General features: G+C 38.7%; 9 protein-coding genes across 19 annotated transcripts in view; 5 read left to right on the forward strand and 4 right to left on the reverse strand.

Moving 5' to 3' along the window:
- The first annotated feature begins 5,473 nt into the window (after window positions 1-5,473).
- cttnbp2 (cortactin binding protein 2) lies at window positions 5,474-44,587 on the forward strand. 2 transcript variants are annotated; one of them, XM_060877894.1, is made up of 23 exons: window positions 5,474-5,794; window positions 9,840-9,947; window positions 23,866-24,090; window positions 28,921-30,388; window positions 32,189-32,395; window positions 32,577-32,676; window positions 33,691-33,841; window positions 34,144-34,365; window positions 34,693-34,810; window positions 35,927-36,187; window positions 37,553-37,648; window positions 38,404-38,483; window positions 38,712-38,798; window positions 39,455-39,554; window positions 39,685-39,840; window positions 40,188-40,369; window positions 40,619-40,791; window positions 40,894-41,099; window positions 41,576-41,758; window positions 41,900-41,951; window positions 42,064-42,175; window positions 42,439-42,588; window positions 43,419-44,587. In XM_060877894.1, exons 1-23 carry the CDS (start codon window positions 5,711-5,713, stop codon window positions 43,725-43,727), a joined length of 4,830 nt encoding a protein of 1,609 aa, XP_060733877.1. In that variant the 5' UTR covers window positions 5,474-5,710; the 3' UTR covers window positions 43,728-44,587. The 2 variants fall into 2 exon arrangements, with proteins under 2 accessions (XP_060733877.1, XP_060733878.1); XM_060877895.1 differs by lacking the exons at window positions 5,474-5,794; window positions 9,840-9,947 and adding an exon at window positions 23,556-23,709.
- A 42-nt stretch (window positions 44,588-44,629) lies between these two features.
- cftr (CF transmembrane conductance regulator) lies at window positions 44,630-69,188 on the reverse strand. Its single transcript, XM_060877896.1, has 27 exons — window positions 68,854-69,188; window positions 67,946-68,056; window positions 66,854-66,965; window positions 66,143-66,358; window positions 65,930-66,019; window positions 64,995-65,158; window positions 64,458-64,583; window positions 63,897-64,143; window positions 62,385-62,477; window positions 61,273-61,446; window positions 60,915-61,106; window positions 58,966-59,060; window positions 58,259-58,345; window positions 57,421-58,129; window positions 56,852-56,983; window positions 56,379-56,416; window positions 55,965-56,239; window positions 55,788-55,867; window positions 55,537-55,687; window positions 54,009-54,236; window positions 53,586-53,686; window positions 52,745-52,978; window positions 49,201-49,356; window positions 49,014-49,103; window positions 48,540-48,712; window positions 48,283-48,388; window positions 44,630-45,897 (listed from the first exon to the last, which is right to left on the reverse strand). Exons 1-27 carry the CDS (start codon window positions 68,904-68,906, stop codon window positions 45,685-45,687), a joined length of 4,446 nt encoding a protein of 1,481 aa, XP_060733879.1. The 5' UTR covers window positions 68,907-69,188; the 3' UTR covers window positions 44,630-45,684.
- A 2,003-nt stretch (window positions 69,189-71,191) lies between these two features.
- On the forward strand, window positions 71,192-85,982 carry asz1 (ankyrin repeat, SAM and basic leucine zipper domain containing 1). Its single transcript, XM_060878611.1, has 13 exons — window positions 71,192-71,354; window positions 71,541-71,639; window positions 71,748-71,871; window positions 75,968-76,082; window positions 79,974-80,085; window positions 80,327-80,461; window positions 80,971-81,080; window positions 81,183-81,255; window positions 81,439-81,495; window positions 81,960-82,072; window positions 83,442-83,547; window positions 84,138-84,251; window positions 85,627-85,982. Exons 1-13 carry the CDS (start codon window positions 71,244-71,246, stop codon window positions 85,777-85,779), a joined length of 1,422 nt encoding a protein of 473 aa, XP_060734594.1. The 5' UTR covers window positions 71,192-71,243; the 3' UTR covers window positions 85,780-85,982.
- A 2,758-nt stretch (window positions 85,983-88,740) lies between these two features.
- wnt2 (wingless-type MMTV integration site family member 2) lies at window positions 88,741-96,476 on the forward strand. The gene is made up of 5 exons (XM_060878613.1): window positions 88,741-89,037; window positions 89,313-89,533; window positions 92,710-92,987; window positions 93,729-93,993; window positions 95,957-96,476. Exons 1-5 carry the CDS (start codon window positions 88,955-88,957, stop codon window positions 96,160-96,162), a joined length of 1,053 nt encoding a protein of 350 aa, XP_060734596.1. The 5' UTR covers window positions 88,741-88,954; the 3' UTR covers window positions 96,163-96,476.
- Window positions 96,477-99,693: 3,217 nt separating this feature from the next.
- Window positions 99,694-118,510, forward strand: bcl2l13 (BCL2 like 13). Of its 2 annotated transcripts, XM_060877899.1 has the most exons (8): window positions 99,694-99,873; window positions 100,323-100,481; window positions 103,000-103,104; window positions 105,027-105,183; window positions 108,593-108,665; window positions 109,830-109,958; window positions 116,160-117,336; window positions 117,373-118,510. In XM_060877899.1, the coding sequence occupies exons 2-8, from the start codon at window positions 100,367-100,369 to the stop codon at window positions 117,510-117,512; spliced, it is 1,896 nt and encodes a 631-aa protein (XP_060733882.1). In that variant the 5' UTR covers window positions 99,694-99,873; window positions 100,323-100,366; the 3' UTR covers window positions 117,513-118,510. The 2 variants fall into 2 exon arrangements, with proteins under 2 accessions (XP_060733882.1, XP_060733881.1); XM_060877898.1 differs by having other exon boundaries at window positions 116,160-118,510.
- Window positions 118,511-119,358: 848 nt separating this feature from the next.
- Window positions 119,359-125,933, reverse strand: bida (BH3 interacting domain death agonist). Of its 3 annotated transcripts, none has more exons than XM_060878614.1 (4): window positions 125,809-125,933; window positions 123,609-123,921; window positions 122,804-122,934; window positions 119,359-119,849 (listed from the first exon to the last, which is right to left on the reverse strand). In XM_060878614.1, the coding sequence occupies exons 2-4, from the start codon at window positions 123,892-123,894 to the stop codon at window positions 119,661-119,663; spliced, it is 606 nt and encodes a 201-aa protein (XP_060734597.1). In that variant the 5' UTR covers window positions 123,895-123,921; window positions 125,809-125,933; the 3' UTR covers window positions 119,359-119,660. The 3 variants fall into 3 exon arrangements, with proteins under 3 accessions (XP_060734597.1, XP_060734598.1, XP_060734599.1); XM_060878615.1 differs by having other exon boundaries at window positions 125,821-125,923; XM_060878616.1 differs by having other exon boundaries at window positions 125,817-125,923.
- Window positions 125,934-126,686: 753 nt separating this feature from the next.
- wee2 (WEE2 oocyte meiosis inhibiting kinase) lies at window positions 126,687-131,316 on the reverse strand. The gene is made up of 12 exons (XM_060878617.1): window positions 131,197-131,316; window positions 130,361-130,633; window positions 130,057-130,256; window positions 129,914-129,968; window positions 129,091-129,260; window positions 128,818-128,939; window positions 128,560-128,706; window positions 128,366-128,470; window positions 128,186-128,271; window positions 127,797-127,967; window positions 127,283-127,431; window positions 126,687-127,016 (listed from the first exon to the last, which is right to left on the reverse strand). The coding sequence occupies exons 2-12, from the start codon at window positions 130,622-130,624 to the stop codon at window positions 126,860-126,862; spliced, it is 1,626 nt and encodes a 541-aa protein (XP_060734600.1). The 5' UTR covers window positions 130,625-130,633; window positions 131,197-131,316; the 3' UTR covers window positions 126,687-126,859.
- A 900-nt stretch (window positions 131,317-132,216) lies between these two features.
- Window positions 132,217-141,442, forward strand: dennd11 (DENN domain containing 11). 4 transcript variants are annotated; one of them, XM_060877902.1, is made up of 10 exons: window positions 132,217-132,814; window positions 134,134-134,233; window positions 134,352-134,510; window positions 135,711-135,858; window positions 136,155-136,293; window positions 136,569-136,700; window positions 137,685-137,835; window positions 138,093-138,161; window positions 140,300-140,491; window positions 140,651-141,442. In XM_060877902.1, the coding sequence occupies exons 1-10, from the start codon at window positions 132,442-132,444 to the stop codon at window positions 140,661-140,663; spliced, it is 1,476 nt and encodes a 491-aa protein (XP_060733885.1). In that variant the 5' UTR covers window positions 132,217-132,441; the 3' UTR covers window positions 140,664-141,442. The 4 variants fall into 4 exon arrangements, with proteins under 4 accessions (XP_060733885.1, XP_060733884.1, XP_060733883.1 ...); XM_060877901.1 differs by having other exon boundaries at window positions 140,926-141,442; XM_060877900.1 differs by having other exon boundaries at window positions 140,930-141,442.
- Window positions 141,443-143,542: 2,100 nt separating this feature from the next.
- agk (acylglycerol kinase) overlaps window positions 143,543-143,788 on the reverse strand; it is an 11,316-nt gene continuing 11,070 nt past the window's right edge. For all 4 annotated transcript variants that reach the window (XM_060877904.1, XM_060877905.1, XM_060877907.1 and 1 more), the window contains one exon: window positions 143,543-143,788. This exon is cut by the window's right edge and continues 308 nt beyond it. The gene's annotated coding sequence lies outside the window, so the exon portion shown is untranslated.

The raw sequence follows: 143,788 nt of genomic DNA on the forward strand, positions 1-143,788 counted from the left end.
ACTTTCTCTTTCTCGTGCTTCTTCTTTCTCTTTGTGTGTGTGTGTGTGTGTGTTTGTGTGTATGTGTGTATGTGTGCGTGCGTTTGTGCGTGTTGTGTTTTTATGTGTTTGTGTGTATGTGCGTGTTTGTGTGTCACTCTGAAACCCATTACTAATATAACCTTCACGACCTTCAGCATTCTGAAACTATGAAGAGATGCGATGTGATGTGATATACGTCCATTTGCGCTTCAGTACACACTGCATCCTGTAATAATACAGACTTATTGCATATTTTAAAAAAGAAATTCTGATAGAACAGCACCCCCTAGTGGTTGGTACATTTTACCAGTTAAGAAATAAACAACATTTCCACGGTTACTAAAAGACCCCACCTTAGAGAAAAACATGCCATCAAAGAGCAATAAAGAGCTACATATTTAAAATTTACTGTAATAACATACACACAGAGGTTTTGCTTAAATAACTAACATGATATTTCAGCTCTGAAGCCATGCCAGGAACCATTTAGATCTGGTACTGGATACTGGATGCCGTAGCTGTCATAGGAAATAAATAGAGCAGAGCAGAGCTTCTCTGAGGAGGATGATCATGAATCTGTCTGTCTGTCTGTCTATCTATCTATCTATCTATCTATCAACATAGATTTTTTTTATTTTTTAGAGAAATCAGTTATGTTATTCTGCTTCTGAAGGGTCAAATGATTGGCCTGCATCAAGCACACAACTACGACTAAGGACACTGCTGAATTGACTAAAATATGGTTAAGAACTGACTAATACATTATTAAAACCTGGAAAGATAGTGGTGAATCATCATCTTTAAGGAAATAACGTGGTCAAAAAAATAAAAAGGTCATGTAGTCTGATACATCCCTGTTCCAGAGTGATGGGCACATCAGGGTAAGTAGAGAGGCAGATGAAGTGATGATCAGAGAAGTCATTTGGTTAGTTTCTGGGTTTTGTATATTCAATAAATACCTAAATATCTGAAATAGGGGGTTATCAGGGTCCATTCTGTCCGTGATGGTAATAGCTCCATGCATGCAAAAGTCTAAAAGTGATTTAATTTACTTTCATGGCAACCAGAATTAGATTCAATTACACAGAATGGAGTCAGAACCATGCAAGAGCCTAAATATCAGGCTATAACTTCTGATGTTCCTGCACAAACCTAACCAGCACCCCCATGTGTCTGGTCTATGGAATATAAACATCCTCACAAAACAGACAGATCTTTAGGTGTAGCAGAATACAGTCTGATTTAAAAAAGTTTCCATTTTACACATCAGTTTTTTTTTAATCCAAATGCATAGATGAAACAATCCACCTATTCTAAATACTGTGGCAGATTTGTTCGGGTCAACTCTCTTCCCATCATGTCATATTATTTCAGGACTTCTCTTGTTTGCTCGTAATGTTTAGACACATTTTCTTGTTAGTTTATCTTGTGTGAGAGCACCACACCTTTTCACCATGTCATTTAATACCATTTCTATGTCAAATTTATTTAAATATTTCTATTAATGCCTTTCAAATTAAGATGGTCAGGTGGAAATTTGTCAAACCATTACAAAAGGGAAACACTGAAGTGAATAACCTAATGATTAGATAATCCTAGAACATGAACTGCATTGTACTTTTATCATTAGAGAAATAAAAATAATTTAAAGTGTTGTTTTTTTTTTTTTAGATCTGTGCTACAGATATACACAAGCAATTTTTCATTTCCTCAGATTCATACAACCTGCAGAAGTATAATATTCATACAAAGAATATTAAGATTATTAATTGTGATTCACCAAGTAGAGGACAATGTCACAATGACAGCATCGCAGCATTCCAATTAAAATGCAGTGCAGATGGTGTGCTGCCAACCTGTCAGAAATAAAGTGGCAGTATGCTTTATGTCAAATGGAATTGGGTATAATGTGACAGTGCAGCTTTATTGGTATTGACACAATACATGGATACTATGTGAAAAAACACAAAGAGACTCAGAAGGAGCAGAATTAAGAATATACAGGTTTTCAGTTCTTAACACATGCAAAATGAACTTAGTAGGACCTACATTAGGCTGATCATTTTTTCTTCATCAGTGTTGAAATGAAAAGTGGAAAAGGTTAGTCTTAACCATTTATCATGACTGAAGCCATTTACTCCTAATGTCTTGGACAAGTGCATTGGGACAGAGCAGTAGAGGAAGTACACATAAACGTGGGATGACCATAGCTGATGCCAGCAGGGAGTCACTGAGAGTCTCTGTATCCCAACAGTCACTCAGTCTCTCTGTGCCAAACCCCCAATAGGGACAGGAAACACACTTACAGAAGTTTGGCAGACCTCATCCATCATTTAAAGCTAGTCATTGTCTTTTTGAGGCTGTGCAGGCCAATATATTGCTTTCTACTTCAGAACTCTTTTTGATTATATTATTCCATGCTTTTCATTTTTGAAAAAATAAACTAAAGCCTGTGAACAGTGAATTTGGTCACATGATATCCCGAACTCACTATATTGAGCTCACTTATTGTGTGTTAAGGGCTAGAGCACATAGATTCAGAGAACAGCGTTTAGTGGATGTACTGCTCCTTTGTACAGATGTTGAGTTTTGCCGTGTCATTCTCTTAAAATGCAACCAATTGCTTTATCTCTGTAAATTGATTTGATTGAATAAAGAGAGTCATTAACAGACCTTGATAGATCTGCTTTTCTACTGCACCATTTATATACATTCCTGCTGATATAAAAATTATTAGTTTAATTATCACAAGATTTGTGAAATCGAAAGTAACAAACGCTTCCATGCCTGATGCTGTAAAATCTTTTGTGTAAGTGTTTATACACGTATTCTATCCACTCCCTGAAAATGGAATCTTATGGAATTGGAATGTGGCAGCAACTTTCACACCAAAGTATCCTGTGCATTATTATTTATTCTCATGTTCACTCACAATCATACATATTGAATGTGTAGTTATTAAACTAATAACTCCTCTTGGATGGCTTATATATCACCAGTAGCGATAACATTCAAAGCGGGTGTTTTTGGGGTCAAATTTTTAATTGGCAAATACAAAATAGAAACTTTCTCAGGATGAGTTCGGTTTGGAAAAGAGGCAAGAGGCAAGTGTTAAAACTGTCATGGTCTGTTATGCAAAGTATTAGAGGACTCTAACAAGTTAGCTAGCTCTAACTGAGTTAATGATGGTGACATTATTTCATGTTATTTATGTTTTGACCACTGGTACCCACAATGCTAAGTATATAACAATGAAAACAGAACAGGATTCTGACCAGTCATCTAGCAATGGTTTTGAAGGCAATTTTGGCTCATAGACAGAACAAAAATTGATTAGGTAACTGGAATTTCATCATTTCCCATATAGACCCCCTCGGTATAATAGATCACTGGGTGAGATCAGTATTTTGTTGCTGCATACTTATATACTGTATACTTATATACTTATATATTATATAACGAACCACTCAGTGATGCATTTTGCTAACTCTGTGGTATTCAAGATGCTGTTTTTCAAGCTACTGGGAATGTATCCAAATGTAAATGCATTATAAGGAATGAACAGACAGAACAGAGCTTTTTTCAAAAAGCTTGCCAGAAAGGTTCATACAACTGGTGGAGACAAGAGGATTGCATCATGGTAGGCATCCTATTCATGAACTTTACTGATATAGCTGAGGTTGAGGAATTGTCAGAAATTACACATCATGTGCTGTCATTTCTATATTCAGGTGTTTCTTTATATCAGTATCATATTTAAAATAAATAAATTCATTCATTCATTTTCTACCGCTTATCCGAACTACCTCGGGTCACGGGGAGCCTGTGCCTATCTCAGGCATCATCAGGCATCAAGGCAGGATACACCCTGGACGGAGTGCCAACCCATCGCAGGGCACACACACTCTCATTCACTCACGCAATCACACACTACGGACAATTTTCCAGAGATGACAATCAACCTACCATGCGTGTCTTTGGACCGGGGGAGGAAACCGGAGTACCCGGAGGAAACCCCCGAGGCACAGGGAGAACATGCAAACTCCACACACACAAGGCGTAGGCGGGAATCGAACCCCCAACCCTGGAGTTGTGAGGCGAACGTGCTAACCGCTAAGCCACCGTGCCCCCCTGCACGTTTTTATTTAAGTATAAATAAATAAAAAATATATATATAAAACCTGTGCCAAAATCAAATATAAACATCTGATGATCTGTTGTGGTTACCCCAAACAGGGAGCAGCCAAAGGACAACAATAACACTACATAGTCATAGTCAGTACATAACTCCATGCTGATACAGGACAAGAGCTTCTGTCCATTCATCAATTTCCTCAAACATGTGATCTCAGTGACAGTGGCATGGTCGTTGGTGCCAGACAGGCTGTTTTGAGGGTTTCAGAAATTGCTAATCTCCTGCGAGTTTCCCCACACAACAGTATATTCATCTCAAAACACACATGATAAACCTGAAGGCAAATGATCTACAATAGCAGATGACCATTCTTGTTATCCAAGAACAGGAGGCTGAGGCTAGAGTGTTAAAAAGATCAGTGGATGTTCCTACAATCATCAACCGGCTGGTTGTGAGCATCTGAAATACCCAATACCAGTTATCTCATTCCAACAACCAAGATCACAGTCACAGTCAAAGTATCTAAGGTCACATTTTTCCATCCTGATGTTTGATGCTTGATGCACGGTGGCTTAGTGGTTAGCACGTTCGGCTCACACCTCCAGGGTTGGGGGTTCGATTCCCGCCTCCACCTTGTGTGTGTGGACTTTGCATGTTGTCCCCGTGCCTCGGGGGTTTCCTCCCCCAGTCCAAAGACATGCATGGTATTTGTAATGGTAATGTCCGTGGTGTGTGATTGCGTGAGTGAATGAGAGTGTGTGTGTGCCCTGCGATGGGTTGGCACTCCGTCCTGGGTGTATCCTGCCTTGATGCCCGATGACGCCTGAGATAGGCACAGGCTCCCCGTGACCCGAGGTAGTTCGGATAAGCGGTAGAAAATGAATGAATGATGTTTGATGTGAACACTAAATAATGCAGTGCATCGTGCTACAACCACACGAATAGCTTATTTGATAATTGCATGAATGAGCAGGTGTAAATGTTCCTTATTAAAGCACAACGATCATCTCTAACACTTCAGTATTGTGTGTTAGCTTTGTACCAGCCACTGCACTGACACTATACCGTACTGTATGTCATTTGAGCTCAGAGATCGAATAGCAGTATGTGACACCTGTTAGCATGATGTTAAACCCTGTATAGCGACTCTGTCACGTATCACAGGTCTGTCTCTATGATCTCTAATATAAAAGCAATCACCTTAAGACTGAAGTCAGGCTACGTGACATAAAAATGCGGATTTAAACAGGCCCGCGCAGGATGGCGCGCGCTCACGTCACTCATAAACCGCCCCCTCCTCACGGTGTGTCGCTCTGTCAGGTTGAGCGCGCGCGCACCCGCACCAACACTAGCAGCTGGAATACGGCTCTGCGCGCCTACGCTGGAAAAACCCCCGACCTGTTCCCGGACTTGTGTTGACCACCCGTTTCGCCTTCATGTAAATAAGAATCCTTTCATGTGAGCGATACGCCTTTGGTTAAATCCGTGCCGAATGCGTGTGTTGACGGTGTGTGTGGCGCTCTTAGTCCAACGGACCGCTACAGAGAGAAGAACATGGCGTCGGAAGGAGCGAAAGGGGAGCAGCAGCCGCCTCCGCTGCAAACACTGCTAACCGCTGGCCATGGAAGCGTCGAGACGGTGAGAGAACACACGCTCACACACACACTCACACACACGCTTCTGTTCAATAAGCATGCGAGTGCAAGAAAGGGGGTAAAAAAAATCTGCTCTTTATCCGCGTATTTCTCCCCCTGTTCGTGCTCAGCTCAGCGCTACACAATCACACGGAGTCTGTAGGTTTGACCGCTGGGCTGAATTACAGGCTGTCGCTTTTAAAACATCATCATAAACGCTGAACTAAACACGAAACGTCCTTGAACGACGCTGAGACTCGTTTGTAGGTTAAAACGCAACGCACTTGTTGTGTTTTCATTTAGAAACACAGATCTACAGTGTAACGTTATCCTCAGTATCCAGAGCAGTGATTTATTTATTTATTTATTTATTTATTTATTACAATGAAGGGCTTTTTCCTTCGTTTTCTCTTAAACAGATGAGTCACAATGGGATTATTGCTGTTTTTTTTTATCTATCTATCTATCTATCTATCTATCTATCTATCTATCTATCTATCTATCTATCTATCTATCTGTCTGTCTATTTATTACAATGAAGGGCTTTTTCCTTCGTCTTCTCCTAAACAGATTAGTCACAATTGGATTATTGCTGATTTATTTATTTATTTATTTATTTATTTATTTATTTATTTATTACTGTGAACACCTCAGAGTACCTTGTTTACACTTTATGATTGTATTTCTGTATCAGGATATTTTTGACATAATGAATAATGACAGACTGAACTGTTGCTTGTCAAAGATGAATTAGAATGAATGAGCATTTAAATGTGTTAAGAGTAGAACGATGTTAAGGCCAGCAACCCGCTTGTCATCTTTCCCGTCTGTAATCTATATTTATAGCCATTATTTCTTTCATGTTGCCATTTAAAGCCTTTACACTGGAGACAATAAATGACAATAAATGCTTTATCAAAATCTGAATTGAGATGAATCGAGTTTTTGATTCCAGAAGAATGTTGACATTTGGTGGCAACAACGATCAACCTGGAGCAGTAAAGACTTTTTTTTTGCCTTTACATTATACAGATTCATCCATAATATTCATTATTATCACCTCTATTTTAAATGAGTTTGTTATTTAATTTGACACGATAATCAGGATAAAATTACAGAGACACAGTTGCATCTTTTAATTGAATTAAAGTGTGTTCAGGTGTGTATGTGTTTAGATATATATGGAAACGAATAGGTAAAAGAAATGAAGAACGGCTGTGAGCAGGGCTGAGAAGAGAATAGACGAGGTGGGCGAGGAGGAGGGGAGGTTAGGGCATGTTCACTGGAGATGTTTCTAAATTGGTCTGAATTTCAGTGACTCAGCTGACATAGTAGCATTTCATACAGCCAATCTGAACTGTTTTAACAGCCCGAGGCTCGTTTACGTTTACCATTCGACATAACAGGTGCTCTGGCTATACCGCTGTCCCTTGGTTGAGCTGTGTCAGCTATAAATCTCTGTCTCATGGGTTCATCCCAGCTCCTGTCAAGGGCTTGAAAGGGTATGGGAGTACCGCATGCGTGAATTTGAATTAATTTATTATCTGCGCCTATGAAGGAACCTTTTTGTTTATTCTCAGTGGGATCCGATTCACAGAAAGTTTCTTTTGACAGGAACATCGCGGGTGGGTGTTCCATCTGGTTAGAGTACTGACAGAATATAGATTGCTGACACCTCAAATTAAAGCTAAAGAAGGATATTTTAATGAACATTAAACTTAGGCATAGATCTGTTTGAACCTATCAAGCTCCGGTATGCAACAACAGATCATTTAGCACCTGTTTACCAGGGGAAGGGGGAATATGTGTGTAGGTCTTGGGTCATTTTCAAATTTCATATTTATAGAATGGGGAAAAACTGTAGGCATATTTCTGTACCTTCCTTTGTAGATATGAAATGCAGATCATTCTGTGCTTTATTATAGAGAAATATGGTTGGTATTTATATGACTCAGGCAACAACCCGATTGCTGCAGACATTTATTTATCTAAATGTAATTCTTAGTCTTTAGAAGGTGATCACAATTGTAAAGAATGTAATAAGCATGTGATTTGAAAGAAAATGTCTTAGGCTGTGTTTGTGAATTTTTCAAACGTGGCTGGGTAACAGCTATAACTATGAGCTTTTTAAAGCAAGAAATTAAATGGATTAAAGAAAAAAAATCATAGTATTCTGGACTCATCTCTGGATTTTCTGGAACGGTGACTTTCAAGAACAAGCTGTCCAGATTGTTGCCTATGGGCATGTTGTTTTTTTTTGTAGCACTGTATTCACAATTGCTTCCCTCTACATGTTACACAATAAAGCAGTGTTCTCTGGTTGGTCATTTTTAATGTCAGTTAAATGCCTCTTCCTGCTACTAGACCTCAGTGATCTTATACATTATACTGGTTCAGGCATGTTTACACAAATGTTATACTTCTATTTATTCAAAGACTGTACACTATTTATTCAGGTGTCAACACAGCTTTTATTTCATACAGCTTATGGTATCACTTTTCAAGTAACAAACCTTCAAGTCAAACCCATTTGATTATTCCTACCCCCACACACTAGATTGCCAGTAAATCCTGTTCAAAATCACCTACTCAGTCGTTTTCCGGGAACATACTAATAGTCCCAGAACACCAGGCTAGAAAACGCTATTTGCAAGCAGAAAGCTTATTGATTATATGTTTTATGTCATATGTAATGAAAGGGTCTAGTACATTTTTTTTAAAGACTTTCCCTGTCTTTAAAAGGGCTCCTAGGATATTCAGCAAATTGTTGTGTCAGTTTGTTATAAAGAATGTAGGTTCAAAGTTATTTGCTATGTACATGTGCGTGTATTTGTAAAATCAGAATAGGTTGCAATATATTAAATATGCCTAGTGCCATGAATGAGTAACTGCAATTTTGTTCCTGCAGATATTGATTGTGTTTATGTAACATATTTGGAAATTAACAGTCCAAGGTGTTCACCCTGTTCTATTAAAATATAGCATGTAAAATGATTTATTTTCAATGAGGAGTAAAAAATGGTATTAACATATAAAATGTGTAGCCAGTACAGTTTAATAAACACGGTAATTCATATTCATTCTGTGAATTTAGGTAAGTAATATAGCCTTTTCAATTTCTTTATTTGTGATCGTAATGCAAAACAAGACAAATGTTTTTTTACCTAATGTTTTTGGTACTATGTGATGCACAGAAGTACAAATGGATAAATAGGGCTTGGGGTCTATGTTGATATTTTAGTAGCATCACTACTAAACATGTTTAATTGTAGCATATTTAGTTCCCTGGTGTCTCACTGTAAAGAATATTAAAAATCAGGAAAATACCTTATTATGATCAGCCCAGCATCTGTGCAAAGAAGTGGTCTAGGCCGAATTTAAATATGACACCCTTTTTGGGTTCCAGCCATGTCATTGCACTACTCATTTACAGTATGACCATGGAAATATAAACAGAATGCAAACTCATAAAAATGCCTTATATCCAGTGAAAAATAGCAGCAGTTTGCTATTAAAGAATATAAATATGTTTTTGGTGGTTTAATGTGATGTGTAATGTTTTTTGTTTAGAGACCCAATACAAGTATCAGTAACATGAGTATAACATTGTCATGCCAAGAAAGCACACTGAACTGAACTGAAAAACGACATATGCACTATGGCAGATCATTTATTCTGTCACTCAAGTACTGTGTAAGTAACAATTATGACATAAACAAATCAAGCAAACCTGTATCTAGAGTGACCTGCAAAATAGGGACTGTCTTTGAAAACACTGGCTGGTGGTTGAATTAATCACTATACTGCTTTAGGCATCATGAATCTGCCCTTCACCTTTAAGTAATGATTGTCTTTTTCTACATCTACTCAAAGTGCTGGTTGTAATGCCTTTGTTGCATTTCATCCAATAAAAGCCTGTAATTGTGAGCTGTGTCTGCTCTGACCACAAAGCACTAACACCTCACCATCAAGAATCTCAGCAGTTGTCCAAAACTAGCACTGCTAATTTCTTGCCAACGTGCCCACATTTCTGTGTCTGTATGTTTCAGAAATGTGAGCTGAACATGGACAACCTGAGCAAGCCAGAGCTCCTGACCCTCCTGAGCATTATGGAGGGTGAGCTGGAGGCCAGAGACTTGGTGATTGAGGCTCTTAGGGTGAGTAACATTCTGACTGATGCACATAACACATGGTATTCCAGTATACACATACAGTATGTGCTAACAACAGTGATTTTTAGGGGTCCAAGCACTGAAGGTAATTGTTAGGATCCCGCTACTCAGGCAGGTGAGGTGTGCCTGACTGGCCTAATGGTGGTGCTGTAGTGTGATGTTGTGTTTTTGTCCACAAATCATGAACCGTGAGACCTATAATGCATTACTCTTTATTGATTCACTGGTTTTCCCAAACAAAAAAAACCTCAAGAACCATTTATATTACCCACTTAGATTTTTTGCTAATTTACATCATATGCACACTGCTTTGTTAAACCAGTACTAGGATTTGTGACCAATCTCAGGAGAGTTTGAACCTCAGTAAATCAAAAACAGGTCGAAATTTTGTAAGCAATATGGCTGCCAAATGTCAGTCAACTCTAATTAGGTAAAGCCTAATTTACTCAAACAGCTGTAACTCATGATTGCTTGCATGGATTTGAATGAAAGTTTGCACGAAAGCCTCAACAGGACAAGATTCAGAGGGGCGGAGCTAAGGTCAGATAATTGTTTCTCAGGAATCATACATCCAGTGGAGCCGAATGCTTGTGATAATCTGTAAGTGGATTTTTGATTATGACCTAATAAACATTGCTGCCATCAACCAATCAGATTTCAGAAGGCATTTGATGGGGTTATTATCAAGCGATCTTCACAAATCTTGAATGGTAGGTTTGTATATGGACCCAATAATATCTATTGTAGTCTCACTTAAATTGTTTCACTGTTTAGATTTGTATACACAAAAACATGCAAAAGTTTTATGGAACTTAGCATTTGGCTCCACGTACTTAATATTGCGATATATTGCTTAATATTTGAAGCCTAATTTTGCAGGATTTTTAGCCCCACTTCAAATTGTTTCATTCTACTCAACACAGTGTGATTCTCAATATTCATCAAAATCATGTTGACCTAGTTTTCACAAACAGCTGTAATTCATGATTGCTTATTTGGATTTGAAACCAAGTAGAGAGCTTTGTTTAGTAAAAGATTTTAAGGATGTCTTCAAAAGATGGAGTGTTATTATGAAAGGTTTGAATAGTCAGTTTAATCTGAAATATTAATCTGAAATAGTCCGATTTCAGCAGATGTTTCACACAGCAGGCAATTATCTCCCATCACTGATAAGTAATGTTGTCACGGACGCGGGGGTAAAAACGGACCCAAATGCAGGACATCTTAACAAAAACAGGGATTTAATAACTAAAAGACACAAAACAGGACAAAGACGAACCAGACATGACGACAACAGAGGATTCCGTGCTGCACAAGGCAATGCGGCTCAATTAAATAATACAAATAATTAACAGACATGAGGGACAGGTGTGCAGAGGCGGGGAGGAAAAGACAAGGGCGGGGCATACACGTGAACAAAGAACATAAACAAAAGGCACATGGCCAAAGTCTGGGCAGAGTCCTGACAAATGTTCATATATGATCTCTATTGCTCTAGGTATCTTGGCAAGGAGTACAGGAGTGTATCAGTGAGGAGTACTTTGGCCCTATAAATCGCATCTTGTGAATATATTTTGTTGTTTTCAGGTTGTTTTAATGCATCTTATTGATTAGAATCCCCTGCATTTGCTTTATCTTTGCTTTTTATTTTAGCTCTGCTACTATAATTTGATACGGATATAAATTATAGCAGGGCCTAATTGTGATTATACTAATGATGATGTAATACACTTTCCCACTGCAATATGGAGAAATGCATTCAGATTTTTTAAAGTGTCTTTAATCAGAAAAGGTAGTTGTTAAAATTTGTGTATATACATTTGATCATTCATTCATTCATTTTCTACCGCTTATCCGAACTACCTCGGGTCACGGGGAGCCTGTGCCTATCTCAGGCGTCATCGGGCATCAAGGCAGGATACACCCTGGACGGAGTGCCAACCCATCGCAGAGCACACACACTCTCATTCACTCACATAATCACACACTATGGACAATTTTCCAGAGATGCCAATCAACCTACCATGCATGTCTTTGGACCGGGGGAGGAAACCGGAGTACCCGGAGGAAACCCCAAGGCACGGGGAGAACATGCAAACTCCACACACACAAGGCGGAGGCGGGAATCGAACCCCCAACCCTGGAGGTGTGAGGCGAACGTGCTAACCACTAAGCCACCGTGCCCCCTGCTCATTTGATCATTTAAGCAACATATATTCAGGCATGACTTTTATCTTCTGTTTTTCCAGAAAAGAATCAAAAGATATTTTGCTATGATTTGACAGCCAAAACTGACAAGAAAAGTGTACTGAAAACTAAGAACTAGCTGCTGAATTAGTTATAAAGAAACAAACCATTTAGGTGAGACAGTAATATCATATCTATTGTAATTGCATTTTAATGTGATGAATTATTTAAACAACTTTAATATGATGCTGGATATGAACAAATATGCTCAAGTTTGAGGAAACTCACTAATATGAACCTCATTTTAAAGGATTCATCTCAATAATTGGCATGAGTTACACTTACTGATACTAGTATCAAGTTAAAATTTCATTTGTACACATTTAATGAAAATTTTGTGAAATTAGGTAATTTCATATTAAGGATTTGAATGAAAACAATCAAAAGCATATCCATAAATTAAGACAATTAAGACTAGTCATACAGTTAGGACCAAAGCAGTAATAAAAAAGGGGAATCTTTGTACCTGTGGTATCTGCAGGGGCTGAGCTTCATTAAATTAAATTTTAATTAAATTAACTAATTAAAATTAGTTTTGTGGGTGTCACTAAATGTAAAGTAGTATGTAAAGTAGTGTGAATGTGATCATTTGTTGATACCGTGTTTATAACTTTATCTAATCTGTAACTCGAACCTGTTTCAAATGATGAATAACTTTACTTAAACAATAATGCTATCCAATGAGCTTTCAGTGGGACTCTGATTGGTAGAATTGAACTATTTACAATAATGCTACATAAGGCACCTCTTGTCCATTGTTAACTTTAAGGCTGCTACATCCTTTTTGTCATGGTCAGTCCTTGCTAATAATCGTATAGAGTTTTATGTAAGAGACTGATTTTTAGTCCACTTTAATGCAGGCTTTGCAAAAGGGTACATTAGGGTGTCTAGAGATACAATCCAGACATGTTAATCACATTAAAAACAGTCTGTTGTTGCTGTTATAGCTTTCCTGATTTCCTGAAGTTTTGGTCTGTTGAACTATATGCTAAAATATAAGAGAAGCTGGTTAATGGTGCATATGACATATTGAACTAGACCAGTTATTATAGTCTTTCTATGACCAAGATATAAGATAAACAAATATGTCTATATTTGGTTAGTGTTTTTTGATTTTGTATCTTATTTTGGATTTCCTCAGTGTATGTCAGGCCGGATAGTTTTATAGTCGATAACATGAGTATGGTGGGAAATAGTAGAGAGAGAGCTATTAAAAACCTCAAATTTCACCAGAATTGTTATGATCCTGTGTTCATGTTTGCATTCAGCATGTTGAATGAAAAGTCAAGTTACTTGTAACATTTTCAACATCAAGGTCAGAAATGATGAGCATCTCTCTCCATCTTTTTTTTGTTCATATTTAAGCAAAACATATCAGCTGTCAATCTTATTTTCTCCTGCTCTCTGTATTCCCCCTTTCATTGACTTTTTCTCTGCATTGCCTTCCATTGCACTCCCTCTGCCTGTTCCCTTGGCTCTTCCCAGTCAGCTCTTCCCAGTGGATATTCCATTTCTATAATTCTCCCTCGTCCTTCATCCCTTATACCTAGATCATAGCAATCACAAACTGAAATGACCATTTGTTCTATCAAATGGGTCTGATTAATTTGACAGAATAAATCCAACTCCTTTAGTTTGGGAATCTAAAGGAGTATTAGTTTTTTTTTTTGTGCCTCAAAGTACCCGGACCATGCATTATTAAGAGGTCCTCATCTGTGTAATAAATTAGCGAGCTGACTGCTGTATCGCTTTTCACCAGCAGATGAAACAAATTGGTGCTGAGTCACATGCTTTATGACCTTTTCATGCTTGGTTTCAAAGGCAATCAATGTTATCAGTTTGGGCCACATGGAAATAATAGGGCACCATTTTTGTGGCCTTTGCTTAGTGATACAAATGTCATGTGAAGTGAACAGTACTGAGTATGATGGGTTTCTTCATTGCAGGTGTTGACAACTGACCAAAATGCTAATAAGGACAAATATAGGAGTTTGTTGCTGTCTATCTTAAGCAATAGTAATGTGAATGGTACAGTAGAAGCAGGTTGGATAACTTCCACAGATCATCATGGAAGAGTCACGATGTTCACGTTCTTGCACACAGTGTGTGTTCTATGTTCAGGTGCAAAATCTGTGACATGTCAACATTACTCCTGCTCACAGCGTAAAATATATCTGTGTATTGGGCTGATAAACATGTCAAATTCAATCCACCAGCAGTACAGCATTTCAGCCCAGTATCAACTCTGTATCCGCTTAGACTTTACCATTACTGAACAATCAGTTTGCTTTAACATTTATCAAGTAATGTAGCACAGCAGTGACAAAGTTGAAATGTAGATTTGCAAAAGCTTTATGACAAGTTTTATTTTATTTTTTATTTTTATTCCAGCATATAATCAGTAATTAAAGTGTTTCTGAAGACATGAAGGAGGAAGCTTAAGCATGAAGTGGATTCAGGCATTTGGTCATTTCCTCTCTGTTTCTTTGATGGCTCATCAGTAACAAGGCACCAGTGTTGCTGTGCAGCTGTTACTCTGTCCAGATTGAGCCTTTCAGCATGCTATGAATGTGTTGACTGCGATTACCACATGACCTGGTGGCAGGGCCATCACTAGGCCAAACTGGAAACAGACTCAGAAATAAATGCTGTGTGCATGTGTATTACAGCAAGAGATAGGGAGTACAAGTGGTCATATTTAGCCCTTGAGCTATGCATGGCTATTTTTATTTTTTGTGTCAGGTTGACGCTATAAAGATGTTGCTTGTGCTTTGCATTATTGTAAAAGTGACTGTTCTGTATTATTACAGTGGCCATTTAAATCACCCAGGCCAAGAAAAGTTTTGCTGTAGGTGTAGATTATTTGAGAATGTTATATCAGCCATTGAACATCCAGGAGTGTGCATATTTTGCAGGCCAAGGTTATTAGGTTTTCAAAGCTTTGCGCCACTCATTTTTTCTCTTCCCTTCTCTTCATCCCATTTGTCATAATTCTCTGCTTTAAAGAGCCTTTCCAGGAGCACAACGTTTCCACACGAGCAGCTCTCTCATAAAGCAAACCCTCAGGCTTTCATTCACTCAGAAAGTAGAGAGGGGAAAGTGTTTTGTGTCAGTTTACCTGCCTGTATCGGTCTCTCTCTTTTTTAAGTATTGCCCTTTAGTATAGATATGATTCTGCCTCTATATAGCATGCCAACCACTGACCTGAATAATAAAAGCCTTAAAAGCAACAGTAGTATTTTCAATAGGATTCCTGACTGCAAATCACTTTGACTGAAGTGACTGACATTTAAAGTAAGATGTTCATTATAAGTGAGACCCAGAAAGCTCTATAGTGAGACAAGACTCAACAATTTCTATTAATTCCCTGTTTCAGCACAGTAAATACTAAATATTTGAATTCTGATGAATTCTGACTGATCTGACCCTTTTTGGTCACTTAATCAAATGCTATCCTATCTTTGAGAATGAATCAGCGTAAAGATTTTACTCAAATAAATCACTATATTGTTATTTATGTATTCTGCATTAAGGGATATGTCGTTTGGCTGGACACACAGGACAATACACACAGCACTACACTGACACTGAAAAACATGGAACAGACAGGAAAAAACTGTATTAGAGCATTTAACAAGCTAACTAGCGCTGCATACATTATAACATTTACCAGTTACCATTATTAGATTTTTTTAGATTTCAAGGCAACCACTGTATAGAATGGTTTAGTACTTTGCAAAGTGTTTTTGGCCATATTGCCTAGCTCAGTTTAACGCTTCACAAGTGTAGCCAACCTACTTTCAGTGGAAGGAAAATAATCTGAGGAGTGTCTCAGTATGAGCAGACAGAGTTCTGCCGACAACAACCCAGAGTGCACTGCACTATACTTCATCTTTTGTTGCTGCATGATACCATAGAGGCTGCTTTGTTTTCTGTGCATGGCCGTGGGAAGAGTCATGCTCTCATCTCACTGTAGATGCAGCAAGATCCAAACTCTGAAGAACCCAGTTTCCATGCACTCTGATACTGTAACTCAGTGGCAACAGCGACTGCAAGCGTTTCGTGCCTTGAAGCTTGCAGTGAAGTCCAAAACAAAACAACAGTCCATTTTATGTCATGACATTAAACGAGTAACCACTCACAGCAGTCATGTTTTATTGCTGTGGTGTCCTGGACTTCTGGTTATATTATCAGGATGTTATTTGAAAGCTTGTTTTCATTAGCCTATTATTCTTCCCAAAGCTTTTAATAGCGATCTACTATGTTTAGCTCTTTAACGGCTCTGTCCAGCATGTTAGCATAGCAACAGGGCTGCACCAATTGGTTCTGCAGATCTTTGTGACCTTTGCATTAAAGGAACAGGGGATGGTATAGTAGTACAGCATGTTTACAAGTATATAATGATCACCAGTCTCAAATCTCATTTACCGTTTGATCAGGACTGGGCATAAAAACAGATGTAAGCTTTTTTGAGGAAAGAGAGGTAGGTGTTAGGTACCTGTGTGACAGCTACTGATTATTGACAGTGTCTGCTTCTGTTAATAGACAGAGGACCTAAGGAGACTACTATTTTATTTTGTAATATAATACACAGCCCACCACGGCATCCATTTTAAAACGGGGTAAATACTGAGTTCCATAGGCTCATATAATCAAAATGGCATTATTCCTGTTAAACTGTTCCCATTATCTGCATTTGCAGCTCTCTGTTGTTTTCCTGTTGCTGTAGGCAAAGATTATTTGTAAAATGACAAAAGTAGAAGTGGATTAGAATATTTACAATAGAGTAGAATATTAGAGAAAGTTGAAAAAACTCTTGTCTCAGTGTACTATTACAGAAACTCTCTGTTTCTTGACTTTCCATTTACTTTGACAGTGGTGTTGAAAATGGAATTTAGTACAATTAGGGATAAGTAAATGCGATCTTATTTCATATTGTTAACACATACACTATTTATTTTTAATTACACATTTCTCATCTTATGTGGTAGGAAACATAATTTATGAGTTTTTGTTAAATTCTACTTGTGTGCTTGATAATAAAAACATTCATGGGTGTAGTTTCATTGTAGTAAAGTTACTTTTACGTACATATAGAATAGAATGTACAATGTGAAAATAAATGTGTATTTAAAATGCTAAGAGTGTAAACAGATTTTTTCCAAACGGACTGAATTATTTGGAAAATAAGGGGTTAGGTGTAATTATCGTTTTATGCATTAATACATCACCCTAGTGTTAATGCACATTTGAAATATATAATCTTAGAAATATGTATATATAGGTTTGCTCCTGTCCCTGTGCACCAAATATGGTGTTGTAGGCATCTAATGAATTTGAGGTGCTGACATAGAGTGATGTTATGTGTTAGTGTGTACAAGAGCATAATATATTGAAATTATATTGGACATTATTTGGTGTAAATGGTTTTTAAATATCAAACAAGTCATGTTGTAAATTGTGAGAAACAAAACCTCTTGTCGGCTCTGAAGTACTGGCCGGCGTCTTGTGTGTTGAGTCTGTTTATGTATGTGTCTGTAGAGCAGTTGGTGTGTAAGAACGATTTTTAAGACTACTCTGCTCCGTGGTGTGCCACACTGAAATGTAGTTCATTTGAGAGAGTCGTTAAAATAGGCCACCAGCATCATTATCCAGGGCCAGTTTTAGCCTTGCAGCAGTGGCTGTCGCTCTAAAGCAGGAAATACACTGAAACCTTCTCAGTGAACCCCCAATAGTTTGTTGTAAAATAATAATTCTACATGTGAAGCAGGGACAAATAATTAAACCACATGTCTTCCATATATATCCTTCTATAATCACATGGCTAGAAATAGACTTTCCCTGGAGTCTTGGATAGGGCAGGGTTAGGAACTTGTTCCTGACAGTACTCTTTCTTGTAAAATGATTGTTTTGGGGCTAGCTGCAGGGTGCGCGTGTGTGCGCGTGTGTGTGCGCGTGTGTGCATGTGTGTGTTCACAATTACCTACAGTTTGCTTAGCAGACCTTTGTCAATGGATAATCTTAACTTGGTGCTTCTCCTGTGTGGATTCTTTTTTTAACCCCTATTTGAGACTGTTTACAGGAACAATACCTTTGACAAGATGTGGAGGTTTTTCACTATAGCTTGGTCTGGTGCTTTAGTCTGTCTGTTGTAAATGCCATTATGTTTGCTTATGTAATGCTTCTTGCAGGACTCTGTTGCTGCTAAAGTCAGATGAGACCAAGTGATTCACTACTTGACTTGCCCTAACCCTAATTGTAGACTGTGTGATTACTGCAGTCTAATAAGGCTGTTGCTAGCACTCTATAAGTTGATCCCAGAATTTTACAAGAGACAGAATATGTTCTCCATATTAGATCATATAATAAAGATTGTCTAATTATACACACACTTACAATTATGCAAAAAAAAAAAAAAAAAATTATCCAGTGCAACAAAATAAACACAAATCTCCCTTGGTGTACAGCTATAGTACGCTCACACATTTTATTGCTGCATGTAGCTATGCTATAAATTTGCTAGTAGGTGTTTCTACTAACGGTTGCCATAGTAATAACATTTTCAGCGGGCAGCAAATAGCATTCCACTTAACAACAAATCAGTTTTCTTGCTGCTAAAAATAAACATTTCTGAGGATTCATTCTCATATGAGATGTAGGCGAGACAGTGTGTGTGCTCTTTGCCACGGATCACGTCTTCACTCCCATTTGTAGTTGCTGTACCAGGTCGTTCCTTATTTGCAAAAAGTTAAACCTTTATCAATTTTGTTGCATCACTGGACACACCCACATCAAGTCAACAACGGTTGGTGATGAATGATCTCTGGTCGCGTTGTCTCTATGAGTTGCTTTATGTATGAACATAGCGTAATAGGAGCAGTATTTGGACTAACACATTTTAGTAGGCTGAATAAAAGAGGACAACTTGGGATGCAATTAAGCTTGAAATAATAAGGATTCTTTGGATTCTGCTGAGCTAAAACTGGTATCAACTTACAACCATGTTTGACAGTACATTTTACTATATTTATACCATGTTACATGTTTCTTAATATTATACTGGTGGACCGATTAACCTTAATTTGACGTTGTTGATTTCAGGATGTGCTGAAGGCCAGTTTGCTCACTGCTCATGATATTGATCACCCCGTCCCATTTTATTCCTTCTCACAGGCAAATCTTGGAGGTGATATCCTAAACCTTTAATTTGATATTCATGCTGGGTTCATAGCTCCTTACTCCTTTGGTCAGTGCTGGTGTTCAGGCAGTAATGGTAGAGTGATTGCTCTCAGATGCTGGTGATTTGGAAACAGTGTAGTTCTAACAGAGAAGGTCGGTGAAACAAGTGCTCAACAGACTGACTGTATTGGGGTAGAATGAATAACAGATGGCATCATCGAGTGGGAGGAAGTCTCAAAGGACTGTGGGACTTGCTTGGGTTGGAACCTTCCCTTTCCCCCTGAAGGCCTCTGTTTCCGTCATTCCCTCATTTCCTTGCCCTGGCCATGTGCACGCTACAACTTCCACTATATTTTCACAGATAATCTGCTCACCTCTCTGGTCTGTTTTCTTACCCACTGCTCAGCATATTCTAAAAGCCTTTACAAGGAATATGATATTTTGAGTGATATTCATATAAGTATACATAATGAAGCAGCCTAGTGCTCTATCTATATCGGTCTGTCTGTCTGTCTGTCTGTCTGACTGTCTGTCTGTCTGTCTGTCTGTCTGACTGTCTGTCTGTCTGTCTGTAAATATTTGTAGATATTAAAGTTTAAGCCATAACAAACATGGCAGTCTGCACCCAAACACACCACACTTAGATTTGATAAAATAAACAGACAACACTTTGCAGAGGACTGGTTTAAATATCATTTCAGGGAAGTGGAATTGGTACAGGTTTGAAAAGTCACTTCCTAATCGGCAAGGAAAATTACATCCTAATTAGCAAGTCAGAATTACATAATTTTTAGACCTCAGCACATTCACCAGACGAAGCAGGAAACTGAACGTCCCAATGAGTATTTTTTGTAAGCAATAAACTAGACAGCTAACTCAGTAGAGTGAAATATATTTTAGTCAGTGTTTAGATTGAACAATTTCCTGCACTAGATTTCACATATTGCTTTCTTTTTCAGTAATACATTACTCATTCTGTTATGTATTCCTTTGCTCTCATTTTTTGTCAGTCTGTTTGACTCACAGTGCACATTTAGGTTAAGCGACAGGATCTGTGGAAGTCTTTGGCTCACAAAGCGAGCTGTGTGAACTAATTGAAAGAGTCCTTGTGAGGGACTGAGGACACACATGCACAGAGATAGCACAAAAAAACACTCACAGGCACACAAAGGGCTAACTCATTTCTTAACCAAGGGAAATGTCTGAGGACTCTTACTTTAACAGAAATAAGAGATATTTCCATCAGTGTTTGGCTCAGTCTTTTACTCTAGTTAATGTCCTTCTCAGGGTCTACAGCATAAACTACATTCCAGCTGCTCTTTCTCTTGGCATGATATTTAAGTGAAGTCACCTTTTCCTTTATCCCATCTGCTCCTTCTGTTGCCCACATGCACAAGTGAACTCTTAAATGTGGCAAAAGAAAGAGATTTCTCATCTGTAGGTCAGATTTTCAGTTGCATATGGTCCAGAATGTATGGACAGATACTCATGACCGGAATCTTTGGCAGTGAAAGATAAAGTTGCACCCTGTGGGTCTGGTGTCTCAGGTTTCTCCATTGGTCATTTCACCCCCCTTTCCTATCTTAACAAACCTTTAACAAGCTTTAATACTGGCTGAAATATCTGTAGAGAGGGCTTCTGTATCCATCCAATGCTGGGAACAATAAAGCTAATTATCTATTTCATATCAAGAGCTGCATGCAAATCCTACATGGTGTTTTTAAAAGCAGTGGCTTGCATTTAATTGCATCTTGCCTGGACTAGTTTAACCCCCAGACAGTCGATGTCGGTAATGTTTTCAAATCTAGGAACAATTTCAGATACTGCTATTTATTAAGTAGTATAGTTTTTACACCCTGGGAGCTTTTCTCTCTGTGCTCTGTGTCTCTTTGGCAGATTGCCTGAATCATCAGTCCTGCCAGTGCATGCCTATAAAGGTTAATGCTAATAATAACACAGGCCTGAATGCTACTTGGGTAAAATCAGGCTACTCGTGGGGTCCCAGTGAGAGTGTGTGACCTAAGAGGAAGCCCAGCACTGGCACTCCTGCCCCCTCTGTCTACTCTGCAGCCACCAGTATGTCAGATAACCAAAGTAGCACATCTGAGGAGCATTTTGAGAAGAGCATTTGATGTTGCTTTGAGCTTTTTCAAGCCCTAAAACCCTTTAGTACTGTATAGCAATTGCAAATGCAAGCTATACTTGGTATTTGCAATTTCATCAAACTTGATTAACAAGAGACAAGACTAAATTTTTAAGTACATTTTCAGTCAAGGTTCAAGTGTTTTGCAGAGAGCTGTCCTCTGATTACCTGATACATGTTCATTTAAATTTGAAAAAACAAAGACAAACTTTGGCATTTCTCTCAATACAGTACACAAGGCTTTAAAGCTGCCACAGAAAAGAACCAGCACAGATTCTAATTCATGTTGGAGGTGGTTTTGTGATTTCAATCAGTGAAATAAGGATGACCTGGTTAGGTTTATAATTAGCATTACCCAAGCACGAGAAGCTTTCTGTAAACAAACACATTGATTGCTGTTTGTAAAGACCTACTTCATTGCTCATAACCAAACTCACAGAGGCAGTAATTTCAGTATGCAGAGACAAGCAGCTTGTGACATGCAAGCTCTGTGGTGAATTATAAGGAGTAGGACAAGAGGAAGTAGAGACACTGATTAGAAAAGGGATTTGTGTGGAAAGGCAAAAGCCCAGTGAAAAGCAGCAGATGGCTACGGTTCTTAAAGTGCCGAGTCCTGTATATCACAGCCACACATGCATTTTGCACTTGCTCTCCATCTGTTTACTTTTACTGACTGCCTCTGTGTCTGTGTGTTTTAATGTTTACTTGTACCTTTGCAGTTGATGGTAAAAGTAACAGTAGAACATTAGCACTTTCAGAATTTGCTGATAGCCTGTTGCTGTAACCAGCAATACTTTGTATTTGTTTAGACACTTCTTTTAGTCTTGGCTTGCAAAATTAAGGAATTTAATATACAAGTATTGCTATATGTTCTTTTGAATTATGGTGCCTGATGCATCTCTTAGCAAGATGTGATTAAGGGACGTTCCTAAGATGTAAGATGTCTAAAAACCACTTCATTGGGCTCCTCTTAATTTAAATTAGTGGTGGCTTTACTCAGAGGTTCTCTCTGATTTTTCCCACCAACTTCCTTTTACAACAGTCTGCCTGAAATGATCAAATGTTTAAAACATTCAGGGCTTAAATATTTAATGTTGAAGACAAAAGAAATTTGTAAATCTCATTACTGTACATAACATATTTTCATAGTTTAGGATTGTTGTTTTACATAAGGTCATTTTATTAATGTTGAGAGTTAATAAATATAATAATCTTGAGCGATACAGATCTTTACGCATGTATACATCAATGCTTTAGTAAGGAAATGAAGGTGATTAATCTTACATTTTCCTAAAATATAACAAAATCCATAAATTGACTGTCCATAAATGTGGACACTGCACATGAAAGCATAATAAGACCTTGCATCTTGACAAAGAAACACACAGTCTTTAATAGAAAAACTAGTCTAATGGAAAAGAGAGAGAGAAAGAGAGAGAGAGAGAGACTGTTCAAGCAGAGAGAGAAAAAAGAGTGTAAGCACAAGTGCACATTTGCTGTTGAGTCTTGTCCTTCTTTGGTGAGGTAGCTGCACTTAGCAGGCAGTAACCTTGGGTATTCATGTATGTCTTAGTTCTATGCTTCCCACTCTCAGGCTAGGCCACGCTCTTCTTTCTGCCCTGAGTATGTAGTCATCTGGATCTATATACTATTGGCACTGATTTGGCCAATACACGGTGGTCAAAACTTGATATGACATGACAAGCTGTATGTATTTCTTTTTTTTTCTTTTCTTTTTTATTGCCTGTAGACCAAATGAAATCAGATGATGTATATCTTTGATTTGTCAGAACACTCATAAGACAAAAGGCCGTAATGTGCAGTAAGTTTTGCACAGTATACGATACAATAGTTACAATATTGATTTAAAGTAAGCCCAAGAGCACTCATGCCCAATATGGGGCAAGAAATTTTGTGCGCATGAAATACTTGGTGTGCAAGAAATATTGCCTGATACAGTTGTTCTCGTTCTTATGCACATTTTCACGTATTGATTATGATAATGTGAATGAAAAATCAGGTCAAATAAAAAGAACAGTTGCTGAGAAACCGTGCTAGCGCTGGAAAGTGAGAGCTGGCCTGTGCCTTTCCTGCTAAGCAGATCAGCTGCTGGTTACACAGAGTCTAACTGGACAATGCACTTAATGGATCCCGTCTGGAGAAGTGCTGACCTGCAATGTGTGTTTGTCTAAGTATTTGTGTTTAAAATATTAATTGTGTTTTAAGTAGCACCCTACATCTCATAATACATAAAAAGTAAAAAGTGGGTATAAAAGGTGTGTATATTAACCTTTCTCTCTCTTCCTCTCTTTCTGCCTATGTCTCCCTCTTCAGGCTCGGAGGAAGGAGGTGTTCCTGCAGGAGCGTTATAGTCATTTCAGCATGACCGACCCATTCCTGGCCCTGCAGAGGGACTTTGAGTCTGGGGCAGGGCACAAAGATTGCCGGCCTGTCAGCGCCAGTCCCATCACCGTACTTGAGGCCGTCATGGCCCACTGCCGCAAGATGCAGGAGAGAATGTCTGCACAGCTAGCAGCCGCTGAGAGCAGACAGAAGCGGGTAGGGGTGTGTGTGTTTGTGTTTGTGTGTGTGCGTGCATATATTTTCTTAGTTTTCTTGGATTATTTTGTCTTGTATTTTGATTCCTGTAAGTGCTTTGTATATTTAGCACAATCAGACATGTAGCTAGCTCAGTCATATTACTAATCTACTGTACAAAGTGTATATGTATTACATAAACATTTACACAATAGTACACTATGTTCACATTTACTACACAGTCTAAACCAAATCATGGTATAATAATGTATTTCTACGTGTAATACTATATGGTGACCCTCCAGACACCTGTTTACTCACAGTTTAATATGAGCTACATGATTCAGGAGCTGGCCACACACCCACTCTGATCACCATACACCCCATATATCACTCAGATTATCTTTCACAACTCTCGAGTTGCATGCCTTTCATGTTCTCTGCAAGCCAAGTGGGTGAATAAAAGACTGCTCTCAGTTTGGAAGATTAGAGAGGCACAGAAACACGTAGAGAAACCCTGTGTACATTTTGGGCTGTTGTACACTAGTGATGCGCGGGTCGGGTTTTTTTCCAAACCGCGGGTCCCGCTTTTATGAAATTATTGGCCCGCCCCAGCCCGCCCCGCGCCACTGTTTTTATTTTTACAACCCGTCCCGCCCCGCACCCGCGACCATTAAATAGACGCATTGTAATGTAAATGAAAGCAGGTTTTATTTCACTATAGAAAGCAGCATGGTCATATTAACACCAAAATATAAACATTTTCGACATTTACAAAGCATCGTTTGTAATTATCTCTATAGAAGACCTATGAATAGGTCTGACAAATTACAGTAGCCTATTTTAAAACAGAAAAAGGCTCAAACAAAATCTCTTTCAGATTTTTATAGACATACAGTTTACAGCCTATGCTACATAAACATTGAACTTTTGTTTTATTTAACACACGGAAATGTTCATTTAGCGTTTTTACGTTCACTGTGCAAAAAAAGAATTGCATCCACTGTACCCGGATTTAATCTATTTCGCCTAGCCTCGAGCACCCGGCCAGCACAGCTGAATGTGCGCTCGCTTGATGCGCTTGTGGCTGGGATACAGAGAATCATTTTTGAGACTTTGGCAAGCACGGGAAAGGCGGTTGACTGCGACTGCCAGAAGCTTAGAATTTCCTCTCCGTCCCAGAAGAACTGACCCTCAATGTAGCGCTGAACCTCGTCTCTCTCGGCAAATTCTTCACTTCCATCCTCCCATTCACTAAACTCATCTCTTTTTCTTTTGACTCTCTCGGCTTCGTCAACTAAAAAGTAAAATATAACAATATTTAATATTTTACACATATGCCTACATTAGACCACTGTAGCTATAACGTAAGACCCAAGCCTATAGCCCTATTCGCTGGTGCTACTCACCTCGAGGCGTTGCCTCTGGCTCCGTCGCCGGGACACTTGCTGGAGGTGTTAGCATACAGTTAAATTCCCTGACAAGTCTTCTGGCCTGGTCGTACACGGCGTTTCTTTCCTCCGCTTGAAACATCTTCAGGGACTTAAAACGGGGACAAAAAAACGTTCCAAGCTTGTGGGTGACGCTGATGGACATTTTCTCGTTTAGCAGCTGCGTTGCCAGTGCCCGAATATAAACCATGTACTCCGGATCACCGTATTGGGGCTCGCAGTGTTTCTTCAGTTTAAAAAACCAAAGCACGACCAGTTGAATAGTTGGATACTTTTCACCCTCCATCTCTTCACTCGCAGTTTTAAAAGGCAACAAAAACTCAGTAACTGTGTTCAACACATCCAGCTGAATGCCATCAATTCTGTGGAGCTGATCTTTCTCCTTCAAGGCCTGTTGGATTTCACGGTACTGTTTACTGACTGACTGCATCATCGCAACTTTACTATTCCATCGGGTTTCGCATTCCTGCGCCACAGTGTGTGGGAGCTGTACCACAGTCTCGGATTTTTTCAGGTATCTCACGAGGCTTTTGCACTTCTCAATGGTATCACTCACGTCACGCATGTATGTTGGTGTGTTCTCTTTTATATCAAACGTGTGTTTGAGAACGATGTTAATGACATGGGCTGTGCAGGGCATCCACTTGTAGCTGCGAAGAGCAGCTTTTATGTTTGCGCCCTGGTCAGTTACAAACATTACTTTTGATAAGCGAGCAGGGTCAATACCAAAGTCATGCAGCTCCTTAATGATTTGGTCGTGGATGTTGTGCGCTGTCTTTTTGAGAGTAGAATCAAATTCAGCTGTGGTTATGACACGGCTCTCCAATTTCCAGTCGTCATTAATGAAGTGACCAGTAAACGCCGTGTATGCCCGTTTGTTGAACTCATCAGTCCACATGTCAGTGGTAATAGCTATGCCATAATCCAGAGCTTTACTTATGCTCTTTGAGAGGATTTCTTTTTTTTCTGTCGTGGTTGCTTTGGCTCTGTCGCAAACAGTTTGTCTGTGAGGGAGTACACTGCTGGCATCCACACGTCCGTAACGTGAACCAATGTTAATTAGACACTGGGCTACGGTATGAAATCCATCTCCAGATACTATGTCGAAGGGCCGCAGATCTTGACAGCACAATTCAACACAAGCGTCTGTAACCTCGGACTTGACATGTGCTGGTACTTTACTTTTGAGAAAAGCGGTAATATTTTGAGACGTGTCGTCCTTTTTCTTAGACCCTTCACAAATATGCCTTGACATGCTGGAAGTACCCGTTTTGTGGCTCTCGTGTTTGTATATTTTTTCACACGAGTTGCACTTAACGTAGCCGATACTGCTGTTGTCTCCTGCTGCAACAATTTCTGAGAACCGTTCCCAAACATTAGATTTTGCAGATTTACCTTCTTTTCTTCGGATTTTGTAAATTCCCGACCTTAATTTCACGCGCACTTCGTCTTCCATTTTAATTATATGGCCAGACGCTTGTGGACACAAGAAACTGTGATTGCACATTATACGTCGCACCTGTATTCTGACAAATACCAGTTTGGTGGGTATTTGTCTTATATATTCTCATCACTTAGGCAATCACATTTACTTTGCCATTTGAACGGTCCCACTTTTTACAGTACATCAGGGTGGATACATTAGCGTGTATTTTTGATTTTCTGTTTATTCTGTGTTAAGGAATCATTGGAGCGATACATTTATATGTATACACTTTAGAACTGTATCACTGTGTTCAAGCACGTTTGAAGCGTTCTTCCTCCTGTTAGATACAGAGCTCAGTGCAGCCCATGCCCTCACCTCACCATTGACACATAGGCTCTTTAGTTGCGAGAAGAATTTGGAGATTATTCTAATATATTAATACACATAATCTTAAAAAACATTTCTTGTTGTTTGAAGGGTAAAATTTCTAGTTACAGAAATACCATAAGCATAACTACAATAATAACCATGCATACATAATATCAGCTATTAACACTTATTTAACCTTTCTCACTAATGGTTTTTACTGTATCACCTGTGAGCTCATCATTTTAGGATTAAGTACAGAATATGTCAGTTCCGACACCATGAGTGCCTTTCTCCATTAGCTCACTAGTTTTAGAAGAGGTCAGGTTCCAGCACTGCATATAAAACTGCTGCTGGATTTAGGTGTAATGCAATACCTTACCAAATAAAAATCAGCTTTTCCCTTTATATATGTCTTGACTGAGTTCTTTACTGAGATAACTGCCTTCCAACTCCGGAGCCTGAAAAAGAGAAGACTCATCTTCTTTTCCAAGAATAAACATTTACACTCTTGGTTGTTATGGTGACAGATCACTTGTTTCATGCTATGAAATTGCGAAACACTCATATGCCAGACTCTCTGGTGGATAATATGAATTTAATAACTCTCATTATTGTGGAGTTGCTGCGCTAAGATCGCAGACATGCAACTGTTTGGGATAATAACTTTGGTTTTGTCTGTTGTCACATTGTTAATATATTTATGAGCACAGGTGCTATGTGCTCTTTTGGTCCTCACTCGGAAAGCATGTCTATTCATTGTTATGAATTATGTTCCCAGAAGAAGATGCAATTCTTCATTGGAGTTTTTTCTATATGAATAAGTAATTTTTTTTACTAGTTCAGGCTTTACTGCCTTTAGGCATTTCTGCACCCCTTTCCATGTTAATATGCAATAATCTATTGCTGTGATAATAATGATCTGTTTGGTAATGATTTATGTTTATAATAGACACCTCAACTAAAAAAACAACATATTAAAACACTATACATTTTTATTTGAGGTGTCTATTATAAACACCACTCGTTACCATTTATGTGTACAATGTTTAATACTGATCGGCAAGATCAGCGTTCCTTTTATTCTTTCACTGTTTTTTTTGTGGCCCACCTTTATCACACACACAGACTATTTCACTAAAGGTTGGTTTAGATTTTGTGTTTAATGTAAACTTAAATAAGCAGATTTCTAACACTGATTGGTGCTTTCACCACCAAAACCTCATTTTCATCACTGTTTCTAATTCTTCAAAGATCCATCTGTCTCATGAAAAGGTCAATCTACCAGTAGCCAGATTGCCCCTAGGCTGTGGGATTCAGAAGATTAAGTGTGCATTATAGTTACAGCATTAGGGTTCACCAGACTGAAGCACGTGTTTAAATATTACAAAAGATCCACAGGTGACTTCTACTAGCAGCTTACTGAATGTGGTTGTTCAGTGGAGAAAATAATGAAATAAAAACTACTCATCTAGAAACATAATCTGTTTGTTTGTCCCTGGTGCTCAGGCTGGCTATAATCTGTGTTTTAACTCTCATAACGATCAGTAATAAGTATAATCTGAATAAGCATTTCTTAACTATGTGCTGTGTTTATGTTTTCTGTAGTTGGAGTTGGAGAAAATGCAGTTACAGAGTCTGGAGCAGGAGCATCGCAAACTTTCAGCGCAGCTGAAGGACGAGCGTGAGAAGAATAAGCACGTGGTGATGATGCTGGTGCGTGAGTGCAAGCAGTTGGCAGCACGTGTGGTAGAGGAGAGCCAAAGAGTTGAAGAGCTCTCATCATCTTCTGAGCAAGAGGGTCGTACTTCAAGCCGCCTAGAAGAGGAGCTGGCCAATGAGCGCAAACGCAGCCAGCAGATGGAAGCAGAAATGGAGAAGCAGCTGGCCGAGTTTGACACCGAACGTGAGCAACTGCGTGCACGACTTAGCCGTGAGGAGAGCCGTGCTGCTGAATTGCGTGCTGAAACTGAAAGTCTCCACCAACAGGTAAAGCAGCTCAGGACAGAGCGGGTCAAAGATGTTCCAACTTTGTCCCCAGCAGCAGTCTCTGCACCTGGAACCACACCAGTAAAACCCAAGAGCATAGCATCAGTTGCTGTGGGCACCGAGGCACCCAGCTGCAGAGCAGCTGCCTCACAGACAGACCCACCTCCTGAGAATGAAATGCCTAAGAAACTGCCACTGAGCATCCCTGTGAAGCCTACAGGCACCAGCTACACTAGCATGAACCTCCCTAAAACGCCTACTAATGTGAGGGGTCTACACCATGGAAGCACTCAGGCAGAGAATGGAGGGGAGAGCCAGACAGCACTGAATTCTGCTCACAGTTTACATTCACCTGGCACTGCTTCTGCCCTGCCTACAGGGTCACGTGTTCAGGCAGCCCGCTATAAATTCCAGCCTTCGGCTTCAGAGCAGGACCAAAATGGCATGTCCAACCAAGGCCCCCCATCACGAGACCTGTCCCCAACCAACAGGGACAACTTTGCTGCCAAGCAGCAGGCACGTCACACAGTCACACAAGTTCTTTCACGTTTTACCAGTCCACCTACAGCAGGCCCTCCCACAGCCCTTCGGCCTGGGCTATCCCATTCTGCTTCAGAGGGAGGACCTTTTGCTGGTCGTCTGGGTCATCCACAGATTGGCATTAAGTCACCTACAGTGGCACGTATCGACAGAGGCAATCCACCTCCCATCCCACCAAAAAAACCTGGACTATCTCAGACACCATCGCCTCCTCACCCACCAATAAAAGTAGTTGGTGAAGCCAGCAGGTCCCCAGCGGTTGGGCATGGGGTAGGACCACCTAAGTCGGCCAGCACCCCTCAGCTTCCACCTAAACCCTCCCTGGATCTGGGGGGTGCGGTGCCAGCCTTGACTGCATCTCAGGTGGGTGAGCCCTGCCCTGGCAGGCTTCGGGAGCCGCAGATGGCGGCAGCATGTGTGGATTGTTCCCCTGTCACCACCACGTCCTCCACCACCGCTACCATTGTCAGTAGCCCTTCTGTAAATTCTGCTAGTATTTCATCCCATAGCCCCCAGCTCCCGGGCAGCCCCCTGGCAGCAGCATCAGGTAAAGACATATGTAGGTCCCCCACCCTTTTACTACCTCTTCACTCCTGTGCAGTGCTTTCTTTCCAAGGCCATTATGTGCCTCCTGAACTCAATGGGAGGTTAATAAACAGAGACTGTACACCAACAAAAATATAGAAAGTAGATATTATGTACCACTTAGACTTACTTCCAAAAGTTCCATAGCCAGCAAGATGTACTGTATATCAAGAAGTCATGAGTTACTTTTAAAAAGGAAAATCAGCAAAACCAAAAACGATATACATTTTCACATAGCTTGTAGTAGCAATGTGTAAATGGGTTCGGGGTTGAAGCGTCAATCTTCACATGAACAGCTGGCTCTTGAGGATACTTTGCTGTAAGCTACTCCACTCTGAAGCTGATGCCAGATGCTGCTCTTTCCCTTTTGTTCCCTCCACTTCCATCTGTCTACAGCATGTGCCTGTTCCTGTCTACCCTACTATTAACCCAATCACCTGCAGTGCCTGTTCGTGCACACAGCTTTTTGTTTGTTTCTTTTCCTCATCTGTTGAAATTCAGACTGATACTTTTGTCCTGCATGAGATTTTCTGTTACACTTAACTAAAATGATGTGTCATTACTATAGACTAAATATGTTTGTTTGCTTGTTTGTTTGTTTATTTATTTAGTTAGTTAGTTAGTTATTTAGTTATTTAATTAATTATTCTTTTAAGTATTAAAGAAAATTCCAGAATCAGTATATTTAAAATTATTAAAAATAATCCAAAATCAAAGCAATTATTCCTTATTTGAAATAATATAATATTATATTATACTAAACATTTTTCTCTTGAAAAACACCATTGCACTAGCATGAAAGAAAAGGGAAATTGGTATAGAAATGCACAATATAACATAAATAGTACAAACAAATGGATTAATGTATATTAATTAATACAGGAACCAAATTACACACAGTTTTGATACTTAATATTTAGCCTGCACACAAGACCTACATACAAAAACCTACATAGTATCATGATCTACCAAGTATCATAGTCTACTCATATCTGATAAAAGAAGGTCTTTGTATGTATGACAGAAAACATTCTCACTACACTAAGGAGCTGAGTATTTTACTGCTGTTTTCTCACTAGCTAATATTGATTTCCACTTGCGATAGCCTTCACTTCTCCTCCTTGTAGTGTCCTTCGTTGCTTATGTGCCTTATTTAAATCCTCTTATCTTCAAAATGTAATATTTCATTTTGTTACTTATTTAGTCTTGCACTTGCTCTCTGCTAACTAACAGAGATAAAAAGCCTTTCTCTAGACAAGTTATTTACAATCACACACCTTTCAGTTTACTTATTTATCTCTCCAATCCTCTGTCAGAGTTAGAATGTGCTTCATCTGATTTTGCATCATTATATTGCTTTTCTTAAGCACTCCATATCATCTTAAGCATTTCATATCATTTTAGCATCAAAATGTGACCTTTAGGATAGACAGAATTTTAAATGTTTTTAGTGCCATGCCAAGTTTCTGGTGCCATGCCAAAATATGACCTCTACTGAAACAGTCTCCTGCAAACTGTTGCAAAGCTGACTTTAATTAAAGATATCTAATTCATTTTAAGTTCAAATTATTAATTTTAATTTTATGCTGGTTGTTTTTTTGGGGTTTTTTTTCCGAAGTCATCTCTTATATCTGGTCCAGTTTATTCAGTTTGTGAATGTCGGCAGGACAGAATTAGGTGACTGTTGCAGTTGAGGAGAACATTTTGGTGCAACCTCTTAATATACTTTAGTAACGTAACTGCTGTCACTTGCCTCTCTCAGGCTGGTGTCCCTCCATAGTCCCCCCGTTAACCTGCGGTGAACCCGTCCCCCTGGATGACGGGCACACCCTTTTGCTCCAAGCTGCTTCCCAGGGAAATGTCACTTTATTGTCTATGCTGCTTAATCAAGATCCATCAATGGATATTAGTCACCTCCAACAAGACCTAACCTCTGCCTTGTTTTCTGCTGCTCAAAATGGACACACAGGTATGGATGCACTATGATGTATTGCTAAAGCTGTATAATTCCAACGAGGTAATGCAGTCTGTTACCCTTGGGTTTAAGAGGCATTCTTATTTATGAATGAACAAATTTAATGCACCACATAGTTACACTCTGTGTGTGTGTGTGTGTGTGTGTGTGTGTACTGAATCTTCCTCTCCTATAGAATGCTTGAAACTGCTGCTGAGTTCGGGTGCATCTGCTGATGCTTCTGCTGAAAATGGATTTACCTCCTTACACATTGCTGCTGCAAATGGACACCATGGGTGAGCAGATCTCCCTGCTGCTGCTCCATACAAAGCATTCAGCTCCAGGGTTCCTGGTTTGATTTCTGCCTGGGTTAATCTCTTCATGTAGTTTGGCTTGTTCTCCCTGTGTCTTTTTGGGTTTCCTCCACCTCCCCAGAAAAACATGCCAAAGTAGTTATTTAAGTTACTGCAGTCTTTCTGTCAACACCAGCCATTCTGGCCATTGTCCTCTGACCTCTCTTGTCAACATGGCATTTCTGCTTGCTGAATGTTTCGTTTTTTGTTGTTGTTTTCACACTGTGTCAGCTCTGAGCATGAAAAACACCAGAAGATACCAATGAGTCTCAGATACGCAAGGCAGCCTGTCTGGAACCAACAAATGTCATTTTTTTAAACATCCTAATTTAAGATTAACTGAAACTCTTGACCTGTGTCTGCATGCTTTTATATACTGAATTCCTCCAACATAATTGCCTGGTTTAGCGTAATTGCACGAATGTGAGTGTTTGGTGGCATATGATATATAACGTATATAATATTCTCAGTGATCGTTCCTGCAATCTATATAGTCTCCTATATATAAAAAGTGGCACAGATCTATGTATACATTTGTTCATTGACCTTCAACAAACTATCTTATCCTAGTCCGGGAATACTGAATCTGGATCATATTGAATCATATTATCATTATACTACACTGTCCAACATAGTGGATGGAAATAAATTGTCTAAATATGTTTAAATATTTTGTGTAAGGGAAAACTCAAAGAACTATGACAGAGTTTTTGTCACAATGAATTCAGCAAACTCTTGTTCCAATATCCAATGACTGCTGTTTCCATTCTCTGCTGATCACAAGTCAGGCTTGTCCTTCTGTGTTATAAATACAGACAGGCATGACACAACACTGGCAAATTACTATCATGCCTTGGTGTACTTGTGCTCTGCTCTTAGATCCTAACTTGATCTATTTATTTCAAAGTGAAACTAGATTAGATGCAGCCATCATTGCAACTGGATGCATACTTACAGGTGTGTGAGAGCTCTGCTGGAACATGGCACGGAGGTGGAGCGTGAGTGTGTAGGGGGTCAGACTGCACTGATCCTGGCCACTGAGCATGGCAGCACAGAGTGTGTGAGAGCCCTGCTGGATGCTGGAGCAAACCGTTCACACATTACTGCTGTGAGTTTATTTATGACACTCACTGAGAAGCAGGGTTTCAATAGAATTTGTTCCTGTAGTGACCATAATTGAGGGTCATTTTAGAATATATTGTAGAATGTGCTTCATGTTTTATTAGAGCCTAATAATGCCCTTGATGCAATCTCTTGGCTAATGTTTATCTCTGTCAGATAAATACAGTTGTTGTTTTTTTCTACTTTGCTTGCTTTGCATGTGTTTTGAGTCTGCATGATTTATTTAGTATTTGTTCCAGTCCATGAACTACAATACTTTGCCTTTATCGGTGGGTTTCTTGCACACAGGTTAGCTGCTCTGCACTTCACGCAGCAGTGAGCTCCGGTCATGTAGATGCACTGAAGCTTCTGCTCTATCATCCGTCTCCTCGTGCTGAGACGGGTGGCTCAGTGGACAGCATAGGCGCCCAGCAAACACACCCCAGACCAGTCATGACCCATCATACCCTCAACCTTGCCAACCAGGATGGGTGGACTGCTGCCCACATCGCTGCATCCAGAGGCTACAAGGTGATGGAAGTTTACATATACTGTACGCACTCACACAATCAGGAGTACTCACTGTAACTCTGCTACTCTGATCTTTGCTTGAGGCTTCCATTGAGTCTCTATAGTAATCTAAAAATGAGTGACATCATAAGGTGCTGGGGAACCTTAAGTTCAATACACAGTGACAGATTCTACAGATACATTAGTCGGTGTTTAGATGACAAGAGGATTCAAATGGCCATACAGGGCGAAGGTTTCTTCCTTTAATTTGTCAACTGTCTGTAATTCAACTGTCACAGTTAAATTGTCACTTTCACATGTATATACATCTCCCTGATGTACTTTCAGAAATGCCTGGAAGTATTGTGCAGCCACAGCCAACAGGACATTGAGAAGCGGGACAAATGCAACCGCACTATACATGATGTGGCTACAGATGACTGCAAAAACCTGCTGGAAAACCTGGGTGAGTGTGTGTGCTTGTGTGTGTGCTTGTGTGTGCTTGTGTGTGTGCTTGTGTGTGCTTGTGTGTGTGTTTATTTGGGCATTTATGTTGTTAGTTCTTCAAAATAAGCCATATATACACTTCAATGACATCACTTACAAAGAACCCCTCTGGTGCATGTCCATATGCTTCAGTAGTCCAATAGTGGATGATTGGCTTTAAGTAGCCTTCACACAGAACAGAATTCTCTATTTGTATCCAATTTGAATGTTTGTCAAATTTAAAATATTCATTGGTGAAGAAAATATCTAAGATTGCCCATGTCATGTTTTACTACCTTAAGCTAGTCTGTCAAATCAGTCATCTCTTAAACATTTGGAAAAATGGTACGCTTAATGGTTAGCAATTTTGCGTTACACCTCTGGGGTTGGTGATTCAATTCCCACTTCCTCCCTTTGTGCATGGAATTTGCTGAAATGGCAATCTTTTATTCAGTGCTCTCTCTAGAATGCCTCATGCACTGAGCATATTTATTGAAAAAAAGACCTTTGGGATTTGTCCTGTGTGTAGAAGGAGCATAAAAAAAACAAAAAATAACTAATTGCTCATTTCAGATGGCAGGTCACCTTCTGTAGATTTTGTAATATGTTTATAGTATAGTGCTGTTAGTGTTCCTGTGGCAGAATATATGCTCATTAACGTGCAAATGTATTGGATGCAAATTTTAAGCTGTAATCCGACATAATTGAAGTCATCCACACAGCACTGTGGGACTTAACAATTTGAGAATCGTAATGATCAGCTAACTCTCTAGGACTCCTGAAGCTCTTGACTAAGCTGCATTAAAGGTTTTGTATATTACAAAACGAACCCTGTTTGGGATGTGGTACCCTAGTGCTTGTGGTGTTGGATTACCAATTGGAAGGTTGTGAGTTTGAGTCCCAGGTCCACCAAGCTGCCAATGCCGAGCAAGGCACCTAAACGCTCAATTGCTCAGTTGTATAAAATGAGACTAAAATGTTAGTTGCTCTGGAAAAGGGTGTTGGCTAAACAATGTAAATGTATATAAGCTTTAAAGTAATCCTTGGTAAACCTCTTCTCTTAATACCTCTTGCTTCATGATGCCCACTCTGTCAGACTGCTACAGGGTGGTGGTGCAGGTGTACATGGGCTCACATGAGCACCTGTGTCCTGTCGATCTCTTGGAGGATGGCACAACTATTGGCACTGCTAGCATCCAGCGTTGCACCAGCTGGACAGAGTTATGGCGAATCCTGAGTCACCAGCTAACTTATCACCTGCACCTGGTGTGTGGGAGTTGGGAGCTGCAGGAGGGACTGAGAGGAGCAGACATTCTTCTGGGTATATCCTCAGACAGTGTGGCCTCGGTGAAGATAGGTGAGCTCCAGAAATCACCTTGTTATCTATAAACCAAAAGCATCTCTTGTGTTGTGTCTAGTCTAGTGTTGTAAGCAGCAACTGCTTCCGAAAAATGTTCTTGGTTATTTATTAAGTTTTAATTACATTTTTATCAGTATTTTTGACTTGCGTAACGTAAATAGATACTTTTGCAAATACAGTTTTCATATTGACTTCTTAAAAGCACAAATTATCTCTACATAAACTTTTGCAATCATTATTTAAATCTTAAGATCAAGCAACGATGTAAAATATGTAAAACTTTCTAAACGTTTCTGTCAATATTTTTCCTTTATAAATGCTTCTAGACTCTTTTCTGTTCTCTGAAGAGTTTTGGAAGCTTGACAGTTGTAAGATTCTCCGGCTTACCCCTGCCCATTACTTTTCATGTATCAGTTACTATACTTCCAAATGTCATACACATCTAAAAAAAAAAAAAAAAAAATAGTTTATTTTGCAAGATGCACCATTGTTTATTTTATGGCCATAAATAAAAACTGTATTTGTTCAATTGTAAAAATAGAGATCTATTTATATTCTTAAAAACCTTCTAGGTTCACGACTGTATGTTGACTCTTGTTATAATTGCAATTGCTGTGATATAGATACAGTAATAGATATTATATTGTATGATGGACTATGTAGTTAAAGCTGGTTTATTGTTGTGCATGTGTGTGTGCGTGCGTGTGTGTGTGTGTACTGACTTGCAAAATAAACAAAAACATTTGCCCTTCCAAGCATGTACACTTTTAATATAATTAGCCCCACACAGGCTGACACAGCCTTTAAAATGGCTCTGTTCCCTGGATGTTATCCAAAGTCACTCTGGGCCAAGTAGGGAAAGAGTTGGCATTAAGGACTAATTGAGCTTGGCCTGGCTTTATTGTTGTCATGCATGGCTTCTGAAAATAAACCAAGATCCTCACCCACCTCTTTCATCTAAATGGCCTTCTATATCTTGTTTGTCTTGTTTTTGTTTTCCAGATTTCAGTTCCTTATATTTAGGTTGTTTAGTTGATAGGGGTTTTCAAGTTCAGGGGGTTTAGTTTATGTTCACTGAATAAGGAGCCCTCCGGAATCAGTCAATATTGGTTCTTTAAAAATGTAAAAATATTTACGTATATAATAATAGTTTAATTTATTATATGAAAATAACATTTATATATGTGGATATGGGTTTATTCTTGAGAGACGAAATTCTGAACAGTCAGCTGGTGCAGATTAGATTTATGCAGCACTGTCATCTCTGTCAACATACTGAAAGCTCAGCAGTCACTGAGAATTACATTTCCATGTTGCCTATTGCACATCTACCTTTTAATGCATGCTTTGTGTGTACTGCAGGTTCTGCTGTCTGGCTCCCTGGGCAGGAGCTGACGCAGTCCCCTTGGGACATGATCCGTAAGCGATTGAGCCAGCGGATTTCTCTCCACCTCAAAGGTACGTAGTGCAAAACACATTTTAATCGAAAGCTTTACATTTTCAGTCTCAACCTGATATTGATTTCTCTATTGAGTAGTGCTATATTGTTGGATGGTCATAAAATATAGGGCTTGAAAGATGTCAGAATTCTTGTAAATTTAGTTGTCTACATCAATATACTGAATACTGGATTTGAGCTCAAAGTGCAGACATGAATTTGAGGATATATAATTTAGGTCTAGAGTTCTAGACTGATTTGTTGTTGATTACACTCAAGTCTAAAGAGCTGGTATTTTCCAGTGAAGCAAGCCATCATTTGGCTAAAAAAAAAAATCTAAACAAATGTATGGTAGAAACATTAGGATTGACTAAATCAACTATTTGTTTCAGAAGGACTGCAGACCATCTAAAACCACACCAGTGGATGAAAATAGATTTCTTTCCCTAATGAAGGAATCCCATTAACAAAAATTTGCCAACAGATCAAGTACTCCCTCTAGGATTTAGGCTTATCTGTGTCAAAGTAAACAATAAACATAAGACTTCACCAGAGTAAATAAATCATCTATTAATTAAAGAATTATAACTAATAATTACTAAAGATTTATTCAAGTTATCCCTAGACATGCCTTTATAACACCAAGACTCCAGAAGGTTCTGTCATTTTTAAAAGTACATTAAGGCAGTCTAGTCAAGTGTTTCATCATACAATCTCTCCCAGATCCTTGGCATGCTGATTTTCAGCTTCTGTCATTCTTTTCCCTTTGTATCAGGTCTGTCAGAGTGTGCTCTGGATGACATGACCTATGACTCGTTAATCCCTCTCCCGCTGCTGCAGAATTATGTGCGCCTGGTATGCTGCATTTTACACACACAGATTTAGTAGAAAGCGTTCCTTATCTAAAGCTAGGGGTCCTGTTTTTAGATACGGACTCATTTCCCCCGTCACACATACACATAACACATATACACACACGCACAGCAAAGTATAGCCTGGGCAAATGACTAGTTAATCTAGGCAACATTTTGATTCATTTAATTGAACTCAAAATGTCCTTTTTGCCTACTGTCTTTTGGTTAGGTTGAACAATATCGTAATGTTATTTTCCATGGACTGGAGGGAAGTTTTCAGGAGTACATCGCCAACCAGATTGCTAACCACATCAAGGTAGGAGAAAGAACAAAAGTATGCTGATTTTTTAAAATGAATTATTTAATAAATATGTATACGCCTTTCGAGCGTAAATTTACATCTAAAACTGTGATGTTAATTTATGTTGGTTATAATGGATTACAAACAGGCATCACATAAAAGTAAGGAACAATAAAGTTTATTACTTAGATATTAGGCAAAGTTTCTGTGCTTGCTGACGGCCTGGTCGTGTCCTGCATTGACATTGACATTGTCGTTCATCTAAAGAACAGTTGTTTTTCTGTTTTTTTAATATACATGTGACACTGCTCAGGCATCAGTCACTGAATGGGAGTTTCAGATCAACCTATTTCAAACCCTAATTACCTGATATCTTTTCCATAAATCTGTGTTGCTTTAGTCATTATGTCATGTTAGAGGAAGCAGACTTTGTGGCTGTAGTACATGCCATCTGAGGCTAAATAACGTATTCTCTTTCAGAGACCTCTCCATTATGCCATCTTGATTCAAAATTGAGGTCAACTGGTGGCTCAGCATTTTAATACATACCACAGAGCCCAATAGCTTGTTAGTTGTTTTACTGAATCAGACAGTACCTCTGACTGGAAGTATTTGCACTTGATCTGTTATCCAGTTGTGTTTTTGCTTATGTTTGTGTACACACTGCTCAGCACAGACAAGAGGCCATGGGGATCGGCTGTGATATTATCCGTGTGGAGATAGCTGAGGGTCAGTCTAAAGATCACCTGTTGGAGACCTTCATCAATTGTGGTAGGATCTTCTTTTTAACTCTGTTGCATTTATTAGTATTATATATAATATACATTTACTGTATAAGAATCAGATTGTTGTTGTTGTTGTATATAAAATCAAACCAGAGTAATTTGTTGTGATTTGTCAGGGTTCCTGGTGTGTGTTCAGGAGCCTGTGGTAGGCCGATGTGTGGTGGTGGTGCTAGAGGGACTGGAGAGAGCTCATTCTCTTAGCCACATGCTGGAGAATCTATGTGAGGCACTGGAGAACCGAGGCTCACTCTGCTCACTCTCTCTAAACCATGGTGAGACTGCGAGAGAATGAGATGAAACACTCCTTTAACTCTCTTCTTCTGTCTATTATTCAGGAGTGTTCTGTCTCAGAATATCTTTATAGCAACCATTTAAATTTTATTTTTAAATACATTAAGTCTCGGTCATTACCCAGAAAAAAAAAAATGAAAGTACATTTTTTTTTGTCAGAGATTATTAGCAATGTAAGCGCCAGTTGATGCCATACATGCAAGTGATTCTAAAAATTAAATTTGAGTATATTTTATGGTTTGCTATAATCACAGGATATGTTGACTAGAATCTTTATTGTGCCTCAGTTATGTAAGACATTTCTGACTCACCATCTTTTGGCCCGTAGGTGTGGAGCGATTGTACTACTTCCAAGAGGGCAGTTTTCTAATCGGCACTCTGGCCAAGCCAAGGCTGCAGGGTGCTGAGTTGCGACTGCAGCAGCACTTCCGCTGGGTGCAACTGCGCTGGGACACCGAGCCGCTCAGCAGCATGCTGGGACGCCACCTCCGCAGGAAACTTCTCCACAAGGTCAGCCCTCATTTTTGTAGTCTTAATTTTATGAACTGTTGTTTGTAATTGTCTCCATTATGAAGAACTGTTCTTTTTAATCAGGTAGGAAATCTAGCTGTACTGTACAATAAGTACAAAAACTGCTGAAAACAACAGAGGCAATAACACAGCAAACTAATTCACTCATTGTTGGTAGCAATTGTTAATAACATCCAAGACTTTCTTTTGAATTTTTCTTTCATTTTAACATATTTGTGCTGGTTGCAGTCTCAGGGCCAACCCTGGACCCCTGATGAGCCTGTGCACAGAACACTGTCCTGGGTGTGTTCAGTCTGGCAGCAGCTCAACAGCTGCCTCTCTCACCTAGGAACCCCTGAGGCCCTGCTTGGCCCTTATGTTTTTCTCTCATGTCCAGTTTTGCAGAGATATTCCATCATAAAGTGAGTGCATTTGATTTGCACAATTTCATTTTGGCTTGTTGTCACAGTTCTATGTCCATGGTGGCCTATGGTCTCTGTTGCACTGCTTGTGCTTCCTCGCAGGTGGTTGGCACGTCTGTGGAATGTTCTGGTGGTCCCACGCATTGAGGATGCTGTCGTCTCTAGGGTAACAGCCAAGCACTCTCCTTTGCAACGACGGTCTCCTAGCAACAAAAGCCTAAGTCCAGGGCAGAGGGCGGTAGTGCGAGCAGCTCTCAACATTGTCCTGAATAAAGCTGTGCTGCACAGCTGCCCCCTGGACAGATCAGGTACAGTACTAAAACACTGAGGAACAATAACACACAAAGGTGCCTTGTTATACATGCTGTTTCACACCATGTCATCATGTGCTGCAATGTCAGCTACAGTAACACATTTTGTATCAAACTTCTAGTAAGCTTGTGTGTCTTTGTCACAAACAAATGCAGAATTCCCACCATATTACATTTCCGTAGCACAGATTTTCTTTGTACTAGCAAGTTGCTTAATGTCTTATTTAAGCTAATTAAACTAAATTACATTTTGTACAGTGAAAGTTTAAAGCTTATAAGGTCACATGGTTCATATTAGAGATTCTCTCTATATGTATTATACAATCTCAGTCTTCTTGTAGATTACAAACATTTTTAGGAGCTATTGGGTTATCAAGAATACTGCGTTTCCTGTGTACTGTTATTGTGACCGATATGCTAATGCACTCAGAGAATTTTACACTTGCCTCTTTCTGTATATAAATGTCATTCAGAGATCAACCGGCTTTTGCCAGAGTTCCGTGGTGGATGTTTTCCACTCTCCTCCATTAGCTACTCCTACAGGAAAGGTGGGCGAAAAGGGCGTGATAGTGCTGCGTGGAGACGATCCAACACCAGTCCAAGAAAAAAAGCAAGTCCTGCATCCGGAATAGGCTCCAACAGTTCAGTCGAAGAAGGTCAGAGAAAATCTGTTGTCAACCCCTTTAGGTGTTATGTCATATTAAGGACTGAACAACAACACTTGAGTTTTTTTTTATTATTATTCACTACATATTAATCAATTAAAGTAACACTTTTTAATCTTTTTTTTTCTTTAGGGTCTGTGTCCAGTTCAGACACTCATCTAATGACAAATGCCAATCATCCCAGGTTTGTTTCTCTGCTGTATTACCAGCAGAGGGCAGTGTTCATTCATTAGACTCACTCACACACGTATTTTGGGTTATTTGGATGGATGTGACTTTTGATTGTGCATCACCAGAGTCAGTGTCGGGGATTCGGCTGGTTTTACTCTTTGCTCTGATGATGAGAGCGACCTGATCAGGGAACTCCAGACTTTGTGCTCCAGCAAATCTGAGCCAGATATAAGCAAGGTATTTCATCATATCATTAAGTACAAATGCTGCAAGTCTGGACCCTTTTGTACCCAGTGAACAGTAAATTGGTGTTATATTGTGTCATGCAGGTGCTTCAGTTTTTTAGTTGCTTCGGTTCTGACCAAAACACTTTGCTGGTAAAACAGCATTTTATTATTAACTAACATCATAGAAACCTTGTAACATTTAGCATTGTGGAACACTATAAATCCACATTATGTAGATATCTATTAAAGACATGTGTTTTTCTTCTGCTGCAGATTACTGTGTCCCAAGAGGACTTTATTATGCTCCCTGGCCCAAGTCGTGATACACATCAGAGAAAGGTGGAGCACAGCTACTCTGAACTGCAAGCGCAAGCCAGAAGAGAACACAGCAGTTTAGAGATTACCCAGCATCCAGTGCAGCAGGTAAAACCAGCATGATTTCTACAGAATGAACAGATAATTAATTGCCTGAGAACTCCAGTGTGTTTTACTGATTAAACCCCTCTGATTCCATTCATCAGCTAACAACCTAGTACTTTATAAGTTCATTAGTGAGCATGGTTCCCAGAGGAACTTAATCCAGATTATTAAAACCTGCAGATAATCAATATACGACTTCTACTGTTGCCATTTAAAATTTACATAAAAGCACTGTTGCATATGTCAATGATTAAAATTTGACACAAAAAATGTACAAATCATTAAGTCTCTCTCTCGCTCTCTCTGTCTCTCTCTTTCACTCTCTCTCTTTCACTCTCTCTCGCTCTCTCTCTCTCTCTCTCTCTCTCTCTCTCTCAGTATAGGTGTTTCATAATAGGTTTACAAGTAGCACATACTCTTAATTTAAATCTAACTAGCATGACAGTGTGCAGCATGATGCAGCAATGCCATGTTCTTCTGTACATTTGATAGCCTTCATGATGAAAAATGTTGCAATAGTATAAAGTGAGAGGAATCCTGACAGATGGGGCTTGAAATCCAACCTAGATTTTTGAGGGAGTCATAAGGGATAAGAATCTCTAAACTAAGGAAATTGATCGGGTAAAATAAAATCCAAGAAGAAGAAAATGTGGTAGTTTGAAGAAAACAGGAGTGTGGTAACCATCCTTTCACTTTCTCTGTCACATTTAAACAGATTGTAGCTACCATTGAAATGATCTGATTATATTAGCTATGAGCCAGTATTATACTGTGTGTGTGTGTGTACGTCTAGTTCTGTTTAATACATGATTAAATACGTGGATCGTTGACAGATTAACAGCAGTCACTCAGAAAATGTCCACACGTCCCCACGCCGAGTTGCCAGGCCCAAATCTCAGCTGCCGATCCCCAGCAGCAAGGGCCATCAGCAGACCCCCAGCAGCTCCAACCGATCCATCGATACCTCCACCCCCACTAGCAGCAGCAGCAGCAGCATCCGTCTCTCTCAAACACACAGCAGCAGATCCCACATGAGCAGCAGAACAAGGCAGACCCAAACTAACAACAGAAACAAACACCCAGAAGAGGAGATCTGGATCCTTAACTCTAACGTACACAAAAACTACAATAATCGTGAATAGACTCCCTTTTCCAACCCTATATCTCTGTAAACTTCCTTCAAACTGTGTTACTGACAGCTTTTTAATATTTATAATAAATGTTGTCTATACTTGTTACACTATATTACCTTATGTACTTTGGGACCATAGTTTTATTATATTTCAATGTTGAAGTATCAAGTTTGAAAGGGAAAAAAGAAAACTTATCTTGGAAGAATAATAAAAGAAGTGCTTTGTGAGCTTTTAGGTAATCAAAGGAAAAAAATGAGTGTTTCTTCTTTTGCCAATAAGAATTTTCAGATTTCAGATTCAGTATTTTATGTTTAAATAGTTGCAAGATTGGTTCTACATATTGTTAAATTAATCAGGGTTTTACCAAATATGTGTAAATAAAAAATAGGAACTTAAATGTTATATATAAACTAGTGGATGTGGTGATGCGCTTGTATATTGAAGAGCTTAAAAAAACTGTACATAGTGTTTCTAATATAATGTTTTGGTCAGTTTTTCCTCACTTGTTTCAAAGTGAACTGAATGTGGCAATAAGTAACGTCAGTGCAACACAAGTCCTTCTTTTGTCTGTAAAGCCATAATGAGTAGTTTTAGTTGCCCATGGAATGTGTGCTGAGTCAGGACTTGCTTAAACTTTGACCCGTGTGCATCAGCCACTGTTGATGAATTTACTATGAATTTTTGATTTGTTCTTCTTAATTAAACACTTAGGATAATCAAGTATACTTTTAAACTCAATTTTGTTCATATGTACAGAAGAGATTAAAGTCAACCACTGATGGTGAATTGTGAGATAGGTGTCTGATGAGGTTCACAGAATTGTCCTGTTTCCTCCAAGCACAACGATTAAAGAAGCACTGTTACCCTGACCAGTAACGCAAGCTGTTGATTTTATTTACATTCACACATTCACGTCTGTAACCCGGGTAAAGTGGGCAAAAATAAAAACAGAAATCACCTCGACTATGTATTGTGTCACATGGATTTAAATCCGCACATTTCTGAAGCTCTTTCCATCTAGACATGCAGTGGAGCACTTGGATGCATGTGATGGCGCATTGTCCTTTATGAAGTTCATTTTTTTGAATGTTCATAAGTTTTTTGAAGAGTTTGAACAGTTTAATTTGTCATCTACAACACAGTCCAACTAGCTCATACTTAATGGAAACCGCCAGCCCCATAATCCCACCTTGCTGGTGCCAGACTCGAACTGCTGCCAGTGTCCATTCCTATAAGCACTACTGACTTCAGGAGACTCCAGGTGTATATATATATATATATATATATATATATATATATATATTGCCCTCCCCATAAAGCAATTAAAAATCACCCGAAAATGTTTTCGTCTAAGCGTTCTTGAAAAACATTTTGATTTTAAAATTTGACACAAAAAATGTACAATTCATTATCTCTTGAAAAAAAAAAAATTTCATGTTTATTTTTTCACAAAGTTAGCATCACTGGTAGTGTAATAAAATCCACTGTACTGACATTTCGCATTTCCTTTCACGCCGAAGTTGTTAGCAGTTAAATAAAAATTTGTCACTATATAAAAACATTAGTAATCATTGTCTTACAAAAGCACATCTTGCAGTGCAGGTTTTTTTTTTTACAGGAACAGGTTTGAGGCTTATGGACTGATAATTCAATAAATAAGTTGAGAAGATTTACAACTGTTTGTTCTAAAACATGATCTGTGAAGGCCACCAAGAGGAACATGATAAAAAAAAATATAATTAACTTCCTGGTCAATGTTATGAAAGTCTGTAAATGAAGTACCATAAATTATATTCATTGCAAATATAAAAAGATGTTCATTTGTTGTACCACAAACAAGTGTATTCCAAATCAACACACATTCAAAATGAGTGTGTAAAAAGAGGACATATTGTACCGGACATAAGTCCTAAGTTAGACAGAGCTCATGAAGGCAGACACTCTGTAGTGTCTGTATGCCTGGGGCTTAAAGTCGAGTATCCTGAATGTCGTCCTCAGTCTCCTCCTGCAGTGTGAGTGTGACGGAGCTCAGTTTGGGCTGTGGCACACGCATGCTAGAGTTGCGGCGTGGGAAGAGTTTGAGGCGCTCAGCTGGACTCATGGCCTGTTTCAGCTGGCTGGTCTCATTCAGCAGGCGCTGGATTGACTCATAAGTCTTTACCTTGCCCTGCTCCATCATCTATAACAAAAAGGTGAATATAAATAAAAAGAAATCATTAATATCACTGTCATTATCTGTAATGTTAATTTCCAACATGACTTTAAATATAGCTGGTATAAAAACAATGACAGTCTGTCCATAACAGATTGACATTATAATAGCATAGCTGTCTATATTTACAGTATTTAGTTGTCATAATAGTGTAGACGTATACCGTCAGTGAGCCATACTAATAGTATTCTTTAAAGGTATAATATCCTAATAGGATAAGAGGAAAGGTTTCTTTAGCACTTTTAATGCATTCATGATAGAATGTTAGTGTGGCTGATATTAGTGTACATCTGGACTCCTATCCCTTGGGACCCAGATAAAGTCATGGGTGTGTGTACATACATAAACCTAGATGCTACTTCAAGTTCAACTTCAAGTCATGATGGAACAAAGCTAGCACAAGACCCAGAAATGGTAACTGTGAAAGCATGAATAATGGCACTTTCCCAGTTTATCCAAGTGAAATTTAATTCTTTTGTATTACACCAAACATTAGACAGTATTGAGACATCGTCCTAGACTTGGAAGATGTGTATTATATAGACTATGTACTGTATAAGAAATCACTTCTTTTGCCATTCTGAATGGTTGATCAATGTATACTGCTTCACTTATATATTGTATGACCAAAATCATGTGGACACCTGACCATCACATTCATATAGGAGTCTTCCCCAAACTTTTGCCATTACATTGGAAGTACACAATTGTCTTGAATGTCTTTGCATGCTTTAACATCAAGATGTCCTTTCACATCATGACAATATCCCTGTGCACAAATAAAGGTTCAACCCATTACGGTTTATAATAGGATGTTCAGCAAGCACATAGAATACAGTTCTTCCCGTATAGTTTAGCATCTCAACCATCTAGGAATAAGGGTTAAGTATGGCAACACATAGAAATAAAGCTCAAGAGCACAGGGAAAGAGATGGGCAGGGCAAAGCTCCTATGACTGAATAGATTTTTAGATGCTAGCTTGTCTCCCTCCTTGACAACTACCAACCCTGGTAAGTGGGAAACCTCCTAACCACATTAGCTATGTAGATAAATGCCACCCTGCCAGTTATGGCATATTGCCCTGTATTGAAGTGTATTCAAATATACTACTACTATACTACATATACTATATGTGAACTGGTTGAAATGAAAGCCTGTCAAATTGTCACTAAAATAAATGAGTAGCCTATCTAGCTTTGATGCAGCTTTGTTGTTATTTAGTCATTGTTGCCGTCTCAGTATTTGCATATAGTAATGTGAGCTTTAAAACTGTGAACTCAGGCAGCAGTACTACAATGGGTGTAAATGACCTGGAAGCCGTGTTTTTATTCTAGTGCTAGGTTATGTTAAGCAGGTTTAGACAATACTACATAACAGTTTAGACAATACTACAACCAGGTTCCTGGCTGTTTACGATGTATTACTCATGTAGGAGTTTAACATCAGCAGAGCCCAGATGTAACAAGCTGACTGTGACTGATTATTTCTCTCTCAAAGTGCATTTACATTTGAGCCAACTTATTTCCAATGTGCCCAAATTTTTACTAGTTAACCTCAGTTAAATAATTTCAAATAGCAATATTATTGATTAAAGCAAATTATTTTATTAACTAGCTCATATTATAAATGCTATTGCATATCACATCTTACTATTTACTGTATGAATTCTAATATGATAGTAATGCTGATAATAATATGACAACATGTATAGATAACCTTTGTTGGTTTGATTGCTGACATAGTACAAGAGCTATATTTTGTATTACAATTATACAATTCTATTACAAATGTGTTATTTATTTATTTTGTTTGCTTCAAAGCAAATTACTGGTTTGTGCTGTAGTAGAACAGCTTGTGTGGGTTTTTTCAAATTTGATAGGTTCAACTGTCAGTGACACTAAAAGGTTGACTGATTTATCCCAAAAGGTATTGATTGATTTACTGTGACAGTAGTTCCGATTGTAATGTTTATAATGTTTTTCTAAACAGAACAGGACATTGTGGATTCTGTCTTTCTTTAACATGACAAGTTGTGTATTTATAGCAAGCTATAATATGTTATGACAGACAGTAACTTTAGAGTAAATTTAGCATTAAATGAAATTACAATTTTTTTTCTTTAAATAAAGAAAGAGAGGAAAAAAAAACACATGAGAAGCGCTGACATGGTAACAGGAACACTGGTTTAGTCCACCTTGTTGTTGTTTTATCAAGACATTATTTACAGCATAAAAAATCAACTTATTTAAGTTTTCTGTAACTGCTTTGTATATAGGGGCCAACATCAGTAGCATGGCTGTTTTTATCAGTTTAAGACAGCAGTGAAATAAAAGTGATAGCAGAGAGCTTTACCAGGAAGGACTGGCACTCCAGTAGAGGTTCCACTTTGTGTTCACACAGTAAGATAGTGCAGGAGGAGAAGGACTGCCTTAGCGTCTTCTTCAGTACCTTCACAGTGCTAAAATCCATCACAATTACCAAAATACAACTCATTAGATACCATAATAAAGGCCAGTGTAGTCATTTAATCTTAAATGTACGTTATTTTATTTCATGGCTTTTAGTCTTCTATGCACACTGTGCTACTGTTAAGCTGGTGGTTCACCTACATGGGGTCGAGGTGGGCACTGGGTTCATCCAGCAGCAAGATTCGGGCCCTACTGAGGATGGATCGAGCCAGACACAGCAACTGCTTGTGGCCGTAGCTCAGCACATGACCCCCGTATTCCAGCTGAAAATCTAGTTTATCTGGAAATTGCTCAATCACTGACTTAAGCCCCACCTAGAAAAAAAATGATTAAAACTAATTAAAACTATCTACACATGGGTAACAGCAAAGCTTTTCTGACAGTTCTCGTTGCAAATTACTGTAGGCAATCCATTCATAACTTTATGAATTTCACACTTAAATCCAACAAAATCAGATACTTAATATAAAGTACAGTGTGTTTCATCACTATTACATCTTTAAATCCAAACATCAAACATGACGTGAATTTTGGTCAATTGCTGGAAAATGTGTCTTCAAAATGCACTATAAAGAAAATAATCATAGTGAGTGGAAATAAATGAGTGTGATTTACCTCCTCAACGACCCTCCACAGCTCCTTGTCCCCATGGCAGCCATATGGGTCCAGGTTCATACGAAATGTTCCAGTAAAGATGAAAACTTTCTGTAGCAACCCAGGAGTTACAAAGTCAAAATGAGAGGACTTCTGTAACTGTATAAGTACAATATAAATGTTTGTTATATCTAAGCTGTGAACATACCTGAGGCACCACACCAAAAGCCTTCCTCCATTTTTGAAGTGACATGTTATAGCAGGAGACGCCGTCAATAGACATGTCTCCATCTGTGTAGGCCAGACGGAGGAGCGCATTGAACAGTGTGCTTTTCCCAGAACCTGTCCTGCCCAATATGCCCACCTAATAACCAAACATAAAATTACATTTATACGCAAGCTTGTTAGTGTATTCTCTTATAAAATAATAATAATCTTCACCATGCAATACTATTAATCTATGAAGATTACTACACTATATTTAATGTACTATATATCATATGAATAACTAACAGCCCAGGATAAACACATATATTTTTAATCTAATTTAAAAATATGTAAAAAAAAAAAAAAAAAAGACATTCCTTATTTCTCTAGAACGTTGGTACTCAGAATGAGATCTGAACAATCATATTGGTCCAATTTTTTTTTTTTATTCACTTGAAATGAATGAGTCCAATACTTAATACCCCACAATTATGCCATATAATAAATAATGTCATAAATAATACTTCAGCTAATGTTCACATAGACATCAAAAGGACAAAAAAATTGTGATCCCTGGGATTTTGATCCTTTCATGGATGTTGGTCAAACTAGAAGGGCTGGCTTGGGTATTCCAGAAACTGCTGATCTCCTGGGATTTTTACACAACGGTCTCTAGAATTTACACAGAATGGTGCAAAACACAAAAAACATTAATTGATAGACAGTTCTGTACATGGAAACATCCTGTTGGCCGAGTTTAGAGGAAAATATCCAGATTAGTTCAAGCTGCCAGGAAGTATACAGTAATTCATATGATCCCACTTTACAGCCATTGCAAGCAGAAAAGGATCTCTGCGTGTACAGAACATCAAACATCAGATGTTATCAACATCAGATGTTATCAAACATCAGAGGGATGTGGTAGCTCAGTGGTTAAGGTGTTGGGCTACTGATCAGAAGGTCATGGGTTCGAACCCCAGGTCCACCAAGCTGCCACTGCTGGGCCCCTGAGCAAGGCCCTTAACCCTCAGTTGCTTAGTTGTAAGTCACTCTGGATAAGAGTGTCTGCTAAATGCCGAAAATGTAAATCAAACCTTGAGGTGGATGAGTGGAAGACCACATCAGGTTCCTCTTCTTGTCAGCCAGGAGCAGGACTCTGAGGCCATCCAAAAAATTTTCTTTCAGAATATAACTGTCCAGTTCGAGTGAGTCTGTGCCTATGAGTGCCTCAGACTCTTGCTTTTAGCTGACAAGAAGTGGAACCTGATGTGGTCTTTTACTTTTGTAGTGCATCCACCTCAGGGTTTTATGTGTTCTGAGATCAGAGATCCTCCACACACAGGATTTTTTTTTTTTTCATTTTACTTTATTTTCTGTTGGTTTTTCACACCATTCTGTGTAAACTCTGGAGACTGTTGTGTCAAAATCCCAGGAGATCAGCATTTTCTGAAATACTCAAACAGCCCATATGGCACCAACATCCATGCCATGGATATCACATTTTCCACCATTTCGTTGTTTGTTGTGAAATTAATTGAGGCTCTTGTAACCTGTACCTGTGTCTGCATGAGTCCATCAATGTGCTGCTGACACATGACTGGATAACTGCATAAATAAGCAAGTGTACACGTGTTCCTATTAAAGTGGACCTAACAGCATTTTTAATGAATCTGTAAGTGGTCAGAAAGCATAGCGCGTTGCTCTAAAGCTTGTAGTAGAAAACTTGCATTTTGTAAACTTATAGGACCTGTCTAGTGTAACTAACAATGTAGAGCTGAAGGTGCGAGTACGGCCGGGTTGGAGTGGGTGGAGAAAAGTATCAGGAGTGTTATGTGACAGAAGAGTGTCAGGAGTGTTGTGTGACAGAAAAGTGTCAGCAAGAATCTGAACGGTGTATGAGACAGTAGTGAGACCAGCTATGCTGTATGGGTTAGAGACTGTAGCAGTAAAGAAAAGACATGAGGAAGAGATGAAGGTAGCAGAGATGAGGATGCTGAGGTTCTCTTTAGGAGTGATGAGGATGGACAGGATTAGCAGTGAGCACATCAGAGGGACAGCTCAGGTTGGCTTGGTTTGTACATGTAGAGAGAAGGCAGAGTGGTTATATTGGTGGAAGGATGTTGGAGATGGAGCTGCCAGGTAAGAGGTCAAGAGGAAGGCCAAAGAGGAGTTACAGTATATGGATGTGTTAAGGACATGAGTAGAGGATGCCGAGGACATGAGTAGAGGATGCCGAGGACATGAGTAGAGGATGCCGAGGATAGAGTTAGGTGAAAACAGATTATTTGCTGTGGGGACCCCTAACGGGGAAAAACTAAAGTAGAAGGAAAAGTATTGTAACTAACAATGTGTAGGTGACTGAAAATGTTTCTCCTTTCTAATGGACAAGTACACACACTCCCTAACCAACAGAAAGGTTAGCCTGAAGGTAACATGAGAAAAGAAATTGTTTTTCTGAAACACAGAAGTTTCAGTTCAGGTGTTAAAGTGCAGACATCTCAACAATCCAGCATATAATGAGGCTGTAGGAAGAGGAAATACCTCTCTTAGCATGCTCGCTTAAGTGTGTTTGTGTCACAGACTTCTCTCTGCAAAGAATAAGGTTACTTGCTGTTTTCATTTATTCATAGTCTCCTTTGTCTTTTTGACTCTGATTCTCAGATTCCCACCACAAGCTCCAACAAATAGCCAAAATATCCCTTCTATTGATTTCATATCACACTCGCAGTCATATGGGGAGTCTATGATCATTTCATTAGGACAAGGCCACAAATAACCACAACAGGGCTGATACAATACACTTGTTTGTGCAATATTGCCTTGAAGGAATTGCTACTGAATAATCATCTTTATGAATAATCATCTTTATTTTCAGAAATGATTGGTTACAGGGCCTAGGCCTAAATGAATTTGATATTCCGAAAAGGATAATTTGTTATGTTGTTTGATAAGAAACTGACTATCTTCTAAGTTTGAAAAAATAATCTGTTCTGTCTAAAAGCAACAATCTGATGAGAAATTGTTTCCACTAACATTCCCACTCCCACTAACAAGATATTTGTTTCACTGTATACTGGGACAGATCTTATAATAATCTGACTTAAAGAGAGACAACCGATGTCCTTTTCCCCTCAGACTTGCATGTGTCTGAGGCTTAAAATAGATGCCTGGCCAACATTCATAAAAAGCTTAGGTGACCTACAAACTTTTGTTTGTTCCATGCTTTACCAGTAGATTCTATTGTGTCAGTTGCTGGGAAGCACAGAGACATTTTGTTAGGAAAAAAAACGCTTGCACGGGGGCTGAACTCGATTTCAATTTTAATTTCAGACAGATTAAATAGGAATTCAAAATGCTACAATATAATATAATATTATAAAGACCTACAATAACATTTTATATATATATGTTATCGTAGGTCTTTGTTTTTGTAAGCTGTAGAGAATAGGGTTCCTCAATGGTTCTTTAGATACTTTGAGCTTTATTATAATTATCTTGTGAGTATTTTTTTAACACTGATTAACTGCACTGGCATCTACACTTACCTTCTGTCCACCCTCCACACTGAAAGAGAGGTTCTTGAGCACATCATGTCCTGCCTCAGTGTATTTCACTGTTAAGTTGTGTATGTCCATCTGTCCATGGTTGGGCCAACATGTGTCAGTGCAGGTCTCTGGGTTCTTAATGACCAAGGTTGAGTCTTTTCTCTGGCCCAGCCTAGGTTTAGGCTCCTCAGAGGGCAGGTCGATGAACTTAAAGACGCGCTCCACAGAACGCATCTGGAGGTGAGAATAAGAGCAATGATGTAAGCAAGTCAAGTAATTGCCTAAACATTAACATTGGTTTGTTTGGCTTCCAAATGATGCTTGAACATCTTGTACTTGTGATTGAGTGCAGGCTAAAAGAGGTAAGTCTAATTGTATCCATGATCTTTCAGAGTGAATAAAGCAAGTATGCAGGAGTTTGAATGAGCAGTTTTATGCGTATCAACAGCACATTTTACCACTTCCTCTGACGAGCTTCGCAAGAACGTAATGTTCTTCGTCCTGATAAGACTCCGAAAAAATCTCTGCATTGACAACAGCCTTCACATACAGTTCTTCCACACCATTTCAAAACAGGACAACTTCTGCCTTTCAGCCCCAGTCAAAGACAAACTGAGGTACAATTTAATACAAAGGAATTAAAGAACAAGTAAAGTTACAAAATTGAATGAATTAATCTCTGTGTGTGTGTGTGTGTGTGTGTGTGTGTGTGTGTGTGTGTGTGTGTGTGTGTGTGTGTGTGTGTGTGTGTGTTAGTGAAAGCGAGCGAGCAAGAGAGAGAGAGAGAGAGAGAGAGAGAGAGAGAGAGAGAGAGAGAGAGAGAGAGAGAGAGTACACATACCATTCCATCCACTACAATGCTGGTGACAACACACCACTGGAAGGTGCCTAGGATGAGCATCGTCAGGGCTATAATAATACCAATCTCACCCGATTTATCCTCTGTGGAATAAGACACAAACACCTGAGTAAACATCAAGCACAAGAGTGCATACACTGACCTCTAAAATTACTTCAAAGACATTTTCTCAAACACTGCTCGCAATTACCTCTCAGTGAAATTGTCTGTGAAACCTGCCAAATCAAGCATTCAGGCATCTGCTCACTGTCTACAACCTCTGCAACTTCCAGTATTCAGCTCCAACTAGCATGGCCACATACATAAAGCTCACTAGTTCACATAGAGTGCACTAGAGGGTGCGTAAGCAATAAGCCTGATGCACTCAGGATAGATTTAAAGTAAAAAATAGAGCAGAGTACTTACGGTTGGTTCCTACTGCAATCCAGGCAGCAAGCGTGAAGAAAAAGAAATAGATGATGTCAGCACGGAAGAGGAACCAGCGCAGGGTGGAAAGGTAGAGGAACCAGATGGCTGTGTGCGTGTTCAGGACTTTATGGAACAGAGTTTCAAAGTACGTCTGCCGATCAAAGGCCCGGATCGTCCACAGTCCTTTCAGTGAGATGATGAGATGGGAGAAGATGGGACTCCGAGCTGGATGAGGAGAGAGTGAGGGAGAGGAACATGTTAGCAGAGGAACACGCCATTAGACTGAAGCCAGAGAAAAAGAACCTTTATTTTTCTAAAGGCATTTTTGTTCCAGATATCAGTCAGGAGAATGCTGATCATTAAACAATGCTGCCTATGGAATATCCTTCAAATATCTCTTCAAATGTAAGGAGGTACAATACATTCCATTATTGCTTATCTCACATTATTGTAAATCTTGCACAGCAGTACTTGCTCTTGATTAGCCGCATTCTGCAATATAACCCAGAGCTCCTAAACCCTCTGAATCATTTTACAAAACCTGTCACACCTGCTTCCACCAAGAAGGAAGCCAGGAAAAAGATTAAAAAAAAAATAATAAAATAAAAGTTTGTCCCTTGTCCTTTATGGTATCGAGCCCCTACTCCAGAGCCACACCTGTATAAGAAAGCCCTGTGTGTGACATGAGTCAATCTGCAAACTAATCATTTATCATCACACTCTCAACATTCATTACAGCATGTAAACTTTCCTAACTCCCTTTCACAAACAAACTGACCCTTAATGATTAGTTTGCCCAATTCTGTCAATGATGATAATATGGTCAGGCAGAAATCTCTTGTTGAGTTGTTCTAAAACTGTTTTATTCAGTGTGGAAAATTTGCTCCCTGTGTGACCTCACATAAACTGACACGAAAAAAGAGTCACCGGTGTTTGAGAATACTGTAACACATTTCTGCTTCCTGTTCATGGAGCAGGGTGAGAAGTGATCTGGGCAGACTGGGTCAGCAGAAGGGTTATAGCGTCACTTGGGAAATATCATACTGCAAACAAAGACAAACAAAGAGGCCAAATTCTAACTTCTACCCATGCTGCTTCCTCTGAGATATCCCATCACCTCCTGCTTGACTGACTCATCCTCTCCTCCTCTCCTGTTTTCTGCCATGCTGCTGACCTTCTGCCAGGGCCTTGTCAAAATTTCTCTCAAAAAATCTCCCCATGGAAGAGAGTCACATCCCATGTACAGTCAGAGATCTGTCTTAAACTACCAGCCATACTGTAGATTTCCCCTCAAGCCTTCTCTATAACCTCTGCTGGAATGCGGTGTTCATTCTTAGGATTCTTTCTGAACTTTATATTGTTCCTACCCATGGTGTGTCTGTCTCTGATAAAAAGCTAATACATTTGTTATTACATAAGCACAATGCTTAAGTGAGAGGAAATATGAAGGAAACTGTAACAATATTACCTTTAATTGACTTTGTGCTTATGCAAAATTGGTGCTGACATATCTGTTACTTCTTACCTTCTGTCTCCATTTGCTTTAGCTGTTGACCTGTGCGCAGGAAGTATTTCCTCATCACAATAAAGACCAATGCCAAAGGTGTGGCTGCAAGGAATATGTATGGCCGCATAATTGACACCACCAGAATACATCCCAGCACCACCAGAGTTAACTGGACAGAGGACAGAAAATGGTTTCAATTAACTGGCTTGTGTAATACTTCTCAGTGCTGTCATTTAACATATATTTTGGAACCTATTGTAACTACAAACCTGGACAAGGTCAAACATCAACAGAGGCAACATATCATCTATTGTACCCATGTCCTTAGTGAATCGGTTCATGATACGACCTTGAAAACAGAGTGCACACATTGTCAACCCACACAGTGTCACATGTAAATACAGTACAGTACAGGCACACTGGAGTTACATTTATATCTCACACACCTGTCTTCATGGTGTTGAGGACAGACATTGGTGCCCTTAGCACAGAACTCAGCATTTTCTGATGTAGTTTCTTTGATATGGTGATCATGGTGTGGACCAGCGGTAGCCCCCGAAAAAAGCCCAGAGCTAAGATGCTCTCTGAAGTTGCTACATAGATGTAAATAATGTAGTAGCTGCTGGTGGGACGAATAATGACAGCATACTGGTTGCCAGTTAGTGATACGTTGGTTTGCTTCGTGGCATTTGGGTCAGGATGCTCCTCTTTCCAGATCTCACTGAAAAAGAATGGAGAGGATGCACATGACTATTTAGAGTACTGCTAGACCGCCACACACAATTAACATATTTTGTTTAACAAACTTATTAAAATGACACCACTTTAGATTAGTTTAGAGGACTTTAGTTTATACTCACTCAGATATCAGAAAAATCCCCACAACAGATCCAGCCACCTACAAACAGAAATGTAAGCAGAGAACTGAGGAAAAGTCTCTTGATTCTTTTTTTGGGGCTTTGAACCATTGAACCCTTTTCAAGTATTTCTGCCAAATGGACCGGTTTCATGTTTGTAAATCATTTTGTTGTGCCTATCATCACAGCTGTCCTTAGTTAGGCAGTCAAACAACCAACGCAGAGACAAAACCCAGCTGCCCAGTGTCAACTGCACAATGCACAGTTAGACTGATTCTCAAATTTCTCAGATTCTATACAACCCACAAATTCCAAACATCCACACTTGTGTTATATTCAATACGACATTTGAATTATACCCACAGCTAACTAGTGATGAGTGATTACGTTCACTTTTTTAAGCTCTTTTTAAGCGTTTTTTTGAGTTCAATAAGATTCAAGTACATGCAAAGATGCACAATGAATAGCATGGTTACCTCAATAGCATAAATGATGAGGATGAAGATCAGAACATATGTGAGACTTTTGTTGGTTGACACGTATCTGACATACGTGTTCCATTTTGTGGTTTCAAAAGCATCCTCGATTTGTTCATCTGCAAAGCATGCCTGTAAAAAACACAGTGCTATTTATTCTCAAGTGTTGTATACTTTTACCCACAATTATGCTTACTTCCTACCAAGCTGGGATTTGTGAAGAAAAGGATTTCACTGTGCTGTAATGTTTATGTGACAAATGAATGCTTCCTCTTCTATTAAAAGAAATAGCACAGATTTAAATTATGTAGGTGTCACGAAGAATGTTCACTCTTCTAAGATATAAGTCTTACATGATGGTACATGAAGGTATTTTCCAAAAAATATATTTCCCAGGCAATATCCAGGGTTCAGTCTGCTAGACTCTGTGGTTAGACATTTTACTAAGATGATATAATTTGTGTCTTGAAGTCACTGAACTGTAAAGTGCAACAGGATGAATCAAGGGAAAGGCTAGTTTCCAGGGCATATGGAAGAATGGAATTGCCATCATGTCTGACATCTCTTACCTCAATATTCTCCTCATCCATTTCTCCAGTGATGTTGTAGACACTGTCTTTGGACAGTCTGCGGGTATAGATGTCCAACTCAGAGGCCAGTTCACTCTGGGGCACAATGGACAGGCGGCTGTGGAAGGAGGACTGGAGCTGGTCACGTCTACCAAGACCCTGTGTGTTGGTCATGAAGGCCAGCACAGACTGCCTTCTCTGGCCTGCCATGTGCACCCCATGGTTGTGATACATATCATTCCCAATGAAAGACTCGTCCACCAGCTCATTCTCAGGCACCAGGGAGAACTTGCGGTCAGGGAGTGGTCGCTTGGCCTCCTCTTCGATCACCTGGATGAAGGAAGCCTTACGGTCGGCTGCCAGAGGGTTGATGATCACTGAAGCCTTCCTCTCATCTATGTAGGTGGGAGGTGCCACTTGCCGGTAGGAAGGACGATCGGGACGCATCCCTGAAGTTTCATCCACAGATACTCTGCGTAGTGTCTCAGTGAGGATGGAGCAGCGGCGCTCGGCAGTAATGTTGTCATAGGCCTCCAGTCCCAGCAACAAAGAGCTGAAGTCAGGCCGCTGTGACTGCAGCTCCGAGAACGTGCCATAAAAAAAACACTCACCGTTGTGCAGCAGAAGGATCTTGTCGGCCCGCTTTAGGTGTTCAATCTTGTTAGTAACTATGATGCGAGTCTTGGAGGCCATGAGCCTGCACAGACATCTGGGAAAAAACGTGAAAGATTCGATGCAAAATATGGCGCAATATTTCAAATGCTAAAGTCACACAGAACAGCAGTTAATTCATGAAAGGACTCCCATACATGACAGTTCTCAAATTTGATATACATACTTGTCAAATATCTCTTTCTCTGTAGCAATATCCAAATGTGTGAAAGGTGCATCAAGCAGGTAGGTATCCGCAACTCTGTACACAGCCCTAAGAGATTAACACAAAACAAAACTTTTAGTTTCATAAATGAATTTTTACATTAGACACAAGTTGAGCCTCAGTGTAGCTGTTACACACATTTTCACCCAAAACATATTTATTCATTATAACCAATTAGTAATATAAATGTATTAAAATAAGAATTTAGAGTGATATAAATAAATATATAGTTGAACACAAAATTTAAATAAACTTATCATAACCTGATATTCTGTTTTTTTAGGTTTCAGTGATGTTCTGTTTTTATTACAATTAAATAAAGAGTATGCTGAGATATAACTACAGAAAAATGGATATCACTGTAAAAATTTGTATTTCTGAATGGCTTTGTTCATTTTCTAATGAACTGTGTGATCCCTTTGGTTATACCAGTCTACCTGCTCAACCTTGAAGCATTAAAATTAATAAAACATTCTTGAAATATTTTAGTCTTATTTTTAATCCCTGTCACAGATAAGATAAGATAAGATAAGATAAGATAAGATAAGATAAGATAAGATAAGATAAGATATAACTGTCTTACATTCTAGTCCTTTATTAGAAAAAAAATTCATTTCTTTGCAGATATAAAATAAAATTAGGAATATGTTCCTTTTTTGAGCATGTACCTAGCTAGGGCAACCCGTGCTTTCTGCCCCCCACTCAGGTTCAGTCCACCCTCTGCCAAAGGAGTCCTATCTTTCTCAGGAAGAGCAGCCAGGTCCTAAAGATAAAAGTACATTCATTTCTATTAAGCAGAGTATAGTGTATGCTTAATTCAGTTCATTCCAAGATGTGTTAAAATAAGCTCAGAGGACACTTGACACTAGAAAAGCAAAAGACCATTTGGCATATGAACAGGGCACAATATACCAGAGATAACACACACGAGGAGGGAAAATATAGCATAAAACATCCAGGTGCAGTGATAATATGTAAGACAAAATCTACACAACTCTATATTGAAAAATCTGACTTAGACTCTACATTGCATCTTTTATGAGAATGATTAATATTTTGCTTTAAGGCTGATAAAACATCATGAAAATAGATACAGAAATAATGAATGAGTAAATACAGTTATGATGCCACAACAATTCACACAGAGCTATCTTACCTTCTCCTTGAGACTATTTGTCCAATTTTTGAGCATTAGGGGAAAGAAATATAGCAGCAGTTATAAAATAGCTTTATTTAGACAAAGACAAATTTTAAACTTTGTCTAAAATAGTAATTGTGCTGTTTAGGCAGAAAAAATTCAGACATGACATGTCCAGTATAAAAAGCCTGAAATGTTAAGTGACAATAAAACTTCAAATCATGTTCAATAATTCAAATGAAAGCTTTATGTTAGTGTCTTTTCTAATATGTTATTCTTTTAAAAGCAATATCTTTGACATACTAACATGTTTGGCCAAAGTACCATATCATCTGTTGCTTATATATTATTATTATTATTATTATTATTATTATTATTATTATTATTATTATTATTATAAAGAATACTGTTGTTTATTTAACCATAAAAGTATAATTGCTGATATGGAGGAGCTTTCTGTAAAAATACATTTATTTAGTGTTTATGGAAATAGTCCTGAGTGTCACCGTTTTCCAATAGGGAGAGTCTTCGGAACACAACTTGACTTTTAAGTTTTATAGTAACATGTCATGCAGGTTTGTTTTTGTCTTATTAACTTCAGGATCAAGACAATGTCAAACAAGTAATAGAGAATAGTAATGGAAAAATAGTTTATAGCACATATAATGTAAGTGATAACAGAAATATGCTTCATTAAATGTATAAATTCATTAAAACGTTTAAAAAAATCATGCTGTTTCATTCACTAACAAATTTAATCGTTGGCACATGGTTTTAGAGTAATAAAAGATGTCTGGATCATCCCTTGGAATAACAGCACCTCTTCACTGTTTATTTTCTTATAACAGAATGCCCAGTCGTGTATTATTCCTCATTCCATCTTTAAATATTTTTACTAGATATAAAATGTAATTTTCACCTGTTTTTGTGGTGTTCACCACTGAATGCCCACGGTGGTGGTTAACGGCTCATAAGAATGTAAACACTCAAGACTTTAGAAGGTATAGTTATAAGTATAATGTTATAATGTGACCACTGAGTCTCTAAAGTATTTCAGATCTGTGAGCCTCTTTTCACAAGTGACTAGGAATAAACTCACTCAACAAGGCTGTTGGCTGCTTAGGATTGGCTGTTTTGGTATCAAGAGATTGTAGGTGAGGTGGGGTGAGCCATATTGAGTAATATGACACAGTAATGCAGCATTGTATCTGACAAAGATTCACAGTTCAACTGCCAGCTGAACATTCCGAGTGGTATGAGATTAGTGAGACAGTGAGAGAGATGGACAGAGAGTGAAGGCTTTAAAATACGTAACCAAATAGACAGAAAGTGGGAGATTCAAAAATACAGTTACAAGCATATATAATATAATATAATAGACATACAGAGGAATATGAAAAAGAAATGAGAAAGAGTGGGAGTAGGAGAAATAGAAAGACAGATAGATAAAACTTTGTGTCATCAAAAGATATGAATTACCTCCTCTAGCTGGCATGCTTTAACCACTCTGCTATAGCGGTATTCTTCATAGGTCAGTCCGAACAGGATGTTCTCTCGGATGGTGCCAGGCATAATCCAGGCAGTCTGGGAAGAGTAGGAGACACGGCCACTGTGTCGGATTTTTCCTGAGGAAGGGACCAGCTCGCCCAGGATGGTCATTAACAGCGAGCTCTACCCATACAGAAGATAGTATTGGACAGGTCAGCGACTGAGCGTTTTAGTTGGTCACCTCAGGCAACAGAAATCTAATGAAATAGGCGTAGTGTTTCTGTCTCTATATAAAGCATCTAGTGTCTAAGAATATTAAATTTAAAATCAATCAAGAGTGTAATCCTACCTTTCCGGATCCTGTGGATCCAGCCACTGCCAACAGTTCACCCTTCTCCAAGTGCAAGCTGATATTCCTAAGCACAGGTGTTATGTAGAGGTTGGTGAAAAAGAGTCCATCTCCATTTGGATAGCCATTTTCTTTGTTCTCTTGTTTAATCTTCTCGAAGAGTTCACCAATACCCTGCCATAACAGAAAGGGTCTTAATCACAGCACACCCCTATACTCTTACACACCTATATAATAGCTTTTTGATTATCAGTATTCTGTGTCCAGCTGAGAGACTGGACTGGACTTTACTGTAGTTAAACAACCAAACAACTTTGCTTTTCATAGGGTATTAAAAGGAGTCAGTGAGATCCCATGTCATAGCATGTCATGTCCAGGACTGGCGAATAAGATTTATTAACTAGTTAAAACTCATATCCATACCTGGGACTGAGTCATGTGCTTATTTGACAAATATAATGTGCTTTTTATAACAACTGTTAAATACAATGGTTCATCATAGTTATAGGTAGACTGAACTGTTTATTTCATTTTTATTGACACAGGCAAAGATAATCTTCCTACAAAAGCTTTTCACTGAAACAGGAGGGTGAGAACTACCCTGGAACAGAGAAGTGGGTGTGACAGCAGTTTAATCATTGACTTTTGTCAGGCTTTGCTGGCCAGGAGCTTGCCAATTCATTTCTGCATGCATTTCTTATTCAAATGGGCCACGGAAATAGCTGACAACAGAACAGCAATTAGCTCTTCCATTTGTCTCCGAGCATTTAAACTGAGATTCACTGAGGACCTGCTCTAGTAATCAGACCCGCAACATTCACACTGTCAGTTAAACAAATGTCATTTTCAGTAAGACATGTAAAATAACCCACTTAGTCATGTTTTTTAATAAATATCCAATTTTACATTGAAAATATTTTCAATGTATTTGGATTTCCAAAATATTTTCAATTCTTTTTAAATTTCCAGACAAATTTAATCACTTTACATACATGGCTTGTCAACTAATTTAAAAATAAAGACAAAACACTATGACCAAAAGCATCAGATTCAGGACTGTTCAAATGTTTTTCAATTTTCAGATGAACAGAGCAGTTTACTGCAAAGACTACCTCATCCCAGGAAGCTGTGATGTTTTCAAGTTCCATGTCTTTAATACTGAGGTCATATTCCAATAGTTTGTATTCTTCTTTGCTGAGAAAATCCTGAAAGCCACAGTGGACAAAACAAAGAAAAGTGAATATGTTTTGAAGCACATTTTTGGATACAGTCTGAGATAGAAACGATTACCTTGGGCCTTGTTTCAGGACAGTACAAACAGATATACAACGATACAAAGAATCTGCCATCCTTTACAGTTTTGAGCAGTGCTGAACCACAGCAATACAGGTCATGACTTCATGGTTAAAGGATCGTGGTGTGAATAACACCACACTTTTGAAAATGGAATGTTAGACATGCCAAGCTAAGACAAACTTTTATCAGTTTCACTTGGTCTTAGTCATAATCACTGAAGATATCATTCTAGCTCCCCCTATTTTCTATGTTCACTTTGCAATAAATAGACTTATCATCTCTACACTGGCTACCTGTTAAGTTTAGAATTGATTACAAACTGCTGCTACTTACGTACAAGGCTCTTAATGGTTTAGCTCCCATGTATCTAACTAGTCTTCTAACACGTTACAATCCTTCACACTCTCTGAGATCACAAAACTCGGGACTTCTGGTAGTTCCCAGAATATCTAAGTCTACTAAAGGCGGAAGAGCGTTTTCTTATTTAGCTCCCAAACTCTGGAATAGTCTTCCTGATAGTGTTCGGGGCTCAGACACACTTTCACAGTTTAAATGTAGATTAAAAACTCATCTCTTTAGTCAGGCGTACACATAATACATCCCATAATATTGTACACTAGTACACTAGACTTGCACATTCTTATGAACAGCAGATATGTTAATCCCTCTGCACTGCTCTTCTCTTCTTTCTACCCATGCTGAGACACCCATGCTATGATCGTCTTTCGTGCGATGACATTTTTGGACCTCCACTGAGACAAGGCTGACTCTGTGAGAACACTGAGACATCTACAGATCTACCGGCTCCAGTTTGACTCTGTGATACTTGTATATTTGTAACCACACCATCTAGTGTCACCCAGATGAGGATGGGTTCCCCTTGAGTCTGGTTCCTCTCAAGGTTTCTTCCTTTACCAATCTAAGGGAGTTTTTCCTTGCCACTGTTGGCTGAGCCTCCTCAGACTTGCTCATTGGGGACAAATACATATACACACATACGTACATTCATACATGCATACATACACACTGTGATCTGTATATATCTAGAATTTTTATTATACTAATTCCTTATACTTCTCCTTATGTTTATCTTTTGTTCTATGTTTATGTTCTGTAAAGCTGCTTTGTGACAATGTCCATTGTAAAAAGCGCTATACAAATAAACTTGAATTGAATTGAACTTACACCTTGAAAACAGAGGCGCATATTGAAAACAACTGCTTAATTCTTTGATATCTCATTATCATAAACCAATGCCGTTCATACCAACCATGCCACAACTAAAGCATGGTTATTTCAGCTAGACATGTGAGATGAAAATACTTTACCTCAATTTTCCAGATAAGCCGGATGGTGTCGTACCACATCTGGATAGAAGCAGGCAGCTGGCGAGTGACAGTCATGCGCAGCACCATGCAATATGAGAGAGTAGTAAAGATGCGTCGCACAGTGATACCGGTGGTGAGGGCTTGGGGCAGCACTGCTGCTGTGATCACCCATATAGCAGAGAAGAAGTAGGCAGAGCTGTAGAAGTAACGCAGAGAGCCGATCTTCCTGGTCAGTTTGACTTCATCCCTGAAAGCAGTCATGATGAAAGAAAAAACAAAAGGCTTTAAATTTGAAATCTGAATTATCAAAAAAGAATCTGAGTATCAAAAGAGAACTTATGTAGCATTATGTTGTGTTTGAGGAAATGAACCACATCACATTTTTCACAACTGAAATTAATAGTAAAAAGGCACAGAGGTGAAGAGTTAAGGCTGAAACTATCTCAGGGAAACAAATTGTTATTAATAAGTCATTTTCTGATACTCTGATTCATCTTTTTTGTGTTTTGTTTTTTTTTTGTTAACTGTAGGAAATACTGATTTGGTCACGTTTTATCTTACTGTCTGATATTTTTGATGATGGTCTCCATGATCTCCTCCCAGCCATAAGCTTTCACTGAGTGCAGATTCTCCATAATCTCTGTGGTCAGGGCAAGGCGTTTATTCGTAAGTAGTACCCTTTGTGCTCTTATTTCAAAAGACAACAAGAGAAAATACATTCAGGGTGGAGAAGGTCAATGAAAGTTTTTGGTCATGTGTCAGTATGGGCATTAAAAGAATGCCTCACATGAGAAATATGAGATTCAATTGTTAACACAAGAAGCATGCTGTCTGAATTGAGTAAAGCTGAAAAGATGCGAGCGCCAGCTCTTCCCAGCTATGTTTACATTTCTCAAACGCACAAGGCAAACCACGGACCTAATAAGAGCTCAAGATCTGAGCTACCTGTTCTAACTCATCCAAAAGACCAACCGGCATAAGAATTTTGTGGAATGCGGGTTTGGTTTGAGTGATATAATGAGATAGTAGGGAAAAAATGTACAAATCCAAATCATGAATCTATGCGGTATTACAAATGAGAACATGGAAATAACCTACTTGTAAGGCCCCATTTTATGAGAAAGACAGGCTTGGATGACTCCCAGTAGGGAGATAGCAGCAAGGGCACAGAAGCTGTTGAATTCTATGAGCTCCCAAATTAGTCCCACACACAGGATACACTGCAAAGGAGAAATCCATACAAAGTGGGCCATGCCCAGGCTCTGTACAGCAAACACAGTTTCTGATTAATTTTCAGCATACTGTAAGGTATGTTATATCATTTTACACAGTCAATACAGTTACACTGGCAAAAGTTAGAGAGGAGAAAGACAGAATCATAGGATGCATTCAAATTTACTTTCTTTATGCCTAAAACACAGTCAGTGAAGCTCCAAAACAGTTTAAATTGACACTTTATACTTTATGAGAATATAATAACAGGGCCGATCTCTGCACCTTAGTGCAACACATTTACCTTTCAGACACATAAATCATATGCATAGTGTTTGCTAACAAGAAGAAAACACTCAAGGCTACAAAAATGACGTTCACATCACATGTAATACATCATTAGGGGAATGGGGCATTTGGCCTCTCTGAGAATCACACCAAAAAAAAAAAAAAAGGCAGAATTTGCGTATGTTCTCTCAAACAAAAATTTTCACACCCACTACATTTAATACAGGTGATAATTGCCTCAGAGAACTTGCAAAGTGTATCAAAATTCATCACCCTGGCTCAACTTTCCCTAAGGGTTCTAAAGTTCAAACTCCTTTGCTCCTTGTGCACAGTGATGCTCAGCCATCATAGCAAAATCTAATAAGAAATGCTTTGCATATTGACTTACCAATACAAAAATAAGCTTTTAAGGTCTCAAATAGTGTATAGTGAAGCAAAGGGTGAGGGAAATTGCATTGAAGTTTTATGGGAACACATATATAAATACAGACTGCCTCCAATAAAAACAGGAAAAAAATTTCCTTTTTACTTGCCTGATCAAATTTGCCCAGGTTGGTGGACATCAGGCTGACCAGCTGCCCTGTACTGATCTTGTCCAACACTTTGCTGGACAGCTTTAGTGTCTTAGGAGAAGGAATAAAAAACATATTGAGTAAAACAGCATACTTTCAACAATAATGAACCGGCAAATCCTAAATACAAATACATATAGATATTCAACAACATTTGAGCTTACTGCAGCACACCTTTTTATAAATTAAGCTGAAAAGGGCAATGCGGATCTGCATGCCCAGGTGGTGCAGTCCAAACATGGCAGGCTGCAGCAGGAGGAAGCGGGTAATAAACAACAGCCCTAGGCCAAGGGCCAGGAAGTAACCCTGTTCTCGCTCTGGTTCATGGTAGGGGTCAAATGAAGCAATGATTCGACCCAGGAGCTGTGGCTGCACAGTTTTTGTAGCTTCCTGTAAATGAAATACAGGGACATAAAAGTAGTCAACTTGATTCCACATCTAATTTTCGTAATGCATAACAAAATGCATGTGTCATTTTAGCGTGCCACAAAATGCTTTTACAATAAACAGTTAAACAAAACAATAGAAATATAGTCAGGGTATTTCTAGTGGATTCTCTAGCAAAATATACACGTATATTACTACTGTATTTTTAAAAAACTGTGGCATGTTCAATATGACCAATGTCAATAGAGTATCCCCCTATTGAAGTTAATGTTAGACACACAAGCAGAGTCACACATTACTGTGAGCTGCACCATCCATAACCCTCAACTTCTCTGACATAACCACAAAGGAACAGCTGGTTGGCAGCCAGAAGCTAGCACCCATGCATATACATTCAGACGTCTAGTCTTTTTTGTTTTGGTGCACATAGAAGCATATGCAGCATTTGCATTATGAAGACAGAACGTAACAGGGCATATAACCTGTTTACACACTTACCCCAAAAAAGAGGAGGACTCCAAATAACACAAAGGGTCGAATAAAGCATCTGGAAAGTGCTCGTAGGAGACTGGGTTTTTTCTTTGCAGATATAACTTCTCTGTCCCATTCTCTGTGTTATGGAGATACAGGAAGCCGAAAAGGAACAATTAAAATAGCACTCCACATCCTCCCATCCACTGTAAAAATGGTGGAGTCCACATTGTTCAGGACACTCATATATAACCACGGTGATTTTGCTTACTTATTAAACGAGGCAAAGAGCCCTTCACAAACTGCTCCAAGCTCTTCAGTGTAGAAAAAGTTCAAATTCCCAGAAGACACACGCGTTTGAGGACTTACAAAATACTGCACACCATCTATCACACGCTAGGGGCCTGGCACTTTAAAAGGTCATGTTTGATGCCCGTTAAATTGGCACCCCAACTCAAGCAAACATATTGTCTGCTATGTGAAACATAGCATGTAAGGGGTTTTACTGGAAGAAACAGGTTGGCATTTACCCTGTTACCCTGAAACACCACATTAATTCTTTGACTCAGAGAGGTGACATTTAAGCTGTTAGACTTTTGGGGCAGACAATAGAAACTGAAGCAATGTGTCAGCAGCTTCTCTTGGAGTAAATATGGTCATGTTTTGAGTTTGAGTCACACCTCCTGTCATTCGTACCATCACTGAATGAAGAGGCATTATGTATACTAAAAGAACATTAAGGTTGCAATAACAACAATAACTAAAAGAAATAATAAGATTTCACACGAAACCCTTTTTATCAGAATCAGAACCACAACCAATTAACAAATATCTGTTTGTACCAAGAAATTCCACTTTTATTCTTATTTATTTTCTATGCCTATCATTAGCATACATTTACTTCTTCTATGAGGTTGATATGTACAATTCAGCCTGTGCTTGAGCCAATTAGCAATGCCCTTACACCTAAAAAGGAGGAGTTTACTTCAATATGGATAAGATATGATGGTGTTGAATAAATTCTTAACATCTACAAATTAAATATGCAATGCACTTTTGGAAATGTCCCACATTTCAATCAGCCCAGTATACAAGCATAGATGTGTTGAAAATACAAACTTTTCTAGACGTTCGGCAAGCACGTCTGCAGCATCCTGCGATGGAGCCTGATACACATCTAATGGCTTCAGCTTTTCCCTGAAACCTTTTCGCATAATAGGGCTTGTCCACCTGCAAACATCCAGAAGAATTACAACAAGGCCCATTTATTTTATTTTTTTACATTAGTTTCACTACACAGCTACTTCAGTGAGGTTTGTTTCTGTAGCAATCAGGCAGCAAATTCTAAAGCTGCTCCACATTTTTTGCACAGTAAGATGTCAAATCAATCCTCATGTCCAGCTGAACATCTAGTTTTAATCAAACATTTTAAATTCCTCTACCTGCCAGCTCTCTTAAATGACACATTAAGTCTAATTCAGTATGGTTTAATGATTATGTGGTTACACTTCATGTGATGTGACTGTATGAATGGGAAAGTTTTTTAGCAGGGATTTGATACAATAAACATGGACCATTTCTCCTTGACAAGAACTCTCTAAACTAAGCACTAAACTGTATCTTTAAATGTTTCCTTGGTATCTTTCACATAAATGTGCATATATTGTACCCTTTAGGTAAACACTAAAAAGGCAAGGAACTAAACTTAATTAAATTCAAATAAATACATTAGTAAATGAATAAATAAATAAATTAGATTTTATATATATATATATATATATATATATATATTATATATATATATATATATATATATATATATATATATATAAAGGAAAATTGTGAAATGTCTACAACGCATGCGGTGTTATTTGGTTAAAAATTACGCACACTAAGTTACAAACAATGGAGTGTTGAGTGTATAGATTAACACTATAGATTCAGTGTCAGAGCAATATCTACAATGTGTTAGTGTCAGTAACTTGACACTTTGTGCTGCTGTGTGATCACATACAGTTGGATCTTACCAGAAAAAGTATTTCGAAAGGAAGCCGGCATCATCCACAGGTGATTTCTGCATCCTAAATGAAGCCCTGGAGCGCCTCCGTTAAACATGGAAGCCGTGTCGGTTATACATGAGGAATCACTTCACAACTCTTTACTTTCAGATCTAGTTTGTTATTAGAAAGTTAAACTCTTCGCCGCGGAAACACTTGGATAAGTGAGCGGGGGCGCGCGGATCGCGTCTCCGCCACCCTGAGAAGCTTCAAGTGCGCGTCCGCGCTTCAATCACAGCTTTGCACTGGAGTTGCTGAGATTTACACTCCCAGTTTCTCAGTCAGAAATCCCACGGTCATGTCACTCCTACACCAACAGGTTTTAAAGAGATGACCATTGTTAAAAAAAAAACTGGGGGAGGGGGAACTGATTATATTGTGGGAAAACGGTGAATTATTATAGATAACACATTATACCTCTATATCATCTAGACCTTAAATGATACCATTCACTCTCATGTAGAATCAGTAAAGTAAAAGATTTTCAGTTTTTTAAGCATTATGGATCACTGATACTTTGTATATGCAATTTCATAGGTCATGGATTTATTAATGGGATTAGGAATAAGTTGAAGTGGAAAACAAAGTCATTTAGTTTTAAAGGTAAATACGAACCACCACATAATATTAACAAGTTGATCGTTATATTATGGGGTCATGGTGGAAACCAGTGCAGAACCAGAGAGTTAATGAAAAGGTCAGTAATATACAAAACACCTCCAAAATCTCTGCATCTCATTCTAATAGGTCCATATAGATTTATAGGTATTAAGAAGATCTTCATAGTAGATATTCATATTCATGTTGGTGTACATACTAAAGTTAGATTAGTGTATGTACTAATTACCTACAGTATGTACAATATGTTCTTCAGTGTAACCACTACTCTTTTTATATATTTTGTGTTGTATATACTGTATATTATATTATGTCCCTATTCTTTTTATATATTTTGCTGCTGTAACAGAGAAATTTCCCCATTGTTGGATGAATAAAGGTATATCTTATATCTTATCTTGTCTTATTACTAAGAACAAATTTTGACCACAATATACTTTCTTTATGACAACATATTCAAAGAACAAACTATGCATTCAAGGTGTGAAAGTATATATATTTTTTTATCCTACTTCAAATAATGCATCAAATAGTTTTAAAAAACTGGGGCAAAATGCTTTTTTTCCTCTGGCAGAAACCTTAACAGCTCTATGTAGAACCCTACAACAGTAGAACCATTTGAGATTCTTATATAGATGTAGCTTAATACAGCATTTTCAGTGTCAACACATTTCTGCCAAAATGTCTGGTTAGAGTTCGTAGTCAAACAAAAATGACATTCTATTAAAATAATAAACTTTTCAAGCATAAAGCCTGTTATTGGCTACCATAGAATGATCAAAATATGCACAGCTTGTAATAACTTACAACTTACAGTAGAGTGGGAACAAAGCCTAATCCAAAGGGAAGATTCAAAGTCACTGAAAAAGTGGGGAAAAGATAAAGGAAAGAACTAGGAAGTTAAATCAATGGACCAGGGAATGGTGTCACAAAACATGTGCAGGGGTTAATGGTGTGATCAATGATTACATATATATCTAGTTTTCTTTAGTAGAAACAGGTTAATCTGTGACACTTATGTTTAGCCTGATTCACTTATATTTAGCCTGGTTCAAATGTGTATACATATTTAATCATTCAATCATTTATCCTCAGTAACCACTGCATCCTTGTTAGGGTCGCAGTAGATCTAAAGTATATTCCAGAAACACTGGGCATATCACATACTGTATATGCATATTCCTATGAGGAATTCCTATGAGCATGCTTTTGTTAGATAGGTGCAAATCAGCAAGCCTGCAAGAAACCCATGTAGACAGAACGCATGAATGTACATAAAACTATATGAAACACAGACCAATCCAGCTCGAATCAAGCAGAATCAAGCTGGTGCCGATACCCTATGCATTCAGAGCATCTCTATTAAAATGATGCTATCATTATATGTTGTTATTAAAATTGTGTTTGAGTTATCTAAACAGAGATTAAATGATAAATAAGGCACATAATACATTTTAAATAAAATATAAAGTGCAACCAATGTAATTGTATGTTTTTATATTTAAAATAGCTGTACACACTTACATCATTTTATTTGATTAGTGAACAGCTTAGGGTTTTCACAAAGGCCATTTATTTGGACCTAATGTGTTCAGCTTATTACTGGAATAAAAGTTTACCCCTAGCATGCGTTTTTTAACGTAGTTCATCTTTTGGCCGCATGGGGCGCTATAACCAGTGACATAAGACGTGCTTGTGAAGAATATGAGTTCAAGATAATGTTATTGTAAACGAGCTTAATAATGAATCAAATGAACATTGACTTCGCCTTTCCTGCGGGAGAAGAAAGTGGTACAAGTAGTGACGAATGGGATATCGGATATACCAGTTGCACCAAGACACTGGAGCCTCAGGTAAAAATGAAAACAAATAAATAAATAAACAAACAAACTTTGCTTACGAGCAGTAGCTAGTTAGCTAGTATTAGCTAACCGTGTTCCTAGACACACTGTAGTTGTCTGAGACACCCAGATTTGTGTGAATATTCAGTTCAGTTCCACAGCATGTAACGGACGTTGTTTAATGTTGTGTTTTTGCAGGTGTCTAAGGCGACTTTGCTGCCTGAGGACAAAGTGACCGTCCTGAAAAGGGCCATTACGGCGGGGGACCTCGATCTCGTGCGGCAGTTGCTAGACAACGGGATGTAGCATTGCTAGCTCACTTAGCTTAATGTAAAACAAGACCATTGTGTTGTATATGTTGCTTTCCTGAACGCCAGTAATGTCTGAGATGTTTTTTTGTGTTTAGGTTTGGACGTGGAGACACGTCTGGGCTTTGACTGGTCTCCTCTCATGTGTGCTGTCCATGTTGGTCACTGTGAGATGGCCGAGATGCTGCTGGACCGTGGAGCCTGTGCTAACTTCAGCAGAGGTAAAATAAAATTGTACAAATATATGCTTTCACTGTCTAAACAGTAATGCTAGTAAAGACTCTAAACTGACATCTAAAATAAAATATTTCTGATGTTCTTTGCAATTCGACAGGGGAAAAACTAGAGACAACATGATCTTGACTTTTTTTTCCATCAATGTTTAATGTCATAATGATGTGAAATCCAGTGTAAAATCAGTGCAGTTAACAAACATTACACTCAAAGATTCAGACCGTAGTATCGCTATGTACGTATTGTTGATCAGATACATTTGAGCTATAAATAAGTGCCTAAATCTTCAGAATATAAGGCAGTTACTCCGGCTAATCCATTTTTAATACGTCATAGCTTGTGGAAATTGTTTTGTAATGAAACTAAACCATTAAAACTAGATTAGTTTATGTTCAATAGAGATGAAGGTAACAGTTATCACGGATGTACATGGATGTAACAGTTATCACCATCTAATAAGTTTTTCCATCGTTAGTGCACATACCTTATATATATATATATATATATATATATATATATATATATATATATATATATATATATGTATGGCCAAAAGTGTATATAATATATAAACTGTTGTCTTTAAACCACACAATTCTATAGAATGTCTTTGTATGCGGTAGCTTTGCCGTTTTCCTTCACTGGAGCTGAGAGACCCAAACATGTCCCAGCATGACAATGTCCTTGTTCACAAAGTGTGCTCTAAAAACACAAGAAGTATGTATTTGTTTGGTTTGTCATCATTTCTTTGTATTAGATCTTTTGAAGCATCCACTATCACTACTGTTGCAGTAACTAAATCATAGACCCAAGACACAAATTTTCTTCAATTTCTTTCTCGTTCTTTCCTTAAATGAAGAGCTGTGATTGTGTAAAAGCACTGAAGCACGACTGGGCAAACTAAAGTTGCACTGTAAAAGTGAAAATATCTTTAAAAAAATCTAATAATCAAATGTTATTTTTTTTAATGTTATAAGGTTAAGTATAAGTAAGTATGCTTAAAGTAAAAGTATATGGTTAAAACAAATGATCTTTTTAATTATTTTTAGCAAGAAATAGTCTTGTTCTATTGGCAAAAAATTTGATATTTGTTTATAGAAAAACAGCAAAATTGTCTTTACATGGAACAAGATAAATGTGAAGTTAGAAATAAATACAATATCTAAAAATAGGTTTCTGTTATTTTAAATTTGGTTTGTTGTACCAAATATGACATGACGTTTATTTTCCTCAGTGTGAATGCCATGCAGCCTGTCAGCTGGCAGTGTGATCTTGTGTTTTTTCTTGTGATAGTAATGCTATGGTCTTAACAGTAACACACCTTAAAACGTCAGCATTCTGATTTTTTTTTCACTGTGGATGTGTCCTAAACCACACACTCAATGCTTATACAAGTCTGGAATGACTTACCAACTCGACCAGAGCCGGTTGTTGTGAAATACGTAAACATTGTAGTGATCTGGCTGTCAGTTTTCAATATAAAAAATTAATAAGAAAAAATGTTAGCAATTATTTTGAACAAATGAATTTTTCTTCACTGTCTAATTGCTTCTTTTTGAATAATCTAACAAAGCAGTGTAGCTCTTGAAATTATTTCTGGCCAGTGTATGTGAACTCAGGTAGTCTCATACTAAAGCTGTATCTTATTTCCCCTTCATAATGTATTTTTTTAAACAAAATCACTCATTTTAGATGCTCATAGATCCGTATTGTATTCAGACTCTTGATTCTTGCTAGACTATTACAGATGTTTCTGATCAAAGTAACTACATTGTGGACAGCATGTTGCCTCTTATTTTAGTTACAATGGTATTGAAATTAAAAATAAATACTGAAATAGAAAAGTTCTGTAAAATTGTCTATGCCATATACTGACTAAAATATTTGCTTGTATCTTGTATTGTACTATGTGAAGGGTAAGGCCACTAGTTTTCAATTACAAATAAGCACTAAATTTCCTACAAACAAACAAAAAAAAAGACAATATTGCTGAAATTGGAAAAATTGACCAAAATGTAGTTTTAAAAAGTGTAAAATTTTAGTCAATAAGAACTAAAGGTTAAAGAACTAATTTTAGCATGCATAATCAATTGTTTTAGTAAATGCCATGTACGAACAGTGTCTTCATAGGTGTCTAATTCTGTAAAATCTACAATATTGCTGACACCATCAGTATAGAAACAGTGGGGATTTCCCAAAGTCTTCTCTGCTCTGTAGAAGTATTACTTAATTCTAGATCTGATGTCACAGTGATTTGGGGATTGCACACTCACCTTGTTGTGTTTAACTTTGAAGCTACCTGCCACAAATTGAGCCGTACCCAGAAAGTTGGAACATCCAACACTTTAAAGAGCATAATCCTTAACATTTAACACTGAACAGGTTTCTCTTCCAAGAAGAACAGGATTTTGACGTCGACGTGGTGCTGAAGATTATATATGCTTTCATCACAGAATGCGTTATCTTGACTGATTTGGAGAATATATTCTATATATATCTATATCTATATATAATAGATATTGTTGTGATCCTGTCAACAAACACAAAAATCCTGTAAGAGTTGATAGTGTTAAATTGTGCTGATTCTTTGGAGAAAATGAACAGGCACAACTCTGAAACCTGGAGTGAAATTATGACTGAAATATCACTCCGTGGCTGGCAATAACCCCAGAGAATCCACTACAAGTGATGTAGATGAGGAGACTGATATGGCTCTAGAGAAGGCGCTCATGAGCTTTACGTTGATCCGTGGGTCACATGGTCTATATATACTGTATGGCCTAAAGTTTGTGGACACCTGACAATCACACTCATATGTTGGTCTTCTTTGTATTGTATACTGTAGTATTAAGTATTAAACCTGTTTCAGCATGACATTATCCCTGTGCACAAAGCAAAGGGTGTTCTTCTGTGACGTTACTAATACTTGAAAGAACAAGGCCACACTCTAAGATCTAGTGGAAAGCCTTCCCAGAAGATTGGAGGTTATTATAGCAGCAAAGGATGGACAAAACTGGAATTTGTGTTCAACAAGAACTGTGAAAATGGTGTGATGTTCAGGTGTCCACATACAGTACTTTTCCACTGTAGAGTAGGTTATGTAGCATCTTCAGATGGCACACTGCATTATGTAAGTAATAACACATTGACTGCATTTACACAAGAGCAATACTAGAGTGGATTCTTTTTGTAGAACAGCACAGGATGGAGTGAGTTATGCTGCTTTATGACACAGCATAAGCAAACGATATTTTTAAGTTTTAAAGTGTGAATGACATTTAACTCTCTATAGCTACTTCTGATGCTTTTGGTATTATTTTAGATTGAGGTTTGTGTGTTCCTTTAATTTTAGCCCAGGTCGTATTCAGCTTGCTTCATCTGCCTTTATTTAATAGTTGTGACGCAAAAACAGGGTTAGTGAAAACATCCAATTAATCTGCTGATGTGTGTTCAGTTTACATGCTGGTGGGAAGAATGAGTGAAGTAATTTAGACATTTCCGCATGTCCAGTCTCTGTGTGTATATAAAGGTCTGTGTGTTTGGGGGCTTTGGAAGGAAATAATTAAATGTGAAACGAGCCGCTGCTTCGTAGCTTGTGTTCTGCCTAGAGAGAAGAATGCAGCAGAATGCAGCAGTGATGGATAATGCCAGTACACAGAGCGTGGTGCTGGCGTCATTGCGCTGGCCCAACACTGGTGCTTTATTTATTTTCCTGCTCCACTGCAGACACAACCATTCTGAGTCTACATCCTCCCCTCAGCCAGACTTACTCATGTAGCCTAAACCTGCCTCTAATCATACCAAGTACATCTGCAGTATGATTGTGTGTACACACTGCTTTCGCACACAGTTGTGTACACTATTGGGCCTTTGGAATAGTGCTTTCAAGTGGATTTCACACTTAATGCAAAATGTTAGTTATTGTTTATGGAGCTCTGTGGTTGCTGTTGCTTCATGATATCATATTCACTGTTCTTGCAAAACATTTCTAGTGTAACCTCAACTGTACTATCGAAAGAACTTTAAGTACACTGTAATCTTGAGCTTGTTTTACCTCACTCTCTCTTTTTTGCTTGCACTCAGACCATTATACTGTGCTAATGGCAGCTTGCACAGCAATTTCTGCCACCGAAGAGAACATCAGCAAGTGTGTTGCTCTGCTGCTGAGTCGCCATGCTGACCCAAATGTCTACAGCAGGTAATGTGTGTGTGTGTGTGTTTGTGGTGGGTGGTTATATTGTCATATCTGGTGGGGATCAATTGTACTTGCATGAATAGGAATATATGAACGTTTTGAGTTCTCCAAAAAGTTTTTTTAATGTAAAAGTCACATTTATTTAAGACAAAAAAGAAAAGCCCTTAAAATTCCTTCTTGATTACTGAGGTTAAGGTTTGTCAATGAAAGGCCCTCACACCCAGTGCATATGTGCATGGATGAAATGCTTTCATAATGATATATCTTTAAATAGGAATATATTTATCCAAAGGCTCATTTAAGATAAATTTGGATTAATCGATTTTAAAACTTTAAATTTTATATTAAGATATTAAGGGAAATACAAATACAGGTACATATTGTTTAAGTAAACAATGCCCAGGTGCATGCTGGATCTTAATTGCAACATTTTGGATTTCACTCAATCTATGAGTGTTTGTTAACCAGGCATTTTATTTAATCTTGTTACTAACCTCTGTTATCTTCTGGTGGTGAACAGTTTTGACAGTGCAGATTAGGACAGAATGCAATTTGGATATAGCCACAAGCAGTGGTCAGCTTTCTGTAGTGTGGTAAAAGTGCTTAGTATTATAGCATCGGGTATTCAAGAAAGTTCCAGCATAATGTTTTCTAAATTCTTACTTTCCACAGAGCCAAGCTCGAACCAACACAGTGTTCTCTTCATTCTCGAACGTTCTCCTTCATTCACTAATAATTCTTCAGCATAATTTTCAAATCAGTTGCAGCAGTTTTCAAATCAGTTTACAGTTGCAGCGTTTGAAAGATTTCCCAATCCAGAATGACTTACAGTAGTGGTTTGTGGTCGCCATCTAAAATATATATCCTCATTCGAGTTTGTCAGGGACAAAGAATACGGTCCAGATAAAATCCTATTAAAACTAAGTACATCCCATGTGAAAATAAATGTGAGACACAAGAGAAAACGATTAATAAGAGAGAACTTTAGAGCACATATTGTTTGTGAATACGTGGGCAGTAAGGATCGTCTGTTCTGCATAGAGAGCTGGAGCTATGTTGAAAATTTAGTTAAAAGCTATGTAAATACCTTACCATAGACAGAACTTGTCAAGACAAATTGCTGGCTAATACGTTTGGCTTCTTAGATTTTCCAGTATGTTCAACTGTTTTAAAAAAGCCATTCGGTTTGGCTTTATTCATCACCCGACACTGTTTGTATTTGGCTGTCATTACATGTAATCTTATTGCATTTTCTGCAGTTTATTCACATACCAATCTGCCATAGAAACTCACAACGATTTGCTGAATCTTCGGAAACATTTGGATGGAAACAACGTTTGATGCTTATTGTAGGATTCAGGATGGAGCTCGTGCACTTGTACTGCACCCACAGGCACTAGGTAGCTGTTCCACCGACCCCCAGCTGCACATCATCTGCAGCCCAAGCACACCAGTGCACATGACCCAGTATCAACAAGCACTTTGCTGTGTTGACTGCTATGAAAGTGGTTGTATCCTGTCCAGACAAAATATTTGAAAAGTGGTAACAAGAAGCAGAGGGAAATGGCTGTGTGATGACGGTTGTGAAGCACTGCCCTTCTTCTCAGTCTTTTGAAGATTGCACTTGTCTGGCATTTGACAGCTACATGCCAAAAGTGTTAATCAAAACCATTATTATTGACATCTTGCATGTTTTTAGAATTTCCTGTAGGATTTTTTTTTTATCATCCATGGCAGAAATCAGAAGGGCACATAATGTGTAACTTGGGGATTGTGGGGGTTGCTCTCAAACATCAGCTTTGTGTAGTATTGAATATTTTTGAATGTTGCTCCATCACAGGAGATAACAATATAAAATGAGGTGGTATTTTGCATATCGAGGTTGCTATTGTTCAAACAGTGCATAATGATTGATTGCAATGTTTCCAGTTACATCTAGGGAAATTTGTTTTCTACATTTTATATTCAGTAGGCTTTTTTGGAAGTGTGTGAAATTCGAGCACCCTCCCATTGCTCCGTTCTATTGAGGAGAGTTAACCCTAGTGAACCTTTTACTACTTTTCCCTACTTTTCACAAGCTGTTCTACTTGCCCTTTAATGACCCTGAAATGGGCTGTGCAGTTAGCTCCAGAATTATTACTTTGTAATGATATTTTGGCCTTGTACACGAATATTTGTAAAACATTCGTTTCCATGAATATGAACACAACTTGTTCTCGAGTCTGCACTTGTTCAAATAGTAAAGTAACCTGCACATGAGCTCATTGGTTTCTGCAACACATGTACCAATGAGGGGCAGGGGAACGAATGCTGTGCAACACAGAAGGGGTGAAGTGCTTTACTACATGTAATAGCATTAAATAAAGGTGAGTCATCACGCTCTACAAGTGCGTTTGTGATAACGCAAGATGAATGCAAATGCAATGGAGTTCTGTGGTGTGCTGAGAGCAATCGCACTCTGATTCAGACCACAGCAAAAGTGCCCAGTGTGAAAAACACCTAAATACCAGAACTAACTTGTATAATAAAATATAGTTAAATTTAGACCATTTTTTTCCAAGCATAGCAAGAACAATGAAGGTTTATAAAAAGGGGACATTGTTCTAAGCAGCCTTTAAATATTAATTATATTTATGAGGAGATTTTTCAGCAGCCCTATAATACATTTGATAATCGGATGTGTTCGAGTTCGAGTCCCTTGTAGACAGCCCTTATCTAATTTTCCAGTTTTAACCTTGTTGTCCAAAGCAGGATTTATTACTTCCCTTTATTGCTGCTTTAGAAATCATGTCCTTACTAATGTTCCACCAGCTTCCTGAACTTTTCTAACCAATGCTGTGGATTTTAATTAATGTTGAATTTTAGGGAAATAATTTGAGTTCATTCTCTCAAAGTATTTTTTGGCTCAGGACTACAATTGCTATGATAGCTGTAGGATTTCAATTGCAGTTTTGAACTCGGGTTTTCATGAGTGAACAGTTGATAACTTCAACAATACAAGTAAATAAATAAATAAATATTTTTTCTGCTACATAATGATGTCTTTTACTGTCTCCAGTAACTAACATATTTACTATTACCTTCCCCAAAAAATGGCAGAAGTGTATTTGAAGGGTTTGATTGATCTGATTTAACAAACCTCCTGAATTGATTTAAACTTCCTAATCATTGTTTTGCTACCTTGGGAAAAGGGGTATGTAAGCCATCGCACAGTTTGTCACAAGAACATTTGTGTAGATAGTGTCATGTTGAGGAATTAATGTGCCCTTCCTCACCTGTACATGACGTTGTAGTGTTAAAGTTTGGATGCCTGATCTCTGGGAAATGTCAGGTAGTGTGATAAATGGCTCAAGATTTTTCCCAAAGACTTGCAGTACAATCACAGACACAGCCCTCACCATGCTGTGTAATGTTTGACAAGAGCTTCTGCTTTCCACTGAAGTTCCATAAATATGAGTCACATTCACACATCACAAGCTGATATCTTTCCCCATGATGGAATTTAAGGTGTCAGGTAAAGCAAGATGAGACAATGAAGCTTTCTTACGCTTCATCTACGTTCATCAGTTTAATGTTTTTCTTAGTTTGGGCAAAACGTAGCTTCAGCACTAATGTCCAACAATACAGTGAAATGTTTCAGCCAGATTCTAGGCATTTTGTGTCCGAGTATGTCAAATATTTGACTAAATTTATTCTAAACAGTCTCACCCAGTTAACCTTTTCTTTCAGTGCAGCACTTTTCACAGGTCGAATTATTTGTCACTAGTTTATAGTTTAACTTGGTGTTAACTTGTACCTGATTGGACTTGGACTTAACCCATGAACTACCTGTCTATAGTGGAACTCAGCAAAACACTTTTCAGTTTCACTTGCACCAGTTTTCCTTTTGCCCAGGAATCGCATGACGTGCCTCATGCTGGCCGCTAGGGACGGTTACGTTCAGGTGATCAATCTACTGGTGTCCCATGGAGCAGAGCTGAACTTTCAGGATGTTAGCGGCCACACGGTACTCTTCACACATCGGTCATGGTTCCGAATCGACTTTTGAATAATGGTCTCTAAAGTAAATTGACTGTTTAAAGTTTGCCTAGCAGACGTTGGTATATGGACTGATTAAACACAATATGCCTCGTTTCTGTCAGCAGGTCTAAGTGCTGTCACACTTGACCAGCACCGTTCTTTAGAAAAATAAGGCCAAGCTTGTGTGGTTTGCTGGAATAATTAATGAAACTCTCTGGTAAAATTAGGCACTCATGATGGCTGTATTGTACGGGCAAGAAGCCGCTGTTCTGAAACTACTACAGCTTGGAGCTGACAAGTCCATTATGAACAAGGCAGGTTGTACAGCAGCTGACCTGGCCAGATCAAGCAAAAACCTGCAGGTATGTGACCTATGACCTCCGACATTACCCATTAGTAGCCATTATCCACTGAAGGACAAATAAAAACTTTGCTGTTTTGTATGTTTCATGTTTAAATAATCATCACCGATATACAACATTGTATGAAGCCGTTGTTAATGTGGAGTTAGAGGATGTGCGCTGGGATTCATTCTCAAACATGATTTTAGCTCTTTATTTAAATCTGTTCAATAACATTTATCTTTATTCATTTATATATTTATTTCTTTTTAGTGCATTGAGCTTCATATGTCTGACCGTTTGTTATTCGAATTAAAAGCTGTTTGTTGACCTACTTGCTTTTGTGCCGTGGATTAAACTCCTTCATTTCACCAGCTAAAAAGAACTCAACGTGTTTGATGGTTTTTCTCGTGTTTGCACCACTGCAACAATATTTTAATACTTTTTCTTTATGACCCCCCGTTATTAGTTATGAGGATGTTTGTTACTGTTATGAATTACTGTTTGATATTAAACCAAACTCTCAACAGATCTACAGGATTCTCAACTCTCCAAGAGACTCCATGGTTAATGGTACGCTGCCCTCCAAAGCTAAATGTCACAACCAGAACCCCGGACCTGTTTCTTTCTCAAAGGAGAGGTACATTCTTTTAGAATGTAGCTAGCATGCCCTCTAGTGGTGAAAAAACTGCTGCGCTTTAATATTGTAATATGGATACACAAAAATTTGGTTTGCCTGCAGCTCTGCTAAACTGTGTGATATTGAACTGCTACTGCATGGACTGAATCTGGAGCAACTGTCTGATATCATGATGGTGAGTAAAGTTTCATATTATGCAGACTGGATCACAGATCATGCCAGAAGTCTTAAACAGTTCAGAATTCTTTACACTGTTTTACACTTGAATCGGGCAAAATCATGATACATGAACATATAGAGGTACGTCGGTATGGGGTTTATTCTAAAAGAGTTTCTTATTTCTGTTCATGTTGTTCAGGAAAATGACATCACATGGAGCCACTTGTTGACCATGGAAAAGGAGGAATTAGAAAAGGTAATTTGAAACTTTACAATGAATAACAGATACTAAATAAAAGCATGCAGAAGGTACAGAAAATAAATAGCTCGTTGCTAATACATTTAATACTAGTTGGCAAAATAGCTCATGCCATACAATAATGCATGTTGTGAATTGCCCTAAGATCCAATGGCTAAGTTTCTGGGACCAAACCTCCTGTTATGTGGGCTCCTTGACTGGTTGGGGGGACCAGTATAATCATTTGTTCTTGTAAGGTTGTGCTTTTCAAACATGTTCTGTAGCTCTACTCCCTGGTTTTGTATTGAAATATAAACAGACACATTTAACTGTTCTGAGAGTAGAATGATCTGCTAGTCATGATGCTGTGTTAGTAAAATAGGTCCCAGTAATCTAGCTTGATTGATCACATTTTTGATCGCACTCAAACCACAATGGTGATGAAAAAGGACTAATCCCGGTGTCCTAATGCATCTGTGCAGATTGGAGTAACAGACCCTGAAGACCAAACGAAGATTCTTAATGCAGTTCAGGAGATTCACATGGACAGAATTGATCTGGACACCTTGAATCAGCTTGACAACATAGACAGTGGGTAAGATCCCATCTTGTGTACTCTTGTTAAGAGATGGTTATGAATCACTGGCTTTGTGATTAGATATCCATGTTAGTTGTTAAAGGGTTATCTATTGCGTCCACACATTTACAGAATTTACATTTAACACAATTAAAGTCTTTTTATTTGTGTGAACTCGCTGCATTTAGTCTAAAACTGAGATACTCAATGTCTCTCTTCAGACCAAAAGGAAAATGTACTCACAGACTTTAACTCCACCTTTTAAGATTTCCATTGTTTGAAGTAGGATGACCCACGGTGTCCACAAGGTCTCCAGACAAACCTGTCTTAATGGTTTAAGCACTAATAATGATTTGTGAAGTGAGGAATGAGTAAGTGCGGTTTCACCGTGCTCATGTTTTGACGGATGATTCTGAGCAGTTTGCTCATATGCCATGTCTTACCTTAACGAAGCTAATCAATCTGTGATTTTCTTTATTCAGAGCTAAGGGGCTTCCCTGAGGGCATGAGGTCATCCAGTAAATTCCACATTTAATCCTGTCCTGATAGGTAGTCTATAAACACACACTAAAGGCATGTCGGGTTACACAGAAATCCAAATCCAGAAATTTCCCTGCTAATGCAAGAACACATACCTTTTCATTTCAAGTTTGTATAATACATGACTGCACATATCATTTTCCCTGCAGTAATTTAGAATATTTAATTCTGCAGTTTATTTTAAAAGCTAAGAAATTATTAAGAATAGGTAGAAAATCTGTAAAAGATGCCAGACCAAAAACATGTACTTGATAAATTGCATTCAGCAACACTGCTATGATTTTTGATGATGACATTGCTGGATTTTTGGATTGTTGTCTGACTGTAAGATGATGGATCTGCTTGTGGTGTGTGTGTTGGCACAGTGGCTCTTAACTAGCCACTTAGTCATCCAGCACAAGCCTATCTCTCATCTGGTCAAAGAAAAACTAACAAAGCAACGCTATGAGCCATCTCCTCATCCTGGCAGAGATAGTAACTCCAGAGACATAGACACTCCTGACAGTGTTTACCACAGCCTCTGACAGACTGTTAGGAGAATAAAACGGCTGCTTGGAGAGATTTTCTTCTAAGATAGAGCTGTCAGCCATTACAGGGTTTGACATGCTAAGTGATAGAAGAAGTGCTTCAAGAATTCTAACACTAAACAATGCTACACATCATTGGGAAAGTATCTGCATAGATTACAAGATTAGTGCCTAATGCTGGTTGATATTGTTGTAATGATTTTGTACTTGTAAAATTGTCAAGCGAACACTTCTGTGCCCATTCCATCCCCCTCCTTGTTTACGGTCTCATCGTGTATTGTAATAATTCCAGGTTTTGCTACTGTGTTTTTGTTTTGCAGGGGTGAAGAGCTGTACAAATTTCTGATCAGCCTGCGGCAGCAGTGTTGTTACCTAACCGAGACGGTGCAGGATGTCATCCGCAGGTTTCCCCACAGCACCTCACAGGTTTGGGTGCACACACTCCCTTAAAACTCCCTTCAAACATCCACTTCCTCTATAATGACTAATTTACAAGCCCATTGTATAGTTTAAGTAATGCAGTCAAAAACAACTTTCTAATTCATAGCAGAAAACGGGAGCATAAAATTACCTGGAGTTTGGTTTGAAGGTTTATTCTAAGATCAAATCAAAATACTGAATAAAAAAAAATACCTGAGCCACTTTGCCTGTCAGTAAAGATGCAGTACTGATGTTTTTATGAATTTCTACAAACATTCTCTTCAGAAAAATATATCAGAATTGTGATGAAATTTGATTGTTTATGTAGTTTCCTTCATTGTCATGCAGTGCTTTCACATGGATTAATACTGAAACAGATTTTCTACTTGAGTTAAATTACATTCTGTAGTTTATCCTATTTAGAGTATTTTCATAGTTTTTTTTAATAATTCATTCCCATTTCAGGCTTACCATATATTCTGTAAAATAAATTAATAAATAAATTGCTTCAATTTTAAACCAAAACCAAAATGTTTAAAAAAATTATTGACAGTTTTCCTGTTTAATGGATTTTTCAAAGTTTATTTGTCTGGCAGCTTGTTCTGACTTGGGATCCAAAGAAGGAGGCTCAGGCCATATGCACAGAGCTAGTGGCTCAGACCGGAGACCTGCAGAAAGAAGTGCTCTGTCTCAGGGACCTCCTCGGCAAGGTCAGCAGCATTTTCAAGTTTCTTTTGAATAATCTGTCTAAATTGGGAATCCACTCAGGACAGAGTGTGACGGCAGAAACCTTCACAGCTCATAACTCAGAAGCGGTGCAGTCTCGTGTAGAAAATTGGAGCGCAGAGGGCAGCCAACGTGCCCTCTGTGTCAGACTGGAATCTGACAGTGAATGGAGGCCATGTGCTGAGAGAAGACCCAACCGATCTGGTTTATCTTATCTTCTAATGCTCTTCCGAGAGAGAGCCACGCATTTCTACAGTTTTCCCCTGCTGAGATTCGAACCTGCAGTCTCCCAGTGATATGCTGAACATTTTTATGAGCCTTTCCAAAGTCCAAATTAGACTTTTAAGAAATGATATAAAACTGTCACAAAGATGAGAGAAAAACATCATCCTGACGGTTTGGCGATGGATAGTTTGAATCCTGCAGATTCCACAGTCAATCAGGGTTGGCAGTGCATAAGTGCATTGGTGATGCTTTCCCCAATTAAAAGTAGTTAGCGTTTGAGTTAAAAGTACAGCTTTATTCTTTCCCCTGTTGGTTAGAGGAGCACTAGCCAGTCATGTGCAAATGTCAGATCTTCATTAAGGGCAATGTAGTATCCCCTCAAAGTTCAACTAAGTTCCCCTGTGATTTTGCATGGAACCACTACTCATGTGTTAGTACATTAATTCTCATCCTTATGTTAGTCCTTGTGTGGCTGTTAGCTGTTGTTTGATCTGGGAAAACTGGCTAAAGACAATGACCAAACTGAGAGAAGAAAACTCATGAACATAAAAGGAAAGATGGAGAATGGGAACTCTAGTGGAAGATTTAAAAACTCTACATATTGAAGGCAATTACTTTAAAACCTAAAGAGCAGCACAGTTTCTTCAGACTCCAAAGTCACTGCTTCTCACAGCAAGAAGCTATCTTATAAAGATCGATCTGGTATAATGAGTTGTGGCCAGCTGTATGTCACAAGAAGAGCTGAAGAGAAATAGATCCCTGTAGTCCATTGTGACTTGCCATTTTATGTTGGATTCCAGTCTGTGCTTGGCATCAAATACAGTGGAATGATAAATACTATGGAGTATAAACAGATTGTAATCATTATCCTGTACTTTGGAAAAACAGACTGTTTGGCAAAACTTTGCTGTCAGCATTACAACTGTGACTCAAACACTTTGCAATGGGACACACTTATATTTATGCTTATTTTCAAGTCCATTGACATTTTAATTGTGAGCTACATTCATTTGAATTCTGTTAAGAATAAAATCTTTTTTCTGTACATTTCAGAAACCTCCTAATGAATGTTGCTGCAAACATTTGACCAATGATTGTGACTGATCGTTTTAATGTTCTGACGCTCTGCTTTAGTTGGATCCCATCGATTACACCTTCCATACTCCTCTGCCCAGTTCCTGCAGCAGCATGCGGAAACGAGTTATAAAGAAGTTTGCGGTGGCTGTGCTTGGAGCAGGATTACTGCTACTGCTGTCACAAGCAAGACACTTTAAATCCTCCCTCTGAGAATTAATGTTTAGTTTTAATGTTGCCATCAGTATTTTCCCTTTCTTTTATTTCTTATGTCATTTATCTCATTTTGTTAACTGCTTGTAAACAGAGTTTTTCCTCGAAGTTTAACGTTGTAAATGGTGTATTATGATGGCTTGCTTTATGTTAAAAATGCAGCTGATCAATGAGATCACATGTATTTTGTTTTGTATAACCGTTTTTCACCACTTCATTAAAAATGTGATCCACTTAACGTTGCACCGATTGACTCAAATCTTTCCTCGCTATCTTTTTAGTTAAGAATGTGTTTTATAGTCCTATGTGAGTGTGATTGTCATTAAAAAATGTTTGTGGGTTTTTATTTGGGATGTAAGCAGAGAATGCACATACAAGCTGCTGTCTGTGGTGCTGAAATGACTTTAACGGTTAACTAAAATCATGTTCAATTTCTCCTAACCACCACCTTAGCAGACATTTCCCTCTTTTACCTTGTATCTAATGTTTTGGTTTTTTTTTCATATATAGCCATGTTCACAGGAGGGAAATGTATTTATTTTTATACTTTCAGAGCTCTCTGATACAATCAAGTAACGAGGATGCTAAAGCTAATGAGTACACCATTTACCAACCTCATTTATAAACATAACTAAGCAGAGAATTTAGTTATATTTTTACTGTGCAGCATCTCACTTGCCCTATTTTTATTATTTAAAATGTCTGTGTAATCGTCACTACACACTTATGTCTAGCTTGACTATATAACCTTCCTGTGGCCTGCCATCAGACTCTAAATTTGTTCGTCTAAGTCACTACTAATACAGAATCAGCTTTCAGAATCAGCTATATTTTCACATGTGAGGAATTTGTTTTAGTGACAGAAGCTCCACAGTGTAACAGAATGACATATACAGTATAGACGAAATTGTATGTACACATTTACAGGTGTGAAATGTGCAGTTTAAATATACATATCCAAATATAGGCAATTTGTATGTACAAATTTGCAAGTGTGAGAAATGTGCAATTGAATGCAGTGCTTCAACAAATGGGTCCAAACGGAGTTACGATTCCAGACACTATACACTACATCTTGTTTTAGCTTAAAGTCTAACACTACCATAGAGGTGTTGATTGAGGATGGCTTGCCTGTGTTAGTAGTTGTGTGAACTATGACCAATTTAGCCACAGTTCTAATCAAAACAAATCTGTTTATTCAGGTTCCATTAGGGTGAACTGAACACATTGAGCACTTAAGTAATAAATCCCAATACATATGTTGTTCATCTGATTAGTTGAATCAAATGTGTTCAGGAGTAGGAGTAAATGCTGACATACTGTATGCAGGGTAGTGGGTACTCAAGGAGCAGGGTTGTATTTCTGGTTCATTTTAGGTATATTTCTGGACCAGTAGAGTCTCTTTCAGGAAGTGTGATTCAACAATGTCACCATTTTTGTTTGTAACTTGCTGTATATTCCTGGGGTAATATAGCCATAGTTAAGTTTTTTTTTTTTTTTTTTTACAGACAAGTCTGCTGGTCTAGTCCACTGTCACTATTCTGGCATTATCTGTGGGTGAATTGCCATCAGTGATGTAGGAGGATCTTTGAAATGCATTGCATATATAAGACACTTGGCTGTTTACATATTTAAGCTCTTTTACAAATGCAGTGCTGTGTGCACAGAGTCAGTGTTTAGCTAAGGGTGAAAACTGAAGAAAACATTACAACAATGATTGTGACTTATTATTTTAGCCTTGTGATACTGATCTTTAGATTAATCCCACAGATTATACCTTTTGTTCTCTTCTGCTCATTTCCAACAGCTTGGAGTGGTTGTGCTCAGGAAAATAATTACTGTTCCAGTTGTCACAAGTTGTTCATTTTTGTTCCCATTAGTGTTTTCCCTTTCTTGCTTGTAAACAGGTGAAGTTTTGCACAAAGTTGATACTAGTTAATGGTATAATATTCTTGCTGGCTTTATGTTGATGAAGTTAGTCAAGTATAATTATAAACAGTTTTAACGTGTCTCATAAACAGCAGGGTGGTTAATAGCATGAAGGCGCTCTGTATCCTTTTATATGGACAAGTAAGGAACGTTATTCCTTTTATTTACTGCAGTAGGTAACGCATACCGCATATTTATTTTGTGGGTGTTATTACTAATTTATTGCTAGTGAAGTACCTCTGTGTAAAATTACTTTATAATTCTTTTCATTTATTGGTGCAATGTTTTCTTCCTGTGCTGAAAAACCGTAGAGTAAATCACAGAGAAACTCTCCTTTTTAAGATTGTGGATCAGTTAGGACAGTAATAATAATAGAGGTGTTCGATATATTGGAGTTCAAAGATCAATTTTTATCTGAAATAGCAAGTGTTTGTAACGCATTTGTAAGTTATTAGTTTTCCATTAGCTTACACCCAATTTCTAAAATCATCTGAACCGAAATAATCCCGTTAGACCTGCGTGTGGGTGTGCGAGAGAGTATGAGTGTATGTGTGTGTGTGTGTGAGATTGAGAGTATGATGTGTGAGTGTGTGTGTGTGTGTGTGTGTATGAGTGAGAGAGAGAGAGAGAGAGAGAGAGTATGATTGAGTGTGTGTGTGAGAGAGAGAGAGAGAGAGAGAGAGAGAGAGAGAGAGAGAGAGAGAGAGAGAGAGTATGATTGTGTGAGTGTGTGTGTGTGTGTGAGTGAGAGAGAGGAGGAGGAGAGAGAGAGAGTATGAGTGTGAGTGTGTGTGTATGTGTGTGTGTGTGAGAGAGAGAGAGAGAGAGAGAGAGAGAGAGAGAGAGAGAGTATGATTGTGTGAGTGTGTGTGTGAGAGGGAGAGAGTATGAGTGTGTGTGTGTGTGTGTGTGTGTGTGTGTGTGTGTGTGTGTGTGTGTGTGTGTGTGTGTGTGTGACCCGCCTGAACAGATAAACCGCTTCATCTCATTTCTACCCTTCATACCAGACCGCACACTGCACTTCTCAAGCAAGCAGACCTGATAGCGGACCATCAGCGACGTGAACTCACCCTTTCTTCGTCTTTAATCGTGTGTGATCTCAGGATGGTTTGCAGATGAAGGATAATTAAGCAGCACTTGTGTTAGTGGAGCAGCTCCAGCGCTCTTCTCAGACATCATCTCTTTTTATTCTTCCTTTGTTCTGCTGAAAGTGAACGAATGATCAAATCTATCCGGAGGCAGTAATATGAACTTTCTGCCAAGTGGAATATGTTTATATTTGTCTGTGGCAACCTGCTGGTTCACATCAAGGGTCGACTCTTCCTGGTGGTGGGTATCTAAGGACTGTGGGATTCTTTACACTAAACTGGCTTTTTTCCTTCTGTCTGGGCTCCTACTTTTTCTGTCATTTTACCTACAAATGTTGACCATAAACAATGAAAGGTGCATAAAATGGATTGTGATTATGTTTTTGAGAAATGCCTTAATTGCTGTTTATTAAAGAGCATTCTCATTTTGCTTTGTGTTAACATTTAAATTGTTACTTGTGACGCTTTATATCAGGAAGATATTTGTTGAATTTGTAATATTAATTTTGCTCTTAGGTACATGGGCACTCTGGGCTCGCAGGTGATGTGCGACAACATCCCGGGTCTGGTGAGTAAACAGCGGCAGATGTGCAGACAGCATCCCGGGGTCATGCAGGCGATCAGCGGCGGAGTGAACGAGTGGATCAGCGAGTGTCAGCACCAGTTCCGTCATCACCGCTGGAACTGCAACACTGTGGCGAGGGACCATAATGTGTTCGGCAAACTCCTGCACCGCAGTGAGCACACACACACACACATAGTCTCGCTCTCACACACACACACACATACTCTCTCTCTCACACACACACACATACTCTCGCTCTCACACACACACATACTCTCTCTCTCAGACACACACACACAAACATACTCTCGCTCTCACACACACACACTCATACTCTCTCTCAGACACACACACATACTCTCTCTCTCGCTCTCTCTCTCTCACTCTCTCTCTCTCACACACACACTCTCTCTCTCTCACACACACGCACACACACTCACACTAACACACTTTCTCTCACACATATACACACACACACTCTCTCTCTCTCTCTCTCTCTCTCTCTCTCTCTCAGACACACACACACAAACACACACATACACACACACTCTCTCTCACACACACAATCACACTCTCTCTCTCACACACACACACACACATACACACCAAACCTGTGTGCAGCTTAGACATTTCCAATGCCGCCATTTAAAGCTATAATGTAGAACTGTTCTCTGCTCTGGTGGTTCTCTGCTCATATATACTTTATTCAAATATAAAGTATGTAATATGTAAAGTACTTAATGTCCTTGTTTACCGGTTACCAATGCCTAATAATGTCACAGATAATTTCATATCTGATTAAATAAATACAAAAAGCCGAGTAGATTAATTTAAAATGGCCTTTACAGCTTTGCCCTGAGGCTCGTAAATCCATAGCCAATCCATCAACACTCTGACATGGACTTCACACGGAATTAGTTTGGCATTTACAGGGGGATCATTTCAGAGTTGTTTTCCAATAAACTTGGGGAGATATGGGGTGAAGACAACATATCTCAGGAGGCTTAACTCATGCATTAGATTTCTTTGCCTTGATACAAAAGACTTCTTGAAAGAAACATCATTGGTTTTTTAAACTTAAATAATGTTGACGAGTTATCTTATGGTTATTCCATAAGATTTAATATCTCTTTTAGGGGAATTTCACTTGCATAAATCTGATATATAACATCCTCCAAACCGAATCTGTATGTTATTTGTTGATTTAAAGTTGATTCATGATTCCCATTAAAGCTGATTAATCATGACCATTAATTAAAACAAAGCAAACTTCTAAAATCGTCCGCCTTTGATAAAGTTAGGAAATTTATTTGAAATAATCATTTTATACATCTATTTTGTCCATAGCCTGTGTGGGATAACCTACTGAATGCATTTCTGTAATATGATGTCTTCTACCTTTACTCTTTTCCTTTGGAGTTGATGTGTGTAAGCTATCATGTAATCTGCTGATTGTGATTTTGAAATAAATATAGTTAAAAAAAGATGGAGGAATCACATTGAACAGTAATAATTAAGGTTTGTAGGCTATAATCAAATTCAATTGAAAATAAAAGAAAATTAAATGTAGCCATATTTTAGTATTACTTTAATATTACTTTAATTAACTGGCATAATGTGTTTTTATATTATTTGAAAAGGATTTATATTTTATTGTTTTATGCCACGGGGCACGGTGGCTTAGTGGTTAGCACGTTTGCCTCACACCTCCAGGGTTGGGGGTTCGATTCCCGCTTCCGCCTTGTGTGTGTGGAGTTTGCATGTTCTTGTTGCATGGAGTTTGGGTTTCCTCTGGGTACTCCGGTTTCCTCCCCCGGTCCAAAGACATGCCTGGTAGGTTGATTGGCATCTCTGGAAAATTGTCCCCAGTGTGTGATTGCGTGAGTGAATGAGTGTGTGTGTGTGTGTGCCCTGCGATGGGTTGGCACTCCGTCCAGGGTGTATCCTGCCTTGATGCCCGATGACGCCTGAGATAGGCACAGGCTCCCCGTGACCCGAGGTAGTTCGGATAAGCGGTAGAAGATGAATGAATGAATGAATGAATGAATGTTTTATGCCACAGTTGAGCTCTGCAATATAAACTAACATGATAGCCTTTTTGAATGAGAATGTCATACAGAAAAAAAAACAAAATCAAGTGTTTTAAACATCTTATTTAGTTCTTATTCTTTCTTATTTTATAACTTCATATTTCCCTACAATCAGTCCATCAGTTTTGCTACAACACTATTTGAAAATATTTAGTGACATAAAACACACTGTAAAATTTTTTACTGTGGTGCAGACCGCTCACTCTGGTGGTCCATTCAGCATGCAAGATCCATTAAGACACTTAATTAAACTGTTGATCTAAATAATACCACAGGATCTGCACTCACAGTGAGATTCCATAATCATGTCATGGGTCTATTACAGACTTGCTAAAACCTGATACAGCAGATTACATTTCTTTTGTTTGCTTCAAGGACCACTCCTTATATAACCAGTCTTCTGCTGCTGAAAATTTTGCTTGTGAATTTTACAAATGTGTAAAAAAAAGTACATGATGTTTAAATAATCAGGTAAAACTGGTCTGCTGTTGTAAAATCATATTAATGGGAACATCTACGTAGACACTCAGGGTCAGTCTCCCAGGCCCTTTCAGCTAGTCTCCACATAAAAGTTAAGTTAAATCTCTGTCTTTAATCTTTTCCTTTGGTATTTAGACCTCCTTGAAAGTCCAAATACCCATCATAGGGCATTATAGGGAGGCCCTGACTGGCAGTGTTACTCAGTGGCATTGTGAAAATCTACTTATTGTCAATGTCAGTGCACTAATTTAGGACAATTGCAGGGATTTGTTGGGACACATATTCCCTTATACTGACAAAGCTCTAAAGTGAAATGTTAAAGCTCATAACCCCTGCTCCTGTTGCACCTCTTCTCTGATGAATTGGGTGTTTTTGTTCTTACTCACTCTGTCTCCTGCATTGTCAAAACATTAATGTGACATATTCAGTCACATTAATGCTCTTACATCTTATTCAGTCACATTAATGCTCTTACATACACATAAAGATCACTCGTACTCATGATCCACATCCTGTAGATTTTTTTTATTTTGTACATTTTTTAGCTGTAAAAAAAAAGGTTGAAGACAATCCACTAGCAAGGGTACATCACAGTGTTCTTTTATAAGCTCCTCAGCTGTTTGGCCTTTGTATTGTCTGTGTTTGTCAAACAGCCAAATTTGTCAGTTCATTGAATGTGCAAGAGCTTTCTGCATTTTATTTGAGTTTTTGCACATGCTTACTTGCACTTCTGTATTTTACATTTCATCTGTGTGTGTGTGTATGTGTATATACTCAGGCAGCCGTGAGGCCGCCTTTGTGTACGCCATCTCCTCAGCAGGCATGGTCCACACATTGACCAGAGCCTGCAGTCAGGGTGAGCTAGACTCTTGCTCCTGCGACCCTGGAAAGAAGGGCTCATCACACGATGCCAAAGGCCCCTTTGATTGGGGTGGCTGTAGTGACCACGTGGACCATGCCATAAAGTTCACCCAGGCGTTTGTTGATGCCAAGGAGAAGAAGGAGAGAGATGCACGAGCACTCATGAACCTGCACAACAATCGTGCAGGAAGGAGGGTAATTATTTTTGGATTTATTAATACAAGCAGCACATAACCCCTGATATCATCCAGTTCCAATTTCATTTCTCCACCCAAAAACAGTACTTTCTCAAGTCTCACCCTTGCTTAACTTGATAATCTCACCTAAGAACTACTGATGTAATTATAAAAAAAAAATAATAATAATTCTTCTGCTTTTTCCAGGCTCTTATTAATAATATGCTCATGTTGAACGTTTTTTCAACAGTTTATTCTACACAATTTTAGAAATGAAATCTTGTGGTTTCTTCCTCTTGTTGCTCCAGGGAGATTTTTGCCAGTGTTGTATCTGGCTTACTCATTAGAGATTTATATTTAGATCCAGATTTCTGTAAATCTGGTTTTGGCAATATCTATTGTTAAAAGTACTATACAAATAAAAAATGGCTTAAATTGTATTTTTATTGTAAAGACTGCACATACTTCTTCCTAAGTTTGCGAAGGCATAATTTTAATAAAGCAGGCAGCATTTGCCAAGGCAGATTCTCAGCTGGCATAGTAACGGAAGGTAAAGTACAGCTTCCACTTCCCAACGTTATTGTTCCTAGACCCTTAGCTGTTCACAGCATTGCTTCCTATCAGATTTAATAAGAGCTAGGTACAGGGCCTTTAAACATAGCTTGAGAATGAATTAATGGAAGACAATCCATTCACAAAGAGCCCTGACAACGGACTCAGAATATGGACCATCTAAATCTAAGTATTTTCTCTTATCCAGGCAGTGAAACGTTTCATGACACTGGAATGTAAATGCCATGGTGTGAGTGGGTCCTGCAACATTCGGACATGCTGGCTAGCCATTGGTGACTTTAGACAGACGGGTGACTACCTGCGCAAGAAGTACAACAGCGCCACCCAGGTAGTAATGAACCGTTATGGGACAGGCTTCACCATTGCCCACAGGAAGTTCAGGAAGCCCACAAAGAATGATCTGGTATACTTTGAGGACTCGCCTGACTACTGCATATGGGATCACGAATCTGGTGAGCAGTGATGGTTGAGAATTGAGTACTGTACATACTGTATGTCATGCAACTACACACCTAGTGCACTTTATTGTGTGTGAAAACTTCAAAAGAAAATAAAGGTTGTGGAAAAACCTGAATTTGCCAGCTAGTATCATACACCCTTGTTAGTCCTGGTGTATTCCTTCACCAGCTGTGCTACTCTACTAGCAATCTTTAAAGCATTAGCCTTGCCTCTGAACTCAGTGAGAACGTAACCAGAGAGTTGAAGCCATTTAGCTGCCTATTACATTCACAAGAGGCAAAGTTGTCACAGTAGAAACCTGAATGCAGTCGGCTAGTGTCCCCGCAAGGCAAGAGACCATCTCTGCCTTCCTTTATTGTGTGCTCATGCTTGTATGCGTGAGTGTGTTGAAGTGTACTGAATAACACCAGGTGTGCCTGTGTGGAGTGCGGGAGGGGTAAAGGTGCCTGTCAGGCTGCAGATGATCCTGGGCTATCAAGTAACACCACGTTTAAGACACATTACCACAGATCTGTGGACAGCACAGGAGCTGAAACATGATCCCTGCTCTCAACCACTATAAATTACTGGCCTCACCAGAACACCTCTCTTCTGTCTGCCCCTGAATGGGCAGAAATATTTAGAGTCGTAGGTCATGTCTCATAACTTCCCACAGGGTGCATGATGATCTCTCTGAAAAATCTTTTGGCCAGTGTTTTTTAAACTTCTTCTTCTGAACAATGAATTGTGTTTTCCTGAAAGAATAGAGGACCATGTATAAATAAAATGCATGATCAGATGACAACATGCTATGCAGAAAAACTCTGTGTTATTCCAGTACCCTTAGTCATATGCACCTTGAAGTTTGTGTCCTAGCACAAATGCTGGCAGGATTGTTTGGAGACACCACGGCTGAAGTGATATGGCACAGTGCATTTACATTGATCTCAGTGTGGTCAGGCATGAGAAAGACTCAGAGAAGAGGTTTGTTCGAGGGTAATCCCAAGATGAAGCCGCGCAAGAGCTCTTCATCTTTGAAAGTGTGAAATCAATTCCAGCAACAGCACATGCTAAAGTCATCTTGTGGCACGCCTCATATCTTAATTCAGTAAGCAGATGCACCTCAGGTGATGATGTAACCAAAATCATCCTGGCATACCAGCCATTTGGACGGTTGAGTGGGGGATGGGGGCTGCTGGGTCATGCCCAAACATATCTCTCAATCGCGTGCAAGACACAGAAATGACAAATAAGGGCCAGGTTTGCCAATTAAAACCTTAAACATATCTAATCATGATCCAAGCTGCAAATTCAAAGGCTAAATTGGGGTTACATAAGCCAGCTGACAGGAATCCTCTGTTGTGTTTCTAAAGGTTAACATCAGTGTGGTCATAGTCCATGATTGTTTTCCCAGTGCTAGGTTGGGCCGTCAGTCTGAGAGCCCTCATGCACAAAGCCCGGAGAATTTTCCCAGGATGCCACATGAAAGCTTGGGTTGATACAAGGTCTTTAACAATTTCGATATCAGCGGTCGATCAGTGCCGCACCAGTCTCCACGCCGGGAGGGGTTGTCTAGATTAGGGTTGTTGAAATGAGCACGCGATGAAGACTTGCAGCTGCAGCTGATAGGTCCTATCATCAGTCCCTCATCTTATGAAGGACCAAGCGGTCATCTTCTTACCCAGCTCAGTCTGCTCTGCTGCTTCTTCTGGAGTGCTAGACGTCTGCCAAGCAGCGAAACCAGATTGTTTAGACCATCATTGCACATCTCAAGTGACTATACCAGCAAACTGTACATAGACTCCGTCTGATATTATTAGGTATAATGATGTGTTGAATGCTTTGAGTGGTTTGTCTGAACTGCGTGTTTAATTAAGATCAATAACCTAAAAAATGTCTTTGAATCAAAATGTGTTCAAATAGTACACTGTACTTGGTTTACACTTGTCCTGAGTGTGTCTGTCTCTTCTCTTGCAGGGTCAGTGGGCACAGGTGGGCGCGTGTGTAACAGGACTTCACACGGAGCTGACAGCTGTGAGGTCATGTGTTGTGGGCGGGGATATGACACTTCCCGTGTGAGTCGCAGCACCAAGTGTGAGTGCAAGTTCCATTGGTGCTGCACTGTCCACTGCAGAGACTGCCACGAAGAGGTGGACGTCCACACATGCAAAGCCCAATCATGACCACTGTCAACTGCAGTCTTGAGAGACATATGATGGTTATTACAAAGCGTCTTTTTGTAGCACGGGACTGATCCAGGATCAGGTTTTTGTGACTAGCATTATTGTTCATGAGGGCTATCCTAGTGCAGGTAAGGAACTGCACCTTCATTTAGCACACATACTAATATACTTTATAAATCTTAGCCATCTCATTTAAGGCTTTGGGAGATAATATTAGAACCAATCATTTAAAACTAGTACAAAATAAATGAGCCGAAGGCTTCAAGAGGTTGACTAAAGTAATAGCCATCAACAACAACCGACAACATATCTGTACGTACATCTTAGAAATCATTGACTATTTTTAAACATGTTTTTATTGTTCTTTATAACATATTTATTAAGTGCTGTATCAGAACTGATTATCTTCAGCATTGTAAATGTTGAAATGTAAATACAATATACATTTATTTAAAATAAAGCTTACATGTATATGCATTTCTTATGAGTGTTTAAAGTGTTTCATTCTTATTCTGCTCAAACCAGGTATTTATCCAGGAACCCAGTACTACCCAATAATAATGTGTCATTCCGATTCCACTTAACTGATGCCCAGACGTTTATGGTGACTGCTTATTGATTTCTTGGTCCAGGATAGATTATAATGTGTGGCTCATCTTTTTCTGTCAGCCTTTCTGATCACAGCACAGATGTGAGCTGTGTATTTTTGGTTGGTGGAGTGTTTGTGACACAGTGATGTGTAGTAGTGTCCTAATACACCAATACAGCATACTGCACAGTGCATATTTTAGACTATTTATCTAATAGATATGGCTTTTATAGAGATCTTATTATAAAGAGGTTAATTTCTAAACAAATGTGGGATGCAGTGTGGAGAAAAAAGGTGAGTCAGAAAAAAGGTTAATGAGAGTGGAATTCTTCTTTGTAAACTTTATTTAATATTAAAAATTAAGTATGCTGTGAGGGGGGCATGGTGGCTTAGTGGTTAGCACGTTCGCCTCACACCTCCAGGGTCGGGGTTCGATTCCCGCCTCCACCTTGTGTGTGTGGAGTTTGCATGTTCTCCCCGTGCCTCGGGGGTTTCCTCCGGGTGCTCCGGTTTCCTCCCCCAGTCCAAAGACATGCATGGTAGGTTGATTGGCATCTCTGGAAAAATTGTCCCTAGTGTGTGATTGCGTGAGTGAATGAGTGTGTGTGTGTGTGCCCTGCGATGGGTTGGCACTCCGTCCAGGGTGTATCCTGCCTTGATGCCCGATGACGCCTGAGATAGGCACAGGCTCCCCGTGACCCGAGGTAGTTCGGATAAGCGGTAGAAGATGAATGAATGAATGAAGTATGCTGTGTGTAAAAAAAAAACTTTGCTTTTTACCACTAGAGGGCAGCAAAAGTGCTGGTCATTGTCTACTGACTCAGACTAGACTACATGTCTACTAGCACTATTACAGTAACTGATTATTTAGAAGTGCTCATTTTGTATTTATTCAAACTTTTCAATTATCAGCTGCCAAACTGCACAGGGAGAGATGATCAGGCAGACTTCCTTGCTAGCTGTTATTGTAGAAAGAAAACAATTACCACATCATACCACACACCTGTACATAGCCACAGACAAATATCACCCAATCTCTCTCTCTCTCTCACACACACACACACACACACACACATTTTCTCTATTACGTACAGTCTTCTTTTACATTATAGTAATATAATGTTAAAGGCAATTAGAAATAGAAAATGGCTTGTTTCAGTGTTTTTATGCACTTGTGCCGACTACACTGTCTAAATGAGGTTTTAAGCTCTGTCCACTTTAATAGGAACACCTGTATACCTGTTCATTCATGCAATTATCAAATGAGCCAATCATATGGTAGCAGCATTTAATGAAGGGAGAGGGCTGAGGAAAATGGACAGACTGGTTCAAGGTGGCAGGAAGTCTCCAGTTACTCAAGCATCTAGTCTTTACAACTGTAGTCAGCTCAAAAGCATCTCAGAATGCACAACTGCAGAAGACCACAGGGGCTTAAATTCTTGTTAGACAAAAAAGAAAACTGAGGTTATAGTGAGCAGAGCTTCAGATTAGACAAATTAGTTTGGTTTTAGCAGGCTTGTGCTGTCTGTAGCCCCAGATTCCTTTTCCTGGCTGAAAAAGTGAACCCAGTGTGGTCTTTTACTGTTGCAGACCATCTGCCTCAAGGTTTGACATCTTGTGCATGCTGGGATGATTTTCTGCTCACCATGGTTTAAACTCTGGTTATTTAAGTGACAGTAGACTTGCTGCCATTTTCAACCAATCTGGCCATTCTCCTTCTTTAACAATGAGTTTCTCTCTACATAACGTATGTTCACTGGATTTTCCCCCCTACACCATTCTGTGTAAACAGCAATGAGGGATGTTCAGTCTTATTTGTAAACCGCTGGTGTTTATGCAAGTTTTCTTTCCAATCAAGCAGGAGCCACACCTGATTCCACCTGTTTAATTAGTTGATCTTGGCTTTCAAAATACTACGAGGTGTGATTTCTGATTGGTTGGAATGAAAACCTACACTGGCCCTTTCTGGATAAAATTGGACGCTCCTGTGCTAGAGATTGCTGTGTGTCAAAATCATTAGTTTCTGAAACATTATAACCAGCCGGCAAAGAAAAAATAAAGGCGAGATTGTGCTGCTTTCACAAAGCTGAATCAGAGTAAGCAAAAACCTTATTTAATCACACATTTTTTACAGTCTATTTTATTTTGCATCCCAGGAAGTTCAGCCATGATACATCCCCCTGGAACAGAGAGGGTTTAATGATTCATGGCCCAACAGTGACACCTGCTGGTGCTGTGGTCTGAACCACCACTGCCCTGATCTCATGCATGATGTACAGCAGATGTACAGCTGTTCCTTTTAAAGTGGCTGGATACTTGTCCAAGAAAAGCCTGCATCCCTAATGCAAGCCAATTTCCTTTATAAAGCCCACAAACTGCAAGCAAAACATTAAAACAATTGTTTCCAGCTGCAACTTGACATGTTTTCTTATTCACATTCAGAAGGATATTAAAGAGGAAATTCTCTAAATTCTCAAAAAAGCTCTGTAACCGATAGCATTATAAAATAGATCAGATTTCATACTGCAAATGACATTTAAATGTCAATTCTGTTGTGTTTTATTGATTAAACAAGAAAGAAACTCTGTAAAGTCTTTATGTATTTACATTGAAATAATAAACTCATATTCCAACATAAACTGAAGACCTCTGGTTTTGTTACTGTAAGTATGCAAATGTAAACATGTTTAATTTGAACTAAGCTTCATTTGCAAAAAAATAAATGTCTTTATTTTTACACTAATGAGAATAATTGCCAATCAACAGGTAAAAGTATTAGTAACATCTGTTGCTAGTCAGCTGTAGTATATGACATGATGGTAAAAAAGCTTGAATTATAGTACTGGCTTTCCGGAGTGAGTGAGTGCGTGTGTATGTGTGTGTATGTGTGTGCATGCATGCATGCGTGCGTGCGTGCGTGCGTGTGTGTGTGTGTGTGTATGAAGCACGACATTATTAAGGGACGGAACAGGGGCACGCTGAGGAATACGCACAACATAGCAGCCTGTAAGTTAGCGGCTAACCACTTAGCCAACTAGCGCTAGAGCACTTCACTTCACAGACAGTGTTCAGTGGACGTATTTAATAGTACGTTCAGTAACTGGGTTGTGTGTAACAGTAAGGTAAGTCTGTTTCTTTTGTCTTCAGCACTTTATTATTAACATTGTGTGTGTGTGAACATGTGTGGTTATGACAGGTTAGCTACTGTAGCTGTGTTCAGCATGCTAAGGTACGAGGAGTGGGTCTGTACCCTGTGTGCAGGGATAGTGTTAAACACTCACACTCCTGGCTTTTAAAGATAAACAACTTGCTCGTGCTCTGAGTTTTATTACTTAATTTTTATTTATTTTTTCTTTTAATGGACATTTAGATGTTTTTTATGGACATTGAATGAATAAAAACTTCTTGAAGGTGCATCCATTAGTCACTGAAGAACATCATCCTGTTGTTGTTCTTCTTCTTTCTCTTTCTATCTATCATTATTTTTATAAAATCATAATCTGTTTGTTATAATTTACTGTCTTTTCATTTATAAATTCATCAGCTTCTTTGTGTGTACTTTCCCCTACAGAATTGGTAGTGTATGTGCTCTGTGAGTATAACATTTTCTCTTCAATGGCTGCCCCTGGTTCCACCAGCAATGTGCCTGAAGGATTCCACTATGAGACCAAATACGTCCTCCTATGCTACCTCGGCCTTCCCCCTCGATCACACTTCAGGCCTGAGGAAGGTAAAGAATGACACTGGATGCATTCTAGATATTTCATGCAGTGACTGGTCACGTAAAGGGCAAGGTTACAAAGCCTAAACTGTTAAATCTATATATTTTGTCACTGAGAGACGAGAACTGGTTCAGAAATGGCTTCTGCAATAACTACTTTACTTTCAGTTCCTGATTGAGGCCTTCAAGGTCAGTTCAGGGGCAACATGTGCGGTGTTATATTTTTATGTTGGCGCCACCTCCCTCGGTTCAGCTGTCATGCGCAATTTAAAGTGTAAATTGTCTCAGAGGAACTTGTATAACTTCTAAGATCATTTCACTAAATGTAGATGAGAACGAGGTCCAGAGAGACGTCTAATCCACATGAATGATGGAGAGCAAAGTTGAACATTAAGTTACACCACATACTGCACGCTTTACCAAACATTTAAGCACCTGTGAGTCATCAGCACTGACAAAGCCTCATCATTCAAACAAATGTTAAATCATCATCAAAAAAAGAAATCAATGCATTGACATTCTAATTTTTCACATATTCTCATTTTCATTGTTTTCAAATAACAGATTTTAAATTAAAATTTTTCCCAGATATTCAAATATCCTTCAGTATTTCTAAGCTAAGTCAGACCTCCGACACGAATAATGAATCTTATGGTACTTTAATAGAATAGAAATATGATTTCAGTCAGTGACACCAGCCACAGTGATGATTTTGTTTCTGTGTGTTTCTGGAATTGTTCAAATGTGTAATTGGCAAGTTCTTCTAATTGGCCTTGTTTTTTTCTGGTTACACAACATACAGACAGTTAATACATTACTGTTGAGCTGTGAGATTCATTATGTGTGTGTGATAGTTTATTTAATGCCATTTCCAAGAAGAGTTTCAAGTACAGGAAGGTGCAGTTAAACAATGCCACCAGTCCTATTGATCCACCAGAAATGTTTTGTGTGTCACCGTTGAGTTAGGAACTAAATATTAATGCAGATTTATGTGTTTGCTTAACAGCATATTGTGCATCAAAAGCCTAGATCTAAACTGCCCAGTCTTTTTGCAGACTAATTTCTTAGAGGAGATGGCATCGTACAGTACTTATAGTAGTGTATTTTCTGGTAACATCACTGTAATTGCTGCACATAAAATGTACACATAACAGCACAGTACAACTGGCCTACTGTTGTTCAGTATTATTCTGTATCATTATTTAAAAATCTGCTCGGCCTTTGTAACATTTTTGTTCAACGCTATTGAACACAAGCCCCAGAAACAAACATCTGATCGGCTGACTCTAAACTAAAGAGGATAGTAGATTATTCATTCATGATTAGATTTCATTATTTAGTGAATAAATAGGGATGATACGGTCACTCGGGCATATCAGCTTGAAGAACAGAACTTCCATGTGTTTCCTTTGCTCCTGTTTTTATTCAACGAGCTTCAAAGACCGAGCAGTGAGCTTCTGATCCCTGTATTCTGCTAGACCCAGTCCAATGTCTATTCAGTCACTGCTGAATTACTCGCACACCACTGGTTCTGGATGCAGCTGAGCTTAGAAAAACTCCACCAAGCTTCATGCCTGCACTGCCACTGAGCAAATACCTCAGGCTCATAATGCAGTTCTCTACCCCTTGTTTGTTAAATTTGAATTTGTTAGCCACTCCTAAGTTTTAAAGTATGTTCACGCTTTTTAATTTTACTTCTGTGAGATTGAATTATTCCCTAAAACCACTATAAGCTGAGTCGATATAAAATGTCTACACAGCCTTGTTACAATGGAGGGCTCATGTGATGTTTATAATTATTAAGTTATACCATGTTAGAAGCTATACCCAGATTGCATGCACGCATTTATTACTGGGAATGGGGCAGTGTTCAGAATCAACTAATCACGTTCAAACTCCTGTTAAACACTAACTATTATACCCCTGCCATCAGTAAAAATGACTGTCTTCAAATAAATGCCAAATAATATGCATCTGTTCCTGTAGGTTTTCTGGGCATTTTCTTAGTAACTAACCAGAAAAGCCATGGTCAGGAAGAGGATCTTGCTGTTGAAAAAATATGAATCTGGAGAGGGTTACAAAAAAATACCATGGAACACTGTAAAGACAATAATAACATGTCCCTTTAAAATTGAAACGGTTAATAGAGGCTGACTTGAGGCCTAGAGCAACATTAAAAGAATTGCAGCAATTTCCGTCAAGTACTGCATGCTTCATACAAGTGACGACAATCTCCAGATTTCTTCGTACAATCCCCTCTGAAACTATTTGATCAGCAACGCCAATTGATTTGCTTTTGATGTATAGATTTGGAATGGCCCAGCCAGAGCCAGGTACTAAATCCAATTAAAATAATCTGAGCAAAAGAGGGCAGAATCAGGGGGTAAAAAAAAACCCATCTATTGTGCATGTGCTCATCATGCAGCAGATAATGTCCTCCTTTTGTTTAATGCATAATTTATGTGACCCGACAATAGGGTGGCTTTGGTGTAAAGAAAATAAAAAATAACACCACATTTCTTATTAGGAGCATCTGGACAGGCTTCACAAGAAACAGCAGTGGAGAAGACCAGCAGGATGAAGGAGCAGATTGAGGAACAACTAAAGCAGCTAGAAGACGAAATCACTGCCTGTAAGATGCACGAACATGTAGGGGAGACCGGGTATGGTTGTAACGTGGGGAGAGTTGTAACACCACCACTTCCACCCATCAGGGATAAGGTAGGAGTCATATGATCATATCTCTGTTTACATGCTTCCTTACCAATTGCACGTGGTAGTTGTCAAGGCTGGAAACATATGCATGCATATTCTACAGAGAAAAAAAATGATTTTAAGGTAAGAAAGTAGATATTTTGACCAAGAAAATCTTTTGTTTAGTACTTAAACTATTGCAGTTATAATCATATGACCTAAATTAAATGAAATTGTGGTTTCTCAGGCTAAATGTGATGCACTTTTCCCCTGCTACTTTCAAGCCACTGAGCTAATATAGCTAGATAAACAATAGCTGACAGGGGTGGGGTGGGTTGTACACATCTTTAAATAGGGTTACAACCATCCAACATACAGTACAACTAACACCACTTCCTTCATTTTAATAGGTTTACAGTATGCCTAGGCAGTAGAAGAGAGAGACTGACCAAGGTGTGCCTGCCAATGTTTTAAAAGTAGCATCTGATGAGGTCACAGGGAAGGGCAAGTCATTGCAGAAGCTGAGAGACCAGGGATCCAGTGATCTTCTCAGTGTAGGTTACCGGAGCAACAAAAAGTTTTCTCTGAGGTGCAGGAGAAAAAGTTTGCTGACTATTTGATTTACAGCAGACGTGGAATTATAGATTGTAGTTTTATATAGCAGACCCCACTATACGTGAGGTAAGAATATTACAGGCTGGCCACTAGAGACCAGAGAAGAATTGAAAACTAGTATAGTTGTCAGACAAAAAAAAAACTTCTTGTGCTTTTGTACTCTGGCTTTTCTATGCCACTTTCTTTTAGGCAAGAAAGTTTGCATTTCAGATGGCTGAAATGTTGTTTTTGATTTAGAGCGTTCATTAAGCATACATATTGTTAAGGAAGTTTGTTCTAGTAAACAAATTTACACACACAGACACCAACATTCACACACTCTCCAGAGTCAAACAGAAATTGGATTTGAGTTCTGGTCAGTCACAAGACACAAACCTTGTTCTGGATTGTTTTTTTGATTCCAATAAAGCAGCCTATTTTTCCTTTTTTTTTGCCTACTTTTATAACTTACCCCAGCATGTGTTAAAACCTACCCTGGTAGTGGGGTAGGTTGTAACAAAGGAACACCATGAATTTGACATCAACTCATAAGGTCAGTGATACTCAGTGAGGCTTGAATTGGCGCCGTTTGTAGTCAACAAATGTGGGTACTTTTGTTTAAAAGTTTGAGAATTCATTCATCTTCTACTGCTTAACCAAGCTACCTCGGGTCACGGGGAGCCTGTGCCTATCTCAGGCGTCATCGGGCATCAAGGCAGGATACACCCTGGATGGTGTGCCAACCCATCGCAGGGCACACACACACACACTCATTCACTCACGCAATCGCACACTACGGACAATTTTCCAGAGATGCCAATCAACCTACCATACATGTCTTTGGACCGGGGGGAGGAAACCGGAGTACCCGGAGGAAACCCCCGAGGCACAGGAAGAACATGCAAACTCCACACACACAAGGCGGAAATCGAACCCCGATGCTGGAGGTGTGAGGCGAACGTGCTAACCACTAAGCCACCGTGCCCCTGTTTGAGAATTCTAATTAAAAAAATGAATTGAGTTACAGCTGTGTGTTACAACTATACCCGGTCTCTTCTACTTTATTACACCTAATTCACATTCTAGGTATCAATCTGCTTTATTTTGGATACTTTTGCTGTAAATACTTGATATTACTGTATTGGGTTAGATTTTGTCATTATTTTGGACATTGACCGTAGTAAAACATTGATCCTGGTCTGATTAATACAGAAGTTTCTTTTATTTATTTATTTATTTATTTATTTATTCATCCATTCTTTATAGCTTTTCCAAGTACAGGCTTTGATCGGCAGACATCACCAGTGTTCAGTCCAGCTAATCCTGAGAACACTATAGAGGACAGCCTGGCCGTGCTGGGGGACCGTGTCAAACAAGTGCTGGACACACATCTGGTCTCGGCCACACGGACTCTTCTCAGTGGGTCAGTGTCTGTTCGATTTCCATGAAAAGGCTTATATGTCAATATAATATGACCATATATATGAGGAAAAAGAAAGTATGCATCAGTACTATGTTTTTAACGATCAGGGTATCAATAACAATTGTGTGGTTTTCACCAACTCTAAACAATCAAATAACCACAGGTGATATGTAGTCTTTTTTTTTTTTTCTTCCCCACAAAGTAAAACAACATTCAGAAAGCAGATGGATTAAGTGCATGGTTTATACACACACACAATCTTTATTAGAGAGTAAGTGTCTGTCAGGTGTTATTGAGTAAATGCAAGAGATCAGTTAACAAACAAGAATGCTATAAATGTAAGACGTGTTGCTGCTTGTATAAAATCAGAATATTTTGGCAGTGTTGTGTCAGGTGTGTGTCTGCTTCATTCTAAGAAAAAAGGACATCATCTATGAGCTCAGAGAAGCGATTGTTCCTTCTATATACATATATATCTCAATCTCAGAAGTGTTATGAGACCATCTCCAGATCATTTGAAATTCAATATGAATGTTTGCAACTGGAGATCTCTTCCGTTATGACTCGCGTTGAAAGTGGCTAGAAATAAGCTCCTGTCCTATACGGTTGTGGAAGGGGGTGATTTTAAGCTTGTTTTGCAGCCAAGTCACTGAGACATTGATAAATTCCATTTTATGCCAGAATATTCTTGAGACAAATGTAATGGCAACTGTCTAGCAGCTTCCAGGTAACCCAAGCACATCAGCTAATGAACATCTGAATGTCTAAAGATTAAAAAAAAAAAAAATTCAAGGTGTTGATCTGGACTGATGAGATGCTGTGGTGGGATATTTAAGAAAGATGATGTGCATGAATGTTTAAACCTTAAACGTCAATGAACTGAAGCAATGTTTTAAAGAAGGTGTTTTTACATGTTACTGAATTCAATTTAAATTGTAAAAATTAAATTGTGAACTTATTTTTCATGTTATGACAAAAGAAAAAATAACGTCATGCATTCTGTTGTATTTCTCTTGTCACCTGAGGGTATTTGTCCGTTCACAGAAGTTGGTGAGGGCCGTACAATTGTTATTCAGGCCTTGATAAACTGTAAACAATATGGCCAAATGTATGTAGACCTCTAGACATCTGTATGAGAGTTTTCCTTACACTGCTGTCACAACATTCCTATGCCTGAATGGAAACAAACCAAAATCTAGTGGAAAGTCTTCTGAAAAAGTGGATAATAACAGCAAATGGTGAACCAAATCTGGACCACTGGTGCAATGGTCAGGTGTCCACATACTTTTGGTCATAAATTGTAGTTTTTATATTATAGTTTATTTAATTAGTTTTAATAATCAAGTCTGCACCCCTTGGTAAAATCCCTAGTGTTTGTGATGTAAAAATGAAAACCAAGATGTAATGGAGCAGTTTACAGTATGCACACTGGTCAGCGCTATTCAGTGTACTTTGTATTTAATGGTGCTTGCAAAGCAACATTATTACTGTTGTGCCGGACAAAACTTCGGCGCATAACTTGTCCCGCAGCTTTTGTCCTAGACCGTGTCAAATCGACCGGCTCATTGAGGAGAGGTGTGCTATGGACTTTTATAAGCGATCCAAGTACCGCTACTTCCGGTACCGGGTCTCAAAATGGCCTTTTTTCCCATAGACTCCCATTATAAAGTTTGGAGGTTTATAACTCGGCAAGCTTTCGAACTATCTACACCAAACTCGGCCAGCTCCTTTAGGGTGATACGCTGAACAAACTTTTAAATTGGTGTACCGACTGGCCTTCCGGTTGTGCCGGAGCCCCGCCCCCAAAATATGCAAAATCAAAAAACTTTTTACAACATGGACATGTGACATATCAAAACACTCAGAACAATGAGGGGAACGTCCTCACGTGTATTTTGATGACGTCACGTGAAAATAAAAAATTAGCACAACATGGACATGTGACATATCAAAACACTCAGAACAATGAGGAAAACTTCAAGAGTATTCAGATGACGTTACATGCTCGTCTCGACTAGCCTCCGGGATTTGCCACGTGCAAGCACTATTCACATTTTCTTCAGGAAATGTACGTTCTAGTTGTCTTGTATTGTTTTGTATTGTCTGTTTGCACTGTTACACTTCATGTGGCTAGGACGCAAGTCCTTAGCTCTATGTTGTTTTTTTCCCAGTTTTATGTAGCTTTGTCATTTTTGTTGCACCGTGGTCCTGGAGAAACGTTTTCATTTCACTGTGTACTGCGTCAGCTATATATGGTTGAAATGACAATAAAAGCTTCTTGAAAACCAATTCTATATTTTTTTTTCTATAGACTAAATTTATTTGGATTTGAGGTCAAGCGTTGAGTATGTGGATAGATCAGCTTTCATTTCCTGATGCTTACACATCTCAGTTTAAATAACATAGAATAGGAACAGATGGTGTTACAGTAAATGAAACACCTTTATTTGGTTGCATATTCCTTGCTTGCAATAACTGCATCAAGCCCAGTGACACAATCAAAATGATTCAAAATCACAATCAAAATCACTTCTTTCTACTTATTTATTAATTTTTTTTTATTATTTTTTTTTACTGCAGCTTCGTTCACTTGTTTTGTTTTTGGGATTTTCTTCCTTCAAGAGGTGAAAGACATGATCAGCTTGGTTATGGTCTGGCGATTGAAATGGCCAGTTTAAAACCCTTCACTTTTTTCCCCCCTGCTGAACTTCTTTTTGTGTTGGCTGTATGTTTGGGATCATTGTTTTGCTGCAGGATGAAGTTCCTATCAAATAGTTTGGTTTCATGTGTATCATCAAGTAAGCTTAGTGAGCTCACTCCACGAGCAGTCACGCAAGCACAAGCCATGACTTCACCTCCACTGTCCTTAACTCATGAGCTCATAGGTTTTGGATCATGAGCAGATCCTTTCGTTGTCTGCTCTTTGGTAGAAGTTCATCTTGGATCCAGAACCTCTCTCTACTTCATTTATGAATTCCAATCTGACCTTCTGATTCTTGGTGCTGATGAGTGGTTTGCACCATGTGCTATGAGCTTCATATTCCTGTTCTCACAATCTTCTGTGATTCCTTCACACCAGCCATGTGGCACCTTCACCAGAGCTTCATGCTGGTGATGTCACTAAATTGTTTTGGAAAAAGATCTGACGTGACTTTCCTTGGTTTCAATTTTTACATAAAAAAAGGCTACAATTTTACCACTGGTGTATAGGCACGTTTGTACTTATGTATGTAAAAGGTTTTTATATTAATCAGATTTGGTTAATTTAGCAGCCTGTAAACATGTTGAAATAGTTCCGGTACATGCTGCAGTCATTTATATACCTTACAGCATATAGACTGTTAACGATTAAAGATTAGACACCTGAATAAAAGTTAAACAGTTCACTAACTGAGTGTGTGTTTTGCAGGCAGCTGGACTATGAAAATTTCCAAAGTGCAGTGAACGAGATTTCCTCCCATTCTGAAGGAGGCTGGAGCAAGGTGTGATAAGTTAGTCTTGTAGCTGGGATTGAAGATTGTTTGCACACTTATCAAGAGGGTTTTACTTGATCCAATCAATTACACCGATCCAAATATATTTAAATGCATGTCCTTCATATTTCTTGCTATATTCTACAGAAAGTGGGCAGAAATGATCCCATCTATTTTTATGATGAAAGCACAACGCAGTCTACACTATTATTATTTTTACATGTTTTCTTTCAATGGGAGTTCACAAATTATGACCGGACCAGATCTAAAATTTGATCAATTAAAGGGGTAATGAAAAATGTGCCCTTTTGTAACGTTCGCATAAGAATTTGGTCGATCGGTAATGTTTGCACATTTAAGCTCTCAATCACTCGTGGTTCCGAACATCATAGCTGCGCCAGTTTTCTTTTCCGCATTACAACACTGGTTTCACCGCAAAGAATGAGCAGGTTACATATTTCTCTTCTGATGTATACATTTGAAGCAGTTGTTACTTCAGAGGACAGAATGTGTTTGACTTTTTATATTTTTTTTAAAATGCAGGTGACTCATTTGGAGCTGTTATTGAATAATATATATTAAATTATGGAGCAAGAGATTGTTTTTTTTGTTTTTTTCCAAGAAGGAAACTTCTGAATTATGATAAAAGTGTAAAATGTAAACTTTGTGAGGATTTCTCTGTCATGGTGAAATGAGGTGGCGGATGAGGTGGCGGATGAGGTGGCCTAGTGGTTAAAGTGTTGGACTACTGATTAGAAGGTCATGCGTTTGAATCCCAGGTCTACCAAGATGCCACTGCAATTTATTTTGTACAAATTGAATTAAAAAGTGTAAGTCCCTTTTGGATAAGGACATCTGCTAAATGCTGTCAATGTTATTAGTTATGTTACATGTAGTTCATTGTTAGTGAATCCATATTTTGAACAATGAGGGAGGTTGCTGACGTTACACAGGGGCACAAACGGACATCTGTTACATCATGGACAATGTTTCCTTGCAGGATTGTTTACTGTTCACTATTTTTAGACATATTTTGTTAGGAAAAAAAAAAAATACTCAAACAAAAATAAGTGTTAAAAATTTTAAAGCACTGACTGCTGTACAGTTACTATTACTACAGCTAGGAGATTGTGTTGTTTGGATTTGTTTACATCGTACTCTCTCTCTTTTTAGGTTTTGATACCATTAGTGTTATTGCAAGCCCTGCATTGTGAAGGTCATCAGCTGACTTCTCTACTTTCTCTGGGTGAACGGTACATAGTTGAAGCAGAGGCAGACTTCATCATCCAGCAAGGTGGATGGGTGAGTGTTTTAAAAATAAGAGATGATGTACAGTATATAGACAACACAATGTATCTAAATATTTCAAAGAACTGATTTGTGTTGATCTTTCATTAGTCTTTGTTAGACCAGCATTTGTTACAAATAAGGGAAATATCATTTAAAATCTTTTATTTATTTATTTATTTATATATTTTTTTTACATATATTTATGAAATTAATTAGATTGTCTCTAAGAATACTGAGCGTCATTCATAGATAATGTAGTGTATTTTGATGGACATGTGTTAGGAAATCTTAACATTGATGTTCGAAGAACTTTTATATTTATTAATTTTTTACTTTATTTATTTATTTATTTTAATTAATGTATTTAATTTCTAACTTTGCACCTTCAAATATCAAAAAGGCATTTCTTAATTATCTTGTTGATGACTTCTGCTTAATTAGGAGCAAAGAAAGATTATTTATTTAGTTAATCATTTTAACATTTTAGACTTGATGTACAGCATTTGCTTCTTAATAATATTCACCAACTTTCACATATTCGTTGTTTTCTTCAGGAAAAAAAAAACTTTAACTCTTTACAATCAGAGAAACATCTGACAAACCACAAGTCACACAGCATGTGTACCAGAAGAGGGAGCCATAAATCTGCTATCAGAGCAGTGCTGTTAAAGAGAATTACATTTCATGGTGCAAATGTAGCGTTCACATCTCTGTTGTTTCGTATCCGTGTATATAATGATAATATGGATAGTCTCTGACTCTGAACTATTAAGCATTGCAGTTATCTGCTGTTTTGCCTGGAATTACTTCTCCTAAAAGTCCCAAACCTTTTAGTTCTCCATTATTTACTTCTCTGCTTTCACAACCAGATTGTGTTTTATTAGACACTGACGTGAAATCTGTTATGTACTCATTACAGTATTATTTTTTTCTTTATCATGTTCAACATTTTTAAGGTCACAGATCTCAACAACACTACTGTTTAGTTCATTTAAGGTCATTTAAACAATCAGAGCTAAAACCGTTTATTGCTGCCACCTTTAGATTACGCACACTTTGAGCACAATAATAATACAACAGTATGATAATACCATCATAAATTATTTTATAACAGTTGGTGTCCTTCTGAGAGCTCGGATAAACTCTTTGTTTTTCTGAACCTACGTGCGATTATTCAGTCCGCAGTATTAGTTTAACTAAAGCCTCTCTGCTGCTTCTACACAGAGGACAGAGAACAGCGTCTCCTGAATAGATTCACATTCCTCCAGTGCAAAACGTTCATGAGGAATCCAGAGTTCAGGCAGAGATGGCGTGAATGTGACGGGAGGGGTTTGTGTGTTTAGGGGAGGGAGCAAGGCGTGAACGGCAAGTCCTGTACAACTGCTGGCCATTTCTCTGATGGGCAGCGTGTTGTGTGTGTGTCTCCATTTAGTTTTCTTTTATTTATTGACTCCGGGCTGCATTGGCATAACATTGTCACAGAAAGCAGCCAACATCAGGTAGGCAAATGATTGTGTTTGTTTGTGGTACTTCCTGAAATGTGGGAGATCTGACCCTGTATCTAGTACATGATCTGTACATCATATTATTGTTTTTCAAATTTATTCAAATTTGTTTTTAATATTTATCAAAGCATAAAATTGACTGTTTACATTATTAATGTTTTATGGTAGCAGAAAATATTTTAAGAGCCCTAACGATATAGCAGGAGGCATTGTGCAAAATCTTTTAAAATATTTATTTATTAAGGCCCTGTTGTGGTGCACTCTCAGATTTGTGATACTGTCTATTTTCATATCTTAACTATATTCTGTTCATTAACAATGACTTTTAATTGTCCTTCATGCTGTCTTTCAAAAATCCTGGCTCAAACTACTGCGTTAGAGATCTACCAGGATTTCCAAAGTTATAACCTGATGTAACCTGATACATTTTTAGGGATTGCCAAACAGTTGACCTTGACTCAAATCCCTTCCATTCAAGCAAAGAGAAACGAAAAGTAAAAGTTAAAGACGTTTGTGTTTTGAACAGGTGTTTTGAACAGTAGCTGATTGTTGGTAGATCACAGTCCAGAAGCCAAAACATGGCATGAAGCAGATGATGAGACGCCTGAGTTGAAGCCGTGTTGGCACACGGTGTCCTGGATGCCGCTCGTCCCACTGCTTTATGTAACAAACTTTTCACAGCAGTGGCAGCTGCAGAACAAGAATCATGTGCTGCGCGCACACACACATTCACACACACATGCACAGACTGAGCGTCATAGGGAAGTCCAAAAATAAATCTGATAAATCCTCGTATAAAATCATCAGCAGGGACACTGTCCTAGTTCCACTGCAAGGTGTCTCTTCCTTCCTTCTCTTTGTTCTCCACACAACAGTGTATGTGATGTGATTAATGATATAGTTAATTCAGACCAAAATCACCATAGATGTCTTGTGCTGCCCTTGTGGAGTCACAACTTTCTAAATCAAAGCATAAATTTATGACCTTTTAATGTCCCTCAGCTAAAAGAAATCAAATAGAAGAAAAGCTTTGCTTATTTCCAGGAACAGGACAATGTCATCTCATGACTCTGTCTATGAATAGCACCAGTAGCTATGGAAATGGACAAAACAAAAACTATATGTGGCTTCAGAAGGAACAAGTCATGAATCAGGATTATTTAAAAAGCATGACTTTAGCTTGAATAAGGGGACACCAGGATACAACGGTATTATCTATCTGTAACTGATTCTTAAGCTGTTTAGTAAAGCTGAGGGAAAACAATGAAGAAAAAACCGTCAACATTAACTATGTTGCAATATTATTGCCACTGAAAGTTGCAATTACGACTGGAGATGTGGTAGCTTAGTGGTTAAGGCATTGGACTACTGATCGGAAGGCCATGAGTTCAAATCCCAGGTCCACCAAGTTGACACTGTTGGGCCCTTGAGCCTTAATTGCTGGGTTATATAAATTGAAATACAACTCGGTATTCCGGTAACCCTGCGTGACTTCATTCAGCCAGGTTTTCACCAATTATCCAGCAACAAGTCCAGGACGGTAGAAAAAGCAGCCACTGCTGAAAACATGGGGTTACGGCTTGATCTGGGTCACAAAACAAATGACTCCACCTTGCTTGCTTCAAACAAATATACACTAATAATAGAACTGAAACATTCCGAGTAACTTCGAGAGAAAATCACACATCATATTTATACTCCATGAAGGTGGGGGAAGGTTTATTGGTTCCTCTGTATGCTAGGGTCCAGGGCTTCAAAGCAATAGAGACCCACAGAATAAGAGCTTAATTAATTAAAGGACTTGTTGCTTTCTTTGGAATATCTTCAGATGTTTAACAGTCAAACAGAGTTGCAGTAGTTGTCATATTTGTTATCTGTCCATATTCTGTAGCGCTCATGTTACTCAGGCTCCTGAGGAACCCGGAGACTTGGACATAGAGTCTTAGAGGACATGGGGCACGTGGGAGAGGACACCATGAATGTATGCTATAAATCGTTGCAGGGCACAGCCATAAACATCACACGCTACAGATAATTTAGAGATGCCACTCAGCCTACAATGTGTCTTTGGACTTGAGAGGAACGGACACATCTGGAGAAAAAACCCCAAATCATAACTCTGCATACACCTAGTGACACCAGTTAATAGTGTTTGTGGCATAAACATTTCAAAAGTTTAACTTCACTTATTAACACAGAAGAAAATCTCAACAAGGAACTATTTTACATTAGTGTTAGGCAGATAAGATTTAAATTATAGGCCCGCTAAAATCTTTTTTCTACAGCTTTGTCCTGCTATAGGGTATGAATTTAATAATGAATAGTGAAGATATTCTGGTTTTAATTCATACTCTGTACTTTGCCTTCACTTTTAAACACTTGGTGATCAGGACAACTTGACATTTTATAAAAGAAAAATAAATAGTGTATGCACTATTGATTTAATGGACCAAACCTTTGCAGTAGGACATGTGGGTTTGTTTAGATAGCTCCACTGCATAATTTCCTTGTGCCAGCTGCATTTACAGCAATATATGTTTCCTTTCTATTAACCTTTTCTCTGAAACCTCGTTGTCTCAAAACCAAAGACAAAACAGATAATGTAACTGCCATGTGGTTTGCTGAGTGTGCTCTTGTATTGTTAGTATGAAGGAAATGTTCTCATTTTCATGTCTTAAACAAGAAATAAACTGACCAATACTAGGGTTAATATATCTATGTGCAGTTTTTTTTTTTTTTTTGTTTTTTTTGTCTGCATGTGTAGAACTGTGAAGGGGTTCATATTGTGTACACAACAAACAGATTTAGGAAGCCTACTAGGGAAAGTGTTGGATAGTTATGTTCAGTCAGGTTGTGTAAGATGTTACTCTACTTGTGGGGGCATGCAGAAGCTGGTGTAGATTCTAGCTCCTGGGGCAAGTGGAGGATTTTTGAAAGGGCGCTCCACCCAGTCACAAGAGAAAAATGTCACGACAACAGTCACGAGAGAAAAATGTTTTAATGTTGTTTCTCTTTATATTTCTGTTCAGATTTTTAATACTCCTGTAACTTTCAGCTACATGTTACAAGGTTCCTGATGCCAAAGCCATTACAGCGAGATCACATCAGGTCACTTTCACCAAGGCTTATGTTTTTAATTTTTATGCAAAGCAGATCAAAAATAGGAGCGCAGGCTTAGAGTGAATTGAGTCCACCTGTGATTATGATTGAATGGTTTCTCAAAGCAGCAAAGATGGGGGGGGTGGGGGAGAGAGAGAGACAAAATCTGAGATTAGAAATGTGTACAAAAAAATGGACTTTATTCTACGCAATAAATTTGTAAATGTTTAACCCTCAGTTATACAAAATAAGAGCATTTGTGTGTGTGTGAGTGGAAAAATAAACTATAAACGGATGTGTGTCTAAGAGAGAGTGAAGGAGCTGGAGAGAGAATTTTAGATGTGAAACGAATATGAATATCAGGTTTATCTACCAGCTGAATCTGCAGGTTGTGGCAAGTTTCTTATTCATGCAGCTCATTAAGTCAGGCAGACATGCATTACTGCACAGGTTTTAGCTTTCACTGCTTTACCTCCTGAAATGACTCATTTTGTTTTAGAGCATAGAGGCAGCTATGCAGAAGAGATTTGCCGTTATGCAGCACAGTATCATTAAAAAACCTTCTAATCCTTTATCTGCATGTCTGCGAGGTTTATGTACCAATCCTTTATCTTCTACGTCCCCTGTTACACGTTGGTTAAACACATTGTTTAACAGCCTCTTTCTGTAGGAGATGGCGGTCAGGATTAGTGCTGAAAATTACCAGACACTTGCGTGGATTCTGACTCATGAGTCTTCAGGTGTTCCAGTTAAGATAAAGAGAACAGGACATGAATGTATGAGGAAGACATAAGAATAAATGTATTTACAACCCCCCCCATTCTTTGAGCCACTGGAATGGCAGGAAACAAATGTACTCCAGAGGAAACGATCAAAAATCTCCTCCTGCCTGAGTGTGGCAGACCAAACCTTGTTCTACTGAAACTATAAAACAAGAACCTTGCACCTGTGTCAGAAAAGATTCATGATATTCACTCAATAAATTAAGCACATATGAAGATAATGTAATTAAACATGCTATAGAAACATTCTGTATAACTCCGGGCACTGCCACAAAACTTGCATTAAAACAATAGCAGGTTTATTTTTGTGCAGATTGTGAGATATTCTTCTGTGGAAGACATTCGTTCTTAACAAGTGCTCACCACATGAATTTACTATGTGGTTTTTATGATGCAGTTACCTCTGATTCCTGCACTGTATTAAACTGATTTAAACTGACTCTCCTTCTGAAAGATACTGGGGAAGCGCACTGGTACGTGCTATTTCCTGTCAAAGTTCACACCAGTAGTGAGTCATGAGTGTCTTCATCTCAGCGAGTCAGTTTGCACTTTAGCAAACATTAATGCCACATTAGTAAATGTAATTCACCCTCAGAAAATCACAAATGACTGTCTCTCAGTTTCCCAGGTCATTCTGAAATTCTTTTATTTGTAATTCAAACTGAATACTGACATTTTTCCTACTGAGGTTTACATCTGAGAGGTTTTATTCAGTCTGTACCCGTGTCAAAACTTCTTCAAGATTATAACCCAAGTTCTTTCAAAAATCATTACATTTTTGCATTGCATCTGTTGTTGTTCAAGCCTTTTGTCTTCTTATTTTGCAGAGTGCAGTGTTTAGCCTGGAGGATGTGGAGGAACCAGTTGCGCTCATAGCTGAAGACAGTAACGATATCTACATCCTGTCAGGGGAGCAGGGTCGCGAGCAACTGAGCCCCCCTGAGTCACTGCTCATCAGCGTGGCAGACAGCAGCGGCCTGAGCTCCTGGCACACGGAGAGTTTGCCTGTATCGCTGAGTGGCCACGACTCCTGGGCTCAGGTTGGCACCATGGAGCCAGAGGATGCCAAGAGTGTGGACAGTGGTGAGGGCGTGGCCTCGGCTGAGGAGCGCAGTGAGAACAACTCGTCCAATTCGGACATTGTGCACGTGGAGCGTGAGGAGGCTGAGCTTCTTGAGGAGGGAGAAGCTGTAGAAGAGGAAGAGCTGCAGGAAAGCGTGCTCAGTGTCCTGGGCACTGACAGTGAGCTGGAGGCCCTCAGAGAGGAGCTTAGAACAGAAGTTTCATTTCCACAACAGCCAGTTTCAGAAGCACCGGTGTCACTGATGTCCCTAGAGGAGCAAATTGTCATCCTGGAGGCACCTCCTAGCCTGGTCTGTGCTGTTCCACTAGTTGATGTAGATCCCAAGTCCCTCACTCCTTCTTGCACTGCTGTCTTTACTGATGCTCCAGGTGAAGTAGAGCCAGAACACCTTGCTCTTTCATCCTCTACCATCATTGTTGATGCTCCAGTTGGTGTGGAGCAGGAATGTTCTGTTCATCCTTCCCTTCCTATTGCTGCTTCACCCCAAGTGCTCGATCCTGAACCTGAGCCTCAGTCAGCTCAGCCAGAACCTGTTCTAGCTCCTGTGGAGCCAGTGATACAAAGAACAGTTCAAGAACACAAAGCTAAATTTGAGCCACAGTCTGAGGCTGTCCAAGCAGCTCCATTGCATGAGATACTTCCAAAAAAGCCACAAGCAGTGATTGCACAGGCCATTACAGCCCAGAAATCACCCCTTAAACCCCCAGCTCCAGCACAGAAGATGCCATCACTGGAGGCAAAGATTGTACAGGAGACCTCTGCTCCATTCCAGGTTCCTCTTCTTTTACCTCCTGCTGCAGCTCTAGAACAGGAAATACTACCACAGCATCTACAGTCTGTACACACAGCTCAGAAGCCACCTGCAGCTCCAGTACACCCAGAGCCCGTAGCAGAGCCCGTAGCAGAGCCCGTAGCAGAGCCTGTAGCAGAGCCTGTAGCAGAGCCTGTAGCAGAGCCTGTAGCAGAGCCCGTAGCAGAGCCTGTACTGGAGCCTGTGTCATCTGAGCTTCCAGTTCTTCTGTATGGTGGTGCTGCATTGGTAGCCATTGCTGCTTTGGTGGTCTATGGAGCACTGGCTTACCGGAAGAAGTATTAGGAAGTGATCGACTCGCCCCTCGCGATAACTTCACCACATCGGTGACCCTTTACAGGAACCGGGGCCACTGTGCTGCCAAAAATTGTGGAAAATTCAGCTCTTTTGTCTGCCCCATGCCAAGTTTTCAGTTCCAGTTCTTCAGAGTTCCTGTTTTTGTTGTTTTCATTATTTCATATTATTGTTACTGTGAACCATTACTGATCTTTTCTGGAGCAAACACATTGTCGATTTGATGTTCAGTTCACATTCTCATAGAGTTCTCATACGCTTGTTAGCTTGTATTAGGTTTTAAATTGTATAAGGCTGACAGCTGAGAAAACATGGTATCATTTTACCAGTTTTTAGAAGCAGGTTACTGTTAATCAAGAAGAATGAACTTGATTTAAAATTTCAAAAACAATATATGATTTGTCAAGAAAATAAAAGGTGCACACCTCAGATTATCTCCACTGTTTTTTCTGATTTGATCATTTTGAAATATTTAGGCCTAGTTTTAAGAAAGCACTGTTTGTGTTTGAAAGTGAGATTGCACATACAGTATAAGAATGAAATTTCGAACAGTTTGTTGTGACATGTCAAATGGTTTGTTTGCATGTTAGACATTCCTGGATCCTGAATATTGAAAGAGAAACCAGTGTTGGATGAGATTGAACAACATAAACAGACCCCTAGAATAAGAGCACATATCATTTTGTTTATAAAAACGAAACACTATATATTGTGTATAAATATGTGAATAAGTTTGTATGGTCATTCCAGCAGAAAGAATTAAATTAAACATGAATGAGTTATGTCTAAAATGCAACAAGCTCTGATTGATGCTTGTCTTCTGACATTGAATTCCCCTTCATCAACAAAGGGAACAGCGAGTTTAGGACACAGCCTCAGATGGAAAAACCCCTATTTATTTAACCTACAGTACTTCAGATTTATTTTAAAGTTACCATTACTGGACATAGACTTGTTCACAATTTAAACAAATAAAGATTTGTCATTAATTCTGATACTGTGCTGTTTTTAATACTTCACTTTTATACCCTCTATTGTTTTTAACACTCATTACAGACAGTCAACTTACTTCCTGTTAGTCTTGTGCTGATCTTATACAATATGAGCATTTGGTTTCATGTCTGGGGAAAAGTGAGAGCAGTTTTAAGCATTAATCCAGCAAACCCACAAGTAGAATTGGAGACTCACCAGTTTCACTTTTTCTTTTCTTTTACTAAGATAAATTTTTTTTTTGTTAATTTATATGAGTAAAATATGGTTTGTGCATCAGTTTTATGTGTATATATATGTAATGTAACAGAAATCTACAACAGGAGTTTAAAAACTTTTAATAATATGGCATAGGAAGAAACATCATAGTTCAACAGCATAAAGTAAAAGTTATGCATGTTAAAGTAATCCATACTGGGGTTGTGTGATACAACCTGGTATTAAGCATTTTTGTTGTTGGGCTGTTTTTTTATTTGATGCCTGACTTTACATGCAGAAGCAGTAACATGGTCAATAGAATTGCTCACATTCTTGTCCTCGTATCTTGCGCACTTCTGGAAGATTAAATGTCACGTTCAAAAGATGGCACATCAGAGCCAAAATTTCCATGTCAGTCAGGTTTAGGTAGATGTAAAGGGACGTGTATCCATATCTTTGGATGAATTCCTGTGCTAGTCCAGTAGGTCAAACTATTGACAAATAGCATGTACACTCCAGCAATATTATAAGCAGTACACAAAATCCTATATTTATAGTTACAATAATTATATTAGAAATTTTTCTGAGGAATTTATAAAATCACTTAATCCAATGAATCCCATTGGTAGAAATCACAAACTCCAAAAACTGGAATATTCTATTTTATTTAGCCATCTGTCACAGCCATCATTGGGATATGCAATTTAATTTACAATACCTTTAGTGGGAGATGTTAAATCATAGGAAAAAAAGGCAATAAAGTCACAATTCATTCGTTTTTGTTTATTAGACAACAAATGAATTCAAACACTCAAGGATTATCACACTAACAAACAAACAGATCACGTGTATTGTTCTACTAACAAGTAAACATTGACTATTATGGAAAATATAACAAAACAAAATAGTAACCTGAGAATGTAGGTTGCATTTGGGTATAAACAAAGCACTTCACCGATGACTATTCCTGAAATTGTATTGCGTGATGGTGTTATAAAGGTCACGCAGCAGACTCGGAGTGTGTTCACACACTGCCTTCATCAAGGAGAAGGTGAGCGCCATCACTACTCGGTCAGTGTCTGAGCCGGGCACTTGCCTGAGTAAGCCTTTAACCCCCTGATCCAAGAAGCTCCACCAGCCCTGAAAACCATAACATACAACACATAATAAACCCAACATCCACAAAAAATCATCTTCTGTTGTGAAGACTTACAATTAACAACAGATTCATTGCTACGCAGCATTAACTGAAACAAGCAACAACCAACCACATGCAGAAAAACAAGTGCTTCAGCTCATAACAGTCACAATATACATCCATGACACAATAGTGGAATACATCGTGTCTCTTGTGCTAAAACTGGCTAACAATTCTTGGTAAAGGCAGTGAGACTAATGTGGTGAGCTAATTTCATGTAATGTAACAGCAATGTGACTCAGTGGCCCTATAAAGAATGTCTCATCTGTACTAATATTTACATGTAGATGAATAAATCTTGTGATTTTTTTTACTAGCCAAATCCAAGTAAACAAAAAGATAAACAGTTGCAAGAGATGGCATATAAAATGCCTGATGAATGATGGCCACTTTTATAAGGACACCTGAAGCCCTGGTCATTCATGTAGTTCTTCATTCAGCCATTCATGTTGCAGTAGCACAACAGTCACGAGCTTTAGTTCATGTTTACAGTAACAGATCCCTGTGTTTGGCTGACAGAAGTGGAACCTGGTGTTTTATTTTTCTTCTTCTTCTGTTGCAGGCCATCTGCCTCAGGCTTGTCATGCATTCTGCTTTTGTGCTGCCTGCACTTGAAAGCTGTGGTTTTTTGCGTCACAGGATGTTTTTGGTTTTTCACACCATGCTGTGTCAAATCTAGAAATACGTGCGTAAAAATCCTCAGGAGCAGGTCACCAGTTTCTGAAACACCAGCCCACCTGGCACTAACAGCAATGTGACAAGTCTAACATCAGATGCCCCTTTCGCCCGAATCTGATGTTTGATGATTGTAAATGGTATACACATTAACTGAAGCTTGCGACCTATATCTGCATGTATTTATACACTGAGCTGCAGCCCCACGACTGATTGTTTTAATAACTGCATGAATAAGCAGGTGTATAAGTGTTCCTATTAAAGTAGCTGGTGAGTGGATGTCATGTGTGGATTTTAGAAGAAGCAGCAACATTCTTTTACCTGCTGCAATGGCAGGTGGACGGAGGTCAACTGTAAAGCACCTCAGAATATGTGACAAGCAGATGGAGGACCACTCGAGAACACAGACACAAAGTTACATGTGGCAAGTTTCCAGACCATTACTCATTATCCTGACTCCCTGGCAGAAATGCCATACTTTTTTCTTTTTTATTTAAAAAAAAAAAAGCACTAATTCCTAAAGGAGAAACACAAAGTGGAAACTGGGGGGAAAGCATGGAGAAAACAGTCTGCACTAAATAAATGAAGATAATTAATTAAATAACTGTTTAAAACAGCTTTTGTATTGTTGCCGAGTTTTTTTTCCTCTTTTTCTTTATATTAAGATATCAAGAACAGGCTATATTTCAGCAGCATGTAATTATTAACAGTTTGCACCTCAAGGCTCAGTTTAGCAGATTGCATTTACACACAAAAAAAAGAAAATAGAGACTGCTGCAGTCTCATCTGTGCAAACCACAGCATGTGTCAAAGCAGCTGATGACTTTCACAAAAAGCTCTCACTCCCATTATTATGACACGTTGGTCAGTTCACACTAAAGGTATTATTCAAGATTCTCTGGATCAACACCAGCTTGCCTATCAAGGCTTTAACTCATCCATCTGTAGCTGGATTCCTGACCTATTGTTCAACTGAACCTACAACTTTACTCCCTCTTCATCTATTTATCTGCACATGCCACAAATGAATTTGTAGATCTGGTTATGAGTCAGAAAGAACATGCTTATAGAATAACCTGACTCACAGCACAGAGACAAATACAACATCTGTATGGATCTACTCAATTTTGTTATCAATCATTCACCTTCCTAACATCTGGTAGCTGCTAAGATTGATTTATTTTAAAGTTACCATTACTGGACATAGACTTATATAGAGAAATAAAGATTTGTTATTAATTCTGATACTGTACTGTTTTTAATACTGCAGTTTTATACCATCTATTGTTTTTAACACTCTCTTTACAGACAGTCAACTCTACCACTTACTTCCTGTTAGTCTTGTGCTGATCTTATACAATATGAGCATTTGGTTTCATGTCTGGGGAAAAGTGAGAGCATTTAGAGCATTTCTGGAAGATTAAATGTCACGTTCAAAAGATGGCACATCAGAGACAAAATTTCCCTTTCAGTCAGGTTTAGGTAGATGTAAAGGGACGTGTATCCATATCTTTGGATGAATTCCTGTACACTCCAGTAATATTATAAGCATTACACAAAATTCTATATTAATAGTTACGCCCTGACTCACAGCACAGAGACGAATACAACATCTGCATGGACCCACTCAATTTTGTTATCGATCATTCACCTTGATAACATCTGGTAGCTGCTACATAAACAGTTACTCATGCAGCTCCAGACTGACTAACACAGGAGTGTCCAATCTTGTCTGTAAAGGCCTGGTGTTGGTGCAGGTTTTTATTCCAATCAAGCAGGAGCCGCAACTCCTCGATCTCAGGGCACCTTGCACATGTGCGTTCACACACACTTTCACACCTGGCAGCTATTTAGCACAGCTGTTCAATCTACTGGCATTTTTTTTTGGATGTAGGGGAAAATAAATCTACTTTGGATATGTCAAGCAAAAGGAAATGCCACACAGTAACCTGAGATCAGGATTGAAAGTGGGACCCTGCAGCTGTAGGACTCCAGGTTTCCTGATACACTGACATTCTGTCCTCCTCTTAACTATAAAGGAACTGCTGCACTATTTGCACTACTATCTTATGCTGGCTTTCAATACAGAACTTGCACATATATGATTATCTATTACACATTTCCTAGATGTATTTATGCATGCATGTATAATGTTTCTGTAACAACAGCAGATGTAGCACCCTATAAAGTTTAATCCAAGTCCTCTATAGATTCTGCTCACCTCTGGTGAAGACTTGTTGAGTTTCTTGGTCAGACGCTCAGCTGCCTCAGAAACCATCATCCGATTAAACTCATCTGCCATTCTAATGAGCTCAGCAGCCAACTCCATCACCACATGGTCTTCATCAGGCACTATATACACAGGCACCACAGTGTCACAGTTAGTGGTTTCACCTTGTCAACACTGTGAAACTGAGCCCATTCATGCTGTACAGTCATGAAAGTAGAAACTGCCCTACAGGTCAAGTGCAAATTCTACGTAGTGTGAAATGTTGAGTAATAGTTTATTACTTTTCGATATTATTTGTTCGCAAGATCCCGCAGGTTGATTAAGGACACAGTAATATTGAGTTTGACATGTGTCTTATGTGTCTTATCATCCAGTTTCACTAACACATAGGTGGAGTCAGCCATCAAAACCCTTCAATTAAAAGCTAACTGACAAGTCAAAATGTTTCAGACATGTTATCAGAAAGGAAATCTGTGTAAATGTGCAAATTATATGTATAACCACTAATGCATGCACTAGTTTATATTAGGGAAGAAGCCATTTATTTCTGGCTCATTTGTGTTTCTCTTTCATTTTGTATTTTTTTTAATGTAAAATAGTATATAGAATGTATAACGAAACCAAATCAATTTTCCCAAAAGCAGTAACAAAATAAGTATCTAACAGATTACATGATCCACCTAAATCCAGCCAGAACATTGTCTACTTTGACACTACAACAGCCATAACAGGACGCATTCTTAAGTAAAGAAAAGTACGGAAAATCCTAAATTGTCATAACTCAACTAGAAAATACCTGCTAATACAAGATCATCTTGAGGAACGTCGTTTAGCAGACATCTGTGAAACGGGTGTCCGTCTGTTTGCAGCTCACCATCACATTCAATGTCACAGTCAAAGACATGGTCCTGGGAATAAACTATATGGTCATTTAATCCTCTCTGAGCTGGATTCCTCCTGAGATTCACATCACACTGCAAATCCTCTAGCTCCCTCTGAAGCTCACTGCTCAGATCAGGACTTTGCTGGAGGAACGTCAGGAATAGGAGAGGAGTTTTTGTACTCGAATGAATGTCCGTCATGCTGTTCAAACCCTTTCCTCTTGTATTCTGTAAAGTTAAAAAAAAAAAAAACATTATTTGAATACATAGGCACATTTGTTAACCTATTATTAACTAGGACAGTAATTAAGAAGTTAAAAGTCTAAGCTATAATAAAACTTTTATATTGCCCTAGGCACAATGATGAGGATAATTTGAGGTGGAGAAAAGTTCCCTGTGAAGCATGGTCGGTGGTTTGCAGAAAGATGGAAGCAATTAGATTCAAAATCCATGCCAACAAACTATTTGGACGGTAATGAAGAAAATCCTACCACAAACACAATGGCCTGCAGTGTGTCAGACTCCACTGGAACTTTGACTGTGGCTAGGTATGACAAAGTGAATTCTGGCATCAAATACTCAAGGTGGGTTTGGAATAAAAAAGAAAGGTGCTTATTCAAAACAGAACCTAATCTCTAACGTTAAATATGGTAAAAGATCTGTAAAGTTATAAGCCTGTTTTTTTCTCCAGAAGCCCAGATACCTACTTAGTATAAATTACAGTATAATCAAAATAATATTTCAGGTCAGGGTCAAATGTGAGCAGGAAGCAATGCCAAATATATTAGCAATATACTATATGTATGTTTAGTATATACTAAACTATATACTATATTATAACTACAATACCTACAGTAAAGTTCTTCCCGTTACAAACACCGCAAAATTTCCCTTCCTTATTAACACCTACTAAAAATGAAAAACATTTACAGTGAAAACAAAAACAAGGAAACGTGTGATTTTGTGTGCAAATGTGTGATTTTGTGTGCAAATGTGTGATTTTCCTCGTTTTTCTCTATGCAAAAACATTCTACATCCATCAACCTGTATGATCATCTCCTTCAGGTCACTGCACACAGATTTATAGCTGGTTCCAGGTCTGGGATCTGGTTTTGTCCTTCTAAAACATTGATCATCTTTTAGTCAAGCCGTTCCTTTGTTGATTTGGACATATGCTTTGGTCACTGTTGTGCTCATCATCTTCTGCTCAAGGTTTTGCACTGGTGTTTGTAGCTATTCATGATTTCCTCCACTTTGATTAGAGCAGCAGTTCTGGCTAATGATTTATTTTTTTTTTTGCCCGAAACATTGGTCTCATAAGATATTCTGAAATAAATCTGGGGCGATTTCGTTGAACTAGGTTGCTTTTTGTTTTGTTTTTTTATGAAAAAGGGCTTCCATTTAGACATCATACCCAGACGTTTGAGAAATATAAGCGACTGTAAGTTTCTTCACAGCTTCCCAGGGATGTCATGTTCTTGTTGTCACCATAGAGCTCCATTTGAAGATGATGGACTTTCAGTGTTCCACAGTACATCTAATATTTTACCAATTAATTTACCATGTGTATTTTCTTTGTGAAAAATGTTTGATTAAAGGTGACAAGATACCAAAAATACCTCAGAAACAGCTGCTCTTTCCATCATGACAGCTAAATGATAACTACCTCTGAACACCAAAATTAATATGATTTGTTTATTCTAGACAAACTATTCATCCCTAATTATAAAAATACTGATTTTTATATGCTAAGAATAACCACTGAAGGGGTCAATTTTCATGATTTATCAAAAAATAACTCAGGGGTGTGTAAACGTTTAGATCCATTCTGTGTAAAACAAGTTTCTACTGGAATAGACACTAAGTCTACAGCAACTAACACACTAATAAAGTCTATGTATTGTTAAATCTAACTAAACCAACCTTGTTATAGCTCAATAAAGAGTTTTATTGTTTATTTAAAAGCAAGTAACGGTTTTGTTTACTTTTGTAATCCTATTAAAAACGGTTATTTGAAAACTAGTTAACTAGAACAACTAACCACCCAGAACCGAGTCTAAAAAAAGTTAAAAGAAGAGCAAGTCTAATGACTCGTGTTTAAGTAAGTAAACTTACATTCTTACATACTTCGCTGAAGCCTCTCGGATCGCGAGATAAACATTATTTACAGCACAAAATCCCGCCGCTTGTTTTTATACCGCTTTCAATTTTCAATACAACGCTTACACACATGGACGACGCCACACACGCAACGACGACGGGGGTGACCGCCTATGTATACGCGTGAATGCAAAAGCTCTTAGCGTTTCAATAAAGGTGCATTGAGTAAAAATGGCGACTGGAGTGTTAGAAAGGCAGACTTCTAAAGTTTTGTCACCGTTTAAAAATAGATGAGGTTTTTTTTTCTTGTATTTGAAAATCAAGCACCCCTACGTATACGGATTTTGGGGAAGCGCTGTATAAGAGGCGGGGCTTCACACTGGTAAATTACGTCTTATTAAGGCTGACGGCACGTTGTGGTTTAGTGGAAAGGAGGAATTGTAGTTTGTAAACGGGGTAATAAATTAAGCCATACACTATATATATATATAAAAATAAAAAATATAAAGTGGCCACTCTTCCAGTTATAGACACTTCAATAAGTGTTTTCCCCCAAACATTCATGAGTATGTTGACACTATAGAGATAAACCCACCGTGATATCCAGTATCGTGTACACTATATATAGTGTAACTGGGGTGTTAAAATGTCCACCCAAGGCGTCCAGTCCAACAAGGTTGTTATACCAATGTGTTTAACACTATGTTATCCATTTTAAGAGAAAGTCCCTGTTCCCCACCCTCACAAATAGAAACTCAAACATTGTGTCTGTATCCTTGTCTAACTGCCTTTTGGAGTTCCCCTGGTGTGACTGTGTGGACAAGATAAGCAAGCAACAGACATGCAAATGTTTCTATAGTATGAACAGCAGGGGAAAAGAAAGAAACACCACATTGAAAAAAGAATTTAAAATCTTTATTTACAAGGATAAAACCCATTTGAGTCAAAAACACCCAACTTCCACTGAAATGAGTAACAATATGGAGAAATTCACATTAGCATGAAAAAAAAAAACAACAACAACAGTTGTCCATTATGAAGAGAAGAAAAGAAAGGAGAAAAAAGGTTAGTGTCCCAGGAAACCAAAGCTCATGGAGCGAGCTGCGTTTCGGCCCACCAGCCGTCTTCCGGGTCTAGGAAGGGAGCCTGCATGTGAACTTGTGCATCCTGTGGTGAGAGCAGCTTGCTGAGGCGAGACAGCTAACCGAGCCTCCTGGAGTTCCCTATACAAATGATTCAGTCAGAATTCACAGCTCTCTGTGGGGCATTCCAAGTAAAGATCACTTCATGGTTGTGCAGTGTCCCCTGGTGGGCATTAGACTGAACCATGGGTGTCAGAACCATTATATGTGGGTGGGACAGGACCCACCCACTCTATTTGCTTCCGATGCCCATGGACTGAACTATGGCCATTATCAACATTATCACCTTTTGGCATTTAATTTCTTTAGAATTTAAAGAAAGATTTAATCACAGTTGCACCACTCACCTTTCCAGCATGGCTGTCCTGAATTTCTCTACATTGAGTTCTCTGCGCAACTGTGCAGCCAGTTTTCCAGCTCTTTCTCTACGCAGCACCGGGTGCCTGCACAATGCAGATGCAGACGGCCTCACAGCAGGATCAGGGTCCAGCATTGTCTGTCAAGCACAGTATATACACTTAATACAAATTTTACTTGCTTAAAGCAAACACCACTGTAAATGCTCAGACTATGGTACTAGATTGTTGTTTGGTACACACCTTACTCACAAAAGACATCAGTCAAGGTTTCAGTGTTCCTAAAGCCAATAGAGCAGGGCTTTTTCCACTTTTTTTTTTAAACATTTTATCACCATATTTGAGAAATCCACAGTAGTGGAGACTATCCCTTTAGTAATTGGAGATAAAGGATTATTCCTTTAAAGTCAAATGACACCTTTGACAAGACCTTTAACCAAGAACCAACCCAATTAAAACATTAGGAATTTCTCTGTAGACCATTATTCCCTTCAAAATATTTCACCTGTAGAAGATTACTTAAGGCTGGTGTTAATTCATAGGGCAGGTTGGGTAAGTGAGCCTGCCTGAGGTGGTGCCACTCATCTCCATTCTGAGGCAGTGGTCGAGCTCCAGCTGCTAACAGCACGGTCAGGCTCAAGGCAAAGATATCTGCCTTGGGTAGGAGTGTGTAGTCCTGCAAGTCAGCCAGGGCAAATGAACACAACAGACATAAAATAACACTTCAAACATTTTTATAAGTTGCAAGAGTGGCTTTAATGACAATATAAAAGTGAATGCAGCACTCTGGGGATCAGATGCACTTTGTCTATGATCATTCCAGGTGAAAGATCATGTGTAGTGTGCACACCCCTACTTCCACAAAACACTTCACTCTGATTTCCCCCAGAGTACCTCTCGTAAAACTTCACATGCTAAGAAGCGGCTGTCCCCTTCCTCCACCTGAGGACTTGAGATGGAGGTCACATGACCAAGATCCCCTACAACGATAAGGACATGCACTGAAACCAGGTAGATTGTGCCATTAAACAGCAGCCATACTGAAATCATACAGTTATGAATGAAAAAGCTTACCAATTTTATAAACTACCCCTGATGAAGTCTGGCCATCATCTTCCTCTTCACTGTCTCCTGCTCCACCAGTACTGGAGCTGGGCTGATGGCTAATGAAGATGTTACCTCAACAGCAGAGTGCATGGTCAGTTACTTAAGATAAACTCTAAAAAGACACTGAGAATGTGGAAAGAAATAATTAACAAAAAACACACTGGGTTTGATGTCCAGATGCACCAGGCCTGACGCATGGATGTATTTCAGTCCCATTGAGACCTGAAGCAGAAGATCCCTTAGCTCTGGCTCCTGAAAGAATTCCCTCTGTTCTTCCTTCTCTGTTATGACATCATGAAGGCTTCCACCTGTAATGGATATATGCATATACTGTATGCGCATATTTAGAGTAGTTGGCTAAAAAGGGAAAAGCAAATGCCCTTAGTTTTGTGAATTATAGCAACTATCACACACAGTACCATCACAATACTCGTTTTGAATGATCATATGGTCATCTTCTGCCCAAGCAGAATAGTAGCGCACAACATGTGGGTGATGTCCCAGCACAGCATGTGCATACACCTCTTTTAAGGCCAGCTGCCTGCAGACAAAAAAAGGCACGTCATAGAAACTGTATTTCTCAGATTTTATTCCTTATAATGTCTTTTCCACACATTTGTTCATGTATGAAGTGATATTCACACAAAGTAGCATCAGTCTGGCCAGAGGAAAGTGTTATGGTGCACACTTACTCATTGGCAGAGCCTGCCAGTGGCCTGCTCAAACGTTTAATGGCGTACATGCAGCCATCCAGCCTCTTCACACAGCGATACACCGCACCAAACTCGCCCACACCAATCCGGCCTAGTTCCAGGAACTCGCTCTCATAACGTGACAGCATGAGAGCTGGCACTGCTGGTCTCTGAGTGCCAACAGATGGAAGAAGGAACAGAGCCCGGATGAGGAGTTTTATCTACAGATGGTTGGGTTTTTGTAGGTTTTCACACCAGTGGGCCATGACTTGTATGAAATCTCTCAAAAAACAGAACCAATTTAGCTACCAACACACATTCTCATCACATTAATCAATTACATGTTTGTTAACAACATCCTCATCGCTTTTGAAATCATTTGTAGATTTATAGACAGGCTCACACCTTAAGAATCAAGTGTTGGATTTTGAAAAGCAAGTGTTAGAAAGACTTGATATGACCAATGTGAAAATATAGTTGTACCTTCTGAAGTAACACCAAGTGTTTTACCAAGCACTTTATGTACTAGTACTACTGTACACATGAATATGCCTATAAAATGCATGTCTACACATCTGACAACATATTTTCACTTAGAATTCAACAAATACTTGCTTTCTGCAGGAGAAAGTTTAAGAAAATTAACTTTAGACATTAGATAAACCTGAACTAGTAGGAGAACTCTGCTGTCATGCAGTTTCCTTATGGTCATGCAAAGGCTCAGAACAGAAACAAACATTCTCTGCTTTGCTTTTACAAAGTCTTAAAGATTAGCTGAGATATAAATGGTACATCGTGTTTCCAGACATGTCTACTGCCGTACCTTTGAGGGAAGAAAATAGCCTTCATCTTCAGATGATGTTTGAGTTTCCTTTGACCTACAAAAAGCAAATGTGGCATGTTGGAATGCATCGAGTACAATCAGATGACATGATCGGAGTATCCTTTTTTAGAGAATCTTGTTACCTGTGCCCATCATCATCGTCACCATCACTTCTACAGTTCTTCCTCTTGTAGTGTTCGCTGTTCCGACGCACCGTATTTGGCGTGAAAGGGTTAACATTGACTGAAGGCGCTTGGTCAGACAGAGCAGGCCGGCACTGGACTCTCTGGCAGGGACATGCCTTGCTGCTCGAGTAAGGCAACACTGACTTGGACAACAGGCTCTTATGGGGTGCAGGGGGTTGGAGAGGGGAGACAGAAACTGGAAATTTATTATTAACATCCAAATCTTTGCTCTAAATAAACATAGAAAGGACTACTAGGCTACCTTTGGTGTACTGGGGGAGTCACAGAGCCTTAGCTTCCTCCAGGCAGCATAAGGTATTGGTGAGGTGGGTGCAGCAGGCGAGACTGCATTACTCCTTGTGCGGTGGCGCGGAACTCTTGGGGTTCGACAGGTTGAGGATGGACTTCTTAGCGACACACTTCTGGGTGCCCAATCTTCCACACTGCTGTCACTGCTGTCCTCCTCACCACAGCTCAAGAAATACAAATGCTGCTGCACTGATTTCTCATTTGCTGCCGCCGCCATACCTAACCACTGGGTATTCAGCAAAATAGTGATGCAGACACATACACTGAAAGATCTAAAAGAAGACTGACTGGGTTACCAAATGAGATGCAAGAGACTTGCATAGCCTGTTCATTCACACACGAGTGAACTATCTGAGGTTAAGAATAAGAAGCAGTCAAATGTTAAATTACCATTAAAAAACATGTCTTGATTAAGCTGGTCATGAAATGAGGACTGTAACTCAGCAGCTGGAAAACATGCTCTACAAGTCTGACTTTTAAGAATGTACTAAAGCCAAATAAAATATTGCGGCAGTTTATTAAAACGTGCGTATATTTTGTATTTTTAAAATTTTCATCAGTGGACACTAGAGGGCTTTAGTAAGATTGTTCTAAAAACATTAGCACGTGACTTAAAGGCCTATAAAGAAAGAACAAGGCAAAGTTTGAGAATATATGCTTCAAGTAGATAAATTACTTTAGATAACAGCATGGATTGCTTTTAATTATTTTTAAATGACAAGAATTAAAGCTCAAAAGTTAAAGACTACATCATTTTTACTATCCAGAAATCTTGTACTACTAACTTACCGGATGCAGCGCGTGCCGCCACGCTTGAGATCGAGTTGCGCGCGAGACCCACTTGTGCTAATGAAACTCCAGCCTGCCCTGCTTTAGGCCGCTCCGTCCATCTGCGCTCGAGCTCATTTGACTGATTAATGGGCGGGCGCTTTGAACTGTCAATCAAACGTTTAATACAATAGTCACAACAGGTCGAAATTAGTCACGTCAATATCTATAAAAAGCTTTATCTTAAACTGTAACAACAAACATTTCTTGTATTATTCAACTTTAAAGCCTTAAGCTATGAACATTTCCTGAAAATAAAATCAGTTTGTCCTTATGATATAAATATCTAAATTTCCTTTATAAACCTTATAATCTCCTAACTAGAGTGGAAACTCATTCAATCACAAAATATTTCTGATTGAGTTTTTTCTTCATTTGAATTTTATTCCAAATATTCTGAGAATCGATTCGTGAATCATGAATCCGGTATCGTGAGTCAACTGTGTACAGTTATATATATATATATATATATATATATATATATATATATATATATATATATATATATATATATATATATATATACACGTATATATATATATATATATATATATATATATATATATATATATATATATATATAGTGATTTATATGTTTTCAAGCGTATTACATAACGCTGGAAGACCTGAAAGACTGTTCTTGAAGACCATCTTGAAGACTGTAGTTCATGAACATTAGTGCATCCTATTTGTTAGAGGTAAACACACAGGGACATTTCACCTGTAGCTCTTGCTTGTGTTACCGGGACGTTTTTTTTCATCTAAAATTCAAAATTATAAGTGGGAGATTTGATACCAGGTTATAATTAACTTTATCAATTTACTAAATATAGTTGATGATGAAAATAAAGTAATATAAAATAATAGCCTCTTCTTGTTGTTTATAAGATCCCTTTGGTTCTCATCTGGTTCTATGAGAGAGAGAGAGAGAGAGAGAGAGAGAGAGAGAGAGAGAGAGAGAATTAGAGAGTTAGAGAGTGCAGACGTATCACGTGAGCGGAAGTGTGTGACGTCATCAAAACAGTGTCGTCTCCCAGTCGTGTCCGGTTTCTCCGTCTCACTCCGTGTATATTTTGAACGTGTCAAGCTGCAGACATGTTTTATTTCACAATTCATTGGGTGTTTTACTTTGAGAAAACCAATTAAGGCCGTCAACATCGTCGATACGACGTTAGCTCTCGACTCTCCGTCAGTAGTGAAGGTGTGATGATGGTGGAGCAGTCAGACCGAGCTCCGCTGCTCGACTGGGAGGAGGAGGTCGCGCGGGCCGAACAGACCCCCGCCGGACCTGCTGCTCACAGCAGTGACACAGAACCGACGGCTCGCGGTCCTCAGGGCAAAACTGCTGCGAATAACATCTGGAGCGCGAGCGCGGGAGGTGCAGGTAGTGTAACAGCTGTTAAAGGCAGGGGCAGGAGCACGCGCCCTGGGCCGGAGGGGGATGCTTATGCTTCAGGCACTGATGAGGAAGGAGATTGTGCCTTCCCTGGAACCTCCATTAAAACTCGTGCAGTCCCGGGCTGGGAAGAGAAAGACCAAATTGTTTCAGTGTTTGTGGTGACCTTTGACACGAGATCAGGTGAGAAGGAATAGTCTTACAGCACAGCAGAGCTTCTGAGGCTCATTGGCTAATATTCCATCTGTTTGAGTGTGGACATTATATACCTTGTATGTATCTACCTAGCATTGATTATACACTAATTCATTCATTAAGTCATACATTCAATTCACACCACAAGAAAGTGAAAATTGCTCATTCTAAGTATTAAGTCATCTTGCTGACTAATACACACTGCTGGACTTCTGCTTTCTTTGCTGTACAAATTTGGCTGCATACATGACACATTGTTTAGGAATGATTAACGCTTTAATGTTATTCATTCATTCAATTTCAGTAACCACTTTATCCTGGTTATGGTAACTGGGAACGCTGTGTGCGAAGCTGATACACACTCAGGATGGAACACCAGTCCACCATAGGGCACCATGCAGAGACAGTTTAACACACTCGTTCACACCTAGATGCAGTCAGAGCAACCAGTACCAATTATGTGCATGTTTTGGGGAAATGGGTCGAAAACCAGAGAGCTCAGAGCTCAGAAAACCCATAGTGACTTAGGGAAATCATGCAGAACTCCATACAGACAGTAACCCGAGCTCAGGATTGAACCAGGGCCCCTGAAGTCACGAGGCAACTCCAATATCCACTGAGTCACCATGCTGCTTTTATGCTGCTAATCTACTCTGTTATGAGTCCATTCACAAATCACTGAATTCTGCTGTGAGAATCGTGGCATTTTCTAACTAAACATAGGCTGTTATCTCAGCCAGCTTTTTTCATATCAAAGCATAAATTTAATATACTGCAATCAATTTCAGATCTCGACAAACAATCCCAAAGTGGCATTATGAATTTCCTGTGACCTCAAACCAGAACTACACTTTTTTTACTCCCTATTTATAACATATGTGCAGCTTACTTATGCAATGCTTGTAAATCCATATCTTTAATGTTTCAGCATATTTTCTTGTTTGTTTTCCTGACATCTAGATTCACAGAAATGTTAGTTACTTGTTATTGCTGAGCTCCTGTACTGCTACGGCATGTCAGGATAGTGAAAAGGACTACATAATCCATCAAAGTTAAATTCTATGTATTTAACAAATAGCAATTTGTAAAAGAAATGAATAAAACAATAGAGGAAATTGTGTGTTTCCCCTCATGACCCCGTTTTAATGATGTATAGTGTAGTAACTGCTGTAGTTGTATAGTATCCCTTTTATTTCTTGCAGTATGCATATATACCTATATGGTATATTAAGAGACATTGACTGAAAGCTTTTGCCATTATGCACTGCAGGCAATAATCATGGTTTTTACATTTTTGTCATGGACAGGAAACATTGTAGAGTGGTGCTTACCTCAGGACGTCAACCTGGATGGTGTGGAATTCAAGTCGATGGCCAGCGGATCTCATCGAATTGCAAATGATTTCATGTAAGAATTTGTTTTTAGATATTAAATGAAGTGGTATAATAGTTTACATTGGAGTTTTATTTGGCATGATGTGCCTTACTCTACATTTACAGTAGAATGCTTGTTTTGACGTTTCTAGATATTTTCGAAAAGGCTCTTTCTTTGGGCTGGCATGCTTCGCCAATATGCCTGTGGAGAGTAAGCTGGAGAGGGGGGCTCGAATGAAATCTGTCGGCATCCTGTCACCATCATACACACTGCTCTACCGCTACATGCACTTTTTAGAGAACCAGGTCAAGTAAGTGATTTTGATCCCCATACTGTACAGTATATTGCCCTATAAAGCGAATATAAAGAAGCTGACTTGGGGCTGTTTTTAGACATCAATGTATAACAATGTATACCAAGTTTGGTTTGGTTGCGTTCTGATATTTACATTTAGTCAGTGCTCTGTATCTGACTAATCATCTCTTCACAGTGACACTAGTCCTTTTTTCTTCCTCCTTCTGTTTCTATATCTATTGACACTGGTGGTCAAGATTTTTTTCCCCCATATTTTAAGCTTTATTCCATTTTTATTAATTCCCTTTATATTTGGCTGGTTTATTTGGTTATTGGGTGATTGGTGGCTTATCATCTGAGCTTTTGCTCTAAAGTCTAGAGATCAGAGGTTAGAATCTTGATGATGACAGCCATCCATAGCAGGAATCTGCTGAGATCTTTGGGATAAGGGATGGCATACTCTGTCTACATGATAGCCTTCACCCTCCCTGGAAACTGTCATATGATATGGTAGCGCTAACTGGTGGTTGAGAAAATACTTTGATCACACAGTTATAATTACACGGACATGGCATGTATTGGATAAGTATCTAGTCTAAGACGACAGGTGAAGGTGCATTAAACATAAAAGACTTAAAAAGACCAGATTCCTGTATATATATGTATATGTATGTAATTTGAATTCAGCCTTATATTTAATTTGCACCATCTCTTCTTGATTTAATCTAATCTATCCTTCAGGCTGTGTGCGCTGGAGCTACATCGAGCCATGCTATTACTCTTTCTGTAAATGTGTTCTTTAGGGCTCTTTACTCTTTACTGACCGTTAAATCCTACTTACACTCATGGACCTCTTTATTAGGAACACTATAATAAAACACTGTTGGCCTTCATTTACTCTCAAAACATCCTCAATTTGTTATGGCATGGATTCTGGGTCAAGGTGAGATTCTGTTTAATGTCCATATGATTGCATCATGCAATCCATTTCAGATGCAACATCATGCTGTGAATCTCCTGTTCTACCACATCCTAAAAGCTTTCTACTGAATTCAGACTTTTGAACATGGAACTCATTGTGATGTTCATGAAACCAGATTGAGTAGATGTACAGATGTTCCTAATAAAGGGCTCTGTGATTGTATTTAGTTCACGTCATACTTGTTTCAGCTTGAGGAGACTCTGTGAATATGTCAATGCAACTATTCGACTGTAGGCACCAGCTGCAGTGTCCGGGCCAGTATTCACCTCTGGAGGCATTTTACGAGGATAAGAAAGCTGTGCTTCCGTCTGGAGGTAACGGTATGGTCACGGTCTGCCCGACCAGTACCATGGTAAACCGCTGCATGCATCCAGAGATGAAGGTGAGAGCATGTGGAACAATGTATTACTAAAATATTACATTTGTCTCTTGTCTGTTTTTATCTTATTTTATCTGCTCTGTTTCTGCTCTGTTTTTGCTCTGCTAAACAGAGACATGCATTAATAGAATAGGACACCATGTCTGCGGTTTCATGTGGATGCTTTGTCCATGTCTATGATCATATTGTCCTTAAGTCCAACTTAGTGTCAATGTCCACACTATCCATTGTCTCTTCAGTAATTTTGAATAGCATTCTGAGTAGCAGATGAATCATGATTGTTGTTTACTTCCCGTTAGATCACACATCCTGCTGGATGCATGTCTCAGTTCATCCGTTTCTTTGGAGAGCAGATCATGGTGTTGTGGAAGTTTGCCTTGTTAAGGAAGCGTATCCTCATCTTTTCTCCTCCACCTGTTGGCGTGGTCTGTTACCGAGGTGAGACTCAAGTAGTATTTTATGCAAGTGAAATTCATAGGCTAAAGACGCAGTATCATACATTTATATGCTTGAATGTGTGTTTATGATCCACGTATGCTAATGTTTAATATTTGGCATTAAAAAATAAAATTGGCCTTATTTTTCTTATTAGTTTATACCAGCTTTTATAATATTTATAATAGCAGTTCTTGGTCAATTTTGATCCTGCCAGTTTCTTTACAATGCTTTGTGATTTGCGTTCTTCCCTTTCCTTCTCTCCTGATGGTTTTCAGTATACTGCTGTTGCTCCCTTGCTAATGTGTCCATACCTGGGATTGGTGGCTCTGTACCAGAGTTCCGCCCCTTCTTCTATATCAATGTTGCTGACATCACAGCTCTGGAGAAGGAATTGTCCTACGTGGCTTGTGAGTACTTTTTTATAAACTGCTGCCAGGGTTTCCTTTTAAAATAAATATGATGAAATTGTGAGTGGTTACACAACAGCTGCATGACTCAATCATGAACAAGCTTTGCTTTATGAGTCTATTTCCTGGTATTGGAACAATTAGTTTTATAAGCTGTTTAAAAATGGATTGAAAGGCATGTATTGGTTGACAAACAAACTTCTAAAGAAAGTTTTTGAATAGTGTTTTAAAGACTATTCTGTGTGTTTCTCTGTGTCTGTGTGTGTCTCTGTGTCTGTGTGTGTCTCTCTGTCTGTGTGTGTCTCTGTGTCTGTGTGTGTCTCTGTGTCTGTGTGTGTCTCTGTGTCTGTGTGTGTCTGTGTGTGTCTGTGTGTCTGTGTGTGTCTGTGTGTGTCTGTGTGTGTCTGTGTGTGCCTGTGTGTGTCTGTGTGTGTCTTTGCGTGTGTGTCTTTGCGTGTGTATCTTTGCGTGTGTATCTTTGCGTGTGTGCCTGCGTGTGTGCCTGCGTGTGTGTGCCTGTGTCTGCATCTGTGTGTGTGTCTCTGTGTGTGTGTCTCTGTGTCTGTGTGTCTCTGTGTCTCTGTGTCTGTCTCTGTGTCTGTCTCTGTGTCTGTGTGTGTCTGTGTGTCTCTGGGTGTCTCTGTGTGTCTCTGTGTGTCTCTGTGTGCCTGTGTGTTTCTTTGCGTGTGTATCTTTGCGTGTGTGCCTGCGTGTGTGCCTGCGTGTGTGCCTGCGTGTGTGCCTGCGTGTGTGCCTGCGTGTGCGCCTGCATGTGTGCCTGCGTGTGTGCGCCTGTGTCTGCATCTGTCTGTGTGTGTGCGTCTCTGTGTGTGTGTGCGTCTCTGTGTGTTTGTGTGTCTCTGTCTCTCTGTGTTTTTGCGTGTGTGTCTCTGTTTGCGTGTGTGTCTCTGTTTGCGTGTGTGTCTCTGTTTGCATGTGTGTGTGTGTGTGTGTGTGTGTGTGTGTGTGTGTGTCTGTGTGTAGGCACTACAGAGAAGATTTTTGAAGAAAAGAAGGAGCTTTATGATGTCTACATTGACAACCAGAATGTGAAGACACACAGAGAAAGCCTGCAGCCTCTTCTGCGAATTAACAATGCTGACAGGGAGAAGTATCGCAAACTCAGTGAACAGAGGTACTGAGAAGACTGCTGTTACTCTAGAAATATTAACATGAATCCATATTTATTTACATATCCAGTTTTTTCACAGGAAATAAGTACCTTAATATTTCTGCCATGCTTAAGGAAGATGGAGTACTCCTGCAGTGTATATAAATATGCCACAAAGTACAGTTTCCTCCTTATGTGTAATGACGTGCTTAATCATTTAATCGAGATTGAACATGTCAGATTGTTGTGATTGTGTTGACGTCATGAAAACATCTCTGCAGGCAGTTGTTGCTGTATTCCCAGGAGGTTGATGGAGACTGCACCTCTAGTGAGGAAGACCTCTTCATTCTGTGAGTAGTAGATTTGTATTGTTTGCTATAATATAAGCTCATATTTCCAGATAGTCCAGGTTTTTGTTGTCTCAGAGCTTCCTGTACCAACAATCAGGAGCACCGAATACCTACTACATCATCATGTGCTGATTCAGAGCAAAAATCTGGCCTGTGGTTCACGAGGAATGAGCAGGGAAATATATTTTTTTTGGCTATGCTCCAATGCTTAAAAGTCTATTGTGTTTATTTCCTATTATAAGATTGCTGTGTACCAAATCCAAAACTATTAAACCTGTTTCTGTACTTAATAGTACAAATGTTTTGTTCTAAAAAAAAATGGTCTCACCAAAAAATCAGATCATTTCAAGTTTGAATGAGCAAATTATAATGTAATGTATAGAAATAATGGATTATAAACTTCTAATAGAAAATACTAGTATAGATCGGAGTTTATTCAAGAGGTTTCCCCATTAGTAAAATGATGTTTTGCAGTGTAAAGATGAAATTTACTGGAACGAGGAAATTCTCATTTCTCTTATTTATTAGGGAGAAGATATAAAAGATTAGATTTCTTATACAGGTTTATTGTCTTGCTTTGTCCCCAGGCTAGCTTACATACAACCATATCAAATATGAAATTATGGACAAATCTTATTATTATTCACTCTTTTATGGTTCTAAAACAGACATCTTGGACTGAGTAGTTTGTACAGCGTAATGTTCAATTATTTGTATTGTCTTAGTATATTTACAGGAACGTTCAAAGCCACATGTCTCTCCTCAGGTTACATTTTGAAAACATTACAATTGTTTGTATACAAGTTACATATAGCACCTGGTAGCCCTGCCCCTCTTTCTCTATGTAAGCAAAGCTGCGAGCACTGAGTGCATGGAGTGGCCAATATTCTCTAGTTGAATAAGAGCGTCATCCCTGTTCTTAAAATGCACTTCTTCTTGTTGGGATTTCCAGTGTGAACACACTACTCACACTATTTATGCTACTAAATGGCATGGAATAGTGGACACATATGCAATCTGGGATGCATTAAATATTGATCTGCCCAGATTTGCAGTAAGCCATGCTTTTCAGTTGGTCAGGTCTAAACAGGTACAGCTTGTTAAATGGAAATATGAAGTATGTTTTCCCCAAATCATCTGTTCTAGCTGTTCCCTAATGGCATCAGTGTGACTGGGCAGGTCAAGCTGCTGTTGGCAAACAAGTTATTCTGCGTATTAACTTATTTATGTTTTAGTGTCGAGGCCCTTAAAACTATTACGGGATTTTTGTTGTTGTTTTCATTCTTTTAATTAATTGTTCCTCATTTGAACAGATATTTTATCTTGTTTTATCTATTAAAGATTTTTAAGGCTGAAGATACCATATTGTATGTATGTATGTATGTATGTATTGTGATGTATCCTGCAGGGACCTCACAAGAATTCAAACTGGGCTAATTAGTTGACTAACATGATCTGAATGGGCCTATGGTGGGTATGGGCCTATTCTGTGTTTTGAAACGTTCAGGAATGCTAAACTAAAAGATGTATATATTAATTAAAAAAACATTAATTAACATATAGGGGGACACGGTGGCTTAGTGGTTAGCACGTTCGCCTCACACCTCCAGGGTCGGGGTTCGATTCCCGCCTCCACCTTGTGTGTGTGGAGTTTGCATGTTCTCCCCGTGCCTCGGGGGTTTCCTCCGGGTACTCCGGTTTCCTCCCCCGGTCCAAAGACATGCATGGTAGGTTGATTGGCATCTCTGGAAAATTGTCCCTAGTGTGTGATTGCGTGAGTGACAGAGTGTGTGTGTGTGCCCTGCGATGGGTTGGCACTCCGTCCAGGGTGTATCCTGCCTTGATGCCCGATGACGCCTGAGATAGGCACAGGCTCCCCGTGACCCGAGGTAGTTCGGATAAGCGGTAGAAGATGAATGAATAATTAACATATATATTAATTAAAAAAACAACAAGAAAAAATAGTTTCCCAGTGAAGGCCCATTAAGGAATACTTTACCCAAGCATAATAATATGGCTCACAGAAAAGAAAAGCTATTTAATGCCAATTAGCATGATTTTATTTTTTCATCATGCAAACTGACTGCAAGTGTTTAAGTAGACAGTATATAAATATTTTGCTTGTTCCCCCATGCCAGGTTCTTTATGGAGCAGAACAACCGCATCTTTCAAACTCTGCTAGAGGTTGCAGGGAGTTCAGATCCCACCCTGACTCCTGAGCATGTGCGTGCTATGGGCTTGGACCCACAGGCGGACCGCGGCTTCCTTGTGGATCTGCTGGAGGTCTATGGCATCGATGTCATGCTGGTTATCGACAATCCATGCTGCCCGTAAGGCCAGAGAGATTTCTCTCTCATTTTCTTCACCTATGTCTCACTTATCACTAATGCTCTCTCTGGATCCGTAAGCCTTGCTTGGCTGGAACACACTGCCTGACTCCCTCCTTTCCTCTCTTTGTCTTTCTCTTTTTCTTGGCCTGGGTGTCTCAGGAGCCAGTACTGACCCCTGGCCTCACCGCTGGAGCAAAATGATACAGCCTCTTCAGGCTCTGATACACTGCTGCCTTCACGCCCCTGACGTCTGTCTGCTTATGTATGTCTGTGTGTTTGTGTGTTTTCTCAGTATCTTGACAGCTACCTGTGGGTTTCTTCCCTAACTGCGCCTACTCTTATGTCCTGAAAAATGAAAAAAAAAAAACACTAATCTCCGTGCCTATTTGTTACTGCTTGATTTGTGAATCTCAATTGTGACTCTTTTCTTCTAGCCAGTGCTGTTTTTGAGACCTGATGTAATGGCCCTGTTTGGGTCTTCAGTGTGCTTCATCTGAGCCCCACAGACTTAAAGTAAAGAAATGGAAACACTTTCAACCTTCTGCCCACATGGTTTTCTTGCTGGTGAAGGAGGGTAACTGAAAGCCAATGAACTACTTCATGGTTATACAACGGTTTCTGCAGATAAAAGGTTCATGACTGGAACCATTTAAATGGACCACGTTCCCTGCAGTGTTTATTAAGTTTACTCCAGCTGAATTCAGAGTTTTATTTTGAGTTCCAAAAACAAAATGGACATTCTCTCAAAATGGACTCTCTCCCCCACTGTTTTTTTTTTTTTTTTTCAAACTTTATGCCTACACCTAATGACTGGATAAGAAACAAAGGAAGAAGTGAAGTATTTAGAACAGTGCTACTAAATCTTTTTAGAATTTATCATTTAAAAATTCTGGTCTCCAGAGTGATGATGGGTCTGGAATGTCAATTCATGATAAAAGACTCCAGATATAATCCTTTAGTTATGATCATGGACCACATTGGATTCAATGCAAATTTTGTTGATTCTGAATCACTGTATTTTGAAGAACAGGGCTGGAAAAACTGCAACATCTGGAGATGTCTGGATTAAATCATCTTTTCACAGTGGCATCGGTTTTGTCAACTAAATGAATTGAATGTTGTGTTTTTGCCCTTGGTTTAAATGTTGCATTATAGTTTGATACACCAGGAGTCTGTGCAATAAAAGATCAGTCACTTATTTGGACTGCTTCTATAATATAGATACAGTAGGCACGAATGCTAACACCACAGACACAGACAAGGAGAGATATATATATATATATATATATATATATATATATATATATATATATATATATATATATATATATATATATATATATATATATAAATATTTTATGTATGTATTTGTGCTGAATACATTCCTCACTCTTGGTGTTGATTGCAAGTTTGAAGCACATTTGAGAAACACGAATAGGGTTTGAACCTTTTATGTTCCTCCCCACACAGAAAAATATGAATGTGATTCTATCAGTGAATGCTGTATTGTTCAATAACTTTTTGTAGACTTTTTTTTCTGTGTAAGCTGAGTTTGCGTTTAAAGCCGCATTTGCAACGAGCAATTATTTGACTCAATTACTTTTCAACCAAACCAGATCACATGGCCATACTGGTATACCGGCAAAGTCAGCTGCTGCTCCTTAAACGAATTTATTCATTCAGATTACATTTCAGATCACACTACATTAATTGTAACCCATGACTTGAACAAGGAAGAGTATCTTGCACTTACGAAATCTGTTGTGGTGTTTAGGGCCTGTGGAACTTTACATGCAACAAATCCTACTGTCTTAAATCCAATACTACAGATTTGTGTTTAATCCACATACCAGGCTGACTGCAAGTCATTTCTGCGAATGAGTGCAGGCGCTCGTTGTTTGACTGGGACACAAGAATGCTTTTACTATTAAACTCGAAAGATTTTACCAGTAAATGAACAACACATACTCTGTCCTACATGCCCATAGAGTTTATATGGTGAAATTGCTGATGATTTTTAAAATATATATATGTATCATGTATTAGCTATTCTTTTCCTCATAATTAATAATTTATAAACCGATTTAAGTTGATTTTGAGATAGTGTACATAATGATTGTGTATGAATCAACTGTGTAAGAATTCTTAAACAAATAGGTGTTGACTAAGCATTAAAATGTCATTAATGCATACAGATTGGAGAAATGTTCAGCTCCATTTAACTGCTGTCTGTAGTCATTTAACATTATTTCTTCCATCCTGCTGCATGTGGGTGGTTTTCTTTCTCTTTTTTTGGTCTATAAAACTTTTTACTGCCATCTTGAAATAAACTCTCTTCACTGATTGTGATGGTTTGTGTTCAAGATTAAAATGAATGTCCCTCAAATATTTGTATTATTAGGTTAAGGAAAAAGCAGGTAATTGTTTCTGCAGGTCTGTAACAATTTGGACATGGGGATTTGGGGATGGGATGTCCAATCTTATCTGCAAAGGGCCGGTGTGGGTGCAGGCTTTCATTCTATCCAAGCAGAAGCCACACCTGAGTCTATTGAAAGCATCTGCACCCAGACCAGGCCTTTGTACTACATTTACAGCATTTAGCAGATGCCCTTATACAGAGCGACTTACATTTTAGCTCATTTTTTATACCCAGGGTTAAGGGCCTTGCAAAAAAAATTCTACAAACCTGCTGTTTGACAGATGGTGAATGTAATAAACTTAATTGCCTACAGGACATTGGCAATGACAGCTATCTGTATACTGAAAACACCCCCCTGTAAATGTTGTCCTGCTCTGTTTAGTCTATATCTTCTACAAATAGAAAGTTTTTAATGAAATAAATTTGCTTTGTTCAGCATATAGTCAAGCAGCAAAATGGAGTTTACAATTTGTCCCTTTAAATTTAGTATGCAGGACTGTTGTATTCTTTCATAACTTGTACATAAAGCATGGGAGTTTTGTATTTATTAAGATTAAGGTGTTTCAGGATGAGTGTTCTCTGACACAACAAGTTATCCATAATGAACAATTAAATAAATTAAACGAATCAGGTTATGGTTTTGGTCATGTTTTTAATGTAAGTTCTGTTACATGATCATTTGTAATAATGATTCATATAATTCCTGCTATTTCTGGTCTGGTCCTTGGTCCACATGCAAACAGAAGAGTTTGTTATATATTAAGCAAACGGTGTTGCGTCCACTACCTTCCTTCCACTGCAGACACGTTCAGCAAAGCAAACATTTCACACCCAGATCTGGTGCTGTGTGTATTGCAGCACATTGATTTCAAGCTTGG

The sequence above is a fragment of the Tachysurus vachellii genome, chromosome 9, assembly GCF_030014155.1.
Source record: "Tachysurus vachellii isolate PV-2020 chromosome 9, HZAU_Pvac_v1, whole genome shotgun sequence".
Lineage (NCBI taxonomy): Eukaryota > Metazoa > Chordata > Actinopteri > Siluriformes > Bagridae > Tachysurus > Tachysurus vachellii.

Bases quoted from the DNA above. Each gene is read 5' to 3' on its own strand.
- cttnbp2 (XM_060877894.1), top strand. From the start codon at position 5,711: ATGGCGTCGGAAGGAGCGAAAGGGGAGCAGCAGCCGCCTCCGCTGCAA. The intron at 9,948-23,865 runs GTGAGTAACATT...CTCCCTCTTCAG, and splicing joins TGGTGATTGAGGCTCTTAGG to GCTCGGAGGAAGGAGGTGTT. The intron at 34,811-35,926 runs GTGAGTGTGTGT...CCACTCTGTCAG, and splicing joins AAACCTGCTGGAAAACCTGG to ACTGCTACAGGGTGGTGGTG.
- cftr (XM_060877896.1), bottom strand. From the start codon at position 68,906: ATGCAGAAATCACCTGTGGATGATGCCGGCTTCCTTTCGAAATACTTT. The intron at 61,107-61,272 runs GTAGGATTACAC...CTGTATGGGTAG, and splicing joins GATCCACAGGATCCGGAAAG to AGCTCGCTGTTAATGACCAT. The intron at 53,687-54,008 runs GTAAGTACTCTG...CTTATTCCACAG, and splicing joins GATTGCAGTAGGAACCAACC to AGGATAAATCGGGTGAGATT.
- asz1 (XM_060878611.1), top strand. From the start codon at position 71,244: ATGAATCAAATGAACATTGACTTCGCCTTTCCTGCGGGAGAAGAAAGT. The intron at 71,355-71,540 runs GTAAAAATGAAA...GTGTTTTTGCAG, and splicing joins CCAAGACACTGGAGCCTCAG to GTGTCTAAGGCGACTTTGCT. The intron at 84,252-85,626 runs GTCAGCAGCATT...GCTCTGCTTTAG, and splicing joins TCAGGGACCTCCTCGGCAAG to TTGGATCCCATCGATTACAC.
- wnt2 (XM_060878613.1), top strand. From the start codon at position 88,955: ATGAACTTTCTGCCAAGTGGAATATGTTTATATTTGTCTGTGGCAACC. The intron at 89,534-92,709 runs GTGAGCACACAC...GTATATACTCAG, and splicing joins CGGCAAACTCCTGCACCGCA to GCAGCCGTGAGGCCGCCTTT. The intron at 93,994-95,956 runs GTGAGCAGTGAT...CTTCTCTTGCAG, and splicing joins CATATGGGATCACGAATCTG to GGTCAGTGGGCACAGGTGGG.
- bcl2l13 (XM_060877898.1), top strand. From the start codon at position 100,367: ATGGCTGCCCCTGGTTCCACCAGCAATGTGCCTGAAGGATTCCACTAT. The intron at 105,184-108,592 runs GTCAGTGTCTGT...TGTGTTTTGCAG, and splicing joins ACACGGACTCTTCTCAGTGG to GCAGCTGGACTATGAAAATT. The intron at 108,666-109,829 runs GTGTGATAAGTT...CTCTCTTTTTAG, and splicing joins CTGAAGGAGGCTGGAGCAAG to GTTTTGATACCATTAGTGTT.
- bida (XM_060878614.1), bottom strand. From the start codon at position 123,894: ATGACGGACATTCATTCGAGTACAAAAACTCCTCTCCTATTCCTGACG. The intron at 122,935-123,608 runs GTATTTTCTAGT...CTGTGTATATAG, and splicing joins AGATGATCTTGTATTAGCAG to TGCCTGATGAAGACCATGTG. The intron at 119,850-122,803 runs GTGAGCAGAATC...TATGGTTTTCAG, and splicing joins TCAACAAGTCTTCACCAGAG to GGCTGGTGGAGCTTCTTGGA.
- wee2 (XM_060878617.1), bottom strand. From the start codon at position 130,624: ATGGCGGCGGCAGCAAATGAGAAATCAGTGCAGCAGCATTTGTATTTC. The intron at 128,940-129,090 runs GTAAGTGTGCAC...TTTTGTCTGCAG, and splicing joins CTGGCAGGCTCTGCCAATGA to GCAGCTGGCCTTAAAAGAGG. The intron at 127,432-127,796 runs GTGAAATATTTT...TGTGCTTGACAG, and splicing joins CCTTAAGTAATCTTCTACAG to ACAATGCTGGACCCTGATCC.
- dennd11 (XM_060877900.1), top strand. From the start codon at position 132,442: ATGATGGTGGAGCAGTCAGACCGAGCTCCGCTGCTCGACTGGGAGGAG. The intron at 134,511-135,710 runs GTAAGTGATTTT...ATTCGACTGTAG, and splicing joins TTTTTAGAGAACCAGGTCAA to GCACCAGCTGCAGTGTCCGG. The intron at 138,162-140,299 runs GTGAGTAGTAGA...CCCCCATGCCAG, and splicing joins GAGGAAGACCTCTTCATTCT to GTTCTTTATGGAGCAGAACA.